At 42.5% G+C, this 144,179-nt stretch overlaps 2 protein-coding genes across 8 annotated transcripts; one reads left to right on the top strand and one right to left on the bottom strand.

Moving 5' to 3' along the window:
- Window positions 1–24,306: 24,306 nt before the first annotated feature.
- On the top strand, window positions 24,307–71,907 carry GPR137B (G protein-coupled receptor 137B). The gene is given in 8 exon segments (XM_082423142.1): window positions 24,307–24,397; window positions 24,400–24,800; window positions 44,731–44,780; window positions 53,352–53,574; window positions 56,182–56,331; window positions 58,732–58,860; window positions 67,447–67,571; window positions 69,149–71,907. Coding segments are annotated over 8 exon segments (1,200 nt in total). The 5' UTR covers window positions 24,307–24,387; the 3' UTR covers window positions 69,261–71,907.
- On the bottom strand, window positions 56,353–140,677 carry ERO1B (endoplasmic reticulum oxidoreductase 1 beta). 7 transcript variants are annotated; one of them, XR_014252978.1, is made up of 17 exons: window positions 140,340–140,674; window positions 128,511–128,630; window positions 121,150–121,233; window positions 116,394–116,435; window positions 114,731–114,813; window positions 109,045–109,118; window positions 103,226–103,346; window positions 103,042–103,088; window positions 95,816–95,827; window positions 93,891–93,917; window positions 90,238–90,330; window positions 89,879–90,125; window positions 88,987–89,056; window positions 86,384–86,470; window positions 85,240–85,373; window positions 79,081–80,765; window positions 77,713–78,058 (listed from the first exon to the last, which is right to left on the bottom strand). XR_014252978.1 is itself a non-coding variant. In XM_082423121.1 (17 exons), the coding sequence occupies exons 1-17, from the start codon at window positions 140,646–140,648 to the stop codon at window positions 78,049–78,051; spliced, it is 1,617 nt and encodes a 538-aa protein (XP_082279247.1). In that variant the 5' UTR covers window positions 140,649–140,675; the 3' UTR covers window positions 77,713–78,048. The 7 variants fall into 7 exon arrangements, 5 of the variants coding, with proteins under 5 accessions (XP_082279250.1, XP_082279246.1, XP_082279247.1 ...); XR_014252979.1 differs by having other exon boundaries at window positions 77,713–78,048; XM_082423121.1 differs by having other exon boundaries at window positions 80,709–80,765; window positions 140,340–140,675.
- Window positions 140,678–144,179: the final 3,502 nt, after the last annotated feature.

Below are 144,179 nucleotides of genomic sequence, written 5' to 3'. Positions count from 1 at the left end.
GAGCCGGTCCTTTGCCATGGTCAGTTTTGGAGAAAATCTTCATGAATTTCAGCCTCATCAGTACCTGTGTGACTTGCTCCTGGAGATTTCATGTGGATCCCCTGGGAAGCCTGAGGGGCGGACAGGGATTGGAGGGCCGCCTTTGTTAACGTGGGTGTGAGTGTGTGGTTGAGGTGTGGGTATGACTGTTTCTGATCTCACACCAGCCCTCACACCTACTCTCCCATTTCCAGGCCCCGTCTGGCCACCCGAGCACTCCCCGGCGCCCTCCCGCCCCGTCCACCCCCCGCTGGCCCGGCAAAAGGGAGCCTCTTCTCCGAGGTCTCCGGGCACGTTCTATCTTATGATAATGACCGCTGCCTGTTTTCTGTCGGGGTCATTTGTACCCCTGGAAAAATGGACAGCTCGGGACCCAGCCCGGCTTCCGGCAGCAGCAGCAGCACCTGGTAGGCGCTCACGTGACTGTGAATCGCTCCCACGCGGCTCAGGTGTTCTCAGCGGGTCCCCGGGTGCCTTCCTCCCTCCCTCCCTCCCTCCGTCCGGCTCCACGGAGGGCCGGCTCAGGCTGCCTGCGGTTGAGGTGGCAGTACGAGCAGGTCACCCAGGCTTTGTGCGGGCGGCCCCGTCTCCACTCCACACCGTGTGAGCCCCCGGGCCCCCCACAAGGCGTTGGCCGGTCGGGCTCCGCAGAGGTAACTCGCCCAGAGCAGCCGCGAAGGAAGGACCCGGCAGGTCCGGCTCCGGCCCGGGACAGCAGCGCGGGAAGCTCTCCAGCCAAGTCGCTGCCGGGGGCGCCTCTTTCCCTGATTCCGTTCTGCTGAGGTTACCCGGTTTTAGAAGTTGCTGGAAGTACGTTTCGTTCCCCTGAGAGAGCGGGCAGTGCTGGCTCTGCACCTAGAATCAGGCCTCAGTTTCTCCAGGTCAGTGGCTTTGCACAGCCTTTGCTTTTCCCATTCTCCCTTCTCTAGTCGTTGCTATTCTACTGGATATTAGTATTTTAGGGGAGGGTGGGAGGGGAAAGTCAGTAGAGTTAAAATTCGATCTGATTGCAGATTTGATCAATGTTTTAGTAGGGGAGAAGTTAGTATTTAACTAATGTTTTAGTAGATTTATGTTTTCCATGTTTCTTCTTACAAGGGATTTTCAAAATCGACCGCGTATCAGAGAACAAAGTACAAAATTTCTATTTTGTCAATTTTATTCAATTCATGCATGGCATGTAAGAACAGCAGCTCCCAGAAGATGGCGCCAAAGTCTGCCTTTTCTCCACTTTCCTCCTGCGCTTCACTGTTTCACAGTCGGCAGGGTTCACTCTCAAAAAAGTGAAGTTTCCTTATCAGCACAGACCATTTCTGGCGAAGGTCTACAGCAGAAAATCCTCAGTAAGATGTTTAGGGGGAAAAACAGTCCCAAGGGTTGTAGCCTTGGCTGGTGTAACTAGCAACTTCCAGTATTCCAAACTGTAGAACCTTTCACAGGTGGGAAGCAATGTAAAATGTCTTGGGTTTGGAGTCAAGGTCAAGCTCTTTCATTTATTGACTACCTGGCCCCGACTACTTGAGCCGCAGTATCCATCTTTCTTTTTCTTTTTTTTTAAATATTTACTTATTTATTTATTTATGGCTGTGTTGGGTCTTCGTTTCTGTGCGAGGGCTTTCTCTAGTTGTAGCAAGCGGGGGCCACTCTTCATCGCGGTGCGCGGGCTTCTCACTATCACGGCCTCTCTTGTTGCGGAGCACAGGCTCCAGACGCGCAGGCTCAGTAATTGTGGCTCACGGGCCCAGCTGCTCCGCGGCATGTGGGATCTTCCCAGACCAGGGCTCGAACCCGTGCTCCCTGCATTGGCAGGCAGATTCTCAACCACTGCGCCACCAGGGAAGCCCTCCATCTTTCTTTAATGGGACTAAAATCGTACTTAGTTACAGAGCAGTTATGAAGCTCAGATGAGTTGGGTTTGTGCAGAATGCTACATAAATCATAATGGAGTTTACCAACTTAACAGCGGCAAACTGTAAAATCTGTAAAATGATGATGATGGTGCCACTCTCATCCCAGTTTTATGAGGAATACATAAAATAATGCATATTTATTTTTCCAGTTATTTGATCATATTTATTGATGGTTCCTATTATTAGACACTGTACTAGCTGGGCAGTCATAGAGAAGATGTAAAAACCCTTTGTAGATTATAAAGCTTTTATGTAAAAAGTCCTTTGTAAATTAGAAGGCAACATACATTTTTTTCCCTCAAATTTCTTCATCTTTTCCAATCTGGACACACCCACATTTGCACTAAAACACACCTGCAACTAACATTATACCTTTGTCTCATACCTTTGTTTAAACTATAATACATGGCAGCCATCTCAGACAATGGCATGGATATAAAACTATGACAAGAAAATATCCTCAGACTATTTTGGTGACTGAAAAAAGAGTAATACCAAAATTCATACAAAATTATCTATACATATATGAATCTGGGAGAGTATACATTAAAATAGTCACAGTAGCTTTCTCTAGGTGGTAAGATTGATGATTTTGACTTTCTTTTCTTGCTCAGACGTAATTTTTACTTTTTCTATAAAAAATTACCTATGTAATTTTTAAGTTAAAAATAAAACATTTTCATTTAGCTATTTATCTTTTTAAAATTACTTTATTTATTTATTTATTTACTTTTGGCCGCATTGGGTCTTCATTGCTGCACGTGGGCTTTCTCTAGTTGTGGCGAGCGGGGGCTACTCTTCGTTGCGGTGCGCGGGCTTCTCATTGCAGTGGCTTCTCTTGTTGCGGAGCATGGGCTCTAGGTGCACAGGCTTCAGTAGTTGTGGCTTACAGGCTCAGTAGTTGTGGCACACGGGCTTAGTTGCTCTGCGGCATGTGGGATCTTCCCGGACCAGGAATCGAACCCGTGTCCCCTGCACTGGCAGGCGGATTCTTAACCACTGGGCCACCAGGGAAGTCCCTAGCTATTTATCTTATAGAATCCTAAATGTGGGTTTGAAAGGGGCCTTGGAGAGCATTATAGATGAGGAAATTGAGGTTCAGGGAGATGGACTGGTGGGACTTCCTTCTCTAAACTGGACATTTTTTTCCTTCCTCTCTTTCCAAATGTGTCTGCAGAGCTTTTGATTTTTAGTCTAAACACATATGCTCTGTAATTAGATTCTCATCTTTAATTATCTTTCTGACTTTTTGATGTATCTACTTACTCTAGCATGGTAGTTTTTCTTTGACTTGTTTCTTTTTTTTTCTTTTTTTAATGTTCAACTGACTGCTTGGTTCCTTTGACTTTTCTCTTTGAAAGACGCCTGAGGTAAATAAGCATTTTAGCCCCATCAGTGGTCTCTTTAATTATATTCTTCTCACATTTGCCTTTTGGTCTCTACCAACTAATTTCCTCAGAAATTTCCAAGGGTGAATCATAATTCCTCAAAGACATCATTCCTGGAGTCAGAACATTTTTTTTTTTTAATTTGATGTAGATTGAAGTAAGAGTCTTTCAGACAGAGTGTACAGTATTCTTTAACACAAAGGCTTTTGCCTTCTGGGCCTCAGTGTTTCCATACGCCAAATGGACGTTTTCCCCCCTCACTTGATGACTATTACTTATGGGAAACATCTTGGAAAATCTGAAGCCCCTCCAGCCTCAGCAGACTTGACTCCTTAGATTGCATGTGAGTGAATGGATCTGGGGCCAGAGATTGTGATAGAAGCCAGAGCATCAGAGCCGCCCCCCACAAGACATGGAGCTTTGGACTGTACAAGCGGAAAGCCCAGCAGGGCAGAGCCAAACGTTAGATCAAGTGAATTTGACTCTTTTTTTTTTTAATTGAAGTACAGTTGATGTACAATATCGTATAAGTTACAGGTGTACCATATAGTGATTCAGAATTTTAAAAGGTTATACTCCATTTATAGTTATTATAAAATATTGGCTCTATTCCCCGTGTTGTATAATATATCCTTGCAGCCTATTTTGTACCTCCTACTCCCTTACCTCTATATTACCCCTCCCCACTCCCCACTGATCACCACTAGTTTGCTCTCTATATCTGTGAGTCTGCTGCTTTTTTGTTACATTCACTAGTATGTTGTATTTTTTAGATTCCACATGTAAGTGATGTCATACAGTATTTGTCTTTCTATGATTTATTTCAGTTACCATAATACCCTTCAAGTTCATCCATGTTGATGCAAATGGCAAAATTTCATTATTTTTTTATGGCTGAGTAATATTAATTTAACTCTTTTTCTAAATGAAGTCCTTTCTGTGACTGATGTCCTACACTCAATTATCCTGCTCAGGACACCTATGGCTACAGTTTGATTGGCCCCTTATCTGTGGCTCCTTAGAGCAGTGTCAATCATGAGGCTTATAACACACACACACACACACACACACAAACACAGAGTGAATTCACATAAGTTTCCACGTTCTCTGAGAGTCCAGAGTAGGCAGTCCAGTAGAAATATAATTCAAGCCGCAAAGTTTCGCCCCATATGTAATTTAAAGTTTTTCTGAGCAGCTTCATTTTTAAAAAAGTAAAAAAGAAATGTGGCAATAATTTTAATAATATAGTTTATTTAACCCAATATATCCTAAATACTATCATTTCCATATGTAATCCATAGTCCAACTTACTACTGAGATATTTTACATAAACAAAATTTGCACAGAATGCTATAGTTTTCTGTAAACTGTTTTTTTAACCTTTTAAAAAATTGTAGTAAAATATACATAACATAAGCTTTACCATTTTCACCATTTTTGGTTTAGTGGCATTCAGTACATTCACATTGTTACGCAACCATCACCACCATCCGTCTCCAGAAAGTTTTCATCATCTCCTCTGAAAGCTGGTGAATCCACAGTCTCATAACACATGTTATTACTGGTCAGGTAAGGAAACCAAGGCTTGCTTCCTCTCTCCTCATCTCCCTTCCCTTTTTCTCCGTCACACTTGCAGCCTAGCTTCTGCCCACAACTGCCCTAGAACTGGTTCCATTAGGCTGTCAGCCCTTCCTGGTGGCCGAACCTCACGGGCTGCCTCCTGATCCTGTCTGGCTTCTGGTCTGCATCATTGGGCAATCCTGTTTTCCAGTCCGTCCTGCACATTTCCTCCTCCGGCTATTTCTATAACACCCTCTCCCTGGGGTTTCCTCTCACCTTTTGGGTCTTCTGACATCTCCTCCTCCTGGCTCAGGAACTCATCCCTACTCCCTAGGTCATTGCAAGAACAGCCTGGCTTGTTTCGCTGCCTCTGGGCTTGCTGGAGGGGCTCCTCTCCTGCCCCCTGCTGAGTGTCCCAGAGGAGAAGCAGGCAGGGAGGGAGCGGGGGCGTGTCTCTCTGTCCTCCCCAGGCCGAGGGGCTCTGTCCACCTCCTGATGGATCTCAGCCCACAAGAGCTTGCTAATTCATAGCTCACACAAGAAAGGCAGAGCAGTGGAGCTGAAAGAGATCTTGTCTACATCAGGATACTTAGTTCTGTGTTTTTTCTAGATCTGCCACTAACTGGCCATGTGACTCTGTAAGGCCCAGGAGCCTTATTCATGTGTAAAACGAAGGGTATTTAGATCTCTTTCAACTCAAAAATTCAGAAAGAGGAAACATTGCGTTTAAAGGCTGTTCCAGGCTTTTAAGGATAAGTGGATCCACATTTTCCAAGGTATCAAAGCGATGGCTGAATCCTCTCACTGGGCTAGTAATCACAGCCTCCCCTGCACTCACCCGTGACCGTGACCTGCCGCCAGATGACTGCTGCTTATATAAATGCCCAAGTCATTTGAGGAGCTTCCCTGGAAGAAAGAACTGTAGTTGAACTCTTGTTTTTCACTATTTTCATGTGTTATGAGTTGAAGTAAATGATATATTTGATTAATCTGTGTGAGAGAGATCTTGCTCAGAGTTCTCTGAAAGATGGCTGTACTGAAGGAGCTACTGCCCAGGAGGAAAGGAGGATGGGGGAAGGAGGGAGAGAGGGAGAGAAGGGGGGAGGAAGAAGATGAAGAGAAGGAGGAAGAGAAAGGAGGGGGAGGGGGAAGAAGGGGAGGGGAAGGGAGGGGGATGGAGGGGGAGAAAGAGAGAGAGACTGATTTCCCTTTACAAACCCAGATCATGGTTTCCACAAACCCCACCTATCATTGACTCAAGACCGTTAATCAGGGGACACAGATCTGGACTGATGCCTATAGCTCCCAAGCTGATTCTTCACCAGGAGGTTGAGCTGGCGGCTGCAGCAGACAATGGAAATTCACCAAATGCTGCCCGTGGAGAAGGTCCACCTCCAGGTCCTAGATGACTATGAGTCAAGGGCGTTTCACTCTCCAAAGTCCTAAATATATCTTACTTCATTTACAGTGCAACCACATAAGGAGTAAAAAACGTAAGATTTAGTTTCCAGATTAGGAAACTGAGGGTCAGAGAGAAAAACTAACTTTCCGCTGTCACCCAGCTGGCGCATGGAGGATCCGGGATTCAAAGTCGCTCCTGACCCCGGGACCTCGCCCTGCCTCTCTGCATAACCAGATCCGCCGCACCTCAATTCCCCACCCCTCAGGCCTTCCCCACGTCTCCATGCACTGAACAAATCACACCCAGTGTGATTTGCCAATTCCCTCATTCTTCCTTCCCCAGTCCTCCCACTCTCTAAACCTCTCTGATTGTTTCACAGATTACTTTCACCTCTGCAGCCAGGTGGTAAGGTTCTTGAGGTCTAGGAGCATGTTTCCTACTTCGTTTTTCCTCCCAAATTACCCAGTGCCAAGCTGAGCACAATACTACACGTGGGGTAGGTGATGGGCCAGCAGAGTGCCCACCAAAGACATTCTGTTCCCTGGCCGCCCAGACTCAAGTGCCAGCCCTGGTTATTCTCTCTCTCTCTCTCTCTCTCTCTCTCTTCATTTCTCTATAAATTTATTGTTTTTTGTTGAAGGTGTTACATAAACCAGAGTTCTAAGCCACCTCTGTTTTGAGTTATTTTTTCCCATTTACATATATGAGACAAACATGTTAATAAACATGATTTTTTAACTCTATGCACATTTACTATGTTTAATTAATTTTTATTGGAGTATAGTTGATTTACAATGTTGTGTTAGTTTCTGCTGTACAGAAAAGTGAATCAGTTATACATATACAGATATCCACTCTTTTTTAGATTCTTTTCCCATATAGGTCATTACAGACTATTGAGTAGAGTTCCCTGTGCTATACAGCAGGTCCTTGTTATTCATCTATTTTATATACAGTAGTGTGTATATGTCAATCCCAATCTCACAATTTATCCCTCCCCACCAACCCCTTTCCCCCCTGGTAACCATAAGTCTAATAAGCTTGTCTTGCTTTGTCTTGTTAATCTGTGTTTGTATTACACGGCATCATCTGAGGACCTATGAAGGGTAGAAGAAAGGTTTTTTTCCTGCCCTATGGTATGTCCTGATTGTTTTTTCCCTTTGGCTGTTTACCTGACAAGCTCCTGGTTGTCCCAAGTGGCTCATGGGGTCCCCCTATCGACCTCAGAGGGGCTGGGATCTGTGTCCAGGCGTCAATGGGGGTGACATCCCGTCAGTGACAATCTGGTTTTACGGAAGGGGCTTTTAGTGTGTCAGTAGACAGTGACACTTAATACACCCAAACACGTTTACTGGGAGAATTTCTTTTCCAGGCAGAAAAAGTCAGTTTTATTTTGTACTTATTAGTCATTTATGAATATTTAACACAGTAGCATTGGACATAGGTACACTCTATTGTTTTCTTATGGCATTTCTTTACTCTCTTTTAAAAACTTACTATGATGTGTAATTGTATGCTCATTTGAGTATCTACTTGTTTTCCACTAGAATGTAAGCCCCCAAAAGTCAGGGACCATGTGCATTTAATTCACCAGAGACTCAAAACATATTTGTTGAATGATTGATAATAGTAATGTCCACTGTCCTCATTTTCTAAGGACCAACCATGTGTGTAGTGAAGGGGGTCCTAAATTAGGAATCAGAGAACTAGGCCCTGGTTTAGGCTCAGTGACCCTCTGGCTGAGTGGTCATGTCCACACCCTCTCCTGGCCTCATTGGTTTACTTGCAAAACAAGGATAACAAGGTCTAGTCCTACTTATTCTCAGAGGCTGTTCAGTGAAGACAGTGGGATAATTTTAGACTTACTGTGTTGTTAAAGTTAAAGCCTGTGTTGTCAAAGTTAAAGCCTGATTTTTTTTTTTTTTTTTTTGGTCACACTCTGCCTGGCTTGTGGGATCTTAGTTCCCTGACCAGGAATTGAACCCAGGCCCCCAGCAGTGAAAGCACTGGACTACCAGGGAATTCCCCGGGCTCATGTTTCACTCTGTCTTTTTTTTTTAAACTTCATTTTTGTGAATAGGCCATACAGATACATGGTTCAAAAAATATCAAAGTATACAAAAAGGTATAAAGTGACAATCCGCCTTCACTCCTCTGTCCCCACCCGCCCAGTTCCCCCACTGCTAACACTACCATGCGTCTCTTTTGTCGCGTTCCAGAGCTTCTCTATCCACATATGAGTAAACACGGAAAGATTTTCCCCACAGTAACAAGTCTTATACCTACAAATTTCCCAACTACCTTGCTCTGGACCCAATACGGAGTGAATCTGCAATCAATATCTGCTGATGAATTTGACTAACGGGTATCGTAACAAAAAATTGGACAAGAAGGAACGTGACTTCACGATATGCATTAAAGACGGATGGACACACGTGCTGACCCGGACTGTTCCAGGTCACTGCCTGCATCTTTCCTGCTCCTATTCAATACCGACCCTGACATCTGGGCCTTGGTTTTGTTCAGCTTTTTGTGTGTGTGTGTGTGTTTTTTTTTTTTTTTTTTGTAATGGAGGTAAGCAGTTTATTGGGACATCTCTACTCATGGGTTGTTACAAGGACAAAATGTGTGACGTCACGAAAAGGTCTTAGAGTCTAGCACAAAGACAAAACCCAGGGACCACTAGAAATTATTATCACTCTTACCTCCTATCCACAACTCACCTCAGATGACCGGTTAGTTCTGCGTCATCGGCTGAATTCATCCCCCTGAAATTCAGATGTTGAGGCCCTAACCACCCCCAGTACCTCAGAAAGTGACTAATTTGGAGATATGGTCTTAGACAGGTAATTATGATAAAGGAAGGTCATTAAATTATCCAGTCTGACTGGTGTCCCTATAAGAAGAGGAGGTTAGGACACCGACACCCAGAGGGAGGACCATGTGAAGACACAGGGAGAAGACGGCCGTCGAAAAGCCAGGGAGAGAGGCCTCAGAAGAAACCAACCCCGCCAGTACCTTGATCTGGGACTTTCAGCCTCCAGAACTGTGGGACAACGGATTTCTATTGTTTAAGCCACCAACTCTGCGGGACTTTGTGAGGTAGCCTGTGCAAATGAAGACACCTTGTTTAGCCCTTCATTTCCCGAACATATCAAAGTAGAGGAGACTTGTGTCTGGTTTTCAGAGCCAGGCCTCTGCCATCACAAGGACACAAAGGTGCACCAGCCACCTGTGACGGCGTTTCCAGCCGCAAGTGGGGCAGAAGGAGTGCGCACCCTGGGGCAGGCCGCTCAGCACCTGCTCCAGGAGCTCTGAGCCATGCCTGGGGGTGGAAGCGCCCTCCTGGCCAGCTCCTTGCAGGGCTATGTACAGAGCTGCATGGCAGCCGTGGCCTTGCCTGAAAAGCCAAGACCCTGCAGGAGGAGAGACAGAGCAGATGCCTGTCTGGAGTCCTGCCTTCACCCCAGCCCCTCTGAGGCCAGCCCCACCGCTGCCTGCCCTGAGCTTTGACTCCTTGCGCTCACCTCCTTGTGCTTAAGTTAACTGAGATGTGTGCAAAGTTTACAGCTCAGAGGGTGCTGGCAAACACAGTCTCTAAAGAATAAGATCCTCGGGACTTTCCCTGGCAGTCCAGGGGTTGACTCCACGCTTCCACTACAGAGGCATGGGTTCGATCCCTAGTTGGGAAACTAAGATCCCACGTGCTGCCTGGCCAGTGGCTCCTGGCCGGGCTCCAGCCTCCCTCTCCCTGCAGCCCTGGTGGTGCAGGGATGCTCCAGGGGCCCCAGACAGGCTTCCCACCAGAACAGCTGCCCTCACTGCGCAGTGCCTGCCGACAGCCAACAAGCCTCCCGCTCCAGTGACACAGCTCAGATTCTCCACCAGAAGCTAAGCCTGCCTCTGCTGGGCTCCCAGTGTCACATGGGTGTGCAAGTGTGTCTGTCTTGGGTTCCTCGAGACCTACGCCTGTGTCGTGTTTGCATCAGCATCCGTGGGGATGTCTGCGTGCTCTCTTCTGTCCCTGGTGGTTTGTCTCTCACTCCCTGGAGTCCGGTCAAGCTTACAGACAGCAACCCCGGGCCAGCATCGGGTCTCTGTGCAATGGCAGAGTCAGGTGGAATCCAGACCCGGACCAAGCCCGTAAAGAAGCCCGTGGTTACGATGCCTTTGCAGAGCAGTCACTGGGCAGCTCGTACTGAAGCGGAACCGAGCTGGCTGCCCGCTGACCTGGGCTCGCTGCCCTTGCTGGGCTGACCAGAGTCCAGCTCCTGGCTGCACATTAAAGAACAGGGGACGTTACAGTTCATAAAGTCACCAGCTCCAAAGGTCACTGCCGTGGCCACACATCCTGTGGAATCGGCTGTGGTCTCACCCTGGGTTGGCGGGGGTGAGTCATCTCTATGCTCTCTGGGCAGCCTTATGCGGTGGCTCAGAGCTACACCCGGGGCTTCCCGGGCCGGCTTTGCCCTCTGTGTGCTGTGTGCCTTTAAGGAAGCCCCCTAACCTCTCTGAGCCTTTCATCACTCATTAGCCAGAGAGAACCATGTTATAAATTAATAGGGGCATGCTTAGGAATGCATGAAATACTAGGCGTGAAAGTGTTTCATTCGAACACCTTGAAAGTGTTTGTGCGCATGGACACCAAGGGGGGAGGGGCGGTGGTGGCGGTGTGATGAATTGGGAGATTGGGATTGACATATATACACTAATATGTATAAAATAGAGAACTAATAAGAACCTGCTGGATAAAAAAATAAATAAATAAAATTTAGGGAGTAAAAAAACCCAAAAGTGTTTGTGGTTGTTTGGTTGGTTTGGTTTTCCTCGAGCCTATTTAATTCCATCCCTAGCCCTCCCCACCCCACCTCCTCATGTTCTGACCTCCTCAGGATAATCCCAGAGCTGCCTGCTGTCCCCTGTCACAGCCATCACGACCTGTGATTACTGACCCCTCTACTCTGCTGTCTACCAAATCTGTCTTTTTCTGTTCACACTCCTAGTTCCCACTTGTTTCCTGAGCTAACTCTAGACACTTCCTTCTTCTTCCATCCTGACCTCGTGACTCTCAGTCCTGGAGCAGGGAGATGACACATCTCCTAAGTGCCTACTCATCTCAGGGCCACCTGCTGCTGAGCCACTTTTGTTACAATGGGGAACCAGACAAGAGGAGGCGGACGGGCCAGCGAACCCCCCCTCACTGCCAAGGTGAAGATGGCTCCCGGTCTGCCACCACCATCACTAAACGGTCAGCATCAGCACCTCTCACCACTCCCAATGGGTGGGCTCTTCCAGATCCAGGTCTAAGTGCTCCTATGCGTTATTTTATTTCGTGTTCACAACAGCCCTATGAGGTTGATCACTTAGTCTGGATGGGAAGAGCCATGGTTATCAGCAAGGCTGTGTTTAAATCAATGAGGCACAGCACGTGGCCATCCCAGGCAGAGCCCAGAGTGACCCATTTCTTGCCCCAGCAGCTTGGCACCGGGTGTGCCAGTGGCCTGCCTCCTGCTCAAGGGCCCTACGTCTCCAGCTTGGGCACCTACTCAGCTCACTGTGTGCCCTGGGCTGGTGGGGCCCTCCTGATGGGATTAGTGCCCTTATCAGAAGAGACAGCTGTCTCTCCACCGTGTGAGGACACAGAGAAGACGACCACGTACAAACCAGAAGGAGAGCCTCTCCAGAACCTCACCACACTGGCACCCTGACCTTGGACTTTCCAGCCTCCAGAACTGAGCAATAAATTTCTGTCATTTAAGCCTCCTGTCTGTGGTACCTTGTTATGACAGCCCTCACAAACTAATACCGTTAGTTTCCTTATTCTCAGTCCAAGATGAGATATCAAACGTGACTACTGTTGCAGTTATTATCCCAGGTGCTGTTTTCACATTTGGAGAGCACTATTAGCAAGCACTTTGTGAAGGATCTGCTTCTGGATGCTCTGGGACCAAGTTTAAATTCTCTGTCTACTCTGGAAAGGTTGGCTGAAATGGAGCAGGACATTATGGTCCTTCCCCTCCACCCCGTGTTCCCCACCTGCCTTTTGTGTGTGGAAAAACTTCAGCCAAAGAATAAGTTTAATCAGAGAAGTGAGAAAATGCAAAAGCAAAGAAAAGCAGTCAGACAGGACAAAATAAAAATAGTTCAGTCAGTAAGCGAAGTCAAGGACTTTTAGTCCCTCCTCAAGGGCTATAGATAATATTCTGAGCCGTATCCTGTGAGCTGTCTTATAGATACTGAAACCGCCACCAGGTGGAAGACATTAACTGCATGATGACCAGACTGTAGCCATGACATAAGCTGCCACAATTCCAAGAATTGGCCTCAAGGAAATAGGAGCAAACCGACCCTGGAACTGAAGATTAACTGTACCTGAAACAGCCAAGATGGTGCTGAGCAGACCACCGCAGGACCAATTTCAAGATGACCATCAGAGCTGACTGTGCCGTTCTGCGTGGAGCCCCCTCCCTCTGTCTATACAAGCTCTTGCCCCCCGATTGGCGGGGGTGGGAAGTCGGCCTTCGGGACAAGCGTCCCCCTCCCCCACCCCTCCCCCTGCCAGTTGCGGCATCCAAAATAAAGCAAACTTTCCTTTCCACCACCCTTGCCTCTTTATTGGCTTTTGACCGGCGAGCAGCCAGACCCAGGACCCCACTTTCGCCTACAGGTCCATTCCCAGGGATCTCTGAGATCCTACCCGTCCAGACCACCAGGACCCCCAGAGCCTGGCCCTCCCACCTGGTCTGCTTTCCCTGCGTCCTCTTCCTCCCCTTTCCCTGGCCTCCAGACAGAGGACCAGAGGAGGCAGGAGGCTGCTCCCTGGCACCGTGGGCAGGGAACTCATTCTTCCCTTTCGAAACACAAAGCAATCTCTATGCACTGCCTCACAGAGGAAAACTGCAAATGAGGCTCTGGGTGTGGCCAGTCCAGGCTGCAGGAGCTGGTAGGCATTTTTTCTTAGGGAGGCCTTTGTCTTCTCTTTCAGCAGACTGGCCTGAAATACGGAGGCACCTCAAAACTCTTAATATACCACGACCCGGAATTCACAATAAACTGGGTAAGGAGTGTCACCAACTCAAAGACTCCTTAAGATGAATCACCCCACAAGAAAACTTGAGATACCCTGAAAGCTATGGATCATAAGTGAAAAAAGCTCACTGAGGTTTTCCCAAGCTGACAACAATCCTAAAAATCCCCATGACTAACAATAACGAGTTCTGAGCCTGAAACTCTCCTGAACTTCAATAATAAGTGGGGTTTTTTTTAAAATTATTTATTTATTTATTTATTTATTTTTGGCTGTGTTGGGTCTTCGTTTCTGTGCGAGGGCTTTCTCTAGTTGCAGCAAGCGGGGGCCACTCTTCATCGCGGTGCGCGGGCCTCTCACTATCGCGGCCTCTCTTGTTGTGGAGCACAGGCTCCAGACGCGCAGGCTCAGTTGTTGTGGCTCACGGGCCTAGTTGCTCCGTGGCATGTGGGATCTTCCCAGACCAGGGCTCGAACCCGTGTGCCCTGTATTGGCAGGCGGATTCTCAACCACTGCGCCACCAGGGAAGCCCCAATAATAAGTGTTTGATCAATCGTGCTGGAGAAAAGATTTCTCTGTCTATTCTCTCTACAGAAAATTAATTGCAGAATCACTCTTACACGAAGAGGAGTATGAAGACCAAAGAAGTGTAGGGAAAAAGGAATTTAGAGATGCCTCAGACAATGAATAAGTAAAAATATTGCATGACTCTTCTGGATTTTGTGGTGTTTGTAGGACTGGCCAGCTTCTTTAAATGTGTGATGTGTTATTCTAAAGAAATGATTCATTTTGGTACCTAGTTTTGCATTTGTAGTTCTGTTTTTCTTTTCCTAAAGAGGATCTCTAACAATGAAGAAGAAGCTTCAGGACTCACAAAATTGGATGTGGTGCGGTCTCTTGAACTGCTTTCTCAGAAGGATTTTCAACACACCTCTCACCTTCATTCTTTTGGTCCTGCTCTGGGGGGTATCAGTCAGCCTACCTTCATAGTTCACTGGACCTGGAAGTTCCGACCACTCTCAGTGGCTGACCACGTGTGTGCCAGTGAGACCAACGGTGCCATCATAATGGCTCATTTCCCTGTGGTGCACACACCCCTGAAAATAAGATGTGGTCATTCTCAGACCTTGAGACACAATGAAGTTCCACGGCTAGAATCAGTGTCCTCTTGGGCTCTAGCTACTTGAAGTACTATTTCTGGAGATGAAAATGGGAACCTATAAGAAGAATATGGAGCAATAGCCAGCAGCTTAAATGCCTTTTCAAGAATTCCTGGAAAGGACTCCCCTGGCAGTCCAGTGGTTAAGACTCCACTCTTGCAATGCAGGGGACACAGGTTCGATCCCTGGTCGGGGAACTAAGATCCCACATACTTCGTGGCCAAAATGAAACAAACAAACAAAAAAAAACTCCTGGAAAGAACTGGATCTAGTTTCCTGCCCAGAAACTTGAGCAAACCACTGACAATACTTTCCCTGGAGCAGGGTATGAGGTGAATGCGCTTTGGGGGATTTGTTGGTAGGAAACATTCCATTCTGTTTTCGGGTAAATAGGTAATATTCCATGCTCTTGACCACTGCGGGCTTCAATTTACACTAAGTTCCCTTTTTACCCCAGATCCACTTAATACCAAAATTTTAATGAGGTTATTGAATCATTAAAAGAGCACATCTGAGCAACCCTAGGAGGGCTGCACCACCTGCCTGTTTGCTTAGACAGCATTAAGGATTGTTGTAGATTTATAGTTTGCTGTAAATAATCTCATACCTGACCGAATTGAAATCTGATATGCTTATTATGGGGGGGGGGATGAAATCTGTGTTGAAATCCAACACAGATTTATGGTGATAGTTGCCCCATGAGGTGATGTTACTAAAAATCACTGAATTGTACACTTGAAATGGGTGAATTTTATGATCCAACAAAGTTGTTTTAAAACTCTGATATGCTTCATGGTCTACATTTAGGAATTACAAAAATGAGATCAATGAAAATAGATATGTAAGATGTATTTGTTGAAACAGGAACTTTCCCACAAGAATCATCTTAGCTTGCAAAACCCTTATCACTTATGCTATCTCACCCCTTGAATCTCTTAGCATTCCTGAAACCTTTGACACCCTTAGCTTTCAAAGTTTAAGACTGCAATTTAGACCAAAAAAAAACAACCCACAAGCGATGTTGACTTTGTCCTGAATCGCTGAGAACAAAAACTATAGCCAGCGAATCAGTTGCTCATTCGATAATGAATCAAACACACCTAAATATGTGTTGATCACGGAAATGAAGAGATTGTCATGTTTTTCTGTCACTTTACATTTGGCAAAGCAGGACACATCACTTAGAGCTAAAACAAAACCAAACCAATAAAACCAGTCTTGTTAGGAGTGGAATCTGGAGGCTGAAAGCCACATGACACAAAGTTTTCAGGGGTTGAATATAAAAAATGTAAAAAAGCAATAATTCTGTGGCTACTGTAACAGCTGAACAGTTTCATCTCACAACGTACATCCATTAATGCAAATAAGCAGAGTTTCTGTTGTCCGGGAGCTTGCCCTCTTTAGTTGACTGAGACTCCTGGTTTGTGTGTCCCTTTTAGGGGCCTTTCTTAACATCCTAGATTGAGTAGGCTGTGGTTAGTTCTGTTGTTTCTAAATACCCTACATTTCCCTAGCTGGAATCAGCAGTACCCAGGAGTGCTCTTTTCCAGGAAAATACCAGCAAGGATTTGTTTATCGAAATGAGCTACTTACCACCTTGGAAATTCTAGTTCTCTGAAGTGGAACACAGACAGACACGTTTAACCTGGCGTGGAGCCTGGGTGGAGGTGTGGTAAAGGTCTGGAGGCTGGGCATGCTGGGGTCAGTAGGCTCTGGGCAACCACACAGCTGGGGGTTCCTGGCTACCTGAGCGCTCAGTCAGGACAGGAAATTCAGAGCTGGGAGAGATGCCTAGTGATAGTTGGATCTCAGTGACCAGCCAAGGGGCAAAACAGAAATTCCTTCTTTGGCTTGCCTTCTTCTCATCCCTTAAATATTTGAAAGAATTTCTGAGGGTAGCTGGCAGATAACTTGAAAAAAGATAAATTTCTTGCAAATGTTATATCCCTTTTCCAAAAATTTACCTCTAAACTTTTAACTCTATGCATATAATCATCTGGGGAAATCTATAACAGTATGGGAAGCTATTTGTCACCATTTTGTGTCCCCAGCATCTGAACTCCCTTCCCACATTGGGGAATTTCCTACTCTAGGAAGTAGAAGCACCCACCATGGAAGCTGAAGATGCTAGATTCTCCTGTTCTCAGCCGCTATTGCTTCTGGGATGTGGGCACATGGTCTAGTCTCAGCCAATTAGATGGCTCTGCCCCAGACTTTGAATTGGAAGCTCTTGATTCAAAGCAGCATGAACTACAGACTCTATTCCAGAGAGGGATTCACTCACCCAACACCCTTTACCACCCTTTACCTTTTCCTAGCCTGCCCCTACCATCCAGGCTGGTCATGCATTCCTAACTTCTTTTGTATCTCTAGATGGTTATATGGCACACTTCTGGCTGGGAAGATACAGAAGGAGGTTTGTCTTGAGATTTCTGGAAAACCTTTGCCTTCTTGATACAGGAATCACCTTTTCTGTCTTCTCTCAATTTCTGCCTTGAATGTGTATGCAGTATCTAGGGCTGCAGCAGCCATCTTGCAACCACAAGGGAACAACTCTGGAGATTAAAGCCAGTACGCTAAGGGTGGTGAAGCAGACCGAAAGAGCCAGGATGGATCCCTGGCAGATTTTTTAGATAGTTGAATCCATGTTTGCAACTACTAATTCCTAGATAAATGAGAAAAATAAGCACTTATGTTTAACCTATTATTAGCCAGGATTTCTATTGTTTGCAACTGTCTTCACTCCTAACTGATATAGGCAATTTCCAGTGTCCAGCACTGGGGAGGTCTGTGGTGCAAAACTACCACATCCGAGCCAGGGGTGGCAGCAGTAGTGTTGTTACAGAACCAGTTCTGCAGCACTATTTTGGGTGTCATTCTTCTTTCTTAGCCTCCAAACTCCTCCAGAACTCCTGAGGATTTCGTGAGCTACATAAAGTACCTTTTAATACATTCTTTTTCTGCTTAAATTTACCAAAGTTTAATAATAATAATAAAAGATGAGGTCAGTAGGGGGGTCCTAATCCAATACGACTGAAGTCTGTATCAAAAGAGGAAATTTGGACACAGAGAGAACACCATGTGAAGACGAAGGCCGAGACTGGGGTAAAAGAAATTAAACAAAATTTATTTCCTTTGCTTGCAATCAAGAATCCTGAGAAATACAGAAACTGACAATCAGGAGAGGTGGCAGCAAAATACCCTCAGGGAATAGGGGAGGATTTGAGATTGATTGTCTGATCTGGTTGGATCTAAGGACAGTGAAAATTCAAGTAGTATTAAGACAGTTCACGGCACACTGTCACTTGTAGTGGCTTGCATGAAGGGTCACCCAGCACAGTGAAGGTCCCACTGAAGTTAAGGCATTGAGAAACCAAGTGGTTACTGCCAGAGAACAGCATGAAAGGCACAACGTATTCAAAAACTGTGGGGTGGAGTGGTTGATGCTAAGGCAGGAAAGCTTAAGAAGCGATTGGCAGAGTCTTAAATTGTAGTTCAAGGCAGTCTGAGAACCAGGGACTTTCACTGACTATGCTGAAAGCATATCTTATCTTTTGCAACCGCAACTAAACCAAAAGGGAGATTCTCTGGGTTCCTGATTTACCATATCTGTTAAAGTCACGACCTTCTCTTTTCTCCCACAGATAGTTAGGGGACCGACTGGAAAGAGTGAGAACTGGGAGATTCTGAATGGGGACAGGTGGCCTGAAGACTCAGAACACACAGCTTCCGCAGTAACCCCTCCTTCTGTATAAAGAAGCTCTTCCTCACTTCCTTGATGACCTAGTGTAATCTTGCCTGAGGAAGTCATTTTGCAAACGGAATTCTAGGCCCTTTGGACCTCCCCTCTTCTCAGTGACTTCAGACCAAAACCAGAGCTAGGTACCAACATACCCCTCATGTTGTAAAGCCAGACCTGGCTGGAGGAGATTGATACACCAAAGTAATTGCACAGTTTTGCTCTTTTTATCGGTAAAACACATGGGAATTAATTCTGAGGGTGCTAAACCAGGGAGGGAAGAACAGGATGTCTCCTTTCCAAGAGATTCCAGCTCAATGTGCTTCCTGGAGCAGGAGGAGTGGTTCTAACTGTTTGCTTCTTGCTATGAGACCTGGTAATCCATATACCAAGAGAAGTTGAGATGCCTGCATTTCTTTGGCATCATGTAAGAGCAGGGATCCAAGGAAGTGGGAAGGTTGGTGTGAATATATTGTGTATGACCCACCCACCAATCCCCTAACTCTGTCGCCTGAAAGGGACCGGAAGATACTCCCTTCATCAAGACATTGAGAAATACATTTGGTGAGGGAAAGGCCACCACCTCTCAAAAGCACTGTCATGGCTGTTTTATGTACATCAGGGATGCTGTTGAGAGCTGCTGGAGTTAAGCAGACTCTGTCACGTTTGCCAGGATCCCAGGCGCCAGAGGCCAGCAGTGGCCCAACCAACAAGAGGCAAGGTCATCTTGGTAGAAGACATGGTGACCATGACCATTCGCAGGGTCAGCCTGGGACTCAGAACGGTCTGCGCATCAGGTGTCTTTGGCAGAAACAAATTGATCATGGGCCCCTGGAACCAAAATAGATGAGCAACCCTCTATGGCCCTATATGATTCATATGACAGAAGCAAACCAAAACTCTCTGGGTCTGACTTAAGTCATCAACAGACAACATTATACCCATATCCAATGCTTAGACCTGAACTTGAATGCTACGGAAGTGGCAAATTCCTGCAACATCCCAATTGTACTGTCCTACTGATGTAGAAGATGGACAGGTCCGGGATAGTGACAATGGGTTATCATAAACTTCATAAGGTGGTGACTTCAATATAGCAAACCACACAGCCCCTGGAGGAAAGTGCTTTTTTCTCATTCCCAATGAGCAAAAAACTCCAAACGCTGCTTTGTCTCATCTGGCAAGATTGACTACCCATCTTGCTTTCGACGGCGACTTGATTATGACAATGTGATCTTTAGAAATCTTCATCACCGCCATCATCTTTAGGACACGGTGACTACTACACTGATGATATGTTCTGAAGATCTGAAGAGCAGAAATAGTAGCTATTCTAGATAACATTAGTAAGAAACATGCAAATTGTTGTGTGGGAAATCTCTCTCACTCATCTACAGAGGCTTGTGACCTTAGGGAAGCTTTTTAGAAGGTCCAGTGGTCTAGGCTGAGATGTCTCCTCCAAAGTGAAGGATGAACTGTTGCACCTTATGCCACTTCCTACAGGAAAGAGAGATACAATGCTTGATGGCCCTCTTTATGGAAGCAACATTTGTCCCATTCGCCTGTGCTTCTCAGACTGGGTGACTCAATGGGTGCTAATTTTGAGGAGAGGCCCAGAGGCAGAAGAGACTTTCCATGTGGCTCAGGCTGTGGTGCAATCTGTCCTGCCACCTGCGACACCGTGGATCCAATTGGTGCTCCAACGGCAGATTGGAGAGACGTATGGTGCTTGTGACAAGCCGTGTTAGGAGAATCACAGTGTCAGCTATTAGTGTTTGGAGCAAACGCACACCTTCTTTGTCAAACAGCTGTTTTCCTTGGCTCTCTACTGCAGCGTAGAAGAGATTGAATGCATGACCCATGCAGTCTGAGCTGTCCGTCTTGAGCTGGATGTTATTTTGATCCATTAAGCCACCAAGTCAGGTTCAGCAAAAGACCCAACTACACTGGAGAGTCTCAGTACTCAGGAGGACAGGTTAACATGCCCCATGGATGTAAGTCAACTTCTCTCCCCAGCTGGCCCACTGCTTATTCAATGGATTTATGGACACAGTGACCGTGCAGGCAGAGACTGAGACCACCCATGTTTTTAACAATCTAGACTTCCCCTCTCAAGGCTAATCTGACTCCTTACCAGCATTTACTAACCAACTATGAGTTCTTCCTAAAGGTACCAGATTCAGCCACCTGGAAGCAGATTATATAGATTGGACTTCTTTATTCATGGAGGGGATCAGCAATTTGTCCTCACGGGAATAGACAATGCTTCTGAACTTGGATTTACTTTTTTTACCCAGCTATGATCCTTGGGCTTTCCAAATGCCTTGTTCATCATCATGGTATCCTATACAGTATCACTTCTGACCAAGGTCTCACTTTACACCAGAAAAAGAAATGCAGTGGGTTAATTTCTGTCCCTCAGTAGCAGCTGGCCTTATAGAATAGTGGAACGACTAATTGTTGACTTAGTTATAGCGCCTGCTGAAAGACACATCTGTAAAGACAGTATGACTGTCCTATAGCACATAGAATATCTTCTGAACTCAAGGCCAGTGTATGGTGTTGCTTCTCCTGCAGCCAGGATACATGGCTATAGATCCAAGAGGATGGCATCTCTCAGGAATACACCCAATGACCCACTTGCAAATTTTTTTGTTTCTGTTCCCTTTACCTCTGGGCTCTGCTAGTTTGAAGGTCTTAGCAATCAGCAAGGAATACTTCCACCAGGGGAAATCAAGCATAGTTCCCTTAAGATTGAAATTGAGACCCTGGCTATTTCAGACTCCCTGTGCCAGTGGGTAAGAGTGCAAAAAGAGCGTGATGGTAGTGACAATCAGGGGATGCAGGGTTGCTGTCATATGATGGGCAAAAGAGGCCAATATGGGACTTCCCTGGTGGCGCAGTGGTTAAGAATCCTCCTGCCAATGCAGGGGACATGGGTTCGAGCCCTGGTCCAGGAAGATCCCACATGCCACGGAGCAACAAAGCCCGTGCGCCACAACTACTGAGCCCGAGTGCCACAACTACTGAAGCCCTTGCACCTAGAGCCCACACTCCGCAACAAGAGAAGCCACTGAAATGAGAAGCCGGTGCACCACATCGAAGAGTAGCCCCGCTCACTGCAACTAGAGAAAGCCCGCGTGCAGCAACGAAGACCCAACACAGCCAAAAATAAATAAATAAATAAATTTATTTAAAAAAATAGAAGAGGCCAATAGATAGAATCCAGCCATGGTGGTGCCTCATGTTACTGGCATGTCCAGTGAAAAACAATTTTTTGTTAAAAAAAATTAACATACTCAGACCCCTCAGACCTAAGGGTCATCCCCTGATTAGCTAAGATTCTTGATAAAGGGAAAGGGGGATTTGTAATGTGCATTAAAGAGTGGAGTCATAAACTGATATAATGATATATCAATTAAAGCCTTGCGACCAACTGCAAAAATAAGAACTCTAACGTCTACTTATATTTTCTTCCTTGCTGTGTTATATGTATATTTATATCTATGTTAACTAATTATCCTTTTCTTTTAACTTTCTTCTATTTTATGTAGGATAAATTGGTGAAAGATATCATAACAATTTAATCTTTGTGATCAGACTATTGAGATGGGACTGTGGCAGAATTAAAGGAGGAATTACTATCACCCAGAGATCCTGGACTTCAGCTGGACACAGAAAATGATCCTTCAGTGTGACCCCCTTTGGAGGAAGGAGTGAAGGTATTTTTCAATTCTATAAGGAATATTGCATTATATTAAGTGGGAGCATTTTTATTTTATATAGTTTTTATTTTCAGAATTGTAAGAATAGTGAGAAGCACATTTGATGCTGGGTGGTCAAGGGACAGACTATTGTCGACATTTGACATTTTGGGGGGCTGCTTTGGAAGTATGGTGAAGACTGCTAGTTCCTCCCCAAATCCATCTCCCCTTCATCCATAATAACAGAACCTTGACTTTTAGCTGTGCATATTGCCATATGGAATAAAAATTACATTTCCCAGTCTCTCTTGTAGGTAACTAAGTTCTACCAATGAGTAGCAGATGCATTGTGTGCTATTTCTGGGAAGGCTCCTTGAACTAGAGAGAACAAGTGCCCTTTAGTCCTTCCCTGTTCCTCCTAATGCCATCCTGGCATTAGGTGGATGCAATGGTTGCAGAGCCAGCAGCCATCCAGGATCATAAGGTTGTCTTGTGACTAGAGGTCTTGCATGGTGGAGGAGAAATATCAGAGCACGGGCCTTTGATGACACTGTATTCTTTCAGTAAAATAAAATATAAACAGATATTTTTTTGATTGTCCAGGCAAGCACAGGGAAGACCAATATAAGCAAGGCATGTTTCCATACTAAGGAAACTTATAAACAAGTGGGGTGAGTGACAATTATGCAAGGAGGCTCTGTAAGCACACAGGTGGTGCACCTAACCTAATACTGAGTGGATGATGGTGTGGTCTGGGAAGTCTTTCTGGAGGAAGTAACCCCCTTACAAATGAATGGGATTTGGCCAATTGTTGGAAGAAGGGGTTGAAAGAGTTTCCTTGGCAACAGGAGTTAAGCGGTGTTAACACTCATTAACACCTCAAGAGACATGTCTGGGAGGTCAGCCAGGGTAGGAGTTTGGACTTTCCTCAGAACAATGAGGGGCAAGTGAGAGAGGGAAAGGATTGAGGAACTAGAAAGGAGCGTGACACCAAAGGCACACCTGGCCCTGATGAAGCACCTGAAACGTATTAGGAGGGTGTAAGCACTAAATAATTTGTTGGAAAAGCAGCGCTGGTCCAGGCTCCACCGTGGGGGAGGACGGATTCGTTTAAGGAAAGAGAACACACAATTAGGCACGAAGTTGACTATTAACTTCAGGTGAAAAAATAAATCACAAGATACTACTGGAGTCTTGGAGATTTCGGGTCCCTTTCTTTTGTTTACCCGAACTGCTTGCCTAGAAGCGCTCCCAGACGGCAGCTTGGCCAGCCCTCTCTGCCCACAGCACTCTACAATTCCCGCCCACCCCTCCCCCACCCCATCCCCCTCCCCCACCCCACCCCCCGCCAAGGTGATGCTAGAGAAGCTCCCTGGGGCGTAAACTCAGTCAAAGCCTCGGAAGAGTGACCCCTCAGCCACAGCAAACGAGAGAGCTTGTCTGTCTGATGGGCAGGCCGTCCTGCTGGATGGGCCGGATTGGAACGGGAGGCAGCACGCCGAGAGCGGCCACCCGCTCTCTGAGGTCCCGCGGGCTCCCTCCGCTGCCCCGCCCCCGCGCTGCCCGCCGCACCAGCTGCTTTCCTGGGAGGTGAGGGGCGAGCATCCCCCAGCCCACCGAGGGAGCACCGTGTGGGGCGCACTATGAGGATTTCCGGGAGAAAACAGCCCCGCTTACCACCGAGACCAGGCGGCAGCCATAGGGACCATTCTTTTCCTCACTCTGCGTACACACACTTAACCTCAAAAACACAAACCCTGTCTTTGGCATTTCTGGATTTAGAAATAAACATCACCCCAGCATGACATTTCCAAGGAAAAACGCCAATTAGTTCATAGCCACAGAGTCGTAAAGTTTATTTTTAATGTTTAAAAAGATTGCAACGTTTGTCGCTGTTGAAATAAAATAGCTAACTAACTTCTGCAAAACAACAAATAATCATCCGCAGAGAGCGCGAGGCGTGGGGCTCCGTCCCAGGAGAAGGGGGAGACGCGGCACCCATCGGGCGGCTCGGGGGGCGTCGGGGGGCCGAGCGGCCCGGGGGCGCGCGGCAGGGGGCGGGGCTCCGGTGGGCGTGCGGCGCGGGGCAGGGGGCGGGGTGGGGACGTGCGGCGCAGGGGCCGCGCAGAGCAGGGGGCGGGGCGGGGCGCGCGGTAGGGGCGGGGCTCCGGGGGGCGTGCGGCGCGGGGCAGTGGGAGACGTGGGGGCGCGCCGCGCGGCGCGGCGCGGGGGGCGGGACTCCTAGGGGCGCGCGGTGCACAGCCCGGGCGCGCGGGGCTGGCGGGCGCGCGGGGGCGGCGGGCGCGGCGCTGCCAATCGCAGACAAAAGGCCGCCCCAGTGAATCATGTGGTGCCGGGGGAGGAAGTGCGGCTTATTTTCTTTCCTCCAGTCGCCGGGCTCTGGGTGGAGCGCGATGCTCGGAGACCCCCGCGGGGGCGGCGGCGGCCGCGAGCCCCGATGAAGCCCGAGCGCCCCGGCCGTGCCGTAGCGCCCCCGGCCCGATGGAGGCCCCGCCGTGGGACCCCCTGCGCAACGACTCGCTGCCGCCCACGCTGACCCCGGCCGTACCCCCCTACGTGAAGCTCGGCCTCACTATCGTCTACACCGTGTTCTATTCGCTGCTCTTCTTGTTCATCTACGTGCAGCTCTGGCTGGTGCTGCGCTACCGCCACAAGCGGCTCAGCTACCAGAGCGTCTTCCTCTTCCTCTGCCTCTTCTGGGCCTCCCTGCGGACGGTTCTCTTCTCCTTCTACTTCAAAGACTTCGTGGCGGCCAATGCGCTCAGCCCCTTCGTCTTCTGGCTGCTCTACTGCTTCCCCGTGTGCCTCCAGTTCTTCACCCTCACGCTGATGAACTTGTATTTCACGCAGGTGAGTCGCGGGAGGCCGCCCCCGCAGGCGGGAGGCACCTGGAGGGCGCTCACCTGGAGGGGGCGATGGCAGCCGCCGGGGCGGGTCACAGAGCCACCGGCCTGAGAGGGTCCGGGGAAGAAGCATTGGTTCTGGGGTGGTCCGAGCCCTGTCATACCTGCAGGCCTTTGTCCCAGGTAACGCCCTCCCATTCCCAAGGGAGGCGAAGGAGCAGGGACAGGAAAGTGAGGGCTGGAGGCCACCCGCAGCCTCTGCCCTCAGCTCAGCATCAGCCAGTGGGTATGGTCCTCCGTGCGCGGGGAGCAGCATCTCCGTGCACGCAGGAGAATCGAACTGATGGGAGGTGTGCCCCCCAGGGACACTCGAACCCTGGAGTTTTCCCTCTATCCCCTCATCCCAAAGGATGTAACCCCCAGCCCGGAAAGATCACCTGCACGTTGGCCTCCAGGTTGGGACCAGACACTGGCTTTGCGAGGCAGGGTGGGACTGCCCTGGTTTGGATGGGATGTTCTGAGCCTCCAGAGTGGGAGCCCTGCTGAAGTGCAGCTTGCTAACTCATTCTACAGGATTGCTAAACAGCAGTCGCGGCAACACCCAGCTCCTGAGCTGATGCGGCGGGAGGTCAGGGTTGCCGAGAAAAAGCCGTAAAAGTTTGCTGGGGCCCTTTTACAGGCACACGGGAGTCGTTTTATGAGGCAGATTGTTAATAAGCTAATGGGAGAACGTGCGAATTGACTTGGCTGCTGTGACGGTTGGCTTAATGAAGTACAGTAATTGGAAAGTACTTTGCAAATACTGTGTAAAGCATTGCATAAAGGTGTAATAGCACAATACCATCGTCATCATCATCGTCATCTCTGCTTCTCATTAGCTTTCCAAGCACTAAAATGTCCATTTTCACTAGGACCCTGCCCAGGGGGAAGGCACCAACCACGTCACCTGGTAAGGGGAATTTAAGAGCTGTAGCTTAGGTAGAGGCTTTGTGCCAGCAAGCATTCCATTCCTTTTAATAGTGTCCTTATTTATTAAAAGAAAATGCTGTTGATTTTTAAAAAAAAAAAAAAAAAGGAAGAAAAGTTAGAAAACGGATTGCCCTGGTGTAGTGGGAGCCCCTGACTGAAAATTTGGAGGAAATACCTTTGGCTAAAAACTAACATATGTACTCTTTAGTAGCTATTATAATCTTATCAAAAGGGATCTATACTCAAAGCCTTCTCCTTGGTCCAGTGTATCAGCATATTTTCCAGTCCACAAGTAATGTGTATCATCTGTCCAAATACAACTTTTAAACCCGAAAACCAGTTCAGGCAGTCAGCTACATTGCAGACACTCCGGCTTGTTCATTGGATGGAAAGGGCTGATTGTAGCAAGATACGTAAGTCAGGTAGGTTGATGTTCCTTCAAGAACTGTGACGATGATCTGATTGCATATTGAGATCTTTATTCTGGTCCCTTTCTGAGAAAAAAAGGACAGCGTAGAGCACTGCCATGGCTCTCTGGCACTCGCGTGCAAATTCTGCACTCAGAGCTGGATGAGGGGCAGGGCTTCACATTTTCTGCACCATCTGCTGGCTGGGGAGTAAATGCTGAGCGAGGGAAAGAGTGACCAGGCCGACAACCTTGCAAGCCAAGAGGCCGCAAGCCACCACTCTAGCTTCTTTGTAACTGTCAGGACTTGTTTTCTTTATATCTCCAGGGTGGCTGGCAGGGGAAAGTGGTACTAACTGGTGGCATCTCAGACCCTGGCAGAGAAGCCATTCTCTGGCTTCCTGGCAAATACTCTGATACTTCTGGGGTGTTATAAAGGGGTCGCCCTCTGACTCCCCGCTCAGACGCCCCTCTCCCCTCTCCTCTCCCCCCTCCCACATGCCTTCTCTTAGGCAGGGTTCTCAACCACTGGAATGGCCGGGGGACCTCTAAGGATTACTGCGGCCTGGGCCCCCTCTTAGAACACATAAATCCGATTTCGGAGGGTGGCGGGTAGCGGCTAACAGTGAAGAAACGTGCTATGTGCTAGGCACGGTTCTAAGCGGTTTGTCTTATTTATTCTTCCCAACAACCCTCTGAAGGAAGTACGGATGGTGTCCCCATTTTTCGGAGGGGGGTCAGGGAGGTTGTATGAGTCACTCAAGGTCACACGACCAATGAGCCCTGGAGCCAGGAGTCCCCCCCCCGCCGCGTCCAGACCAGGCTGTACAGCAGAGGCTCCGAGGCCAAGTCTGCCAGCTTCTGGGCCAGGGCAGCCCTGCACGAGGCAGGTCTGTCTGCAGAGCTGGGGTGGAGGGTCTGGGCCGGGGGTGGGGTGGGTGGGGAGGCGGCGGGGGGGAGTTGGGGGAAGGACCGGGGGGGGGGGTGAGTTCAGCGGCACCTGGGCAGCCATCTCCCCCAGCTGTTCTCTATCCTAATTTGGGGTCTGGCCCTCAGACTCCTGGGGTTCCTGGGTGTGACCGAATGCGGCGGGCTCAGCTGCCCCCTGGTTCAGCCTTGTCTTGAGCCCTGGGACAGATTCCTGCCACTACAGGCTGGTTTGAGGAAGGAAAAGGAGAAGTGAGGCCTCTTGGTGGGGAAGAGGTGGTGTGATTAATGGACACTGACGCAGGAGCCAGCACCTACCGCGCCTTAGAGCGCGGCGGGGAAGCTGCAGGGGGGTTACTGTGGGCGCCTGGGGCCGGCAAAGGCCTGTGAATCCGGGCAGCGCCGGCAGTGGAAGGAGCAGGGACCCTGTGGGCAGAGCTGGGTCGGCCCCTCACGTGTCTCCCAGGGCCAGTTACCCACGTGCTGCAGGACAAGGGCAGCCCTAGTGCTCTCCCCAGGGTTGGAGCAGGTTAAAGGAGGTGCCGTCTGTGCTGCGTCCTTCGGCCCCTCCTCTCCCTCAGTTAAGGTGCTCTTTCTGCATCATCTCCTAATCGTCGGAGCCCAGGCTCTGGCCAAACCACAGTCCTGAACGTCAGGCCCCAGCACTGGCTCGGCCCGTTATCAGCCCACTGTGTCACTGAAATAATTTTTCCCACCAACCTGCAACTTTTATGTTTGTCAAATGGCAGTGGCCCTGGGCCTCCCGTTGCGGGGAGGATGGAGGTCACCAGTTCCTCACAGCTGTAGCTCCCCACGCTGAGAGTCGAAGGGACTGGGGGGTCCGCCCTTCATTCTGCAGATGAGGCAGCCGAGGCCTCGAAGATTCTGGTGACTTGTGCTGGGTCCCCCAGCCAGGCACGCAGAGCCGGGAAGAGTGCTTGCTGCACACAACACCCCGCAACTCAGAACGCAGCCTGGTCCTCGTCTCTGCTGACCGGTAACGAGGAGGCAGCTGAAGAGCTAATCCAGGGACCCTGTCTCCACCCCACCAGGAAAAGGGAGGTGGTGACCTCAGGCATAAGTGGATCTCGCTGTGGCTATTGGCAGTCAATTTAATCAAGAAATGTTTACCGAATCTGTTGTGTGCCAGGCCCTAATCTAGGAGTTGTGAAGAGGGAAGCTTCTAGGCCTCTTGATGATTATGAAGAAGTAAGAAGCTTAGGAACACACAAGGCAAGCCTTTGCTGGTCCCCAAGTACCTTATTTCAAAGCTAGGAGCACACAGTCGCACAGGGGCCGGGAATCCTCACCTCTGCACCATACCGTGGCTGCCCGGCCCCTGGCAACGGCTCCCTGTGGTCACTCAGTGGACTCCCAGCCGCCAGAGCTCTGTGTGTGTGTGTGTGTGCACACACGCAGGACCAGGAGAAGTTTCTTTATTAGCGTTCAGTCTACCATCTACCACCAGCACTCCCCAGGAAGTCACTTCCTAATTTTACTTCTAAAAACTGCCCCCCAAGAAGAAGCTTTCCAATTTTACAGCCTGATTTCCCAAGATCGGTCCTCGAAGCACTACCTCTTTGTTCTCTCTGTCCTCCACTCTTGTGGCTTCAGTGCCAAAGGGCTCGCCTGCCAACATCAGGGGAACCAAATTTCCTTCACGGCCTCCGCACTCGTGGGAACAGTTAGCCTCTTCTCAGCATATCTGAGCTCCAGCCCATTGCCCAGGAAGCCGCGAATTCTCAACAGCAGAGGCTGAGCTGAGAACGGTCAGCGTTGTCCCTGTGTTGTCCCTGTGCCGTGAACCCAGACCTGTGGCTCCCATTCCCACTGGAGCCTGGGTCTGGTCCCACACACCCTCAGCCTATAGGTTTTTGCTGCATCCTTTTGCTCCCCTGCCTTTCCCTGGGTCAGACGAGCGGGGACTCGCAGGGAGGCAGAAAGAGAGCGTCATCCTAAGGCCCTTTTCATTGCTCAGGTGGGTCGTGTGCGGCAGTGCCCTTCCCGCCAGAGGGCTGTGATGTGCCCCCATCTGCCAGCCCCCAGAGACGTCAGCTCGGAGGTGCCGGCTGGAGCAGTGAGGGGTGGGCTGATTGGAGAAGAGCACTGATGAAATTGATGCCACTCATCCGAATGACATCGCTAAGAGTGTCAGGTTTTTGGAAACATCATAGTGTGTGATCCCAGGATCTGTTTTCATCCACTGATTCCTGGTCGCCTGCAGTTCCAGGGAGAGGAGAGAAGCCTCTTCCCTGTTAGGGGTCTGGCAGGTCGGTTATCTCAGGACGGAAATGGCCTCAGCACACAGGTGACCATACCTGGCACGTAGGCACCCCCGGAGGTCCGCAGAGGCTTGTAAATATTTTACTTTTGATTCATCCTGTGGCTAAAGTTTAGAGCCTGTTAACCTCTGAGGACAGAGGAGGTCCGAGTGGTTTTACTCTGAGTGGGTTATTTCCTCAAACTTGGGCGTGGAGGACGCAGGAAAGGAAGTCCAGACGGTGCCCGAGTCAGTATTTTAAACCTTGTGCGTCGCGTATGGTCTCTGTTGCATATTGTTTTTTCTTTTTTAGACATCTCTTTAAAAAGATAAAAACGATTCTTAGCTCACAGGCCATACGGTAACAGGCTACAGGATGAACTTGGTCCTCGGCACAAGGTTAGGACAAAGCCAGCATGTGTCACCAAGTTCCCATCCCACCTTGCTGTTATTTTTACTGTGACAGGTCCTTCGGGCACATTGGAAACAGGCCGTGGCTTCTCAGCTTGTGGTTAAAGAGTGTCGTTCACTCAGTGAACAGATCTCATCAATCACCTGCACATAGGTGTCTGGGCTCAGAGACAGTAAGCTGAAATTTGTGCCCTGAGGGGCCACAGACTATAGGGAAAGACAGACAAATGGAGGCAGCAGTGCCGGGAGCCACATGCCACCCACAGCACCCGGGGGAGTGGGGACCTGTCCCGGCCTGCGGGGCGCGGGGGAGCTGGGGAGACACAGACGAGGGGCCTTGGGCTGGACATCTTGTGATGTCACCTGCTCCCCCCCTTTAAGACACACCTGTCAGGCTACATAATGTGTAAAGCACAGGGTAAATGTCTGCACATGCTGCTCTCCTTGCTCCCCAGACCTAAGAGCCGTCAGAGGTCACGTTGCCCATCAGGCCATGTGACGGTCTGTTGGTTGTGTGTGACCCGGGGCAGACAGGGAGGGACGTGGGCCGAATGTGAGCCCGGCTGGCTCCTGTGGGCCCAGCCCCGGCGGGACCACAGCCCTGTCCTGATGAGACAGCATCAATGTCCACACAGAGGTCCTGGTCCTCCCAGCTTTCAGTCGCACAGTCTACGGACGTGAACTTGGAGACACATTTCACTCACTTGACAAGTCTGTTCTTAAAATTGGGGTGAAATTCACATCCCGTAAAATTAACCATTTTAATATGTATGACTTAGTGGCATTTAGTACATTCACATTATTATGCAACGATCACCTCTGTTCAGTTCCAGAACATTTTCCTCACTCCAAAAAGACCCTCCACGCCCATTAAGCAGTCAGTCCCTTTTCCCCCCTCACCCCAGTCCCTGGCGAACACCGATCTGCTTTCTGTGGATTGGCCTGTTCTGGATACTTCACATCAAAGGAATCATACACTTAAGTGGCCTTTCGTGTCTGGCTTCTTTCACGTAGCATGATGTTTTCGAGGCTCATCCGTGTCGTAGGGTGTGTCACTAGCTCATTCGTTTTTAAGGCTGGCTGATGTTCCATCACAAGTGTGTTCCACAGTTCGCTTACCCACTCATCTGCAGAGGGACACTAAGGTTGCTTCAGCACGTGCTTCTGAGTGCCTGTTATTCCCTGGAGGCTGTGCAGATAGGGTGAAGGTCACACGTAGTTCCTGCTTTCAGGGAACTTGGCGTTGAACAGGGAGAAGAAGAGACCACGTAAATTCCGTCTCCATGGTGCCAGTGGCCCATGTGACTTAGTGACAGTCCTTACTGTGGTGACACCAGGTGCGAGATGTTTCTGATAGAAGATTGGGGGCTTAATTCACTCCGTCATCTCTGTAATTCTCCCTCTAGGACACACGCTTTAAACAGAACCAATGGCTTAGCTACTGTTTAAGTGTAAGTCAAATCCTTTTGCCCTGCTTTGTTCAGGGCAGCCTCTTGGGGTCCAGGCCACCACCAGGATGGAAAAGTGAAGCTGGGGCAGGGCTGGCCCCGACCCTTGGGGCCATGCGGAGCGGTGTCACCCCTCCCACGACAGACTTGGCGGCATATGTTGCTTCCTCTTGGGCCCTCCCTGCTCTGGGTGGGACATTCTCAGTTCCCTTCATTGCTTCTGATGGGATGTGGGTTTGTCCCTCACCATCCTGGTCATTATCCCAGGTGTCTCCATCCAGTGTCCTTCAGTGAGTTGGGGGCAGCGCAGCCGCAGACCCGCGTCTCGCTCCCCGAGAGCAGTTTCTGTCACCACGTTCCCTCCCCTGGAGGAGGTACCGCCGGCAGTCTTCTTGGACAGGATACAGGAGCATTCTCTGACCTTGTCTGAGTCTGTTTGGCTGCTACAATGAAACACGACAGACTGGACAGCTTCAACACCAGGAATTTCTTTTTCCTTTTCTTTTCTTTCTTTCTTTTTTTTTTTTTAACAATCCATTGCTTTCTTTTCTTTCTTTAAAAAATTTTTATTTTATATTGGAGTATAGTTGATTTACAGTGTTGTTAGTTTCAGGTGTGCAGCAGAGTGATTCAGTTATACGTATACATATATCTGTTCTTTTTCAAATTCTTTTCACATTTAAGATTATTACAGGATATTGAGTCCCCTGTGCTATACAGTAGGTCCTTGTTGGTTATCTGTTTTATCTATAGTGGTGTGTATATGTCAGTCCCAAACTCCTAATTTATCCCCGCCTCCACCTCTCCCCTTTGGTAACCATAAGTTTGTTTTCTATGCCTGTGAGTCTGTTTCTGTTTTATAAATAAGTTCTTCTGTATCACTTTTTTTAGATTTCACATATGAGTGATATCATATTTGTCTTTCTCTGTCTGACTTACTTTCCTTAGTATGATAATCTCTGGGTCCATCCATGTTGCTGCAAATGGCATTATTTCATTCTTTTTTATGGCTGAGTACTATTCCATTGTATATATGTACTACATCTTCTTTATCCATTCATCTGCTGATGGACATTTAGGTTACTTCTATGTCTTGGCTATTGTAAATAGTGCTGCTATGAACATTGGGGTGTGTGTACCTTTTCGAATTATAGTTTTCTCTGGATATATGCCCAGGAGTGGGATTGCTGGATTGTGTGGTAGCTCTATTTTGAGTTTTTTAAGGAACCTCCATACTGTTCTCCATAGTGGCTGCACCAGTTTACATTCCCACCAACAGTGTAGGAGGGTTCCCTTCTCTCCACACCCTCTCCAGCATTTATTGTTTGTAGACTTTTTGATGATGGCCGTTCTGACTAACACTAGACACTTTGCTCTCTCAGGAGGCTGGTCGCCTGAGGGCAGGGTGTCAGTAGGGTCGGGCTCTGGCGAGGGCCTCTTCCTGCTTGCAGACAGCCGGCTTCCCTTCGCGTCCTCACGTGGTAGGGAACAGAGGGAGGCTCCTTGGGGTCCCTTTGATAAGAGCACCAATCCCACCCACAAGGACTCCACCCTCTTGACCCTAAGTGCTCAGAGGCCTGACCTCCTAATACCATCACAGTGGGGGTTAGGATTTCAACATGTGAATTTGGGGCGGACACAAGCATGTAGTTCATAAAAAATACCACACTGCTCCCAGCAAGGGCAAGAGTTCCAGGAAACCTCAGAATCGTCCTTCCTTCCGAGGCAGAAAGTTATTTTCTGGAGGGAAAAAAAGCCCTGAGGCATCTTCACTACCTATTCTGTAGTTCGTACATCATTTGCCGAGAGGATTGGGGTCCAGTGGCGAGCCATGGCCCGATGCTGCAGCCACAGGAGAGCCTGAAGCCTTGGGGCCCGGCTGGCTGGTAACCCAGCTAAGCTTCCTAGGTGGAGAAATGTATCTTCCGTGCTATGGTGTGTTACCTTATTTAAGCCCGTTTAGAACAATTATGGGCAGGGCCCTGGCAGGTAAACTGTGAACTGCCATCGTGGCAGGAGCAGTTCAGAAACATCATACCGATCATGGTACCTTGTGTCGCCACAGCCCTTCCCATTCATGAGCCCGCAGAGGGAGACGCCTGCTAGGGAGGCTGATGGGCGTTGTTCACCTCCACCTGCACCAGTGAGGTGACCCGGGCTGCCCTGGGGGCGGCTGGGCCCATGTCCCACCCCTCCTCCCCTACAAGTCAGGCCCATCCCCACTTAGAAGCAAGGCTTTAGCGATCCCTGTGGCGCTGGGATCCCTCTGGGAACTTCGTGTCATAGTTTTGAAAGCAGAAGTCACCGTGATAAATATTTGTACTGACCCTCTTATCTTACAGGGGGACCCTGAGGCACAGGAGTGTAAAGAGAGTTTATCAGGGGTGAGCAAAAAAGCAGGTTCAGGGAATTCCCTGGTGGTCCAGTGGTTAGGGCTTGGCGCTTTCACTGCCGTGGGCCTGGATTCAATCCCTGGTCGGGGAACTAAGATCCCATCAGCCGAGCGCAGCCAAAAAAAAAAAAAAAAAGGCAGGTTCATGGCAGTCTGGCCAGCTGCGCGCCCCTGAACCCAGATGCTCGGGTAGCAAGAGATGACACAGGAAAAATCAGGGCGCCTGAAGGCCAGCGTTCAGTGTGTCGTCAGGTGACCTTAAGGGCCTTTGGACAGGCACGCCCTCCAGGGTGCTGCTGCCCGTCGTGGGTGGTACCTGTGGGCCTGACTTGACCAGTGTGGAGCCGAGAGCCTGCGGGGTGGCCGGGCGGGTGTTGGTGATGTTGGATGGAGCTGCAGTTCAGTTGATAGGGACACGGAGGCTCTGGTGAACCGCTGGGGGGTGGAGGAGAGAGGGGCTTGGCTGGACCCCTGGGAACTGGAGCAGGAGAGGAGCCTTCAGGAAGGGACGGGGCAGGTGGAGACGCCTGTATCCCGCGAGACCTCATCCCTTCATCATTTGCGAAGGGGTCCTGAGACTACAGGGCAGAGAAGTGTGAGGCTGAGCTCCTGCCTTTGTGGGGCTCCCAGGCTGACTGTGGGGATAGGACACAGACACACACACACACACACACGAGCCTGAGGAGGGCTCTCCGGTGCTGGCTCAGCTGGATAGGACAGGACAGGGCAGCAGAGCTCTCAGGAGAGCGGGAGAAGGCTGAGGATGCTTCCAGGGAGTTCTGGGCTTTACAGGAGTTCAGAGGAGAGGCAGAATCATTGTTGGTCCCGAGATCACATATGAAAACAGCTCGCCTAAGTGCTGGGGGTCCTCTGTCCCAGCGGTCAGCGTGAGGCCAGGCAGTGAGTAGGACTCGCTCCTTGAACCACGCACTTGCCAAGTTCAAAGACAGGAGATGACAAGCTGAAGACCTGACCTTGGGAGCCGGTCACCTCCCTGGGGGCCTGTCACACCTGCCCAGGTGGGGACACAGAGCATGCCTTGGCTCCAGGCTGCTGCCCCCAGAATGACTTGGCATGGACAGCGTACTCCTTTTTCTTTCATGGGGTTCCGTGGCTTTTTTTGAGGAAATTTTATTTTTCACTGAAGCATAGTTGATTCACAGTGTTGTGTTAGTTTCAGGTGTCCAGCCAAGTGATTCAGTTGTACATATCCATAAATCTGTTCTCTTTCAGCTTCCTTGCCCTTATAGGGAGTAGAGTTCCCTGAGCTGTACAGTAGGTCCTTGTTGGTTATCTATTTTATGTATTCTGTGGCTTTAAAAACAGGGCCAGTGTCTGCAGACATAGAGACATCGCCCCGCCCTTGCTGTCTTAGAGAGTTGACCTTGCTCTTCTTCAGGGATTGCTATGCAAAGGGAGACATCCTGCATTTGAATTCAGCGGGCTCCAAAAATTAAAAAACTGCAGGTCGAGTCACCCTGCTCTGGTGAATGAGGATGCTTAGCATGTGGAAACACAGACTAATGACTGCCACCCAGGGAGGCCAGGGCCTCAGGGTTTGCATAATTTCCCCAATATATCAGGAAGTGGCCAACACAGAGGGATCACAAACGCAAATCGTGAATGTGTCAGTGGTTCCTAACCTTCTTGAGTACGAAAGTTCCTTTTATGGTCAAGAGAGCATTTATGATCACAGTTTAGTAGCTGTGCATTTAGAATCGTGGTTTGAGAGCATTTGCAGGGACTGGTAGTAATAATATAGCAGCAGCGGGGGCAGCAAACACATAGACGCTGAGATAGTGTCTGGTAGGTGGCAGGCATTTGACTGAGTGCTCTATCTGTGGTAATTCACCTAATCTTCACAAAAACTGATGGGATGGGCACTGTTATTAGTCTCATTTTACAGATGAGGTACTTGAAGCACAGAGAGGTTAGGTAACTTTTCTAAAGTCACACAGCTGATTATTGGTGGAGCCAAGATTCAAGCCCAGGGGAGCCAGCTCCGGAGTCCACACTCTTTTTTTTTTTTTTCAAGTTTTTATCATATATGCATATACATACATACATACATACATTTATTTATTTATTTATGCCTGCATGCATGCACGCATAACCCGCCCAGCATGGGTTGCAGGATCTTAGTTTCCCGACCAGGGATCGAACCAGGGCCATGGCAGTGAGCTGAGTCCTAACCACTGGACCGCCAGGGAATTCCCCAGAGTCCACACTCTTAACCATCTTTAGGCGTCTCTCTGCTGGTGATGGACACACAGCTGTGACCTGCAGACGGTGGAATACCCAGCCTTAGTGAGAACGCATGAATGAGAGCCAAGTGTCTCAGCATCGATACATTGCAAATACCTCGTGACAGGTGAACAGACAAGTTGCAGAAGGGTATGGAAGGCATTGACTCAAAGTGAGAAACCATGCAAGATGGGACTATATATTGTTTATCCTCGTAAAAGTAGAAGCCTGCTGGCTATCAGAACACCAAAGTCAGGTGGCCATTCCCTCTGCGGAGGAGGGAGGGATCAGAACCAAGGAGAGAGACGCTGGGGGCTTCAATGGTGTCTTTTTATTTATTAGAAATAAAATGAACTGGAGCAAACAGGGCAGTGTCAAAGGTGACTGAACTGCATGGTGGGTAGTGAATTTTGGTTACTTTATTTCTTTGTGTATACGTGACATAGTTTATAGTAAAGTTTAAACCTACTATAAAAGTGTAACATTTTCAAACGAATTTGCATACATACATTTAAAAATAGTATGTGAGAGAGAGAGGGGGAGGAGGCAGAGATTGGTTTAGACATGGGTCTGTGCTTGGTGCACACAGAGTTACAGACCCTCTTGGTTACTGTGAGGGTCTCCAGAGGCCTCAGCCCCCGGGTGGGACCACAGACAGAGGACCAGGTGTGCAGCCTGGGCCTGGGGTCTGGAGCCTGTTCAGGATAGGAGGGTTGTGAAGTGTCCACCTGCCTGTTCGCTTCTAAGGGGGCAGCACTTCAGGAAGAGGTGGCACCAAAGCGGAGACTCGGCGACACGGGTCGTGCTCTGGGGCGGGTGGGGATGGGTGTGGAATTTATAAAGCAAAATGGCCACATAGAGAAATTGTGAATAAAGTGCAGGTCTGGAGGCATAGCGCTTCATTGAGCTGTCACGGACGCTGCCTCTGGGGACAGAAGAGGTTACTTTTGTTTAGTTTCGCCGAATGCACAAGGGTCACTGTCATCCCCACACGGAAGAGCCTGGGGTGTTTCTGCCAGAAGCAGCCAGCGTGCATCGTTAGGAGAAATGACTGTAAAGCAGCAAAGGCCAGCTGGGGTTGGTAGGAGGGAAAAACAGGCAGGCAGGACTTCAAAGGGTGGGAACAGAATGGGTGAGCCGTTCAGGGGCTGTGATTTATGAGGGGAGGGAGGCCGAGGGCAGCAGCTGCTTTTAGAACCTTTGTACTTCTGTCACGCGTGTACGTCATAGGCGGCTCTCTGGGCCCTCCTGCGTCATCGGGAGGTGGCGGGAAGGGCCTGGGGTTGCCCAGAGGGCACAGAGCCCCACAGGTGGGGAGTGTGGGCGAGGTGGGAGGGGGGCTGGGAACAGAGGAGGGCTCTCCCCACCCCAGCCTCCCTCCCTGGGGCCAGCTTGGGGGTGGGGACGTCCCCCCACTTCCCCAAACCGGAATTAAACCTTCAGAAAGTCACCTGGCTTTCCTGTCCTGGGCGTCAGTTCTAGGTAGGACTCCGCAAGGCCGTGGAAGTGATGCTGAGACCAGACAGGAATGGGTGAGGGGAGCATGCTTTAGTCCCACAACAGGATGGGAGTTTCCATGGAAACTGCTGCTCTGCTCCTCTCTCTTGGCCACACCCCTGCCTCCCGCCTCTCCCTCCCTCTGCTCTGCCATCCCGGTGGGTCCCGGGGCCCAGGCTCCTGATCTTAAACCAGGTCCTAGTGCCCTTGAATAATCTCTCTCTCATTTCACAAACACATTTTTAAAGAGTAGCTGATGCTCTAGAATAGACGCCCGGCTCCCACTTCCTCCTGCCTCCCCCCACTTCCCCTCCAGGCCCCTCCCCATCTGCCCAGCTCCCCACGGTTATCCTGTCCTACTTCTGAGCAGCATCTGGCACCCTGATGGTCCCTCACCCAGGCCTCTCTCTCCCCCTTTGCCCGCCTACGTGCCACCCGCACCCCCGGGGCCAGCTCCTTGCCTGCTGTTCTGCTCCTTTATGTTGATTGAGACCAGTTCACACTCTGTACTGTTCTCCATTTAAAGCTCTACATCCACAGACTTGCCCAACCATCACCACCATCAATTTCAGAACATTTTTTTTTTTGAAGTATAATTGATTTATACGGTTGTGTTCATTTCTGCCATACAGCACAGTGATTCAGTTATACATATATACACATTCTTTTTCATATTCTTTTCCATTATGGTTTATCACAGGATATTGAATATAGTTCCCGTGCTGTACAGTAAGACCTTGTTGTTTATCCATCCTATAGATAATAGTTTGCATCTGCTAACCCCAAACTCCCACTCCATCCCTCCCTCACCCTCACCCCCCCTGGGCAACCACAGGTCTGTTCTCTATGTCTGTGAGTCTGTTTCTGGGTTATAAAAGTTGAGAACATTTTTTTGTCACCCCCAGAAGAAACCCTGGAGCCCTTAGCAGTCACCCACACTTCTCCCCAACCCCCCAGACCCAGGCAACTGCTAAGCTACATTCTGTCTTTGATTTGCCTGTAAACATACACCTCTGTTTTCACCTTCTTTCTGAACCCCTAGTCCAAGCCCTTTGTCTCTGGTCCCCACCCCTGTCCCCCTCTAAAAGCACAGCTCTGATTTCAGATTGTGTGGATTGTCCTGAAAGCCTTCTGATTCTCTTACAGGGAAGTGCATGTGCCTTACCTGACTTCAGGCTGCTGCCTGGACTTGTACCCCAGCCTAGCCTGCTGCCCACCTGGCCCACCCCAGGGGGTCCAGGTTCCCCTCAGGCTGTCTCACCTCCTCACACCTCACACCCCCCTCACACCATGTCTGTATCTGGTTGTAGTTTCTGGAAGTCAGGGACCAGCGTTTCCTTATTTTCACAATTCTCGATTCCAGGTCTGGTGCTCAGTGTCATTTGACCCATCACAAATACCACCAGTCTGAATGTGGGGAGAATTTGAATTTTTGTCTGGCCTCACTTGTTCCCCAGCCGCTCACAGGTCCCTCCCACCTGGTAGGTCTGGTTCTGCAGGGAGCAGGCGGAGCCCGCACCGTCAGTAGCGGTGGCTGTAAAATATGAAGGAGTAATTCATGCTTGTCTGCCTCCCCCTCAGGAGCCCTGCCCTCCTCCCAGCCGGTCCGTGGGAGCCAGCGCAGACTCCAGGAGATGGGCAGCGCGATAAGAGAGCAGGAGTCAGCCCCGGAGGGTTAGCTCCACTTCTGGGCACTAATCAATCTTTAATGAATTTCCTTGGAACACAGACAGGAGTGGGGGAGGGGTGAGTAGGAGAGTTTAGAATTTTTTTTTTGAAAACTTGGTCCAGACATTTATGTACTTTCTTTAATGAGGGCAAAAATGACGCTGCAATTAAATGTATACTGTGTCAGTTTAAAATCGCAGGAATTTAAATACAACTTTAAGCAACTTAGGTTTAAGGATTAACTTGAAGGACAGGGCAGAGTTTCTAAGCACAACTTGCAAAGGCCCAGGTGAATTCAAGACATAAGCAGTTGACCCTTGAACAACATGGGTCCACTTAGACGTGGACTTTTTTTTCCACAGTGGATACTGCAGAACTACATGATCTACGGTTGGTTGAATCTGTGGATACAGGGAAGCCGCCTTTATGCGGAAGGCCCATGATAAATTCTGCTTGGATTTTCACCTGCATGGAGGGTCAGGGAGGAGCCCCTGACCCCCTCGTCGTTCAGGGGTCAACCGTAATTGCCACAAATTGTAAAGAGTGGACAGAGCTTTTACAAATCATGGTTGAGGCTTTTATTTTGATGTCATTATCTGTCACCCTGGCTTTCAGCTTAGAGAAGATCAAATGGTTTATTTCACGTCAGACTGTCCCCTTACCTGATGATGACTTTTCTCCTCCAGGCTGCGATGTGGACTTAATGAGGATCTAAGTTTTGTGGGGTTTCCCCAACTTTTACAGGATGGGGCTTTGGGTTCCTTTTGGGGTAGAATGCTTGACCTGGGGAACCCCTCGTGCTCAATGCCTTGCTTGATTGGTGTTCATGGGGGTGAAGGCTGAGTATGATTTTAAAGTTGTCATTTTTTCTTGTTGTTGTGATTATTATTATTATTATTGCTATTATTAAGGCTGCAGTGAACATTCCACCTGTGCTTAGCACCTTAAGGGCAGTGTTTCCCAAACTCTGTTCCCTGGAACACTCATTAGGAACACCTTCAGTGGCCAAATAAGTTTGCAAAATTGCTGCATACCTTGCGTTTCCCTTGAAGATTTACAACATAGAGTAATTAGCCTTTTAAAGGCTCTGGGAATTTTTGCAGGGAAAAGCTGGGTAGCCTATAAGTTTCTAAATTTGTTTGCTGACCTAACACCTATTTCCAGTCACCTTTATGAATTCCCAGTTCTGTGGGCGCACCTTGAGAAACCCAGCCTCAGAGTCAGTTCTTACAAGGAGAATTATGGGGGCAAAGCATGTGATTGTTTATAAAGCTCAAGTCCTGGACCAGATACTTGATAGTCATGGCTGGGAACCCTGACCTTCGCTGTGTTCCAGGAAGGGGCTTCTGGGGTCCAGGCTGGCCTCCCACCCCTGCCTCCTTTCAGTTCATCGTCCATCTGGCATGTGCATTCGGGGCTGCAGGGACCGTGGGAAGTAAAGAAACATCTCGTATTTCATTTATGGAGGAGGATGGTGCACAGTTGGGCTACGCTTCCGCTTGGGAGGGTTCACTGCTTTTGCACCTCTTGGCTGGGGGTGTGGATCTGCAGGTCCCGGGCCCTGAAGACCCAGCGCTGGCCGAGTGGTGGCAGTGAGCTGGTTGCCCCATGGGCCACGGGTCGACCCTGATCCGTGCCTGTGCTCTCATGCCGTCCTGGTGGGACCAGGAGCCGCCTGGGTGAGACGAGGCAGGATGTGGCCAAGGAGCAGGAAGAGTTGATGTGCCCGTCACGCGGCCGAGCCCCCGACCTGCAGATCAGCCCCCTGTGCCCAGACCACCTGAGCCCCTGGCCTTTCTGGGTTGCATCTCCTCTTGTCATTTTCCCAGTCCAGGTTTTCCCTCACCAGTAGGGACCATAACCCTGTTGAAGGCAGAACGGGTCAAATTTTTCTTGCATCCGTGACAGCACTTTGCACCAAGCTGAGTCCATAGCACGGGACCACCTGTGGGTGGTTTCTGGGAGCCCAGCGACGGCCCTGGCGTATGAGAGTCAGCTGAGTTACCTGCCACTGAGTAAGCCCCACAAGGGTGGCGAAATATTAAAACGATATTTGTATATTTCGTCGACAAGTTCAAACACTTTTTAAAAAATACTGTAGTTTCAGTATCATATGATATCAGTTATGTGTGGAATCTAAAAAAATGGAACAGTTTAACTTATTTACAAAACAGAAATAGACTCACAGACATAGAAAACAAACTTATGGTTACTGAAGGGGAAAGGGGAGGATCAATTAGGAGTTTGGGATTAACACATACAAGCTACTATATGTAAAATAGATAAACAGCAGGGACCTACTGTATAGCACAGGGAACTATATTCACATCTTGTAATAACCTATAATGGAAAAGAATCTGAAAAAGAATATATATATGCATGTATATATATACACACACGTGTGTGTATGTATAACTTAATCCCTTTGCTGTACACCTGAAACTAACACAACATTGTAAATTAGCTATACTTCAATTTAAATATGGTTAAAAAATACTGTAGTTTCATCTCCTCACTTTGATATCTGTGAAGAATTCTCTCTTTTTTTTTTTAATATTTATTTTTGGCTGCGCTGGGTCTTCGTTGCTGTGCGCGGGCTTCTCATTGCGGTGACTTCTCTTGTTGCGGAGCACGGGCTTCAGTAGTTGCGGCACGCAGGCTCAGTAGTTGTGGCGCACGGGCTTAGTTGCTCCGCGGCATGTGGGATCTTCCCGGACCAGGGCTCGAACCCGTGTCCCCTACATCGGCAGGCGGATTCTTAACCACTGTGCCACCAGGGAAGCCCCAAGAATTCTCTTGATTATTTAAAAGCAAGATCTTCAAGTACTGTGTGTCATAAGAGCATTTTTCTGAGAGCATTGTTATAGGTTGCATGAATCAGTATTATTCAGTATTACCAGTAACAGAACTTTGGAGTGATGTATTATTAATCTATGTCTTATTCCTAAGGGAGGTTGTTTTATAACTTTTCTCCTTCTCATGGACCGCAGAGAAATACCAAAGGTGATGTGACTTGCCTAAAATCCCACGGGAGCTTGTCAATAAGAGCATTTTTCTGAGAGCATTGTTATAGGTTGCATGAATCAGTATTATTCAGTATTATCAGTAACAGAACTTTGGAGTGATGTATTAATCTATGTCTTATTCCTAAGGGAGGTTGTTTTATAACTTTTCTCCTTCTCATGGACTGCAGAGAAATACCAAAGGTGATGTGACCTGCCTAAAACCCCACGGGAGCTTGTCAGAGAAAGCTGAGCTCGGGGCCCCTTTGCCGTAAGGGCAGTGTACCCACGCCACCTCTCTGTGTTTTTACCAGGCACTTTATTTGTGGTGTGAACCCCTACTTCCTACCTCCTTCCCAAAAGGATTTAGGACAGAGACAAAGCTCATGCCGCAAACAAAATCGTTCCTCCATGAGTGTGGAAAGCTCCCCTGTGAAGCTCTGAAAAAGTGTTTTTGCAAAGCGGGCATGGGCCTGCCCGTTGCAGAGTCTGTGGGAGCGTCTGCGGCTCCCTCTCGCCCAGATGTTGACTCTGACGTGCGGCTCCCTCTCGCCCAGACGTTGACTCTGACGTGCGGCTCCCTCTCGCCCAGACGTTGACTCTGACGTGCGGCTCCCCCTCGCCCAGACGTTGACTCTGACGTGCGGCTCCCCCTCGCCCAGACGTTGACTCTGACGTGCAGAGTCCTCAGCTGGCGGCACGCTGTTGTAAGTTTGAGGCAGGCGTGAGCGTGAACGTCGTGGGCTGCTGTCCGTGGACCTGGAGCGTCCCCTGATCTCTGTTCTTGGCACTGTGCCTGGACTCTTGTGGTGTCGTCTCATTGCTGTGAACAACTGTTTCAGCGTGTTTGAAATGAATGATTGCAAAGCTACTCAAGAATATTAGGTCAGGCAGTTTCATCTCTTTCGTATTTCCTACGAGGCGGTCTTTGTGCTAGCCAAACCCGAATCCGAATCACTCGCCCGGGGTGGGCAGTCTATTAAAATGCAGACCCCCGGGCCCCAGCCCAGACCCACCAGCTTGGCCCCTCGGAGGGTGGGGCTCTGGGATTTGCATCTTTAGCAGGTTCCCTGGGTGATCCCTATGCACGGATAAGTCTGAGAATTACTACTGACGGTCCTCAGAAGAGTGTCTTTGAAAAGGTTCCCGGGGGAATGGCTGCTTCTATTGCATGTGTTTTGTGGGAATCGGCCCCTGGGGTCACTTGGAGGCTCGCTGCCCCTCGTGACATCTGTCTGCATCTGCAGACACGGCAGGGCACTTGGATCCACTGAAGGCTTTCCCAGCGTTATGTTCGCATAACCCTCCAGCAGACTGATTTCTCACTGCTCGCTCCTCAGACAGGAGGGCGACAGTATGGACCCCCCCGTGAGCCCCCGTGGGTTCCAGGGCTGCCTGTCCCCTCCTCCCCTGTCGCCAGGACCGTGCCCTTACTCCCCACCCTGTTTTCCCCTTGTCCTTCTCTCCTTACCGCTCAGGCAGGGTTTCTCCCCCTTAGACAGGCGTTTGGGGGCTGAGTAAATCCCAAGGGAAGTACCAAGGGCCCGGAGGGCTGAGGAGAGGGGAACAGCGCATGGCGGAGGACGGTGGGTTCCCAGAGGGACATCGCGGCCCTCAGGGCCAGCAGGAGGAAAGGCGGGGTGCCCAGGGCATGTTTGGGAGCTCCGTGCAGAGGGAGAGCCGGATGCAGGGAGTGCAGGTCGTCTGACCCTCGCCGTCCACAGCAGGAGCATCTCTGAAAAACTGTCCTCACTCCTCTCCCCTTCCACACCCTTCCTTTCCTTCTCCCCGTGCTGCCGCCACCGCTCGCGAACACCGGGGGCCACCGCGCGCGAACACCGGGGGTCGGGAGAGCAAGTGTACGGGCCCCTGCCCTGCTGCTCCACTGCGCCCCGAGCCAGAGCCTGACCGGTGACCGCCCTCGGGGCTCCCGCGAGCACGCACCGCGCCGTGGGAAGAGCCGCGGGTCTCGTGGGGCTGGAGCCTGAGCTGACACCTGCTTTCCGTCTCCCCTTCGCCTTCTCACAGGCTCTGCCAGGCCAGCCTCTGCCCCCCGCGTGGGCCTGTTAACAGACTGTGCAGGCTGCGAAAATCTGGGGAAATTCCAACAGGCAGCATGTCATCGAGGTTGACACTCCTGTAGTCCAGTGGGCTGCAGAGTTTGAGGCCTGAGTCAATGGACACACGTACATTCAAACCACATTCTTTTGGTGCCAGTGAAAGTCCTAATAAAGTGTGAGAGTGAACTGTTTATCTCTGGGGGAAGTATGGGCTCAAATACAAAATTTTTTTTTTTTTGGCCACACTGTGCAGCATGTGGGATCTTAGTTCCCCTACCAGGGATTGAACCCACGCCCCCTGCATTGGAAGCACGGAGTCTTAACCACTGGACCACCAGGGAAGTCCCTCAAATATAAATCTTAAAATAAGGGACGTACCGGCTAGTGGTAGACCAGTAATACCTTAAAAAAACAAAACATTTTAACCATTTGTAAGTACCTTTCCTTTTAAATTTCAAATTAAATTTAAATTGTATGCACAGCCTAAACAATGTTTAGCTTCACAAACTTTCTCACAAAGCAGATGTCTCAATCTCAGAGGCCGTGCCTCAGCGCCCAGGCACCAAGGGAATGGGGAGTTCTAAGCAATGATATCAGTTTGTCAGTGTCAGCAGATTGTGTACCCAACTTGCCGTGTTTTTTTGTCATTGCAGGTGATTTTTAAAGCCAAGTCAAAATATTCTCCAGAATTACTCAAATACCGGTAAGTTCACCCTCCCCCCCTCCCCTGGGACATATCTCTGTGTGACAGCAGGTGACCTCGAGGTTTGCACACATCACTCCTCTGTGAGCTGCCCGAAACCGGCCTGCTTGCTGGGTGTCGCGTTCACTGCTCACTGAATCACCGCTTAGCAGGCCTTGCAGCATATTGGCCTTGATTAGGAGAAACAAGAGTCCGGTAGGGACTTCCCTGGCGGCCCAGTGGTTAAGACTCCCAGCTTCCACTGCAGGGGGCGTGGGTTTGATCCGTGGTCGGGGAACTAAGATCCCACATGCCGTGTGGCATGGCCAAAAAAAAAAAAAAAAAAAAACAAGAGTCTGTTACCTTTCCTAACCAGGGAGAACAGAGAGGGGAATTAAGTCTAAGTCGCGCACGCTGCATCTAAACCTTTCCGAGGCACTTGCGAGGTCAAGGGCCTCAGCAGAAGGAAGGCAAGCTCCCTAAAGATGCCCGCGTGGCCAGACATCCCCCTCCCTACCCTCTGGGTGCAGGTGCAGCTCTGGTAGAGCCTTGTCCCCGAGGCCCTGCCCCCTCCCCCTGGTGGCCTGACCCCCAGTCCCTGCCTGCCGACTGCTGGCAGGCTCTGTTTCTGGAACTCACCAGCGAGGCCCATGCAGGGCTGAGCAGGAGAGACTCGTAATCTGGAAGGGGAGGCTTTCAATCACATGCCGAATTGATGGCAGGAGGTAGATATACATGTTTTTCCTGGGGGGGCGGGGTGGGACCATCGCTTTCCCCAAGCTTTCAAAGAGGCCTATTGACTTCCCAGCAGCAAAGAACCCCAGTGGCTTCAAGAATGGTCAGCCTTGGGGGACTTCCCTGGTGGTCTAGTAGTTAGGACTTCGCCTTCCAATGCAGGGGGGTGTGGGTTCGCTCCCTGGTTGGGGAGCTGGGATCCCACATGCCTCATGTCAAAAGACCAAAACATAAAACAGGAGCAATATTGTAACAAATTCAATAAAGACTTAAAAAAAAAAAAAAAGAATGGTCAGCCTTGAGATGTAGAGAACAAATGTATAGATACCAAGGTGGGAAAGCAGGGGGTGGGGTGGTGGTGGTGGGATGAATTGGGAGATTGGGGTTGACATGTATACACTAATGTGTATAAAATAGAGAACTAATAAGAACCTGCTATATAGAAAAAAACATAAAACAAAATTCAAGAATGGTCAGCCTTGGGCAGAGGGGGAAGGGAGACAAGGTGTTCAGAAGGTGTGAGATGGGCACCGCATGAGTCAAGGTGTCCTGATGTCCCTGCCTGGGAGAGCTCGGCTGCCTGGGTAAACATTTCTGGAAAGGTGGCTTTGGCCACTTACCTTCTAGAGTCAAAATGAAATTTTAGTTATTTTGTTACTTTACAAACGTGTAAAAATGTATACATATTTTATTTAAACATATATCATCTTAAATTTACAAAGACTTTTATTTAAAATTCTGAAAGTGTATGTTTTGATCCTCCTTTTGTATCCCAGGAAGCTGAAGTTCAGAAAGTTAGGCGATAGTACATGGGCCAAGATACAAGTGATGAGACTTGTGTGCTGTGTGTTTGTTTTTGTTTTTCATCTGATCTTGCTGTTTCCCTTCAATGCTTTTTAAAAAAATCTTACTTATTTATTTTTGGCTGCGTTGGGTTCTCATTGCTGCACGCGGGCTTTCTCTAGTTGTGGCGAGCAGGGGATACTCTTCATTGCGGTGCGCGGGCTTCTCATTGCGGTGGCTTCTCTTGTTGCGGAGCACGGGCTCTAGGCGTGCAGGCTTCAGTAGTTGTGGCACGTGGGCTCAGTAGTTGTAGCTCGCGGGCTCTAGAGCACAGGCTCAGTAGTTGTGGCGCACGGGCTTAGTTGCTCTGCGGCGTGTGGGATCTTCCCAGACCAGGGCTCGAGCCTGCGTCCCCTGCATTGGCAGGCGGATTCTTAACCACTGTGCCACCAGGGAAGCCCTTCACTGCTTTCTAAAAAAAATTTTATTGAGGTATATTTGATTTACGATGTGTTAATTTCTGCTGTACAGCAAAGTGACTCCGTTATACATATACACATTCTTTTTCATATTCATCTCCATTATGGTTTATCACAGGATATTGAAAATAGTTCCTTGTGCTGTACAGTAGGACCTTGTTGTTTATCTGTTCTGTATGTAATAGCTCGCATCTGCTAGTCCCAAACTCCCAACCCATCCCTCCCCCACCCCACCTTGACAATCACAAGTCTGTTCTCTGTGTCTGTCCCTTCACTACTTTTGAGGAGTTCAGTTCATGTTTCTGCCAGACTATTTGGGACTTCAGAGTCTACCATGGAATGATGTTGCTTCTAAGAAGGACAGTTTAAAGTAGCAATAGTTTACAGTCAGCCCTCCGTATCCACAGATTCCGCACCTGCAGATCTGGAGGGTGGGAGGAGGCTGACAATCCCTTATGTGACATGTGCTACACTATTCTCTGTAATGGACTTGAGCATCCTTGGATTTTGGTATTGGCTGGTGATCCTGGAAGCTGTCCCTTGCAGATACCGAGGGACAGCTGTATTAGGAGAACTTGGGAACGTGCAGGAGGAGGAACATTAGAAGTTAAGCTTGCACGTGGGCCTCAATGGAGGCTGTTTGGAACGTGAGTCGACTTGGACAGAGGCAGTGGCTCGAGACAAGCGCTTTTTTTAAAAAAAATATTTCAAGGATTATTTTCACAGATGATTATCATACAGTATTACAATGTATTATGTGCAAAATTCCGTTCAAAAAATCATTTACAAAAGGAAGTACAACACAGTATGTGTTGAGGGTTTTAGATGTACAGCAAAAGCTTAAAAAGGGACAAGGTACAAAGCCAACCAAATTAGATGACTATGCATCTTTACACAGTACAATAACATGTTTTTGTAACTACCTGTGTTACGTTGATATGAGACCCTCATCCTCTGTGCAAACTGCCCCCCGCCCAAGGAGGTTTCGTAAAACAGAAATTTAACTTCACCACACATTCTACAACACAGGTGGGCTTTTTGGTGCATTTGCAAACTCCTTTCCAAATGGCATTTATTTAACTCAATGAAACTCACATTACGTGGTTTCTGCCCAAAATAATTTGATGCTGTTAGTTTTGATTTATGTGGAAAAGGAAAAAAAAAAAAAAGCATCGTTCTTATGTTTTTTTCCTCGTGGGGTTTTCAAAATTGCTTCCGAAAGCAAATAACATGGGACAGATTCTGCAAATCTCACTGCATATTCACAGTATTTTCAGCATAGGTGGTTCCTTCTATCTCCTTTTCCCACTTCCTTCAAGGAGCCTGAACCAGCAGACTCCACCCCTTAGCCCTCTGTTGGAGTCTGTATTTCCCTCTCGACCTCTCTCTACATTCATTTCTTTCCTGATCCTCAGCATCACGTGGTGAAAACACAAAACAACGCGACACCACTGAGCGTGAACAAGGTAATGACAGTACGTCGGATTTCCAAAGGCATTCTGTGGCCAGTGTCAGTAATACATGGCTGTAAGAAACCCAGCAGTCTCTCCCCACAAAGTTGCCCAAACATCCGCTCACAGAAGAGAGACCTTTAAAATGCAGTACTCTCAAATCCAGCAAGAGGTTTCTTTTTGCATATTAAATGTTAAAATCACATGCATAATTATAGAACACCTTAAAGTTACAAAAATATTTAAAAAACCAATCCTGACAGTTTACCTGCAACTGCTATAAAAATTTCTATGAAATATATAAAAACACAAAGGCTCTTCATTAAGAAAAGAAGAAAGGAAGGAAGGGAGGGAGGAATGGATGGAGACACTCACTGAACTGAGAGGTCCTTCATGCACCGCATCGGACAGTCTTCTCAAAAGCCTGCTGTTGAACTCAGGAGCTTGTACCTTAAATGTTTATTTAGTACATATACATACACGTGAGCCAACCCAGAACCTGGCTGGGGGTAGGCAGCAAACGATCTCGGCACACCTGAACCATCAGATGCAATTCTCCAGCTCTGAAGGATGGATCCTACTGTTTCATGAACCTCAGCTACCCTGCTTGGGCGTCGTGGCTAAAGGTGCCCTTGGCCACGTCGGCCTGTGGATGGCTCCGTCACTGAACCGAGCGGTCCCCAAGGAGGAGACTGCTTTTCAAGCACAGGCACGTGGAAGCCAGAGGCCAGGTTCCTAACTCCCCTCTTCGGATGCACCACTGGGAAGCCTCGTGTGTCTCCTGGGAGGCAGTGAGCTCTTCTTCCCCGTACTCCTCGGGGTCGGCCCCCTGGAACTTCTCGGCACAGAGCTGACACACGTCCTCCGTGGTGACATCAGGCCTCAGGAGGAGGGTCTTTCCCGCGCGGCCACTGTTGACATCTTGGAATGCAGGCCGGAGGTAATTCTGAGCGTCGTCCACTGAGGGGATGGTCCGGTTGGTGAGACAAGCGCTTTGACACGTGGTCATACGGGAGCTGTAACTGAGGCCGGAGGAGGGAACGTATTTCCCGAGGAAGAGGGTGCAGGGCAGGAGCCATAGATGCTGTCACCCCGGGGGAAGACGAGGGGGAGGAGGGACCAGGGGCCTCCAGGGACAGGCTCAGGCAGGGGAAGGATGGGGCGAGGGTCACGCCTTTGAGGTCAGTGAGTAGGCGGTGGGAGGACTCGAGGCCGCAGGGGCACCTGCGGAGGAGGTGATGGGGCAGGAGGTGACGCCTTTTTCTAGAAGTTGCTCTTGACGAGGGTGAGGCCTCGCTGCTCCCTGGGTGATGTCAGAGGAGAAGCTCAGGGTCCCTTGAATTCTCACGGCGGCTCTGAGTCAGGAAGGAAGGGTCAGCTCCATTTTATAGAGGAGGACACGGCAGCCCCGAGTGGCCGAGGACCCGCCTGGTGTCGTGGCTCTGTGACCCAAGCGCTCTGTGTCACGCCCAGCAGATGAGAGCAGAGCTGGGGAGGGTATGGGGGGACGGAGGCTCGGAGGCTGTCGTGTGACCATTCAAGACAGAGAGGGTGGCCGGGGGCACACACCAGCAGTGTGTCTGGGTGGGGAGCTGGGCCTGGTTGGCTTTTGCTTTCCCTGTCCCCAGTGTCCTCTAGGGCTCCTATATTATTTATTGTAGTAAAGAAAGAGTAGTAAGAATTTATATCCACCATAGTATTTAAAACAATACCCAGGAGGAGTCCTCTGGAAAAGCTGAATGTCCAGATTGTGCTTTTTCTGGAGGCTTATCGCCGTCACGTGGATACAAAGTGTGCGCACACACCACCAAGGGGCCAGGAACAGTAGGGCTGATTCCAGAGGGTTCTGGATGTTTCCAAATTGTGTTCTTCACAAAAGCACAGCAGGTAATAATAAAACAATAAAAAAAATAGGGCTTTCGAGGAACCAGAATGCAGATTTTTGGTGACTCCCAATTGGTCCTGCCTTTGTCTCTCTCTCTGTGCCCCTGATTTCCCCCATCACCGTGAGAACGTGGTACAGAGCAGATGAGGTGGATTGCAAGGGCCTGGACCAGTGATCACGTCCTATAAAAGAACCTGTCCTTGGCAACTAATTCACGTGCATCCCCCCCCCGCCCCAAACCTGTTTCTGCGTGAAAAGCTTTGAATGCGTGACTATATGTGAAGATGGATCTCTGAGCCTTAACAGAGCTGCCCACCGCCAGCCTCACGCGGCACAACTCCAGGGGCGAGGGTCACACTGGACCTTGCCCTGGGCCGGTGGGTGGCAGCTCTCACCACCCCTGTGCACATCTCATCTCCTTTAATGGCATCACCCTGTGTCCATCCCCACGGCCCCCCGGCCCCCCGGCCCCCTGCCTCTGGCATGCCTCCCTGCTCAGCTCCCCAGGGCCGTTGTCTCTGCTGACTGCAGGCTCTTCACCCCTTCCCTGCTCTGCCAGCCCGTCTTTCTCAAAGACAAAGATGGCCACGTCGGTCACTCCTTTGCTTATCAACCTCGAGTGTTCCCCGGCTGTCCTGCCCACCCCTCCGGTCTCTCTCCCACCCCCGTCTGTGTCCCCTGCAGGGCTGGTGCTCAGTCCTACATACACTCTTCAGCCCAAACCAAGCACACTCTTTCCTGCATTTCTGACTTTGTACCGATCATACTCTCTCTTCCATGTGCTTCGTCCATCCCTCCAGTATCTTCCCGGCCACCCTGAGCAGGGGACCCGGGCCACCTCTTCTCCATCTTGTTACCTCGGCCCCTAGCCCAAGGCTTGGGTGGGAAGAACCCGCAGTTCTTTCTAACTTTGAAAGAGACAATCCCTCAAGTTTAGGTTGTTTCCACAAGAAGGGGGAGGATCTAGTATCTGCTGCAGCAGTGTGTTTAGGAAAGAGAGGGCAGCCCTCGTTTAGTTAGCCAACTGATGCTTTTTGGATTCAGAGTGCACCTCTTCATCTGGCTGACTCCTTCCCTCTCTTCCTCTTTGACATGTTTATTGAGCTCCTATGGTATACAGTGTGGGTAGAGGGGGTGAAGGAAAGAGCCGAAATCTCGACCCTCATGGAGCGCACTGCCCGGGTAGAAGCAGCAGGTGACCATACGCTTCATTATAAACTGGTGATAAGTCTGCGAAGTTCAAGTGCAGGGGACCGGGAAGCAGACCTCAGGGAGACCTGATCGTGTGCGTCTGGTGAGGGCTGGGTGTGCAGGAGTTGTCAGGAAAGGCTTCTTGGAAGCAGTGATGTTTGAGCTAAGATCTGAAGGCTGAGGAGGAGTGGGGTAGGCCAGGTTCCTTTGGCAGAATGTGGGTTCTGAAAATTACGTGAGAGCCTTTGCCAGTGGGTAGTAAATCATTCACTGCAAGACATAAAATCCCGTTCAGATTAGCTTGGCTAAGCGGGGGGTTTATTCCATCACCCTGACATCTGACGGCAGGAAAGCAAACTGCAGCTGCCCCATCGCTGTGCTGCCCCTGCCACCAGTCGCTGCACCGGCTCCTGTCAGTGGCGTGATGTCTGGAGCTGGGACCAGGACCCAGGTTTCTGTGCGCCAGTCTGTGTTGGCTTTGGAAGACCCCAACACTACCTTCTAGCTTCAAGCCCGCTTTTAGTTGCTGGTTTTCTGCTTTGGGACTTGCGGACATTTTCAACTTAAATGGTCTGTTTTTGAGCCAAACCAGTCTGTTCCTTATTTGCCTCTTGAGTGATATTTACCTGAAGTAAACACGATATGGACAGTCCTAGAGAGAAACTTGAACTGATTTCGGTTTTGGTAAATCTGAGAAGCCTCTCTCTAGACGTTGCACAGGTCACGTAGGCGGCGTGTAGCTCTGAGAAACCACAAGTTAAAAACGGCCAGTGGCATAGCCTGTCCCCTTCCGCCCCGGGGAAAGTGCTGAGGCTGAGGCTTACTCCCTGCAGACTGTCCGCTAGTGAGTGTTCCCACGCGAAAGGGGGTGCTGCCCGGACTCGATGACTTTGGGGGTGGCGGTAAAACCCCCTTTCTTTTTTTTTTTTATTTTTATTTTTATTTATTTATGACTGTGTTGGGTCTTCGTTTCTGTGCGAGGGCTTTCTCTAGTTGTGGCAAGCGGGGGCCACTCTTCATCGCGGTGCGCGGGCCTCTCACTATCGTGGCCTCTCTTGCTGCGGAGCACAGGCTCCAGACGCGCAGGCTCAGTACTTGTGGCGCACGGGCTTAGCTGCTCTGAGGCATGTGGGATCTTCCCGGACCAGGGCTCGAACCCGTGTCCCCTGCACTGGCAGGCAGACTCTCAACCACTGCGCCACCAGGGAAGCCCAAAACCCCCTTTCTTTTTCGGCTGCGCCGCTTGCAGGATCTTAGTTCCCCGACCAGGGACGGCAATGAAAGCGCAGAGCCCTAACCACTGGACCACCAGGGAATTCCCTAAAATCCTTTTTAAGCATGATCTCACTTGATCTGCAAAAACAGCCAGCAAGGTGGGCATTATTTAGTCTGCTTTCGGATGGTGACGCTAAGGCTCACCCAGGGCGATCTTGCCCAGGTTCTCAGAGCGCAGGATGCTTCCCCTATCCCCGAACCCCGGCCCTGCCCCTGAGCCCGGCTCTGCTCTCTGCATCCTTGGGAGTAGCGGGTGCATCAGCCCGTGTACATACAGCTCCTCTGATGCTCACAGCCTCCCAGGGACAGGGGAAGCGGGGCTCAGGTAAAGGACCTTCCTGAGAGCACAGTTTGTAGTTGATGCGTCTTTTAGATCCGGGAACCCTCCAAAGACCGAGCTCTTTTTTTTTTTTTTTTTTTTTTAATTTTTTTAATTGAAATATAGTTGATGTACAATGTTGTGCCACTCTCAGCTGTACAGCAGAGTGACTCAGTTATACACATATAGACATTCTTTTTATATTCTTTCCCGTTATGGTTTATCACAGGATATTGAATATAGTTCCCTGTGCTCTACAGTAGGACTTTGTTGTTTATCCATTCTAAATGTAATAGTTTGCATCTACCAGCCCCAAACTCTGAGCTCTTAAGTGTTAACTTTGGCATGTTCTGCTTCTAGCATTTAACCAAAAAAAAAAAAAAAAAAAAATCACAGTTTCCTTGTGGATTGATCCAGAATGTACAGGCAGCATGCGTGGAAGGGTGCCTTCAGTCTCTCTCTGGTCCTTCCCAGGTTACCCCTCTACCTGGCCTCACTCTTCATCAGCCTCGTTTTCCTGCTGGTGAATTTAACCTGTGCAGTGCTGGTGAAGACGGGCACCTGGGAGAGGAAAGGGATCGTCTCCGTGCGTGTGGCCATCAACGACTCGCTCTTCGTGCTGTGTGCCGTCTCCCTGTCCATCTGTCTCTACAAAATCTCCAAGATGTCCTTAGCCAACATTTACTTGGAGTCTAAGGTAAGGTGGACATGTGGTCGAGATCCCGCTGCTAAACTGGTTCTCAGAAGAGTTCCCTGGGTTGCAAACGGAACTCACCCGGTGCCTCTCACACCTGACCTCCTGCAAATGATGAGCCTGGTTGTGGTTGCCAGAAGAGGGAGCCGTGTAGTTCCTTGAATTTTGTATGTGAGGAGAGTTGGCTCTCGGTGGCTCGCCGTGTATGGGGGTGTGCAGAGTTACTGGCAGAGAGCCAAGACTCTGGTTTATGGATACAGCGGTTCAAGTGACATTTTAAAGGACCAGTGGCATTGATTGTGCCACTAATATTAATAGAAACACACACCTAGTGTTTCCTGTGTTCCCGGCACTTTTATAAGCACGCTGCATGTGGAAACGACTGTAACCTTCACAACTCTATGGGAGTAGGTATCACTCACTTGATAGATAGGGAAACTGAGGCAAAAAGAGGTCAGAGGCTCGCCCCGGGTTACACAGCCAGGAGACGCAGAGCCAAGACTCGGTCTCCGCAGCCTGGCTCCGGGGTCTGGGGTCTGTCCTCTCCACCACCCCGTCTTAGTGCAGGGAGACTCAGATCCAGGCTCACCCCTGCCTTGGCTGTGCCCATGAGAGGGTCCCCCTTAAGAGTGGGAACTGCTCCCGAGGTTCAGGACATCAGGCCTCTCATGGTGACAGTTCAGAGATGGAGCCAGACAGGCTGTGTGTTGGGCTGCAGCCCACAGACCTGCAATCCCTGTGCATAACCAGCTTCAAGACCAAAGAAAGAGCCCGGAGTCAGCAACAGAGATGTCAGTGGTTTAATAGATGGGGGAGTTTACACGTGTGAAGCAAGGTCCTGGAGAAACACCCCACCGTGTGCAGTGGACGGCAGGCAGGACTTGGTGGCAGTCTTCGCTCCCGGGGCGGGGGAAGGGGAGATTACCAGTTAAGGGGGGGGGGGGATTGACATCCGGTAGGCTCCTTAGTTACCAGGGAAACCAGCAGAGGGGCCCGCCCCTCACCACCCCCTTGATAAGAACAGTCACCAGCTGGGCCCTGGGGCAAGTATGTAGGCAGGTCGGTCCTGTGAGTAGGTGTAGGTGAAGCGGGCCCTGGTCAGGCAGGGGATGGACAGAGGGCAAGAGGACAGCCACCCTGAGTGGCCTGACTGTACACTGGGAGAGGGCAGCTCCTGCCCGTCCTCTTGTTTAGCTGCTGTGCCCCCCACCCTAGGGTTCCTGTCTTCTCCTTTTCTTCCCCCAGAGTTACAAAGAGGGGCAGGTCCACTGCCTGGAACAGGGGTTCTGAGGTGCCCCTCACCAGCCTGGTCCCCACCTCTCCCTCCCTGAGAAGCCTGGTGGCGTGTGGAGGTCAGGAGAGACGCCCTGGGCTCCGGCTGGCCGCGCGACCCCAGGCCTACCAGCCTGTCGCCCCACGGAGCCTGGGCTTTCTCATGTGTAAAGCAGTTGAGTGATTTCACAGCTCCTCTGCTTTGGAAATTCAGTCATGCTGTGCCCCGTGGCACCCCCTCTGCCTTCCTTGCCTCACGGCCCGTGTGGCTGTAACATCTTTGGTCTGAAGACTTGAGCAGCCGTGCCTTCCACGATCCTGTGTCTTCAGGAGCGATCAGTAGATTAAAGTCTGTGCCTCCAACTTCAAAAATACAAAGCCTTCATCAGGGCGTCCTGTGATGTGACTGAACTCTTGCAGAATCCCAGAAGTTAACTGTGGCAGCGTCGTTTTTTGATTATGTCAGCAAATTTTAGACGTAACTTTGCCTTGACTTTATTATTTATAGTGTCTCCTGTATAAGGGCTAGTGAAGGCTTTTTAAAGACAGGATTGTGATTTTTATAGGAGGGGTCACATTTTAGATTGTCAAAGTACTGTTTAGATGACCCCTATGGCAAACAAGCTAATAAACTACCACTGGCAGAATAAAATACTAGCTTAGATTCAGTTAATGACTTTCAAACACAAAACTCAAAAATCGATGTCAGGTTTTTAGTTAACCGTTTCTAGCCAGGGGTCATTTAACTGACTTGGGAAATTGATAGCTTCGTGAATGGGGGCACAGATGACCCATTTGCACAGAATTGCAAGCCCTGAGTCACATGGGGACTCCAGCACTCCCGCCTAGAAGATGCTGCGTCTTGAGGAAGTGCTCACCGCCCAGACCCACTGCCCACAGCAGCGCTGTCTGCCAGCCGCCATCCCTCTGAGGTGGTTTTGTTGTCCTCAAGCCAGGGGCCGGGTGCTGGGCTCATAAGCTGACAGGTTCCTTGGAGCTGAGCAGCGGCGTTCAGAGGTTTAACCAAATAAGCCATCTGACTTTCTTGTTCTTCCAAGCCTAGGCCTTAGGCAAATGGCTCATATTTTCAGGCATCTCCAGATCAAGTCCCAGGTTTGGAAGCACCTCTATGAAGATAATTTGAAGTTTGGGATGGGTGTGGCGTGAGGTGAGGTTTGCAGTTGGGTTTAAGGTCTGAGGGTGGAGGAGCAGCTCGGAGGAGACGGCAGTGCCTCTGAGCTCGAAGCTTTAGCAGGTCCGAACACAGCCCGTGTTCTGGGAGGGGGCTGGGGTCCTGGGCCCGGAACGGGTGCCCCCTCACGGCTCCTGCTCTTCCAGGGCTCCTCCGTGTGTCAGGTGACCGCCGTCGGTGTGACCGTCATCCTGCTCTACGCCTCCCGAGCCTGCTACAACCTGTTCATCCTGTCGTTTTCTCAGAGCAAGAATGTCCATTCCTTTGATTACGACTGGTACAATGTGTCAGACCAGGTGAGTGGGCGCCGACGGGGGCCACCTGATCGGCGGCTCTGCTTTGCAGCATCCCACATGGCAGAGAGGTGTAAGCTCCTTGATTCTGCTGCCAAATAGCTGGGTGACCTTGAGAGTCACTTACCTGGGTGGTGTCTGCACCCTCACCTGTACAGTGGGATCATAGTTCCTGCCTTGTTCCAGCTCACATGTCTTCTGAGAAAACTAGGAAGCACACACACACACACACACACACACACTTCTTTCTACTTTCTGGGGCTTTTGTCAAGCAGTACTTAAATTTTTTAAGTGCTTTCATATAAATGTAATATGATGTTATTAAAGGGTGAAATTTGCAAAGGTAAAAACAAATTGTATCCAGGTTTCAGAAAATACATAAAATTATGAAGTTTTTTTTAATGGAGCGTGTAAACTAACAACATTTGAGGAAATTTAGACAAAAATGACCAAGAATATTAAGGTGTTAGTAAGAGCCCATTTTATATCTCAATATGAAACTCTTTTTTATAATGTATTCTAGGAATTCATAAATTATAAAACAAATGAACAAAGGTAGTGAAATATAATCTGGCATCCATGTTCACAAAAGCTCAAAATAAAAAAGAATGAGAATTAGTGTTCTCTCATTTGAGAAATATCGATTCTTTGTCTCCAGCCCTGGGCAAAGTGCTGGGGACACAAAAAAGAACAGACCTAAGCCTCCCAGTAGGAGTTTGTGTCTGCTGAGGAAAAGAGCCACACAGATAAGCCATTACAATAAAGAAATAGAAACATCTATAGTAGGAGTCTATTGGATTGAATGGCAAACGCTCCTGAGATTTTCCTGGAAAAACACTGAATACCCAACTCTAGACAAATCCACTTCTAAAATCCCAGCAGTGCTCAGACCTTTCACTGAATTGCACTGAATTAAGACTGGAGGAAAGAATAAAATGACCATGATAAGTTAAAACTGTGAGGACAGGATGAAATCCAGAAGAGGCACATGCAAGATGTTATAATTAGAAAGGATAAAAACCACCACAATAACCACCGCCTCCCGTCACCCAAACGAACAGCACAAATATAGGATGGGGGGAAGGTGCGCAAAGCACTGCTGAAGCTGTGTCCTGTTGTGAGAAATCAAATACATAAAGATCTAAACGTTCAACAATGATAAATTAGAAACTTATTCATAATACATAGAGGATTTTTATTGTGGTAAAATATACAATACAGTCGACCGTTTTAATCATTGGTAAGTGTCCAGTTCAGAGGCATTCAGTACATTGACACTGTTGTGCAGCCATCACCACCATCCATCTCCAGAACTTCTTCATCTTCCCAAACTGAGACTCTGTCCCCATTAAACAACAGAGATCTGGTTTTAAAACAGAATAATTATTTCAACGTTTCTTTCAATTAAGAGCTTATAATGAACTTAAAATATCACAATTTTAAAAATTCTGTTGTTTTGGGGATATCTATTTATTTATACATATCTAGGTCTATGTGTTGCAACCAAAATAATCTAGGAGCAAGCAAAACAGACGGCCCCAAGTTGCGGGTTATTTATGTAGAATGGAAGAAGCACACACAACACACTTTTGAGACATGTAAGTAGAATTTGAGATGCAGAGTGTGAGAGTAATCTTTCCGAAGCAGAGCATGATTGGTTTCGGTTACTGTACTTTACACACGACGTAGTAGAGAAGGCAAAAGGATTCCGTTCAGGGGATCGGCCCTTTATGGTTTGATGTTGGCGCAGTCTTCCTTTGAAATGACGGCCTTTCTGATCGACTTGCCCAGAAACAACCTCACACACCTTCCGTCTGCCCTACAGAGAGGAGAGCTCTGCTACACCACATCCGCTCAGCCGTCTCACTGGTCCGGCAGGTAAACATCCTGGACTCAGAGAATTTTTTTCTAGGCAATCTAGCCTGCAGTAAAGCTTTAAAGGGTAAATCATAGGATGTGGTTAATGTGAAGAGAAGTTTAAAAGCTGACACATTTATCCCAAGGAAGAGCCCAAGGGTAACACGTATTCCACTGCTCTCGAAAATCGGGAGAAGGCAACACAACATTCTCATTACTCAGTTGTTGAAGAAAAGGAAATCAGCTTAGAGACTTAATTTGGATGTAAGGAAGATTCTTGGAGGGTGAAGGAATAAAACATCAGAGGTTGGCAGCGTCTGTCTTTGAATATTTTGAAGAAGATAATTATCTATCCTGTCTGGTTTAAATAACTCCCCACCTGAGGTCTGGACCATTAGTAGTATCTGATTTCAACATGCACATTTTTTGGGGAAAGAATTACACTGTATTAGATTTAGTAGTCTCTGTCATGTTAGAAAGAATCGAATCAAACTTATTTCCTCTGCCCTCAACCTAGTGACTCTTATTTTCTTCTCCTTTCAACAGGCAGATTTGAAGAATCAGCTGGGAGATGCTGGATACGTAGTATTCGGAGTGGTCCTCTTTGTGTGGGAACTCTTACCTACCACCTTAGTAGTCTACTTCTTTCGAGTTAGAAATTCTGCGAAGGACCTCGTAAGTAAACCACTTTGTATTTGCAGAAAACATCTCCTAATTCTAATCACAAAGCGTACAGTTGGAATTTTTTCTTAGATTTTTCAACAGAGAGCCTCTTCCATCCTATTCTGATATGAAAAGTTCCTTGTCTATTTAATTGAGACTTTCTTTTCCCTTTAAGTATCTTTTGAGGGCAATTTGTTTTTCAGTTTAGCTTTATTTTACAAAAAAAAAAAAATAAATTTAAGTTGCATCTTGAGGCCTGGAGACAGTGATGAACTTTGTTTTCTAATGAAACAGCCAACTCACTAGTATTTGAGCCTTGACTTGCTGTGAACCAAAGATAGAAGCTTTATTTTAGCAAAGGGAAATAGAGAATGGTAATTCAGCTCTTCACCCCTGTGTTGTGCTGGATGGTGATTAGGGGGGTGGAGTGATAGGGAGACACAACCTTATTGTGAAGAATGCTAAAGTCACTCCCCCAGTTTGGTCACGTTTCTGCTCAACCAGCTTCATATAAATGTCTTTATGGGGGCGGGACAGAAAATGCCAAACCCGGTAGAGTGAAGAGGTTCCTGGAAGCTTTGCTGCCTGAATTATTCCATCCATAGGAACTAGTGGTAGGATTTTGAATCACTCATCTGTGAAGCCCACAGAAAAGTATAGTGAATGGTTTTTGGCCAATGTAAGCAGTGTGGGTGGCAGGGAAAGCACAGATACAGTAACCAACCTGTTTTGTGTTTTATCTTGTTTTTTGTTTTGTTTTGTTTTGTTTTCTTATTCATCTCTGGATAGTCACTAGTGAGCCAGGAATAGGAAAAAAAACCCAGAAAGTAATACTGGAGCAGGGTGGGTAGTGGAGAAGCACAGCCTGACCAATGGGCCCTTGAAGACAGAGTGTGTGAGCACTGTTTTCTAGATCTGAGAGTCAGTTTCCTCGCCTTTTATTGTTTTTAGCTTCAGGACAGCAGTTCTGTGCTCTGTCTGACCTTTACTGGCATTGGGAACACCTGGAGGCTTCTGTAAAGTCAGACCCAAATGCTTCCCCATCAGTGGCAGAGAAACATGGGGTAAAGGTGGGCAGGGGACTCCAGGCTAGAGTCTAGTGCCTTGTTTTCTTTCCTTCTCTGAAGACAGACAGTTGAAGCTTTCTGGAAAGAGCCTCTTAACAAGTATCCCTGAGCTCACTGTGCTTCTCCTCGGCTCCATGGGCCTTCTCACCACTTCCTAGTGTGACAGAGGCTTAGGAACTACACTCCCTAAACCCAAGGCAGCCTGAAGGAGAGAGTGCACATCTGAGTCCTAAGTGGTGAAAGACCGTTGTTCAAAGTACTATTTTTTTTTTCTTGATATTTAATGTTCTTTCCATCACATCTCTGTTGATTAAAAGGAAAGAAAGAAAAAAAAAAAAGAGTATAAAGAATCATCCTGGTTGAGTTTCAAAGTACTATTTTATTACGTGAATACAGAATAATAGGGATGGTCTCATTTGTACTCTTAGGTCTCATTGTCCAGGGAAACATGTCAGCCTTAACACACTCTCTGTGTATGTATATAGAGTTACTTGGCTATTGTGTTTGAATATATTTACTGTTTAGGGTATTATCTAGAGCAGTGGTTCCCAAACTTTTTGGCATCAGGACACTTTACACTGATACATTATTATTTGTTGTTTTGTTTGTTTTTATTGAGGTATAATTGATATAACATTCTATTCGTTTCAGGTTTACAGTGTAACAATTTGATATTTATATATATTGCAAAATGATCACCACAATACGTCCAACTAATGTGTCGCCACACATAGCTTATCAGTTTTTTTTCTTGCAGTAGGAACTTTCAAGATCCAGTCTTATAACTAATTTCAAATATGCAATACAGTATTAACTATAGTCACCATTGTTGTACATGAATCCCCATGACTTATTCATTTTATAACTGGAAGTTTGTATCTTTCGACTTTCTTCACCCATTTCACTCACCTCCCACCTCAGGCAACCACCAGTCTGTTCTCTATATTTGTGAGCTTGGGGTTTGTTTGTTTTTAGATTCCACATATAAGTGAGATCATATGGTTATTTACCTTTTTCTTTTTGTCTTTTTCTAGTTGACTTATTTCACAGCATAATGCCCTCAAGGCCCAACCATATTTTTGCAAATGGCGAGATTTCATTCTTTTTTCTTTTTTTTAAATTTGATTGAAGTATAGTTGATTTACAATGTTGTGTTAATTTCTGCTGTACAGCAGTGACTCAGTTATACATATATGTATTCTTTTTCATATTCTTTTCCATTATGGTTTATCAGGAGATTTCATTCTTTTTATGGCTGAATATTTCTAGTGTGTGTGTATCACATTTTCTTTATCCATTCATGCATTGGTGGACACTTGGGTTGTTCCCACATCTTGGCTATTGTAAATAATGCTGCAGTGAACGTGGGGGTATATATATCTTTTTGAATTAGTGTTTTCGTTTTCTTCAGATAAATATGCAGAAAAGAACTTGCTGGATCGTGGTAGTTTTTAATTTGTTGAGGAACCTCCGTAGTGGCTGCACCAATTTACATTCCCACCAGCAGTGCACATGGATTCAAGGATTCCCTTTCCTCTGCATCCTCGCCAACACTTTTTTTTTTTTTTGATTATAGCCATTCTGACAGGTATGCAGTGATACTGATTGTGGTTTTGATTTTTATTTCCCTGATCATTAATGACATTGAGCATCTTTTCATGTAACCAGTTGGCCATCTTCTTTGGAAAAATGTTCAGATCCTCTGCCCATTTTAAAATCAGATTGTGGTGTTTTTTTTGTTTTTGTTTTCTGTTTTGCTATTGAGTTGTATGAGTTCTTTATATATTTTGTATATCAACCCCTTACCAGATCTAGGATTTGCCAATATTTTCTACCATTCAGTAGGTTGCCTTTTCATTTTGTTGATGGTGTCCTCTGGTGTGCAGAAGCTTTTTAGTTTCATGTAGTCTCACTTGTATATTTTTGCTTTTGTTTCCTTTGCTTTTGGAGTCAGATCCAAAAATCGTCAAGACTGATGTCAAGGACGTTATTGCCTGTGTTTTTTCTAGGAGTTTTATGGTTTCAAGTCTTTCATCCCTTTTTTAAAAAAATATTTATTTATTTATTTTTGGCTTTGTTTGTTGGGTCTTCATTGCTGCGTGTGGGCTTTCTCTAGTTGCGGTGAGCGGGGTCTACTCTTCGTTGCGGTGCACAGGCTTCTCATTGCGGTGGCTTCTCTTGTTGCGGAGCACGGGCTCTAGGCACATGGGCTTCAGTAGTTGTGGCTCGCAGGCTCTAGAGCGCAGGCTCAGTAGTTGCGGCACACGGGCTTAGTTGCTGCACGGCATGTGGGATCTTCCCGGACCAGGGCTCAAACCCATGTCCCCTGCATTGGCAGGAGGATTCTTAACCACTGTGCCACCAGAGAAGTCCCTTTCATCCCTCTTGAGTTAATTTTGGTGCATGGTGTAAGATAGTGGTCCAGTTTTCCCAGCACCATTTATTTAAGAGACTGTCCTTTCCCCACTGGATGTTCTTGGCTGCTTTGTTGTAAATTAATTGACCATATATTCTTAGGTTTCTTTCTGGGCTCTCTGTACTGTTCTATTGATCTGTTTCTATGCCAATATCGTACTGTTTTGATATACCTTCATAATGTAGTTTGAAATCAGGGGACATGATGCTGCCGGCTTTGTTCTTTTTGCTCAAGTTTGCTTTGGCTATTTGGGGTTACACTGATAAATTATTGAGGACTGCAAAAAGTTTGGAGGTGTGTATGTGTGTGAGAAAAATTTTAAATGCTCATTTATTAATTCATTGTAAATAATAAACCCATAGCATGTTACCATAAAATTTTTTTATGCAAAAGAACTATATTTTCCAAAACAAATTAGTGAGAAGAGTAGCATTGTTATAAAATTCTGTGACCCTTTTTAATGTCTGGGTTAATAGAAGACAGCTGGATTCTCATATCTGCTTCTGCATTGTCTGTAGTGATATGTTGTTTTGGTCGAAGTATATGAAGAAGATCCAGCTTCACAGAGATACATAGTTGCAAAAATGAGTATTTTAATAGCTTTTTTATTAGCATAATTGTGAATATTCTTTAATATACACTCAAACTCAACAAGTTGTGATTTCTTAAAAGTTAGCTGCAATATGGAATCTAAAACCATTATCACTGAACTTTTCAGGTTGTGTTATACATTAACATCCATTGGTTTCCCTTGCACTTTGAATGGATCTTTTACCCATGCATGGTTTTGTATTTAATACCATGCATTGGTCATTTGGAAAATTCTGGTTTATTGAGTTATACAGATCTTCCAAAAGTTAAGTTTTTATTATACAATATCAAAAAATATATCTCTCATTCATTAATATTACCACTGATCATCAGAAAAATCTTTAAATATTGGGAAGCTGCCAAGCTCATGGTGGGGAATACAAGTTTTCCAAAGCTTTAATTTTTGGTTCAATGCTCAAATTTGATCAGTGACAACAAATACTGTCATATGTTTTCCTTGAATTGACAGCTTAGTTCATTCACTTTTGAGACAATGTCTGCCAGATGCCCACGTCTGAAAAATCATGGTTGTCATGAGTTTTCAAGTTGCATGAAAAAAGTAGCTACAGCTCAGAGTTGTACAGGTTCTTTTCCTTACAATAAAATTGGTCAGTTTTTCCTGCTTCGTTTAGACCTTCTTAAGTGAACCTTTTTCTAACTGTGATTGTGTAGTGGGGGAAGAACCTGGTAACTACTAGCGCAGTTGGTGCCACTGCTTTGAAATCTGCTAAAGCACCAGCACTTTTACTGCTTTTGCGCCATTGGTGCCAATGTGAACACAATGGAAAAGGCAAATAGAATCTTAATATGCTAATTATGTAAATAGGTATGACCTTGTCAATCCTTGAAAGCATCTGGGGGGGGGGGCCTCCAGCAGTCCGTGGACCACACTGATAACTGCTCATCTACAGTAGCATGTTAGTGAATTAAAATGATTCTTTATGCCTTAAAGGACATTATCTCCTAATTCATCCTGAGGGAGTGAATTCATGATACAAAATCATAAATAGAAAACCCTTTCCCATTTTTATATCATGCTCAGGAAGTTAAGTCTCATTAGCAGGTAATCTGAGTGTCAGATCTGGCTTGGTGAAGCACCAGTGTTCATAAAATACCCTTGGGCAAGACAACCAGGGTTAATGCCATTATTACACACAGAACTTGCTAAAAATAGCTAACAGTTATATAGCATTTATAGATGCTAGGCACTGTTCTAAGCACTTTAAATATATTAAATTCTTTAATCCTCACAATAGCTCTGTAAGGTAAAATCTAGTATTATACTCATTTTGAGATGAGGAAACTCAGGCTCAAGATCCCCACGGCTAGTAGGAGGCAGAGCCTGGATTCAAACCAAGGCAGCCTGGCTCCTAAGTCCATGATTTTATTTTATTTTTCTTTTGTTTCTTTTTGTGACTTGTTTATTTCACTTAGCATACGAAGTCCATGATTTGAATTCTGTGCTGCACTGTGGCTTTACTTGGCATAATAACGTTTGGAGAAGAAATTAAATTCCTAATGACTCAATAATAATCCTATTACTATCTGTAACTTCTGTAATTGCTTGGAGAAAAAGGTCAAATATTCTTTTGGGGGGAGATTTATAATTTAACTCATACTCATTGACTTTAAAAGGGCACATACTGTAGGTGGGGCATTTTAAAAAAACATTAACTACCATTTGTATCCAAAATACAGTTGGTATAAACAAGCCTCCACACTTGGCATCACTAGAGCTGGTGTAACAGGATACTCGAGGTGTGGCTCTTTGCCATCCACATCAGAATCCCGAGGGGTGCTTGGTGTAAGTACTGATGCTTGGGCCGTGTTCTGGACCCAGTTCAGAATCTCTGGGATAGGTTCTGGGAATCCACAGTTTAAATAATTTAATAAGTACCCAAGTGATTTGAATGCACTGTAAAGTTTGAGAATCTCGCTCCATTTCATATATATATATATATTTTTTTAATAGCTTTATTGAGATATAATTCCCATACCAAACAATTCACCCATTTCACTTGTATAATTCAGTGGGTTTTGGTATATTCAGGTATGTGCAATCATCACCACAGTTTTTAGAACATTTTTATCACCTCAGAAGGAAACTCCGTACTCTTTATCTATCACTCCCCATCCCCCTGCCCCCCAAGCGACTACTAATCTACTTTCTGTGAATATAGATTTCCCTATTCTGGACTTTGATATGAATGGGATCATACAGTATGCCATTTTCTGTCACCGGCTTCTTCTACTTAGCATAATGTTTTCAAGGTTCATCCAAATTGTAGTATGTATTAGTACTTCGTTCCTTTTTATGGCCAATTAATATTTCTTTGTATGGATGTGCCACATCTTATTTATCCATCCACTGATGGATATTCGGGTTGTTTCTGTCTTTTGGCTACTTATGAATAATGCTGCTATGAACATTCATGTACAAGTTTCTGTACATATGTCTTCATGTCTCTTGGGTATACATCTAGGAGTGCAGTTGCTGGGTCATTTGGTCACTCTAGGTTTAACTTTGTTTTTTTTTTTTTAATTTTTATTTATTTATTTTTGGCTGTGTTGGGTCTTCGTTTCTGTGCGAGGGCTTTCTCTAGTTGCGGCAAGCGGGGGCCACTCTTCATCGTGGTGCGCGGGCCTCTCACTGTCGCGGCCTCTCTTGTTGCGGAGCACAGGCTCCAGACACGCAGGCTCAGTAGTTGTGGCTCACGGGCCTAGTTGCTCCACGGCATGTGGGATCCTCCCAGACCAGGGCTCGAACCCGTGTCCTCTGCATTGGCAGGCAGATTCTCAACCACTGCGCCACCAGGGAAGCCCTAGGTTTAACTTTTTGAGAAACTGCCAGACCGCTTCCCACGGCGAGTGCACCACTTTGCATTCCCACTAGCCATCCTCCCCAGCACTTGCTGTTATCTAACTTTCTGAGGCAAGATGTCCTGATAGAGATCTCATTGTGGCTTTTGATTCGTATTTCTGTGATGACTAATGATGTCAAGCATTTTTTATGTACTTATTGGCCATTTGTATATCTTCCTTGGAAAAATGTCTATTCAGATCTTTTGCCCACTTTTAAAAAAATTTCTTTTAATTATTTTTCTTTGGCTGCGCTGCGTGGCTTGCGGGATCTTAGCTCCCCAACCAGGGATTGAACCTGGGTGCTTAGCAGTGAGCGCAGAGTCCTAACCACTGGACCACCAGGGAATTCCCTGCCCACTTTTAAATTGTCTATTTACTATTGAGTTGTAAGAGTCCTTTATATATTTTAGATAGAAGTCCCTTGTAAAGATATATGATTTGCAAATATTTTCTCATTCTGTGGCTGTCTTTTCACTTGATGGTATCTTTTGGCGGAAAAACGTTTTTAATTTTGAAGTCCAGTTTATCTGTTTTTTTGGTTTGTCACTCATGTTTTTGGTGTCATATCTAAGAATCCTTTGCTAAATTGTAGGTCATGAAGATTTGCCCCTATGTTTTCTTCTAAGAGTTTTATAATTTTTACTTTTTCGTTTAGGTCTTTGATCCATTTTGAGTTACTTTTTGTATATGTGTGAGGTAAGGGTGCAACTTCATTCTTTGTATAGACATTCTTGAACTGCTATAAATAGTAAATTTGAAGGTGTCTCACCTTGTATAAGTTCCGCTTTGCTTCCTATGTTTGGCTAGATGAGTCTTAGAAAAGCAGAAATTCACATATAGATACCCATCCTATAATAACCTTTTTTCATACTCTATTGGTTAACTTTTAAATAGACCACTAGGGACTTCCGTGGTGGTCCAGTGGTTAAGACTCCGTGCTTCCACTGAAGGGAGTGCGGGTTCAGTTCCTGATCGGGGAACTAAGATCCCACATGCTGCACCGTGTGGCCAAAAAAAAAAAAGACCACTAATGATATGTACAAAGATGTCAAACAGACATGGGATTTTATGCCAGGTTGAATCCACAAACGCGGAATCCGCATATACAGAGGACTGACTGTACTATATCATTTTATATAAGGGACTTGAGCATCCTTGGATTTTGGTATCTGTGGGGGGGTCCTAGAGCCAATCCCCTGTGGACAACTGTAATTTTTTTTGAGAGGTGAACTCAGCTTGGGGACAGAAACAGGAGAAGCAGATTATAGAAACTGGATAAGAAACTCTCTCAAAATTTTCATCATTTCATTATTTTAATTTGTTGTGAATGCCCACATCATTATACAGGTTTATATCTAATTTGGGACTGTCTAGTTTGGCTGATTTGGGTATTGTCTGGTTTTTCTATAAGAGATTAAAACGGTGATAATTCACTGCTGCAAGCAGAACTCTGAAAGAAGATTTTGTCCGTACTGATAAGAGAAAAAGTTAATACCTCTTAAATTAAAAAGTAACTGAAATGAACACTCCAGCTGAACAAGTGCCTCCATCCAGGTGAACAGAGCATCTTTAGTCTCCTGCAAGAAAGAGATGTTATTTCTCTTTGCCTCGTGCAAGGCACAGCGTCTGAAAATACACTGAACCATTACACTGTCTTTCTAGACCAACCCTGGAATGGTCCCCAGCCATGGATTTGGTCCCCGATCTTATTTCTTTGACAACCCTCGAAGATATGACAGTGACGATGACCTTGCCTGGAACATTGCCCCTCAGGGACTTCAGGGAAGGTAAGACCCTAGTTCATGCTGGAGGGGCGTGGTTAGGAGGCTGAGGGCCAAGCCAATGAAATGGATTCAGACTAAACGGAAATGCCTACATAAAACCCCAGAGCTGGTGGTAGGGTGAGGCCAACAGAAAAAGGAGGGGAAGCATCTGAGTAGTAAGACTAACTGCAGCCAGAGTCGAGACCCACCTCCTGAGATCCTGCGCTTCGTGACCTCTGCCAAGGCCACGGTCGTGGTCTGCAAACAGGAGGTGGGGTAGCTACTGGATTCCCTTCCCACTCCTCAGCCCAGGGACGCTTCAGCCACACTCCACTGCTCAGCGATCAGCCTGTCCCCTCTTTCAGCCTGTGAATCTGGGACTTGAAGGCCAGCAGGGGCGAGGGGAGCAGAAAGGGCTGACCTAGTGCTTGCCAAGCTCCTCTCTTCACTCTGCTGTCCTCCCAGGACCCCGGGACTGTTCCTGTGAAAGGGTAGCTTCAGGCTGAGTGGTTTTTAGAAGTGAAAGCTTCTCTTACGTAATCCTTTGTGAATTTAAAGACCCACCGTTAACATATTAAGGTAAATTCTTTTTCCCCCTGGGGCAAAATGATAAAGATATGCTTGCTTTTCTGCTCTTTATTACTACAGTAAAATCCTTAGAAAACCTTAAAAGAGGTCTGAAAGGAGTCCTTGTTATAGGGACAGGAAAAGCTGGGAGAATACCTTGCTTTCTCAGTGGATCAGGGAGCAGAGAAATCCTGGTCAGATGATAGAATAAAAGATCGTGCTGGGGAGAACAGAGAGCAGAGCAGCCCACCCCGCCAGCAGGTGTAAAGAACACAGATCATTGGGAAAGGAGTCAGTGAACTCCAGGACTCTGAGGTCAAAAGGTGTCCCACCTCTCTTCCCTAAAACTGTTCTCTTATCCAGTCCCCCACGGCATTGCCTGTTCGCTAGGTTTGTCCCTCTGTAACCTGCTGGAGCAGCCCTAACCTCTCAGGTGCCGGAAGAGACACAGCTGAGGGCGCCCTCACTACCTCTGTGGAAGAAGAAAAGATCCCCTTTCCATTACACAGAGGAAAATAATGATGATAAAGCAACAATAATGTACATTATGGAGAGCTAACTGTATAGTGAGATTCTGTTATAAACATTTTACAGGTATTAACTCACAGAAGCCCAACAAGGTAGTTACCAATATTACTCCCATTCTAACAGATAATAAAATTGAGGCACAGAAAAAAATTGTTTTAAATCGAGGCACAGGAGTTATCTGTCCAAAGACACACAGGTAGTGAGCTATACTCTCCATTAGGATTCAGATACAATTTGTTGCTAAAGCATTTTGTTATACATAGTGATTGGCTGCAGTATTACTACACTTCTGGGCTCTATAGAGTTCAGGTGACTTTTGTGGGTGGTCTTCTAGCCACTGCGTATAGCACTTGTTAGTGGGAAAACGGGCTTCAAGAAGCTACTTTGAACAGCTTTGGGATTGTCTAGTTTATACAAAACCCCAGTTCTGTCTACCTAAAATTGGCATGTCATCAACAGTCAGCATAATGTTTCACGTCACTGAAGTCTCTCTTTTTCTTTTCAAGTTTTGCTCCAGACTGCTATGATTGGGGACAACAAACTAACAGCTTCCTGGCTCAAGTAGGAACTTTACAACCAGACTCAATTTTGGATCCTGACAAACCAAGCCATGGGTAGCATCAGTTAGCAAGTTATATGGACGATGCCTCAGTTGAAAATCTTCAGAAAGACTAATTTAATGACAGCTGAATTTTTAGGGCACGTTTCCTTAAGAAATAGGACTCGATTTTTCTTTGTTACAGGTTTCTGATGGCTCCATAGGACTAAGCAATAATTTAGATTGATAAAAACCTTATTTTAGTACTAAAAAGTGAGCCTGGCTGCCTGTTTCAGTGAGTATAATTTAAACTTCAAAAAAATTCTGTACTTTTATAAAGATGTATTTTATATAACTTAATAATGCTAAAATATACTAGGATTTTTTGAGAATGTTACTGCAATATATGTTGTAGTTTTGCACAGACTTTTATGCATAATTCACTTTAAAAGTATACAGTACATGGTCTGATGGGTTTTTTTTGTTTGTTTTTGTTTTTTGTTTTAAAGGCTTTTGGACTAAAGCATTCCTCAAATCCTTACCTCTTCAGATCGCTCAGATTCTGGTAGACTCTAAGTACAGTTGACAGCTAGAAAGCCGATTGCAGCGCCAGTGTTGAAAGTTACAATGTAGCAGAATGTCAGCGGACTACACAGTAGGTAAATCGGCTCCTTAGAGTTGTGGAGGCATAGACGGTTGGTTCCTCAGAGAATCTCCTAAATTTTGCCAAAATTTACTACTCCTTTAAACAGGGCACTAATGTATACCTTCAGTGATAAGTTGATGTTAATAAAAACATTGATAGAATTGACTTACACTATTAAACTTCCTCTGCTGTATTCAGAGATTTTTGCACAGTTTGTTAGCCCAGTGAATCTAATACCCATCGCCTCAGGACTTCAGCAAGACTGCACCTTTCCCAGCTCACTGAACATTCATTACTGAACAACGAAGAGGTTCTCAAAAGGGGTTTAATAACAGGTAACCCTGAGTCCTTGAGCCAAAAGACTATGTGGAATCCTAACAGTTTTCTTATAGTCTCCAACCATATTTAAAATAATACTTTTTATTTTTAAGTAGCTCCGAAAGCAGCCCACTGGAAGCTGCATGTTTAAAATGGTAGTAGCACTGCAGTATCCTATAGCATGAGTCCTGCCTCTCAGCCATGTAAAAGGGCATTCCAGACAGTTGCTTATAAGTTGTCTTTCATTTAAGTGAAACACGTCATGAAATACTAGTTCCCCAACCATAAACGCCATTCTAAAATCTCCAAGTCTATATATATATGTGGCCTGCAGTTATAAAACTGCCTATAATAGGAGACTGTACGTGGCTCTGTCAGGGAGGCTAGGGCACTAGAGAAAGTATTGTTACCAGAGAGGAAGTATCTTTCTGCTCTGCCTAGGAAATCTTACATCTCGGGACAGAGGGAGGGGCAGGTGAAAAGGAACTTATATTAGTAAGTTCTGCCCATGTAATGAAACCCATTTCTGATGTCTTCCTTCCCAGTGTGGCCTTCAGGAATAACTTGTCTCTGGGCACTGATTTCACAGCGATCAAGTCTGCTTCTCTTATCTTGATGGTATTTAAAAATCAGGATCTCAAGTTTTCAGTGGGTCATGATTGGGTTTTTCATGTGTACCAACACCTTCACCCTGCATAATCACACACAACAACATTCTTGCTTTTCAGTATATGGAAGAATTTGGGTCACATATTTAAAACAGTTACTGCCAGGGAAAATTCTACACTGAAGCAAAATTTGCACTGATTATTCAGGTTACCTTAAAATATTATAAGTTGTTATTCTGAATGGCTTTAAGAACACCCTACTTGTCATACTATCTTTGTTAGTGATACTTAGAAGAATTTAAAGGCAGACTCAGCAAATGCTTAAAAATCCTTTAAATCATGCTTTCAGGAAAGTACTGCAGTTCTTCAATATTAGGTCAAAACATCATGCAATTATTATACTCATCCTATGACATACAAATATCTTATTATTCTTTTATTATTGGCAAGAAAATTGAAATACTCAGCATTAACTGATAAAAGCCGTAATCTATTTTTATGATTAAGCTGCTAGTAGTATTTGAACTATTATTTTTTTTATCAGAAAGGATAAAAATGTTCTAAGTGCCTATTTTTCTCTTCTTCCCTTTTTGAAAAGTAATGCCTTAAAGTACAAGTAATGTAAACACATCTAGAATATGAAAAACTATGATTGTAACAAACTCTCTCTCATAGTAAATGATCACGTATACTCTGAAATGTTGCGTATATGGTATGGAAAGGAAAATTAAAATTTCCTTTAACTTCCTAATTTACTTGTGTTGCCAAGTACACTAACAAAGCTACTCCTAGGTGAAATACTAAAGGCCAAGAGAAGGCAAGGAATGGTGATTACAGGTTCTAAAATACCCAACTGTCCTCTTGTTTTAAGGCAACACGATGAAATTAAAACTCCCATAATTCGAATGTTAAAAAAGTATGGGGAAGTATGGCAATATCACTGAAAATTTTGTACCATCATTTAGCTAAGGCTGATTCAACACTAAAAGGCTGCATGTAAATGTTCCTGTGTATCCACTGGAAATATGCATAACAGTTAATTATGGAGTTAGTTAATTGTCTAAAGAATTCCAACTGATTTGTGTACAGGCAGACCTTGGAGATAACTGCAGTTTGGTTCCAGATCACTTCAATAAAGCAAAACATTGCATTAAAGTGAATCACATGAATTTTTTTGGTTTCCCAGTACATATAAAAGTTATGTTTACACTACACTGTAGTCTGTTAAGTGTGCAGTAGCATTGTATCTTAAAAAGCAATGTACGTACCTTAATTAAAAAATATTGCTAAAAAATGTCAACCATTATCTGAGCCTTTAGCAAGTCATAGTAGTAACATCAAAGATCATGGATCACCTTAAAAAATATAGTAATAATGAAAAAAGTTTGAAATATTGGGAGAATTACCAAAATGTGACACAGAGTCACAAAGTGAGCAAATGCTGTTGAAAAAATGGCGCCGATAGACTTGTGCAATGCAGGGTTGCCTCAGACCTTCAATTTGTAGAAAATGCAGCATCTGAAGTACAATAAAGTGAAGCACAGTAAAATGAGGTCTGCCTGTAAGATATCCTTCAGTGGCTCCTTTTCCTTTCTACAATTAACCCATTTAATTGAGCTGATGATTAAAACATCCGGAGTGTAACACACAGAGCTGTGGACTCTAGGAGGTTTTGATTCTTACAGTATACACACCCCAGTCACATTGAGCTATGCCAGTTCCTTCCTGAATGTGTCGGGCACATTGCTAATGACGATGCTGGTTATTGTGTTTAGCTGCTTACATCAGGCACACTTGCTAATGCATCCCCCAATTTTCTCTCTTACCAAAATCCAGAAGAACTGCTCTTTGTTGGCCTTGAACAATTAACCCCTATTAAGAGGAAAGGAATAAGCGTTAGTAAACCCTAGAGCGTGAGAAGTGCTTTGAGAAAAAGGTCCTCATTTACGTTTACATAGTATTACAAGAATATTGCTTTTACTTTTTAACCATAAAGATGAACTTATATTAGAACTAAATGGGTCTAAATATTTGAAACTATCAAGATTTCCAAATAAAGAAACTTTTTTTTTAAAAAAAAAAACTTGCTCTCGTGTCTTTAGATTACTGCATGATGAAGTATAGGGCTGATCAAAGACACATCTAATATGCATTTATAATTTTTATTCCATATAGGTGAGAATTCTCTTTAATTGGAAGCACTTCTAACTATGCATAATGCTACTTAAGACTTCATAGTCCAGATGGAGGAGATTTTGGAAAGGATCAAGCTAAGTAGTGGAATTCTTCTCAAAGACTATAAACAAACTGATTAAAGTGAGGAAACATTTTTTTAAAGGGACCATGAGGATAAGGAAGTGGAATTCAGTCAGTGTTTATTGAGCACCTACTATGTGCTAGACCCTGGGCTCAGTACTTGTGTCTGTGGACCCAGTCTGTGGACACAGCACCACCCTTACATTAACCCTACTCTTGGCGCTTAGCAGGTATGTATTTATGAAGAGCCCTTGCACCAAAGGGTCAGAATACCTTAAAAGTCAGCTGATGTCCGTGTGCCTCCAACCTAGATCTCTGTGTTCATTCCCCGTACCTGTCGCTCAGCTCCTCTGGGCCTGGGCATTGATGTGGGTTCATTCAGTGTGGGGTTCTGAGACTGGCTGCCAGGTCATCAAGTAGGGGTTTCAAAGTCCTCAGGTCCAAACCCATTGACCCAGCAGCTCCTAATGGTATCTACCTGGTTCCTCTAAAGCTGGATTCCGTACCTCTATCTCTATCCCTTGACCTGTCGCTGGGACCCACCCGCTATTTTCCTAGAGACTAATCATACCTTGCCAGCATTCATTCTTTAGCCTCCAAACCTTATCTGTCCTTTTGGAGCTTGGTGCCCTACCACTCAGAATATTAGAGTCTTTTATCTCCAGAATATGCTTTCTGTCTCTGAACTTTAAGAGCCTAGTCAGAACTAGAGATGAGCTGATGAGCTGCCTGCTCTCCAGCTGGACCCATGACCTGTTTCTTCTCAGCCTGTGTGAGCTTCAGAATCCCTCTCTCTTCTCTGCTGAGCCCTGTCACTCTGACCTTTCTTGACTCTGACCCTCAATTTCCCAGGACCCTTGCTAACCTACAACAGTCCCTCCCGTTTCTTTGCAGTCCCAAGTCATACATGCTCCTTGAAGGCACTGATTTGAGGTATAGAAAGGGTGAGTTTAGGATAACCAAATAATGCTTTACCAGCGCCATTCAATTTGTGCTACTGTATACCCTTGGTGTGCTATCCCCTTGGTGCATTCACTAGCCCAGAGTCTGGGCTTCGGGTCTGCAGCCTGAAAACCTGTTAAAGGGCAGCAGAACACTTACCCATTTGGAGATAGATTCTGTGAAGGAAATCCGCACGAAAAGTTAAATGATATCAGAATGTTGCATGGTGAATGCAGACTCTGCCCTGACCAAGTGGTGGTAGGTAGATGATTTTAATTGATTTTAATCGGCCTGTGACAACTTGATGGCACTGTCAAGCAGACAACTAAGATTCATTCACATCGAGGGGACCTTCTCCACTAGACAGGTTTCTGTGTTACCTATTCCTCTTTGACTGATACACAGTTGATTACTGAACATCGTGAAGGTTAGGGGGGCTGACCCCCAAGTAGTCAGAAATCCACATATAACTTTATAATCAGCTCTCCGTATCTCCGGTTCTAAATCTGCAGATTCAACCAACCACACATCGCGTAGTACTGTAATATGTATATATATATTGAAGAAAATCTGCATGTTAAGTAGACCCGTGCAGTTCAAACCCATGTTGTTCAAGGGTCAACTGTATTCTTCCTCTGGGTGCATTCTCGCTATCAACTAGATACAACCTAGTGAGGTTACAGAATTCATAAGTTACGCGATGGCAGGGGTATCTGTCTGTTTTGTTCGCTGCTATATGCCCAGCTCCTAGAGCAGTGAGTGAGTACTCAAATCCTGTTTCTTCTGGTAGATATCGCTGGGGCTTTTTTAAGGTGACTTCTTGCACTTGCACTTTTATCCACTGCATATTAATTTTAGAAGATTAATACTCATTTAAGGGCCCCTGCCTATTTTGTTATGAATCTTTGACAGACATCCAACTTTTGGACAAAGGATCCATAATGGAGTAAAAGAGGAAATAAGGATTATATAGCAAGATAGCTTCTAAGAATGATGTGAGAACTAAGTCTTAAAACAGAAGCACTGAGATGAAATTCTGTCTACACAGGCACCTCACGTTCTGTCTCTTTGCTCTCACCTGTCTGGGCGCTGGCAACTAGAGTACTGAAATGATTAACAACAGATAATAAAAAGTAGATTTTTATCAGGTGAAGTATCAAATTAAAAGAACAGTGACACATTATGTGGTTAAAAGGGCAACCCTCCAGAGAAAACACTGAGGTGGGCAGAGTTTTTAGCATGATTCATTTGTTAAAGGATTTTTTCTTAAAGCTCCTATGGAACAAACAAAAACAGCTAAAAAAATCATTTTAAAATTTTGAAAGGGGGCAGGGTAGGTAAGAGGGGGCCAATGTACCAGGTATTAAAACATCGGCCCTGAGTAGTTAAAACTGTGGTACAGGTACAGGACTGAACAGATCCATGAAATAGAGAAGCCAGGATCTGAGATGAGATACACGCAGCATCTCAAACTAATGAGGAAAGAAGATGAGCTGCTCGATAAATGGTACTGGAGTCACTGGGTCGTCGTCTGGGAAGAAATCAGCCTGGGTCCTGAACTTGCACTTTATGCCGGGGTACACTCCAAGGGGTCACAATTTAGATCTAAAAAAATACAGTCATAAAAGTTCTAGAAGAAAATATAGGTGAATTATTGCTGTGGAGTGAAGAGGGCCTTCTTAATTATCACTTAAAGTCCAGAAGCCACTAAAACATTAATACATTAGACTGCATAAAGACAAATCTCCACGGCTAAACCACCATGAACAAAATCAAAAGACAGACTGGAGGGCTTCCCTGGTGGCGCAGTGGTTACGAATCTGCCTGCCAGTGCAGGGGACATGGGTTCGAGCCCTGGTCTGGGAAGATCCCACAAGCCACAGAGCAGCTAGGCCCTTGAGCCACAGTTACTGAGCCTGCGCGTCTGGAGCCTGTGCTCCGCAACAAGAGAAGCCGTGATAGTGAGAGGCCCGCGCACCTCGATGAAGAGTGGCCCCTGCTTGCTGCAACTAGAGAAAGCCCCCACACAGAAACGAAGACCCAGCACAGCCATAAATAAATAAATAAATAAAAATAAATAATTAAAAAAAAAGACTGGAAAAAAAAAAGTACAGCTTATTACAGTCAAAGTATGAACATCTCTAATAAATAAAGCACTCCTAGAAATTGATAAGATCAACAGTGCAGTAGAAAGATGGGTAAAAGTTATGAACACAAAAGGAAATATGGCTCTTGAGCATATTAAAGGTAGTCAGCCTTACTCATGGTAAGAAAAATACAAACTAAAATACACTGAGACATAATTTTGCACCTTATCAGAATAGCAAAAATCCAGCTTTTTAATAACACCGGTAGGGGCTTCCCTGGTGGCACAGTGGTTAAGAATCCGCCTGCCGATGCAGGGGACACGGGTTCGAGCCCTGGTCACGGAAGATCCTACATGCCGCGGAGCAACTAAGCCCGTGAGCCACAACTACTGAGCCTGTGCTCTAGAGCCCGTGAGCCACAACTACTGAGCCCACGTGCTACAACTACTGAAGCCCGCGCGCCTAGATCCCATGCTCCGCAACAAGAGAAGCCACCGCAATGAGAAGCTCGCGCACCGCAACAAAGAGTAGCCCCCTCTCGCAACTAGAGAAAGCCCGCGTGCAGCAACAAAGACCCAATGCAGCCAAAAAATAAAATAAGTATATTTTTAAAAAAACAAAAAACACCGGTATTGGTTAAGGCTGTGGAGGAGCAGATACTGCCTTCAACTGAAGGTGGGCGTGTGAATTGGCAGCCGTCCCCTGTGGACAGCAATATTCTAATATCTTTCAAAATTATGAATGCACATGGTCTTTGACCCAAAAATTCCATTTGGGGGAATTTAGACTACAAGAATGGCATAAATACAATGTCTGGAAACAATCCAAATGCCCATTAATAGGAGATTGGCTAATTAAACGATTGCATAGTCATATAATGGGATACCAAGCAGTTACCAAAAAAAAAAAAAAGTGATTAAGCTATCTATTGACATGGGAAGACTGCCAAGAAAAACTAAGTGGGGGGAAAAAAAGCAAACAGTATGTACATGATGCCACTCTTTGGGTAAAAATGAGAGAATAAGACTTTTTGTATTTGTTGGTATATGCCTTAAAAATGTATGGACGGAAACATAAGAAACCAAGCGCAGAGGTTACTGATGGTGAGGGCAGGGGAAGGATGCCCAGTACAGAAAGTTGGGCCCAAGAAAGACGACGTTCCACTGCAGAGCTTTGTATATTTTTTGGTTTTTGAACCATATGAATGTTACCTTTTCAAAAAATAAAATATATTTAAAAAGCTTTATGACTCAATACCAATCAAAAGATGCCAGAAGTCCCCAGTTTTTAGTTGAATGGTAATAAGCCAATTTATAAACTAACACAAATACACCACCTTCTGAGCCGAGACTCTATAGAGTCAGGCTTTCTAGTTTCAAATTCTAGTCCCACAACCTAGAATTTGTGACTATGGATAAGTTACTTAGCCTCTCTTATCCTCAGTTTTCGTATTTAAAAACAGAGAAGTAATTGTACTTACCTGCTAGGGTTGCTGAGAAGATAAATAATCCATGCAAAGCCCTTCAACAGTGGCTGCCAATGAGTGCAATGATGATTTTAAAAAGAAACAACCACAGACTACTTAGTTTCTCCCTTCGCCACAAATTATAACCAAGTTTTCATCTCATAAGAGGAAACATTTAAAAGGGGGTTAAAGAAAAAAAAGAACAAGATAGGAAGATGGCAGAAACATTTAATTCACATTTTCTATAATCTGGTGGGTACAACAGCAAATTATTTGGAATTCTGTTCAAAATCAAAGCTGCACCTGTAGATGTTACTTAAAATAGAGTACACATAAATTTGGTGTGTGTCTATGTTGTTTTGTTTTACCAAATAATTTCCATGGTTCCATGCACCCAGTCTGTATTTTGGTGGATAGCTATGGTTTCTGCAGGTACTTCAGTGTGCAAACTGCTGAGAGGTTTACTGTGAACTGTTCCCAAATTTCCAGATGAAGGCAATGCTGACAGAGATCAAAAGAGCTGTCCCTTCTTATATACAGTGGCGCCTAGATAGAGCTGGAAAACATGGCACAGTGTTTCACATACGTACAGAGATCACAAGTATTGAGTAATTCACAATGTTAAAATGTCAAAATAAAACGTTGGATTTATCGGATTTCAAAACTGTAAAAACCATTACTAATATTCTGTCTGATCCTCCTCATAATCTAAGAATCAACACAAGAGAAACATTTAAATTTACCAGTTTTAATATACAGTATTTCTAACTTACATAGATTCCACTTAAGAAAAAAAAATAAACTCATGCCATTGAAGGAAGGAATATTTTCCTTTTCTGCATTTTCATTACTTTATCAGCTGGTACAATCATTTCTGTCAAGTTATATTATCAAGTGTTGGACTTTTAAATTAGGTGATGAGATAAAGACAAAATGCCAAGAGGTATTATTGCCAGGCAAGCATTTTCACAATGCAGTCGGTATTCTAGTATCACTTGACAACAAAAAGGTATGTGAGTTGGAAAAAAGTTTATATCACAAGGACCATAAAACATCACCAGGCTCACAAAACAAAGATTCCTATCACTTACACATTCATTTAAAAAGCACACACATACACGAAAATGTAGGCTGCCCATCACAATCTAATTTATGGTAAAATAAAGTTAATCAAATAGATTTCAGCTTAAGAATACTTCATTTGTTTATTTTCTTGGTAGTGAAAGATCTGTTAAAACCTTTAAAAGAACTTTTTACCCTAACTAGATCTTTTAATTCCTAGAACTCACTCTAATACACAATTTTAACTAAGCTTGAAACAAATCACAGTAAAGGAAAGAAGCAAGAAATGGAAACGACCAAAGATTTTCTCCAGGAAATAGAGCTTAAATAATAGCCTTTATCTTTAACTGAGGGAACGGTGAAGTAACACTACCAAAAAGATTTTTAAACTTACAGTAATAATAGACAAAGTGCAAAACATTCACATTTTCTCTTAGACTCTGAAAAACACTAAGAATAATTCTTATTAATTTACCAGCAAGATTACTTAGATATTCACTTTTTAGACAAATTTACCTGAAGGTCCCCCTCTCCCACCAGACAATACTTGCATCCCTAAAAATAAAAAGAAAAAGTGGAGGAGGCTCCAACCAAGTCAGCCTGTTTTATTCAACTTAAAAAAAATACCACCACTATCAACAACAACATGAAAACTCTAGGTCTATAAAGGTTAGAAACGGGGTAAGAAAATAATTAAATAGTGAGATCTTACTCCCTCAAACCATAGCCCTCCAAGGGACAGCTAAGTATTTTTAAAAGAGGGATAAGCCAACTAAATACAAGTTAAAATATGCCACTAAAAATCATCAATGAACACGTTCAGACTTTGGCAGGATAAGATATGGGTTTAAGAGCACTTATTTACTTCATGAAAGACTGATACCCGCATTACTTCTACACAGATGCAACCTTCCAAATTAATCACATTATATACTAACACCTTTTAAAATAATCAATATTTTAAATATTAAGGATATTTAAATCCCAGGTTTAGAAAATGACAGTTTAGGACTTATGAAGTCATCTGTTGGTACAAGTCACATGAAGTACCATTTATATACAAAGAACTAAAAAAGAAAAGGTGGGGAAAGGGGAAGCTTAGAGAAGGTATGAACTAATTTATCTACTTAAATACCCTACCAAAGAAAATCAGATTGAGAGAGGATTGCATAGACTGTATTCTGAAATAAAATCCTTTAAAAATGCTTACTTTAAAATAGTAAGTTTTGTGTATATAATGTTTTCATTTGGTGTTATAAATCCATATAATTCCATTCAAATTTTATAAGATGGAAACTGTTAAATAAGTATTTATGCAATTTTTTTTTGGTTTGTTTTCTTAAACAAAAATTTCTAAAATTGGAGTAGGGGCAAAGAAACACACAATCAATAGAAACTGATTTACACATTCTAAGTAAAGAATCCTCTTGAGCCAGCCCACTGCAGGCACATGAAATCTGGCTGGGTAGCATAGGGGATATTACTTATTCACCTTTGCCGAAGCAGATCCTTTAGACCAAAGCAAAACACAACAACAACAACCTAAAATCTTCAATAAAAACCAATGAAACTGAAGTCTTGGGGATTCTTAAGTAACTACTATAACTATACATTGAAAGGGTCATTGATCACGCTGACACTTCCATATTACAGAAGGTGACACACAGAACTAGGCAAGGCTAAAAATACATTTAAAAATCACTGACAAATTTTTGTCACTGATACCTGCCCTAAGCAACATTTGCTCCCTAGTTCTCCTTTTCCATAACAGACTAGTTAACAGTATTATTCAGATGGAGACATAGTCATTTAAGTTTGACAGCTGGAAATAAAGAACAGAATAAGCACAAAGCCAATTCTAAACAAATGGAAGAGCAGAATATTCAACAGATGGAAACACGTGGAATTAAATACAGAATTAGTGCAGTTTACATGTTTTAAAAGTATATTTCATTTACAAATATCTCTAATTGATAATCTATTAAGAAGCATAAATATTCAAGTGAACATTTGAATTTTCTCTTTAAGAGTTCAGAATTCTTGAAGTCTGAAGATTAGTCTCCTTCTGCTGAAATGTCCAAGACTAAAAAGGCTTCACACAGTCACTTTATGTCTCTAATTAGACATATAAAAGCCTCTATTACCTACTGTGTTGTAATAAGACTTTGAAATTCTGTAACTCTTTTATACTTGTAGAAAGCCTACAAGAGAGAAAAAAAAAAGCATATTAGCACAGCTAATATGATGTGTACACATTTCAAATTATTGATGCTGTTATATGGGCTACAATTTGAAAGCAAAATCGAAAATAACATGACGTAAACAACACTGGGCAGTGAAGCTTCCATTTTTAAATGTGTATGCTATAATGATTAAAGACTGACAACACAGGGCTGTAGTTCGTTAGTCTTGGTTTAGAAGGGGCAAAGGAAGCCAGTTACTTCGTATTATCAACAGATTCTAGATTAATGATGGGAACAGTGGTATGATAATTCATTGCAATAAAGAATCTCAAATCATTTACATTTGGCCTTATAAATTCATTTTGCACACTACTCTCCAAATCCGCTTCTTTCTTGTTGTTCCCCAAACATGGATTTGTTTTAACCCAAACACTAATTTGTTTTAACACAAAGATACAGATTCTATTTATTCTGTCTATTGATGAATCCCTGTGCCCGCCCCATCCACCCATATTTATAGTGTTCAATAAATTATTATTGGGTGAATAAATGAATGAAATGCTTCTGAGCCCAGACCCAGAAGTAAAACTCTAGAATGGATATCATAAAAAAAAAAATTCTGTAAGCTCAATTATCCTTAGGTACAATTCAGGGTTGATACAATAAAAATCTAATGTTTTTCTTTCTATAGCTTAAGATAATGTAGAATGCAGTACTGAGCCCATTTCTTTAAGAACTTAAGAGCTTTTCTTATATTGAGAGCTTAATGTATGGTAGGCAATGTTCTAAGCTCATCACAGATATAATCTCATTAATTGTTTAAAAAAAATTCCACAAGGTAGATAAAATTAACCCTGATTTTACATTTTAGGAAAACTGAGGCTCAAATAAATCAAGTAATTTTCCCAGGGTTGCTCAGCTAGTAGAGTAGGTGGGTTCTAACCAGATCATCAGATCCCAAGACCATATGTCCTCTCAAAAAAATCTATGTCCTTTATGGTCTCAAAAACATTTTCTTTATATTCTTACAAGTTGTAGGATTAACAGAAAATGAATTCTTACTCTAATCCTCAGAATATTAGAGGACTGAAACAGTGTTTACTTATTACGAAAAAACAATATGATTATTAAACAAAATGTGTAAAATCATATGCTGTACCTCAAAGTACCTGTTTTAAAAAAAAAACCTATCAAAATACATAGGAAGATACAGTAGAAACCAAGGTCCATAACTACAGAAGAGAGAGCTTCGTAAAGAGCAGCGGCTGAAAAAAACAATGAAAAAAGTACGCTCAAAGTCTGATTCAGATACAAAATGGAGAGGGTCAGAAAACTCGAAGGTTATCATACAAACTAACTGTAGGTTACCTTTTACGCGGGGAGTACAAACTCGCCAGCACTATATGGGACCACAGTCTCTGTGAAGATGCATTCCAGACCTCACAATTTATTACACGAGAGATTTTCCACATTCCCTATTATTACTCTCCGACAGACACAGAAAGGCACAGAGCGTACCTGCATTTACCTACTGCTTTACCGGTACTTTTAGAGGGATACTAAAATATATTTTAATAGCCAACAGGTATATTAATTTGTTCCCTGGAAAATAAGCCATTTGATATAAATGTTGAAACTATCAAAAAATGGCTGTTAGTGTAGGAAAGACATTTGCAGAGTATTCAAGATAAAGAAACCACATTTCCCAGCCTTCCTTGGCCAGAACCAAGACGAAGCTCACTGTATGTCTCTGCCCACTAGCATCACATGACAAAGCAATGCTGTCCTGGCTGCCCTAATTGAGGCAGAATTGTATTATATAGGTTGTCAGACCAAGAAAACTACCAATTCACTTAACACGAACAAATGCACAAACCCTCCCAAAGTGTAACACGATAATTTTGTGTGTTAGTGCAGCCAAAATCATTTACTATTTAAATGGACTGATAATCAGGTGGAAGATACAATGAACAGATCTCATTAACAATTATTAAGAACAACTAATATTTTTTAAGGAAAGAGTAAGAAATGTATAGAATACATATGAAGGAAACAAACTCGACTAAGAAATAAAAGAATGACTAAATTGTGCTATGTCCATGTAATAGAATATTGGCCTATATTAAAAATAGTGCTTATGTATTTAAAAGTTGCTAAAAGAGTAAATCTCAAAAGTTCTCATCACAAGAAGAAAAACTCTGTAACTACGTGTGGTGACGGATGCTACCTAGACTTACTGTGGTGATCATTTTGCAACATATACAAATATTGAGTCATGACGTTGCACACCTGAAACTAATGCAATGCTGTATGTCAATTATACCTCAATAAAAAAGAAAAAAATAACTTACGAAAAAAATTTTAATAATATTGGGAAATGATTACAATGTAATGCCAAGTAAAACACGATAAGAAAGCATACAAAATGTATGGTTTCAACTCTGTAAATATGTACACACACACACACACGTACGTAAATTTTTTACGTATAAGTAGTGGGAAAATACACATTAAAAATACGCCAAATGTTGAAATCGTCCTAGGTGGTAGGGATATGAGCGATTTTTAAATTTATTTTCTAAATTACACTTTCACATGTTTTTCCAGATTTTCTATAATGACCATGAATTACTTTAATAATTAGGGGGAAAGAAAGATGAATATTTTAAGAGAGATTTTAAAAGCAGATGGCTGCTATTTGTTTTCCGTGGGGAGGAAAAGGGAGATTAAATTAGGCTGTACCTTGTTTGTGTAACCATCCCACCCTGAGTGTCATTAGCCTTAAGAAAAGAAAGGTTTCTCACATCTAGTCTAGCCATGAAAACAATAAGACAATTTTTTAAGTACTGAAAATATTAGGGCACTAAACACCCAATGGTGTTTGTAAATCACCATCCCCACGCCCACCATTGCCATGGACTTCAGGTAGCATCTTGTGATTTAAAAGTGTCACACAGGACCTCTTTTATCTTCATGTTAACTCTGTGAGAAAGGTTTTTTACTCCTCTTCATTATACAGAGAAAGGAAACAAGCTGGGAGAAAGGAGTGATGTACCTGAGCTCATGCTGCCAGTAAATGGCAGGGCCAGGATTCCGGAACGCTAGGACCTGATTCTGAGTCCAGTACTCTCTAGAGAGCAATAAAAGGTAATAGCAGGCTCTAGCTAGAGAACTGAGCTGGAAGGGTTGCATTTGTGAATAATTCCTTGTGAGACACAGAGAAATTTTGAGGAAGTTAACATCTGCTTCTTTCTCAATTTAATTTTATTTAGATTTAAATACGTTTTAAGAAGCAGATTCCCAGATATAGAGAACTAGTGGTTACCACTGGGGACAAGCAACATAGGGGTAGGGGGGTTAAGAGGTACAAACTACTATGTATAAAATAAGCTACAAGGATACACTGTACAACACAGGGGATATAGCCAACATTTTATAATAACTATAAAAGGAGTATAACCTTTAAAAACTGTGAATCACTATACTGTACACCTGTAACATATAATACTGTACATCAACTATCTTCAATTAAAAGTGTTTAAATTGATTAAAATCTTGTTTCATTTAAATTTCAAATAATTTAAATTTAATTCAGCTTCTCCTATTTTATCTTACTACAGGCCTCGTAAGTGGGTGGACTGAATTTTTCATGAAATACCAATTACCAGTGGACATTCTATGTCTATCTTGTGTTTGAAATCTCAACCTACATGGTCATCTTTAAATACAGGGGAGCAACAGATGAAATCTTTGCTATTAAGATGGGGAAGGGGCAATTAATTTGTTTTTAATTTAACTGCCTCTTTTTAACTTAAAAATGCATGTTAAGAAAACATAAGAATCTCTGTATTACTTTGTTCTTTATTTATTATTATTTTTAAAATTCTTCCTTGATTTGACTTTGCCTTTTTTCCCAGGGCAGTATAGTATTGTTTTCTCTGACTTTCTCTGATTCTTTTCCTTCTCTTCTGTATTCTTCACTTAGTTGGTACTGCATGTATCTCTATAGGCAAATTCAAATTATTTTTGAAACCATCTGTGGTATAAACAAAAAGCAAACTGTATGTATGTACACAGAAAACAATGGGGGAAAAATGAGTGAAAGAAAAATGCCTCCTCAGATTAAGACACAGAGCAGCTGAAAGGTTTAATGTCTTTTTCTTTCCTCAACTTCTGAGCCAAACTCTCCTTACTCCTGCTATTGTACTTGAACAAGTTAAAACCAGCTAAAGAGAATTTTATTAGGAGAATATTTCCCCACAAAATTGAGAAGGCAAACTGGGAAATGCTGGCAATTTGAAACTATTACTTTTTCCTGTAACCTGTAGAGAAACTGGCTTGTGAGTGCAGGTGCGATGCTATATGACAATAATGCTCCCTCTTTGTCAACAAAACAAAACAAAACAGACTACTTTAGCAAAGAAGATGATCTTTGCAGTTTGTTGAAACCAGCAGGGGAATCAAAAGTCTTCACTATGAAAACAGTTCTTACCTTCCAAAAGCATTTAAAAGAGCAACTATTTCCTGTCGAGTGAGTTGGAAGCCTTTAGATGGGCTGTTCTCTGGAAGCTTTTGGATTTCTTTTTCTGAGAATAATATCTTCAGGGCAGTTCCTAAACCCTGAGTCTAAAGAAAATAGTGATGAACTTTCAATTAAATTCATATAATAATAACTGCTATAAAGGTTTAAAGGAATACTCAGTCACTGTGATGAGAAGTCAGGAAATTTATGTGAACTGAACTTTTCACCAAAATGTTCAACTATGTAAAAATACAGTTTCTACTTCCTCACAGATTATGCATATGATAAATTTATCTAAGCTGTTAAGGAAATCTGAATAGTTTAACACTTTTTGGATACATATCCTACTATTCCAAATTACTAAAATGCCTTTTTTTTTTAAATGTAGACAATATCACATTAGGATTACAATGTTCAATATGTAAGTTTGAAAGCATTCTTTACAGCCCATAGCAATTCAAAACTTAGAAATCAGCATAAGTTTATAGGTATAGTGATACCTACACTTAATAATTTCTCAATTATTAGCAACAGAGAAAAAGAAAAATCTGATTTCATTGTATCCTCCATTAAAAAAATTCTGTCTCTTGACTTTCTATGACTTAATATCATCTTTGTAAAAAGATAAGAGAAAATAATCACACAATCCTTTTTACACTGAAATATTTAGGGAAATGGGCCTGCTGGGCAGAACTTTCCTATTTTGTGACTAGGGGGCCTCCTTCTTTTGATCATTGATACAAATTCAGTGACCAAAATTTGATAATTAAATTTCTTATATAATTATATTTTACCTTTTATATAGGTATATAAAATATCAATACACTCTATTTGTAACCAGCAACTTCAAAAATGAATCTGAGATTGTACCTACAGAAACAGATACAATAAACCTAAAATCATTAACCTACAATAATAGGAAAGAGATCCTAATACATACACATATAACACAGAGTCTAATATTAATTGTTTTTATAAATAAAACAGAAAAACCACACTTTGGATCTCTAATTCAATGAACAATGAGGACATTTTAGTAAATAAAAACTTTCAACTTCTCAGTGGAGAAACTTAAGGTTAGTAATAGTTTCAAAACAGAAGACAACACACAAACCTGTAATTTCCCCCATAACCTGCATTTGTCACATCCAACACAGTCCATTATACGGGAGATATTCTTGAAATGTAACCGGAATTCCTCCTAACAAGCAGAAAATATGTTCATTCTAATTAGACATTTAAAATTAAACTGCATTTGTCTGAATTATAATAAAAGTTTTGAAGCTTATTAATGAATGAGTTGTGTTTTTCAACACTGAAGAAGAGAAGTATTTGAATTTGTATAGCACAACATGGCACATAAAACAGCTAACATTAATGGCAGTTTATAAAATTCATTCTACATATTAATTCAACAAACTTTTGATTCAGGGGCCACTCCACGCAAAGCACCAACACGTACCCTACAGGGGACACCAAAGTAAATAATACACGGTTTTTACTTTGAAGGAGCTTAACTGCTGCTTCCATTTGATATCTGTGTACAACCAGTGGTAAATACAACTATATTATGTTTCATTTATTTTTGATGCATTGCTTTGTGTGAGTCTAAATCAGAAAGCTGGTCCTAGAACAATAATCAGTGTCCACCTCCCTCCTTAGGACCACACCATGTTTATAGCATGTACTCCATCAGCACCGATGACCACAGGGCTATACAAGGGGTCTGTGATCTCACAGTCCCCCACGTTTGCTAAGGCAACTTCTCCAGGGATGCCTGCTTACTGGATCCTTGACTTTTGCTGTATTAGTTTCCCACACAGTTAGATGGGCATCTGTGCATGGGTTTCTGTGACTCTAAGGTGAGTCTCACCTTCTCTGAGGACAAAACTAGCTAAGAGAAAGTTCCCTCATATTTTTCACAGGGCAAACATAGAAAATAAAAATCATTTTATTGCACCGAGGTAAACAGTTTATTGCAAAGAGCTGGAGTGAGTCACCTGAAAACTTAAAGCGTTTGGAGGAATCAATACCTTGGCCAAAAGAAAGACAACATAAATAGAACACAAAAACTCCTTTGCTCTCCATTCTCATGTAATTCATGTTCTTTGGAGCAGATGGAAAAACGGACTTATATTCTCCTTTCTACACCTTTGAAAAATAGGAAACCAAATTTCCAGCATTTTATAACTTGAAAGCTAGCTGTGAAACCTTACTCTGTTCTCAGTCTTACCTTCCTCATCTATAAAAAGATACGTAATTATAGTTGTCTTGATCAGAAGTATAATATTTGTATAAACACTAAGAAAATAGGAAGCATTACAAAAATGAATTAGCATTATGTTAAATACTGTAATACTAATATACCTCTAAAACAACCATAAAACAAAACAACCTTCCAAAACTAAAATATAGTTGTGGCTAAATTACTTCATTTCAGAAATACCAAGGAACCCTTACTAATGTATTCATTCTTGCAGCATATCCACATCTAAAACATCTCGGGGCCAAATGTGTTTCAGAATTCAGAAGTTTTGAGATTTTAGTAATGTAGTACATACACTATATATTATGAAACACCCCACCAGAGTGTATGGCAACACCCTGTAATCAAATACATGATTGTTTTTGCAACAAAATGTAAGAATATTCATACAAAGCAGAATTTTTTAAAAAACACTACAAATATCCTTACACCAGTTCAGGTTAGGTTTTGCTAACAAATTAATTTGTACCAAACATAAGAAAAATGTTCCAGTTTTTGGAGCTTTTTGGATTTCAGAATCGCATATAAAAAATTGTGGGGCTTCCCTGGTGGCGCAGTGGTTGAGAGTCTGCCTGCCAATGCAGGGCACACGGGTTCGAGCCCTGGTCTGGGAAGATCCCACATGCCGTGGAGCGGCTGGGCCTGTGAGCCACAATTACTGAGCCTGTGCGTCTGGAGCCTGTGCTCCGCAACAGGAGAGGCCGAGACAGTGAGAGGCCCGCGCACTGCGATGAGGAGTGGCCCCCACTTGCTGCAACTAGAGAAAGCTCTCGCACAGAAAGGAAGACCCAACACAGCCAAAATTAATTAATTAATTAATTAATATTTAAAAAAAAAAAAATTGTGGAGCTGTGGTAGAAGACTATTTGCCAATCAATTTCAAATACTTTTATGAACACTGTTAAGGGTACAGTGTATTCCTTAATTACTGCAAGCAAATGAAAACCAAGTGCTTGTAACATGAAGTTGCATAATGTTCCTAAAATATAGTCTCCTTCTGACATCACAGGTCAACAGGTAATTTTTGCCTTATATGTTAGTCCATTAGGACAAAAACATACTAGTTTCAAAACTGTAACATTTTGTAAAATAAACATTAGAAAATATACTATTTACTGCCTTCAAAGTGTCTAACAGTGCATGATTTTTTTTAAGACGCATCAAAACAGCAATAAGTAAATGAAAGAAAAGAAAGTAAGAAAACTTTCAAAATGATGCCTTTTGAAAAGACATTTACAAAGGTGTCATTAGAGGTATGACTGAGGATTCACTAAGCAGTTGGGCAAACTAGAAAGGAGAAAGGAATTGAGAAAGAGCTTTCTGTATCATTTATAGTAAAATCCAATCAGACCAACAAGATGGAGAACTGAGAAAGAAAGTTTAGATGAACAGGATTAAAACACAACCAGTAAACTGTTCCCCACCCGGTCCCCCAGTCAAGAACTTTTTACCTTTAACGATTTGGCCCCCTTTTTGTCACCTGCAAACATGGATTTCTCGTCAAAGTGCATGGGAAAGGACCTGATGAAATGAAAATATTATAAGCTACAGATGGAAAATTCAAGCTCTGGTAGAATTTTCTATCCCTACAAATATTTAAAATTCAGAATTTACTCATGTGTCAGGTTTGGTAATGTGGGAAGGTGGCAAACAGTTTAAACTATTCAATCAAAGAGTAAAGCAAAGATAAAGAGGGCTTTGTAATTTATGAGAGCGTAATGTTTTGAAGAAATTATGTGACAAAAATAACCTAAAAAATTAACTAAAAACAATTTGTGTGAAAAAATGTACAAAACTCTAAACATTTTAAAACATTTTAAAAAATTTAATGCATAATTTACCTTAGACATTTCTTAACCCAACTCTCCTCTGTGCTCATTTTTAACAATCAGTAAAGTGCAGTTTTATACACCCAGGATTTTTTTTTTAAGGTTATATTGTAGAACGTAAGGCTAATGTCATCTTAGGTAATCTATCCTTATGCTAGCACATATTACCATCTGAATTTAAGTAGCAACTGGAAGAATACAAAATTGGTAGAAAGAACATTAAAGTAGCATTAAATTTTGGTACTACATAAAATTTAAAGTTATATTTAAAAATACAGCCTATTCTCAAGTGTGAAAGTTTATGCAACAAAGCTTTATATACGCTTTTCAGTCAACATTTTTAGAAATATTTTTAAAACACTGCCATTCTATGGAACACTTTCCTTCTCAGTTCTAATTCTCCCTTTTCCTAACTAACTTTCAGGAGTCAGTTTTTGTTGTATCAATATTTCAAGAACTACCTCAATCAACTACAGAGTGGAGAATTTCAGATCACTGACAATTCAATTCTTACTTTGTATCTTGAAAGATATTCAGTAGAAGGGTTTTTGTGTCGGCATCCTCTTTTACATTTCCAGTGTAAAGATCGACAATTGAGCGCTCAAAGTACGGGGCCACCTTTGATAAAGCTCGAAGCTCAATTAAATATAAAAAGTACAGATTCTTTAGCCTTCTTGGGCCTTCTCCCTTGGTTTCCACAGGGTCGAAGCGGCGTTTAAATTCTTTCATATTAGGTCCCCAGGTAGGTTTACCCCAGGTTTCTAAAGAGAAAGAGAAATATATTATACCCTCTTAATAAACAGGATTTTTGCTCTATAGAGAATATGTATTTTTCCCCAACAATTTTTATACTAATAGAAAAAATCTGATTACCTTCCAAAAGATAATTTGCGCATAGATGTAAATTGATACTAGCATGAAGTCCCGATATAAGCTTATAGAAGACTCTTTTCTCCAAACACAAACCTATTCAGAAAAATAGTGAAAAAGAAATCACATCCATTTAGATAACAAAAATACTGAATCAAGAGGATTAGGTACACGGGTTTATTTTTAAAGTTAAGATTCGAGGACATTAAAAACAAATCAAGGACTAATATAAAATAATTAGATTGAGATACTGTCACTAGAAGATAAAATAAGATTCTGACTTCAGAATGGAGTTAACTGAGTATGATAACTTAGTGCAGAGTAAGATATAAATGTCTGGGCTACTGGAGGTCCAAACACTATGGATGCACTTGGAAAAGTCCTCATGTTACCCAGAAGGCAACAGCACAGATTTTTTTGTGGTTTAGGCTAAACTAAAGCAGATATAAAGTCACTGCTTTGGTGTAACAATAGCTGTTTCTCCTTTTCCCTTCCCTATAGATGTTCTTTATTTCAACCTACTTGTTAGTGGAGGAAGAAGAGACTGAATTCTATTTCTCTCCTTCCTCCAGATTCTTTAGTGTGTCTTACTAGTCCTTTGCCCTGGAATTCTCTAATTCTACTTAACTGTATGTTCCACAGGTAAGGAGCCAAAACTTGGAAAAACCATATCAAGATGGAGTTCAGGAATATGATGGAAATTTCTTTTATGTAGCCTTCTTAAGCCATACAGGCTTTTGCTCAAAACAGAGGTCAAGATAATTTCGCCATCCTATCCAACCCCCGCCTCCATTTAAAAATATTTTCTCTTATTGTAAGAGTAATACACATTGTGAATGAACTTAATGCTATTAAATAAATTTTGAAATGCTTAAGAGGGTAAATTTTATACTGTGTATATTTTACCACAGTGAAAAAAGAGAAACATTTTTAGAAAATATTCTTTATAGAAAAATTTAAAAATAAATAAAAATGCAAAAAGTTTTAAGAATCCACACTAGATGCAGAACAATTAGCTTTTCCCCTTTCCTACCACCCAACAGAGTTTGTTTTTGTCTTTTTTGCTTTTTGGTTTTTTTACTTTTTTACTCTATGGGGAAAAATGGGCTTCAACAGTGGAAACTAAGAAATAATCTCATTTATATGCTGAAGGATTTTTAAAATGTTAAGAGTATGTATGTGGCTTACTTTGCATCCTTTCAGGATCTTTTAGATCTTCAACTTACTCTCCCTTTATGTTCTACCATAGATGGCTCTGAAGCAAGTAGCTTCTAATAGGAAAAAATAATTATTTTGAGATCTCATTCCCTAATTCAGAATTTTCCCTAGAATATTCTCATCATCATGGATAGAGACCAAAAGGCAGAAATTCAGTTCTACTTTGTGGCTTCTTTGTAAAAGTATATGGCCAAATTTGAATGTTTATGGTAACAAGGGATATAAACAATATGAATAACTTTGATAGAACATTAGGTATTAACTTCTCTAGTAAAACTTTTAATCAAATCTGTTATCAAGTACTAAAATGATCAGATTTGAAGTTCACTTTCTCTTCCTTCCAACCTACTTCTCTAAGCAGTGAGATTTCTAAAGACAAGAGAAGGGAAAATAGGCAAAGCAAAGCTCATGAAAATTCATATGCCTAAAAATGAGAACATGAAAACTAGGAGGGAATTCTAATTTGCAAAGCCCACAAAGCCCCTTACCTGAAAGGGGATGGGTGGTAAGAGGGAAGGAAGGAGTAGATATGTACTCCTGTAAACTGTGAAAATTCGGTAACTTCAAGCAAAATCTTATTAATAAAAGATGAGCCAAGTGAATGCACCAAGAAGACACACAACACTCTTAGCAGAAAGTGCTGGAGAGGTGCTCCCCGCCTGCGGTCTGCTGCCAGCCCTAATGCCTGGCAAATCCAACTATTCAATTTAGAAAGTGGTTCTCCTCTTCCTCTTTTGGATTCAATTTCGTTCAAATTCATTTTCATCAACTGAATTACAGGACACCAATATATAACTTTTTCTCTCACAAAAGGGCTAGATACACTGTAACACTGTTATTTGGCATTTGTACATTGCTTAGTGATTTTCAAAGCAGTTTTCACAGGCGTCATCTACACTCACAGTGTAGGTAAGCTGGATGGCTAGTGCCACTCTCGTGCCCCAGATCAGGAAACTCAATGTCAGAAAAGCTGAGCCAGTTGCCTATAAATAGGAGTGCTCGCTGGACCATCTATCAGTATTCAGGGACTCCCATCAATAGGATACTAGGAGAGTGGTTGATATAGTACACCCTAGAATCCGATACTGCCCATAAATTCCGTTCTCATCCTCCATTATCAATATGCAGAGTCTCTGACCACCTCTTTTAACCTAAATACTACTTTTCACAATTTGTGCTCTTAAAATAAAGCTAATTAAACAAAGATGATCATCTCTTCCCACACTGGCCATTTATCAATATAATTCCTAGCAGTATTTGCACATCAAAAATAGTTCATTGGGCTTCCCTGGTGGCGCAGTAGGTAAGAATCTGCCTGCCAATGCGGGGGACACAGGTTCAATCCCTGGTCTGGGAAAATCCCACATGTCACGGAGCAACTAAGCCCATGTGCCACAACTACTGAGCCTGAGCTCTAGAGCCCGCGAGCCACAACTACTGAGCCCACGTGCACAACTACTGAAGCCTGCATGCCTAGAGCCCGTGCTCCACAAGAGACGCCACCGCAATGAGAAGCCCGCGCACCGCAACGAAGAGTAGCCCCTGCTCGCCGCAACTAGAGAAAGCCCGTGTGCAGCAACGAAGGCCCAACACAGCCAAAAAAAAAAAAAAAAAAAAAAAAAAAAAAAAGTTCATTAAAAAATAAAGAGAAATCACATTCATAAGTTAACCCGACTGATTAACAAAGATAAAATGGAATTAAGTGCTTAGTTTAACTCAGTAGAGTTCCTATAAGGTTATGGCTATGAAATATCCATTTTCCAGTGTCATTCAACTTGCTTATCTTTCATTAATATATTTGAACTTTTGGTTTCATAAATTAATGGCAATTTGCTAAATTTTTTAAAAGCATCATATATCCAGTTATTAACCAAAGTTGTTAAAAGCCTAGAATGTTTCAGCTTTCCATTAATAACGTTTCATAACTTCAACACTAGAAAATATAAGAATGCGAAGGTATCTGATATATTGGGATCTATATTACTTTATCCTTTAGTTAGACAAGTTTAGACTACATGTGTAAACATGTTTAAAATCTTCTGAATTCAAATTCATCTTCCCTTAATTTCATATATAAAAAAAAGTACTTCCTTCCAAAAAGAATGCCTCTACTTAAAAAAACAGACCTGCATAGTGGTTACTAGAAAAGTAGTTTGGATGAGTATTACATACAGAATGGAAATAAGACTGGGAACCAGTTCTGGAACCCTGATGACCGCATCTGCCCTGTATATGTCCATAACACTGGTTTTTAGCTGACCAATATCCTCAAAATTTTCAAATAATTTTATCCTAAACTATAATAACCTAAAACATGTTATTTTCTTTCAAACACTGTCAAGATTTAATGAATCCTAAAACTTACAAATATATATTAAATAAATCAATTCATTTTTTGCAAGATGCCAATAAATTTAAAATGCAGACATTAAATTTACCTTCTAGCCACGTGTAGAACGATTCTCCTAAAAAACAAAACAAAAACAATCAAAATTATACACACACACAGAATTGGGTTAAAATGTTTAAATGGTCATTCATAAATAAGAATAAATTTAGTCTTTAAAATATTTCTCATGACAGATTAAGGAATATGTCCACTGCTCATGTGTAATGGAAAAACAGGCATATGGTTCTAGAAAATAAAGTCCAAATGTAACTGAAGTAGTTTTAGGAAGAAGTTCTTACAAATGACATTTTGACTTGTAAAATTTTTGAGAAAACTTCCAGTCAAAATATTATGTAAACCTTATTCACTTGAAGGCTTAAATAGCCATAAGTATGAGGAGAAACAATCTTAAATTTGCTTTTGATGATAACCATAGCATTATTCAAAACTTCCAGGAAAAAAGTGAATTATACTTAATATGAAAATCAAATTAATTCCATTTTTCCTGAGCAATAAACCTAAGTATATTTCCTCAATTATTTAAAACTACTAAGTTTTAAGAGATAATAAAAAAGTTCCCTAATTTTCAAAATAATTCTTCAGAAAAGTTAACGACCAGAATATGAAGGGGCCTTCCTTGTGTACTATGCTAAAAGAACTATTTCTAGCCCAATATTGTTCTGAGTGAAAAGAAAAATGGCAGTCAATAAAGATAAAAACAGTTAACATACTTCCTAATTTACTCATCCTTATTTTATTTTAATTGCAAAAAGCAAAGCATGATGATAAAAACTCAACACATAGGCGAGCTGAGCAAGGAGTCTAGGGGATAAATTAAATGGTGGAGAAGTACTTTGCCTCCTGAGAGTCTTCACCCTTAGCAAAACAACACAAACATCTTCCTAGAGAATCATTCATTCAACATACTCTTACTGAGATGATACTCTTACACAAAACATCATTATCTCACTTGTTCACTCAAAAAGCCCCAAATGCTAACAGGAAAAGTCTAGCTCCTAAGGTCCTCAATAATCTGGCCTCTACTCATCTTTCTAATTTTAAATTACCCCATATATGAAGTCTTTCCTACTCTCCCCTAACATGCCTTGTTTTTCCTTTCTCAACCCCTTGGTCCATGCTGTCATCCAAGTAGCACACACTATCCAATTCTACTGGCTTTAAATCAGTCCATCATTCAAGTCCATCTCAAATGCCACCTCCTCCAGTAAATTTTCCTAGTGAGGCAGGATCTGTTCTACCTCTGAAGAGCTACACCACCTACTGTTGTACTATGTATGTAATACTTCTTTATTATCACTTAAGTACAGTGCTTATCATTCCTACTATACATATGTTTAGCTCCTAGAGGGAAGGCATGTTTTATACATCTTTCTATCCTTTACAATGCCCATCACAGTGCCCTTGACACATAGGGTAACTTTATTTATTTTTTAAAATAAATTTATTTATTTATTTATTTATTTTTGACTGTGTTGGGTCTTGGTTGCTGTGTGCGGGCTTTCTCTAGTTGCAGCGAGCGGAGGCTACTCTTTGTTGCGGTGCACGGGCTTCTCATTGCGGTGGCTTCTCGTTGTGGAGCACGGGATCCAGGCACGCGGGCTTCAGTAGTTGTGCCTTGTGGGCTCTAGAGCACGGGCTCAGTAGCTGTGGTGTGGGCTTGGTTGCTCCACGGCATGTGGGATCTTCGCGGACCAGGGATCGAACCCGTGTCCCCTGCACTGGCAGGCAGATTCTTAACCACTGTGCCACCAGGGAAGTCCTTAACATAGGGTAACTTTAAATTATAAAAAACACTCTTATTTTTTTGGTCACCATTGATTGGTAGCTATTTTCTGAAAAAAAAAAAAACAGGATACTTTCTTTTGAATTAAAAACAGGAAAAAATCCAATTTTGATCATTAAAGGCATTTCTTCCACATTTGAAGCAAACATAAAATGAGACTTTTAACTTACCATCATCTTCTCCTAAAAGAGAAAATAATAGACAGGATTTTAGAAAATGTCTTACACAGTTCAGATTCCAATCCTATTTATTTATGGGATTAAAACTTACTATGTGTTAAACTATTAATTATACCATGAACCTTGCTCAGTGTGTAGTTACCCTGCAAATAAGACTTCTTAATCAGAATATAGGCCAAAGAGTAAAAGATTTTCACACATGTTTTATGCAATAGATAGTATCAGAGAGTAACTAAACAATCATAAAGACCACTAGTTTCAATAATTAACAAATATACAGTCACTCCTTTAGTCATTATGCACACTTCTCTCTGAACATGTGTTTCCAGACTGGAGTACTTTTCTTTTTTAAGTTACTGCTCCTCAGCACATATTCACCTTAATAAAAGCACTTCCCAAACTCTAGTCAGTGCAAGCATCCCCGCAGGGGCTATAGGGCTGCCTAGACGTGGGGAAGAGTCCAGAAGGCTGGGCTTTCAGGCTCCACAGCAGCCCTGTCTTGATTAGCTTTACATGTGGAATACTGACAGAAAATTTCATTTTTGGAAAAAAGATGTTGGAAAGCTAGCTGTGGAAGCCAGGAATAGTGTGGAAGAAACACAGTTAAGAATATTAACCACCAAACCAGCTCTACAACAAATGCTAAAGGAACTTCTCTAAGTGGGAAACACAGAGGAGAAAAGGACCTACAAAAACAAACCCAAAACAATTAAGAAAATGGTACTAGGAACATATTGATAATTACCTTAAACGTGAATGGATTAAATGTTCCAACCGAAAGACACAGGCTTGCTGAATGGACACAAAAACGAGACCCATATACATGCTGTCTACAAGAGACCCACTTCAGACCTAGGGACACATACAGACTGAAAGTGAGGGGATAGAAAAAGATATTCCATGCAAATGGAAATCAAAAGAAAGCTGAAGTAGCAATACTCAGATAAAACAGACTTTAAAATAAAGAATGTTACAAGAGACAAGGAAGGACACTATATAATGCTCAAGGGATCAATCCAAGAAGATATAACAATTATAAATATATATGCACCCAACATAGGAGCACCTCAATACAGAAGGCAACTGTTAACAGCTATAAAAGAGGAAATCAACAGTAACACAGTAATAGTGGGAAATTTTAACACCTCACTTACACCAGTGGACAGATCATCCAAACAGAAAGTTAATAAGGAAACACAAGCTTTAAATGACACAATAGACCAGATAGATTTAATTGATACTTATAGGACATTCCATCCAGAAACAGCAGATTATCCTTTCTTCTGAAGTGCACATGGAACATTCTCCAGGACAGATCATATCTTGGGTAACAAATCAAGTCTCAGTAAATTTAAGAAAATTGAAATCATATCAAGCATCTGTTCTGACCACATGCTACTGAGATTAGAATTGAGATTAGAAATCAATTACAGGGAAAAAAGATGTAAAAAACACAAACACATGGAGGCTAAACAATATGTTACTAAATAACCAAGAGATCACTGAAAAAAATCAAAGAGGAAATCAGAAAATAGCTAGACAGATGACAATGAAAACATGATGATCCAAAACCTATGGGATGCAGCAAAAGCAATTCTAAGAGGGAAGTTTATAGGAATACAAGCCTACCTCAAGAAACAAGAAAAATCTCAAATAAACAATCTAACTTTACACCTAAAGGAACTAGAGAAAGAAGAACAAACAAAACCCAAAGTCAGCAGAAGGAAAGAAATCATAAAGATCAGAGCAGAAATAAATGAAATAGAAACGAAGGAAACAATAGCAAAAATCAATAAAACTAAAAGCTGGTTCTTTGAGAAGATAAACAAAATTGATAAACCATTAGCCAGACTCATCAACAGGGAGAGTACTCAAATCAATAAAATTAGAAATGAAAAAGAAGTTGCAACAGACACTGCAGAAATACAAAGCACCCTAAGAGACTACTACAAGCAACTCTATGCCAATAAAATGGACAACCTGGAAAAAAATGGACAAATTCTTAGAAAGGTATAACCTTCCATGCCTGAACCAAGCAGAAATAGAAAAGATGAACAGACCAATCACAAGTAATAAAATTGAAACTGTGATTAAGAATCTTCCAACAAACAAAAGCCCAGGACCAGATGGCTTAACAAGTGAATTCTATCAAACATTTAGAGAAGAGCTAACACCCATCCCTCTCACTCTTCCAAAAATTGCAGAGGAAGGAACACTCCCAAACTCATTCGATGAGGCCACCATCACCCTTATACCAAAACCAGACAAAGATACCACAAAAAAAGAAAATTACAGACCAATATCACTGATGAATATAGATGCAAAAATCCTCAACAAAAATAACAGAATCCAACAACAAATTAAAAGGATCATACACCTTGAACAAGTGGGATTTATCCCAGGGATGCAAGGATTCTTCAATATACGCAAATCAATCAATGTGATACACCATATTAACACATTGAAGAATAAAAACCATATGATCATCTCAATAGATGCAGAACAAGCTTCTGACAAAATTCAACACCCTTTTATGATAAAAAATCTCCAGAAAGTGAGAATAGAGGGAACCTACCTCAACATAATAAAGGCCATATACAACAAACCCACAGCAAACATCATTCTCAACAGTGAAAACCTGAAAGCATTTCCTCTAAGATCAGGAACGAGACAAGGATGTCCACTCTCACCACTATTATTCAACAAAGTTTTGGAAGTCCTAGCCACAGTTATCAGAGAAGAAAAAGAAATAAAAGGAATACAAATTGGAAAAGAAGAAGTAAAACTGTCACTGTTTGCAGATGACATGATACTACACATAGAGAATCCTAAAGATGCCACCAGAAAACTACTAGATATAATCAATGAATTTGGTAAAGTTGCACGATACAAAATTAATGCACAGAAATCTCTTGCATTCCTATATGCTAATGATGAAAAATCTGAAAGAGAAATTAAGGAAACACCCCCATTTACCACTGCAACAAAAAGAATACCTAGGAATAAACCTACCTAGGGAGACAAAAGACCTGTATGCAGAAAACTATAAGACACTGATGAAAGAAATTAAAGATGATACCAACAGATGGAAAGATATACCATGTTCTTGGATTGGAAGAATCAATGTTGTGAAAATGACTATGCTACCCAAAGCAATCTACAGATTCAAGGCAATCCCTATCAAATTACCAACGGCATTTTGTATAGAACCAGAACAAAAAGTCTTAAAATTTGTACGGAGACACAAAAGACCCCGAATAGCCAAAGCAGTCTTGAGGGAAATAAGTGGAGCTGGAGGAATCAGACTCCCTGACTTCAGACTATACTACAAAGCTACAGTAATCAAGACAATATGGTACCGGCACAAAAACAGAAATATAGATCAATGGAACAAGATAGAAAGCCCAGAGATAAACCCACGCACCTATGGTCAACTAATCTATGACAAAGGAGGCAACGATATACAATGGAGAAAAGACAGTCTCTTCAATAAGTGGTGCTGGGAAAACTGGACAGCTACATGTAAAAGAATGAAATTAGAACACTCCTTAACACCATATACAAAAATAAACTCAAAATGGATTAGAGACCTAAATGTAAGACCGGACACTATAAAACTCTTAGAGGAAAACACAGGAATAACACTCTTTGACGTAAATCACAGCAAGATCTTTTTTGATCCACCTCCTAGAGTAATGGAAATAAAAACAAAAACTAACAAATGGGACCTAATGAAACTTAAAACCTTCTGCACAGCAAAGGAAACCATAAACAAGACAAAAAGACAACCCTCAGAATGGGAGAAAATATTTGCAAACGAATCAACGGACAAAGGATTAATCTCCCAAATATATAAACAGCTCATGCAGCTCAATATTAAAAAAACCAACAACCCAATCCAAAAATGGGCAGAAGACCTAAATAGACATTTCTCCAAAGAAGACATACAGATGGCCAAGAAGCACATTAAAGCTGCTCAACATCACTAATTATTAGAGAAATGCAAATCAAAATTAAAATGAAGTATCACCTCATACCAGTCAGAATGGGCATCATCAAAAAATCTACAAACAACAAATGCTGGAGAGGGTGTGGAGAAAAGGGAACCCTCTTGCACTGTTGGTGGGAATGTAAATTGATACAGCCACTATGGAGAACAGTATGGAGGTTCCTTAAAAAACTAAAAATAGAATCACCATATGACCCAGCAATCTCACTACTGGGCATATACCCAGAGAAAACCGTAATTCAAAAAGACACATGCAGCCCAATGTTCATTGCAGCACTATTTACAATAGCCAGGTCACAGAAGCAACCTAAATGCCCGTCGACAGACGAATGGATAAAGAAGAAGTGGTACATATATACAATGGAATATTACTCAGCCATAAAAAGGAACGAAATTGGGTCATTTGTAAAGACGTGGATGGATCTAGAGACTGTCATACAGAGTGAAGTAAGTCAGAAAGAAAAAAACAAATATCGTATATTAACGCATATATGTGGAACCTAGAAAAATGGTACAGATGAACCAGTCTGCAGGGCAGAAAGTGAGACACAGATGTAGAGAACAAACGTATGGACACCAAGGGGGGAAAGCAGCGGCGGGTGGTGGTGGTGGTGTGATGAATTGGGAGATTGGGATTGACATGCATACACTGATGTGTATAAAATGGATGACTAATAAGAACCTGCTGTATAAAAAAATAAAATTCAAAAATTCAAAAAAAAATAGTAAACAGCCATTAATCGACAATTGGCAGTTTCAGTGGAGAAAGCATATAAACAGCATTAGCGAGAGCTACTGCATTACTTCCTGGAGTACCCACTTATCACCCAGGACCCCTTCTCTCCCTTACCTAGTCTTTTGTCTCCCTCTTCTACACTTGTTTTTTCTCTGCTCCTCTTTCCTCCCTCTATCCTTTTCTCTATTCACTTTCCTTCCTCTCTTCATCTTTCCTACAGCCTCATGTCTCTAGTTTATCATAACATTGGAAGTGAAGTATTTCTTAGGTTTTGATGCTTTTATTAAATGAACAATTATATTTTCTGCTTTAAGAGTAAGTGATCCATATATATGGAATCTAAAAGAAAAAAAAAAGGTCCTGTCCCAGGGGCAGGACAGGAATAAAGACGCAGAAGTAGAGAATGGACTTGAGGCCATGGGGAGGGGGAAGGGTAAGCTGGGACGAAGTGAGAGAGTAGTCTGGACATATATACACTACCAAATGTAAAATAGATAGCTAGTGGGAAGCAGCCGCATAGCACAGGGAGATCAGCTCAGTGCTTTGTGACCACCTAAAGGGGTGGGATAGGGCGGGTGGGAGGGAGACGCAAGAGGGAGGGGATATGGGGAGATATAGTATACGTATAGATGATTCACTTTGTTATACAGTAGAAACTAACACAACATTGTAAAGCAATTATACTCCAATAAAGATGTTAAAAAAAAAGGTCTTCCCTAGTGACGCAGTGGTTAGGAATCCGCCTGCCAATGCAGGGGACACGGGTTCAAGCCCTGGTCGGGAAGATCCCACGTGCCGCGGAGCAACAAAGCCCGTGTGCCACAACTATTGAGCCTGCGCTCTAGAACCCGTGAGCCACAACTACTGAAGCCTGCACGCCTAGAGCCCGTGCTCCGCAACGAGAGGCCACCACAGTGAGAAGCCCGCGCACCGCAACGAACAGTAGCCCCCATTCGCCACAACTAGAGAAAGCCCACGCACAGTAATGATGACCCAGCACAGCCAAAAAAAAGATGTTAAAAAAAAAAGAGTAAGTGATCATAGAAAAGGTCTGAAAGGATACCTTCCAAACTCTGTACTACGGAAAAGAAAAAGTGTGTGGGGGCAGGTAGGGGTGGGGGAAGCGTTCCCTTTTTACTTTATGTAACATTTGCATTGTTTCAATTTTTATAACATCTTGTATAATAAAAACATTTAAGTTGAAAATGGAAAAGTTATGAGGTAAAAGTAGTAAAAGAGGCAAAGGGTAAGAAGCCATGCACACCTTCTTCACACCCCGATTATCTTGCCCAAGCAGTTTCAGGATGAATTTGGGAGGACTATCGGCCATACTGTAAGCGCACATCTGAGAGCAGCCCATTCATTCAAACTTCCTAAGTCTCTCCGGTTCTGAGAAATGCCCAAAGAGATGGCTCTAGACCAGGAAATTCAAATTCCTAAATCAATCCTGGGCTAAAGAAAGCATTAGAATGGCACGTCAATCACAGGGCTGCTCCCAGGCTTTGAGTCCTCATTGAGAATCGATTGAGGATATGCCTAATAATTTTATATTGAATAACCTCCAACTATGTACGACAATGCTGTCCCGTAGAACTATAACAACAGCCATGTATGTAATTAAAATTTTTTTCTAATAAAAATTTGTAATGTTTTCTAATATCCACATTTTAAAAAGTAAAAGGTGTACATGCACTGCAGTACATCAACAATTTGTTTTGTGATGCAAGAGTTAAAGTAGTTCTACCAAAACAATCAGGTTCTCTTTAATGGCAAAAATATTTTATACTGCTTCAGTTTTTAAATTGAAATGAACTAAAACGACATAAAATGTAAAATTTAGTTTCACACCGGCCACATTTCATGCGCTCAACAGCCTGACGTGGCAAAGTGGCAACCTAACTTTCTGGTACTTCTCTGCCGCCTTCTGAATCGGAGTGCCGTGCATCCATCAGCACTTGGGCATCACCTGGGAGTCCCACCCATGACTTACAGAATCAGAACCTGCATTTAACAAGGCTCCTAGGCGATTTGTATGCATATTGAAGTCGGAGAAGCACGCTATGAGCCACTGGTTCTGAAAGTGGCTGCATACTGGAATCATCCGGAGAGCTTAAAAAAAAACCAACGCCTGGGTCCGAATTCCAAAGACTGACAACTGGTATGGGACAGGGCCTGGGCATTCAGATTTTTACCAGTTCCCCAGGAATCTCTAATATATATGGATTGCTCATATATTCTAATTTATTTTGTATATAGCTCCTAGTTTAGGGCCTGGCACATATCAGGCAGTCAATAAATGACAGTAATTATATAAAACGTGGAAATCTTGAGACCTAACTATGAACTAATCTTATACTTTTGATCATTCAAATTAAGCAAAAATATAAAATAGTTGAAAATTTTCTCAACATATAATTACAAAGGTATCTTGTAAACAATTTCTAAAAGCATGAAAATGTACCAAAAACCCACCTCGGCTGGGTGCCAGAGGATTTAAAGGACGATAAACAGATCGAGGCCTGAAAAAGAAAATACAAAACTCAAACGTAAAATGGTTTGACATTTTGATGTCATTTTTTCCAAGAGAAACAAGTATTCCCCTTCTTCCACCCTCCCGCTAGTCAATCCTCCTCCTTCCCCTACCCCCTCCAGTTACTTGAAACAGTTTTCTTCGTAGATGCTGTTCCACACTCTCCACGCAGAGGACCCTTTATAGCCAGTGTAACGCTCAGGGTTCAACAAAAGGTCTACATACTGAGCAGCTGGAGATCTCTCATCTGAACAAGAAACAATTCATAAAACCATCCACATTTCACTATTTATCTAAAATTTACCATTACAAAGCAAACAGGACTATCCAAAGGTTAGAGAAATGCTACACTTTCAAGTCATCTCCAACTTAAATGGTAGAGTGGTTAGCACACTTGTGACTGTCCTTGACCCAGGACTTATAATAACTTGAACTTGAGAGAGGAAAAATAACTGCTCCCTTTCTTTTGGACGCTCAATGCCCTCTTACGTAATGTAACAGGCTTTACCCTTATTAGAGGCATTAATCATTTCTTAAGTTTTAACCACTAGGACTGAAAAGACCTAACAGAATCATAACCTGTTCTTAATATTTTACGTGATTGCCCCCCTAAGTATATATCTACCTAAACACATACTTAAAACATTTATTTTGTTTGCATATATTGTATCTAAAAAAAAAAAAAAAAAAAAAAAGATTTCCCTGATACTTTCTGCTTGGACTTAGGAAGTAAATGGTGCAGTAATTTTGTGATTCAAATTCGATCATTCATAGAGTTACACAATGTTGTAGTAAAAAAAAAAAAAGTTACAAATTTATTTTTACCAATGTTAATATATTGGTTAACATATTAATTGGTTAACATATTGGTGAGTAGGCACAACTTCAAGAATTTATTAACACATTTAAAATTAAATAACCATTTTCTGTGTTGAAACTCAAATTAGTATTTACTAGATCTCCACTATTTGGACAACATTTTGATAGAGATCTCTGCGGGACACAAAAGATAAAGAAAAGTGGTCTTAATGGTCACATTCTGGGTAGAAAAGGGAAGCACACAAAAAGCTTTGCTATCTACAGAAAAATTATAATGACTATGCTTCACAAATCTATGCTAATACCACCTATAAGCTGAAATGCTATGTATACTGGCATGGATGTATTCTTTTATGTAAATGTTTCCTAATTTTTGGTGTCACGGTATTAAATCAATGGTATGTAGACACCTGACTTGAAACAGGAACACGGTCATTAAAATATGGCCCCTCTCGCTTTCATTAGCTATCAGTCGAAAATACTCATTGGCCGTTCAGTGACCGTAGATTGAGATGATCCATAATCCTAAGGGAAAAACCCAGCACCCTGGTCCATGCCTTTCAAAACCACCCGATACTTCTGTGATGTGTAAAGAGTGCAAAGATAACCATAACTTATCATTACTAAACGAGTGGTGTCTAACTTACAGACAGTGAAAACATGATTTTGAAGAGTCCTGGCTCTATTTCCAGCACTAACATTACATAGATATTCCACTAAATAAGTTAAAGCACAGAAAACGTTAACTTACAGATGGGTGAACAGAAACTGTCGAAGGACATTTATTGATCAGGACTTAAAACAATCATTTAAAAAATCTTAATTGAAAAATAAAAATTCAAATCATTTAGTTAATAAAATATGGATTTTACAGTAAAATTTTAAGTTTTACAATTCACTAATTTCTGTTATATATTTTAAATTTCTTTGAGTTGTTCTTAATTAAGTTCACTTGCAAAATTGACTCAGTTATGTATATAAGCTTTAGAAATACTAATTAAATATGTACCCAGACATGTATATACACGTGTATAAAGAACATGTGTGCACGCACATAAGCCTACACTTACATACAGTCATTTATGAATGTGAAGACTGAATTAGTATCAACCTCTTCGCCCAATTAAACTAAACAACCAACAAAGAAAAAAAAAAAACCCTGGATTCAAATATTAAAGTACATGGATTTAAAATATACTCTAAGGGAGTAGAAAGTCACATGAGTAAAATCAATTATATCAGTTTTTAAAGTACTTAAGTAAACTTACGTTCTTAATGTTCTTAGTGTGTATTCCCTTAATTCCCAAATCAAGTTGTTTTAAAAATTTTTATACTTTTTCAAATCATGAAAAAGGTGTTTTGTTAACCTACAGAACATATCAGCAAACTATAGCCCACAGGCCAAGTCTGGTCTGCTGTGTACTTTTGTAAAGAAAGTTTTATGGGAACACAAGTCATGTTCATTTGCTTATGTGCCACTTTCACATTATTATGGCAGAGTTGAGTAGTTGCAAGAGAGACCATATGGTTCACAAAGCCTAAAATATTTACTGTCTGCCCATTTAGAGAAGAAAAAGTTTCTCAACCCCTGACCTATACTGACAAGAATTTCATGACACCCACAGTGAGGAACGTATGTGGGAGAAAGCATACACAGGCTGAGGTTCCCTATAAACACACACACCCATCCTTAGTCCCAGGGCCACCTGTGACATGATCATAATTAAATTGTTCCCAAACGATAACTTCTTTCCATTTGTACAGCTGTATCATACGTTCAGGTAATGCTCTTGGATCCCTACACTAAGTCCTTCCCTCAAAAAGTTTTCTCTTTTTCCTCCCTCTACAAACCTGCTCCAAAGTTATTCTTTCTTTTTGACCATGCTAACCAACACCTAAGGATTCAAAGAATTTCTACTGAATCAAAATACCTAATTCTGGGAATTCCAACTTGAACCAATATTTTTTCCTCCTCCTCAAGTACACCTTTTTTCCCCAGTTGAATTTTCTTTTCACTGTCCTAATTTAGTGTTAGTGTTACGAGGCCACACTGCATGCTCTATGGTGCCAGGCATCCTTCCCACCTTCTAACCCATATATCTCTTAATACGTAATGGTTGCATAGGACAACTTAGCGTGCAAGCTTTTTGCTTATGGACACAGACAAAAAATATTAGGTTACGGACTCAGGATTGAGTCTACAAGCCTCCATCTCCAACTGCTACCCCAAACTGCTACTAACTCACTATTAAAACATAATTTCCTCAGTCAAGGAGAATCTATAGTTTATAAAGCATCCAAGTAATTCTGATACACAGCCAGATTTAGAAACTAGTGTTTTAAGCAATATTTTTAATGTATTAATGAACCTGTTTTAAGGGAAAAAATAAAAGTAAAAGTCTATCACACTGTTCAGGTTATTTATGAACTAACTACTTCATTGAGCAAATATTTACTGGGCATGAACCATGGCCAGGCAGTGTTCTAGGTAATAGGGATACAGTTGTGAAGAAAAAGACACGGTCCTTGCTCTCAAGTCGCTCACAATCTAGATGAAGACAGACAACACACAGATAAACTAAATAATGTTTCTCACATAGTTCTTAGTACTCTGGGAGCAGGCAGCAGTGCAAAGAGATAGAGCGTGAAAGTGGTTACTCTTTTATGACAGCAGGCTTCTCTGAGGAGGTGACATTTGAGCAGAAACCTGAAGCAAAGGAAGCAGCAAGCGATGCATAACAACAATATCAAAAAAAAAAAAAATAGAGGTAGGGAGAGCAGCTTATCTTAAACCACTGAATTATTTAAAAACCTATTATTTGATCTATGAGGATCTTCTTCCTTTCAAATAATGACAAAACCAAAAACAAAACAGCAGAGAGCAGGGGTGTTTGACTATATTCCAATAAACTGGGGTGAATATTCTTTAGATTTTTTTCTTTTAATCTAACGATTTTATTTTATTTTTAAATATTTATTTATTTATTTAGCTGCGTCGGGTCTTAGTTGCAGCACGCGGGATCTAGTTCCCTGACCAGTGATCGAACCCAGGCCCCCTGCACTGGGAGCACAGAGTCCTAGCCACTGGACCACCAGGGAAGTCCCTGATCTAATGATTTTTAGAATACTGAAATAACTACACAATGACTCCAAAGCTACTCTGATAGTATTTTTTTTAAACTGTAGGTAAAAATCTTTGGGACACACATGAACATTACTACCCAGGAGAATCGTGGTAATCCAACTAGTAGCATGGTTTCACGTGTTTAAGAATTACATAAAATATAAAAACAGGGGCTCCCCTCGTGGTGCAGCAGTTAGTAATCCGCCTACCAGTGCAGGGGACACGGGTTCGAGCCCTGGTCCGGAAGATCTCACATGCCGCGGAGCAACTAGGCCCGTGCGCCACAACTACTGAGCCTGCGCTCTACAGCCCACGAGCCACAACTACTGAGCCCACGTGCCACAACTACTGAAGCCCGTGCGCCTAGAGCCCATGCTCCGCAACAAGAGAAGCCACCACAGTGAGAAGCCTGCACACCACAACAAAGAGTAGCCCCCGCTCACCACAACTAGAGAAAGCCCGCACGCAGCAACGAAGACCCAATGCAGCCAAAAATTAATTAATTAATTTTAAAAATATAAAAACAACTAGTTATTTTAATATGTAATCCTAAAAATTTTAAAGGATGATTTTATGGAAATTTTTATAGGACACCTCTTCCACTTTTACGATTTAAGAAGCTACTATTGAAAAATTAATTAAGACTATTTATACTGATGACAGGTAATAGAACACCTCAATTTAATCATAGCAAGTAAACTCTACAATTGAGTAGTATTTTTTACTAAATACCTAAAGAGAAATATATATTCACAGAAATGATTTTTTAATCTGAAAACCTGTTAAATAAGCACTATCCAGAATATTTTAATAAAAGAATACATAAGAAGTTGGAATGAAGTGACTATGAGTGTTAAATACTCAAATATAATTAGATTGACAACCAAAAAGCAAATGAAAGAGTAGTCAGCCATGTGAGTGCTTACCCAGGTACAACGGCTTGCTCTGAAAAAACCGTTGCCAATTCTAAATACCATAATAGGGGTATTTATGAATTGCCCATTATCATATCGAAAAAAACTTTGTTCAGATGTCTTAACAATTTCCTTGCTGAAACCATATAAAACATGGTAATAACACTCCCTCTCCCAGCATCTTCCCAATTTACCATACTATTGTAGAAGCAACCTGTAATTTATTCCATTACAGACTGCATTAAAAACACAATTCTACATAAGAATCTTTTAAAAATCTTTAGAAAGCAAACCACGCTAGATGCTTTAAAAATTCAGAAGAACTTCTGCTGCCTGTTTTCAGTTATGCATGGTTGAACCCCAAATTCTTTTCTACCATCACAAAATAACAATACCAAGGTAAAAGGTAAAGAGAGGCCAAATGAATGACTTAAGCCTACTCAACACAATTACTGGGAGTATTCTCCTATAGATAAAAAATTTTGAGTCACGTCAATTATCTTCTGTTAAAAGAAGTGGTAGTTATTACTGAACTACCATTTGTTCCATTTCAGGGGACTCTTGGAAAGAGGGCTGTGGGGAAGTCAAATTAGAGTCCTCCACGATATCGGAAGATGTCTTTACGTTAGTTTGTTGAGACCTCCAACTAATTCGAGTGTGAACATTTCTATAACATGGTCACAGACCTATAACTAAGTGGCTTGAATTAGAGGTCCATAGGAGGTGGGGTGTCACAATGGAAAGAAGACAGGTTTGGGATTCAGTCAGATCTGGGATTGAATCCTGTCTCAGCCTCTTGCTACTGTGCGATCTTGGGCAAGTTACTTTGTCTTTTTGAGACTCAGTTTCCCCAGATATAAAATAATACACACCTATTAGGGTAGTTGTAAAGCTAAGAAATAATGTACTTAAGGCACTTAGCACAGGGCCTGGAACATCGGTTCTCAATAAACACCATTATGAATAATAAGATCCACATACAACATCCTGTGTCTTTAAGCTATAACTCTGACTGTAACTTCACTGATTTAAGGGTCTTAAAAGGGTTAAAGTTAAAATAATGTAATTACAATAGTTTCTTTTATTACCATCAAGTTCACAAAAGTGATCCTGTGAATCATCATATCTTGCCCAGTCAATGAAAGCTTCTCTGCTTTGATTACTATGGGAAGGAGGAATAAAAAAGAAAAAGGATTAAATCTGGAGTTGAAAACTTTAACACTGTATTCTAGTGTACTAAAAATAGATAATCTGAGATCACGTCTTTATTAATTAGATGGTGTTACAAATTCAGTTAGCAGTCACATGAAGGAATGACTAAAACAAGTTATACAAAAGACAGATATTTATTTCTGTGAGTGATTTATATTTCTTAACTATATTAAAACTATTTTAGCCCTAGTTCAATGATAACTACTTTGACCAGAAAACTAATTTACAAATATATATAAGATGTAGTTAAACACGAAATTCAGGTTGGTCTTTTTAGTTGACTTAGAAATTGCAGTTAACTATGTATTATTTTTTCCTAAAGTAGGAATTAAGTTTACTTTCATAATTCTTTTAATTTATATTGCTTCTCTACTTATACAACCCAAAATACTAAAAAATGCATTTCTAGGATCTTCCATCCAATGTGCTACTCCCCTAGTAACACCAATGTCACTTTCATCACAGTGTATCATTCATTTTACACATTACGTCACATTTAACAAAATCTATGATCAAGATTTCTCTTTTTTTAATAAACTTATTTATTTTATTTATTTATTTTTGGCTGCATTGGGTCTTCATTGCTGTGCGCAGGCTTTCTCTAGTTGCGGCAAGCGGGGGCTACTCTTCGTTGTGGTGCACGGGCTTCTCATTGTGGTGGTTTCTCTTGTTGCAGAGCACAGGCTCTAGGTGCGTGGGCTTCAGTAGTTGTGCCTTGCGGGCTCAGTAGTTGTGGCTCGCGGGCTCTAGAGCGCAGGCTCAGTAGTTGTGGCGCACGGGCTTAGTTGCTCCGCGGCATGTGGGATCTTCCCAGACCAGGGCTCAAACCCGTGTCCCCTGCATTGGCAGGCAGATGCTTAACCACCGCACCACCAGGGAAGTCCTATGATCAAGATTTCTGACCTGTAGAACTGATAAAGGAACAACTACACTCATTCAAATAAACTTTGACCTATATTCACTTTAACCTATATTCAGACCTTCTCTGTCTTAAATACATGATGGTAGCATATATACCCATCTTTATTCCCTACACTAAAGGAAAAAAAATGAGGCAAAAAAAAAAAAAATGATGTACCAAGTATAAATCAGGTATTCATAAATGTGGTACTGTCATAGCCAATAATTTATTTTGTATTTGAGAAGCTGCTGCATAGCATAACGACTGCAGGAAGTATATAAGGCTGGTCGCACTACAACAACTTTACCAATAAAAATTTCCAATTCAATTTACCATGGGATTTTTTTTCTCCTATGGGAATATATAATTAACTTCATAAAAGTTAATGGAAAATTTTATATCATAGGTGACTCACTTGAAATATATGATGCCATAAAACAAGAATGCCTAAGTTCTAGTTAGAGCTAAAATGGTAACTACAGTTATGTTTAATCAGATAAGTCTTCTGCTGAAAATAGTAAAGAACAAAGCAATTTTGATATAAATGCCTATTTTCTTATTAGCAATATGACTAACTTAGAGGAACTTTTAGCACACTTATTTGATGAAGTTTTCTGGATTGTTTCATCTAACCCTTGCCTAAAGCCATGGTAGCAGAAAAGATATGGAATGTTAATCTAATGCTAATAGAGCTGGCCCAGTTTGGTTTATAAACAAGTTATAAGGAACCTTAGAGATCATCTAGTCCAGCTTTTCTAAAAGTCAGTTTGAAGATGGATGCCACGGTACTTACAGAAGAATCTCCTGGGCTTAACCTAGGGCTTTCTTACAGAAGAATCTCCTGGGCTTAACCTAGGGCTTTCTATCAAGACAGTGCTGTGAGTTAACGTAGTCATCTTTGAAGTGGGAAACAGGGACAGGAAGGGATGGGATGGAGGGATTACACTGGGGCATGAGAAAACTCTGGGGAGTGTAGACATAACCATCTTGATTGTGCTGATTTTTGTGAATGTACACCTGGCAAAACATCACATTGCACACTTTGAATAGGCGCAGTGTACTGTGTGTCAATTACACTTCCATAAAGCTGTTTAAAAATGACACTACTGAGGGCTTCCCTGGTGGCGCAGTGGTTGAGAATCTGCCTGCCAATGCAGGGGACACGGGTTCAAGCCCTGGTCTGGGAAGATCCCACATGTCGCAGAGCAACTAGGCCCGTGAGCCACAACTGCTGAGCCTGTGCGTCTAGAGCCTGTGCTCCGCAACAGGAGAGGCCGCGATAGTGAGAGGCCCGCGCACCGCGATGAAGAGTGGCCCCCGCTTGCCGCAACTGGAGAAAGCCCTCGCACAGAAACGAAGACCCAACACAGCCAAAAATAAATAAATAAATAAATAAATTTACAATGTCCCCAATTCCTCTACCTTTAAAAAAAAAAAAAAAATTACACTACCAATTGTCGGAGAAGTTGTGGAATGAGGAACTCCTGTACACTACTACTAGCGGCAATGTATTTTGGTACAATCATTTTGGAAAACCATTTGACAGTTCTTAATTCCACTCCTAGGTATATTCTCCACAGAAATGCATACCAAATGTACCAGCAAATATCCACCTAAATATTTTGTGAAATGGCCAAGACATCCAGCATAATATTATTCAACATAATGTTACATAAAATAAGCCAGATACAAAAGAATACACCTATATTATTCCATGTATATAAATGGGCAAAACTAATCTTTACTAACATAACTCAAACTCATGATTAACTCTGGAAGGTGGTAATGGCTAGGAAAGTACATAATGTGATCTTCTGGGTAGCAAGTATATTGTTCTGGATGGTGGCTAAAAGAGTTGGTTCACTTTGTAAAATTAAATTAGCCTTTATACTTAAGATTTGTATACTTTATTATGTGTGTGTTAAACTTAAACTGAAGTTATTAATTCTTTAAACTTTTAACAACAAAAATCCATAAGCAAAATTAAAAAACAAGCCCTAACAACCCATACAGGCAACAAAGAATTATTACCAGATTATATGAAGAAGGCCTGCAGAATAATTTAAAAATGCACCCCTTCCCCAATGGAGGAAAAGATAGCAAAGAATATTAACAGGCAATTTACTGCAAAATCTTATGATAACTTAAGGCCCAGTCCCTGGATCATGCCTCTATTTATATTCTCTCCTTGGTAATCTCACTCAGGTTTATGGTTTTTAAATATCACACATTCATTGAATGACTCCCACATTTTATCTCCAGCCCAGACCCCTCCCCTGAAATTGAGACTTGTAAATCCAACTGCCTGCTGGACATTTCACAGGCAGCTCAAACTTAGCAAGTCCAAGGTTGAACTAAAATTTCCCATCAAACTTGCTCCTCCGGTAGGTGTCCCCAGTTCAGTAAATGGCAGCTCCATTTTTTTTACAACCAAATCTTGTAATCATTCTTAGCTCCTGTCTGTTTGCATACCCTACATCCAATCCTTCAGCAAATACTCTCAGCTCTACCTTCAAAATCTATCCAGAATCTGACCACCTCTCATCATTCCCACTGCTATGACCCCAGCCTAAACTAAACCACCATCACGTCTTACAAGGATTACTACAATAACCACATAAAGCAGGCTTCCACGACATAACACCTGGCTCCCCAACACACTCTCTCAAAATCCTCCAATGACTTTTCATTCCACTCAGTTTTAAAAGCAATATTCATAATAAGTGTCTTCAAGATGCTACAAGATCTCCACCCCACCCTACTCCTGCCCCATCCCATCCCTAGCATCTTCTGATTTTGTCTTCTATTGCTTTGTCCTTGTTCACTGTACTCCAGCCACACTGGCCTTGTGCTTCCCCAAGCAGTCGAGGCAAGCTCCGGCCTCAGGGCCTTTTACTAACCAATATGCATGCCTGGACTACTGTTCCCCACCCCCTATCTGCCCAGGCAGCCACATTATGACTCAGGCCTTCATGAGCGCTTTGGCTGTTATCACAGGCAAATTGTTGGCCTTCTTGGACCAACAATTTAAAACAGTGCAACCACCTTCACCCCTAGCCCTCTCTCTCCCTCTTCCCTGCATTATTTTTCTGCCTGGCACTCATCATCATTTTATTACTTAGCACTAACTTTACTTGTTTCTTGCACATCTCTGACTAGGATTAAGCTGCAGGAGGGCTGGAATTTGTATCCCACTTACACCACTATAATCCTAGAATAGCACCTGGCATATTGTAGGCGTTCACTTGTTGAATGAATAAGAAACCGGAATGCCCAATAAACAGAGGAAAAAATGCCCAAACTCACTAATAATCAACAAAATATACTTAAGCAAAAATGAGATACTATTTTGCACTTATCAAACATTACCAATTTTTGGCAAGGATGTGGAGAACAAAGCAAATTCTCAGTGCTGGAGGCCATACATAGCCACACAAGTGTTTTAGAAAGCCATCAGGCAACATGAAGAACAGCTGCAAGAGGGCAAGCCTAGGGTTCAGCAATTTTATTTCCAGTGTATACAAAAAACATTATCAAGGATGCTCAAGATGGCACAATTTGTAGAAGTAAAAAATTTGAAACAACCTAAATGGCCATCAGTAGGGGAACAGATAAGCAAAATATGGCATATTTATATGATGAAAACCATTTATTGGCTAAAAAAACATAGAGATTTGTCTCATTCTAACATGGATATATCTAGAAATCAAAATGTGCAGTGTAAAAAGAGAGTTGCAGAATGTTAATTATCACATTATATCATTTACATAAAGGAAAAATAAAATCATATACACAAACTATATATATATAAATTAAAAACAAAAACATGAACTTGGATACATACCAAATTCAGTTATCTCTAAGGAAAGAGGGAAGAAAACAGGATTGGGGAATAAACATAGGGGATTTCAAATTCATCTTTGGCATTTCTCTTTTCTCATAAACATGGTAGAAAATGTTAACATTTATTCATTTGGAGTAGAGGATATATGGGTGTTTATTATATTATCCTTTCTACTTTTCTATATTAGAATTTTTCGTCAATAAATAAGATACATAAAACTACTAACTTTATTGTCTTTAACAATTATAGTACATAATGACAAATCTTAACAGGGAAATTAAAAAGAATTTCTGTAATATTCCCTTCCCCACTCACAACTGCAGATCTGCTCAGTCATTTTATACTGCATAATCTGAGACCACTTACAAATTATTCATGTTGGCCTTCAAAAGCAGGTTTGTACTTAGAGCAAATGAAGAAAAGTCAACAGAAAAAAAAATCTATGAACCGTTAACAGTTTATGTTAACAGAAACCTTTATCATTCAAAATGTAACATACAGATTGAATTACTATTTTAAAAAGACTAAGAGATTCAAGTTCCTTTTCCCATAATAATCAGGAAGAATGGACCCATAAACCCTGCTAAATGAGAAATCACCTAAATTTTTCCTTTTTAATAGTCATTACTGATGACTTAGAAATTTAAGAACGAATCAGCTAAGAGGAAGCAAAGCTATCATGAAATTTAGGATAAAGAATAACTTTCAAAGATTAGTTGAAACTTTAATGTTTAATCAAAATCACAAGGAAAACCAAAGATTTCTAACATAAATAAACAAGGGAATATTTTCTTAATACTACTAAAATGAAATTTACCTTAATGTGCTGTTAATTGCTCCCAGTTTACTAGCTTGTTCACAATCTTCTAATTCTCTGGTATTGTTTGCCACTTTCAAGTACTGAAAAGAAATTCATAATATGTAAGTTTAGTAACAATTATTACCTTTGTCTTTATTTCAGGTTCCTTTGGCAGAAGAGTCAATTTGTCAATGATGATGTATACTAAATATAGATACATCCTATTATCAGAATCCCTAACACATGGAAGAAATGCAAATGAAAATGTGTCACAAATTTCCACCTAATAAATAAGCAAAGACATTAAAAATGTAGCAATTTGCATTGGTATGTTGGTGATGATGTGAACTGAGAAGACCCTCTTGGGAAAGTAATTTAACAATATTTATGTAGAGCTGTAAATATGAATAAACCCTTGAGCCAGCAGTCCCACTGCTGAATCCATATCCAGAGCAACATTTAAAAACAAAAACAAAAACCACTTTAGAAAGTTATTTGGTACTCTCTTGTAATGTTGAGATAGGCATCCCCTTTGGCCCAGCAATCTTACTTCTAAATATAGACCTAGAGAAACTCTTACATATGTGCACAATTCGACGAAAGACAAAGATGCCAGTGCGTCATTGTTTGTGATAGCAAAAACCTGAAAACAATTGAAATGTCCATCAACAGAGGAATGGGTATTCACACAATTATACAAATATCTATACAACTGAATATTTTACAGCTATTAAAATTAACAAAATCTACATATATTAGCAGAGACAAAATTTCAAAAGCACAATACTACATAAAAATATAAAGTAAAAAAAAAAGTTTTTAACTTGAAGAAATACAAAATATTAAAAATTTTTTAAAATTTCATATAACAGATCTATATATTACTTGTGGACACATGTATAGTACAATACAAAAAGAAAAAGTATCACAGAAGGATAGACATCAACTTCAGCAAAGTGGCTAGCTCTAGGGAGGGAGGAAATATAATGGGATTGGGAAGGAGTTCAGAAGGGATTTCAATTGTCTTTATACTATTTATTGTAGATCTGAAACAAAAATAAATAAAAGAGGGAGCGCAAACAAAAGACTGCAAAGGTAGAGAGCACAAGAAAATGGAGAGAGGATGCACAGGGAAGCAGAGAGAGGGTAGGATGATCTTTACTACATATGTATGATAGTGAAAAACTAGAAATACACTGTTATTTAAAAACATATGAATGGCCAAGTAGATTATGACATACCCCATAAGAGGAAAAGGATAACCTTTTAATGCCATTGAAAAGTACTATGCTCAAAATACCTTGATAATTGTTTACTCTATACAATATAATCCTGAATATGACTGAAATAGCTGAAAACAGCTGAAACAGAATAGTAAAAATACATGCCTGACAAAATGCCTGTTGATTAGGTAAACTGGCACTGACTATAGTACTTTATAGTTATTCTAGAAGTTCTAAAAACAGAACTAAAGTATTTCAAAAGAAGCTATATAGTTTAATTGTAAAGAATACACTACACCTCATTGCTTGCTACAAAATTAAGGATTTGGGATTCTCAGACAAAAATGTGTCCATTCCCAACTAACCATATCATGGTTCTCTTTAGCAACCACACCAAGCAGTAAGGGGCAAGTTTCACTATGTAAAGCAGAAATATTTAATGAAGAAAAGGGACTCACCTTATTAGAACTCCCAGCTTTAATTCCAACTGGAATTTTACTCTTAAAAGAAGAACAAAAACAAAAATTTAGAAAACGATCTTTATATTTTTTGAGATTTCTTCACGAATTTTTAATGCCACTGTTCTAATTCAAAGGCTGTTTTAGTCCATGAGGAGAAAATATACATTCATTCAAATTCTGTTTTCATACTACCTCCTGAGGTGAAAGGTAAAGAACTATCCCAATTTACAGACTTGTAAATCATAGTATAGAAAACTGAAGCAAAGAGTGTCAAAATCAGCTCTAATAACTCTCAATGCAGTAATTAATAGGTTATATAATTTTTAGGTTTAAAAAAAAACCTAGCGAAATCACTTTTTCCATAAACTTTCTTTCCACAGAAGCTTTTTAAAAATTAAAAATTATTTGAAACATATTATGCTTAATTTAAATTTCTGCTCTACGTTGACATTTGAAATTTAGATAATTTTGAATTAATACTAGAAAGCAAGAGTAAGTTCTTTGACAGACCTGTGGTTGCCAAGGGGAAGGGGGGGTGGGGGAGGGATGGACTGGGAGTTTGGGGTTAGCAGATGCAAACTAGTATATATAGGATGGATAAACAACAAGGTCCTACTGTACAGCACAGGGAACTATATTCAATATCCTGCGAAAAAACAAAATGGAAAAGAATATGAAAAAGTATATATACGTATAACTGAGTCACTTTGCTGCGCAGCAGAAATTAACAACATTGTAGATCAAGCACACTTCAATAAGATTAAAAATAAAAGGTTCCTTGGCACATATGATTAACCTAGGGCTTACCAATCTAGGTAATCTAGGGTTTACCAATGTAAGAACTTCACGTAGGTCTTTCTTTTCTGTAAAACCAATAATTAGTTTCAGGCTTAAATAAATCTATGAATTATTACAACTGGTTTATCAAACACAATCTTAAGCAAAAATCGTATCTGAAAGCAGGCAATCCCAGGCTGATCCTCTAATCAACCCAGGGAACTGATTTCCAACATTTGAATCTATGGGCTATCAAATTAATTGCAAATTACCCATTAAAACTTTTTCATGTTTCATAGATAAAATTTAGTCAAATATTCAGAATAAATATTTTTCTGTCAGGCTGAAGAATGTAAATAAGAATAATGATAAGAAATTTCCCCCCAATATCATATAGTTAAAACGTTACTTGCTGCCAATATTTTATCATCTCAGTGTTTTCTAGCACCACTAACAGAAGGCGGAAGAGGGAAAACTACAAAACTCAAGTCAAATGTAGCAGTTACAGTTATCAGACCCTGAACTTAAAATATGGAATACTTATTAAAATGCCCTCTCATTACTGTTGTCCTCTAACAAGTATAAAATATGCTAAAACCAAAGTACTAGCAGCTTTTTAAAAGGTTTGATGGTAAATGCAGTAACTTGACTTAAGCAAATCTTAATACAGGCTATTGAGAAATATGGGGATAGGCACCACACATGATCATCACGAATAACATAAAAATCACAAAAAAGAATTATTAAAAGTAATGATAGGGGACTTCCCTAGTGGTCCAATAGTTAAGAATCCGCCTTGCAATGCAGAGGACGCCGGCTCGATCCCTGGTCAGGGAACTAAGATCCCACATGCCACAGGGCAACTAAGCCTGCGCGCCACAGCTACTGAGCCTGCGCTCTAGAGCCCGCAAGCCACAGCTACTGAGCCTGCGTGCCCCAACTAAGACCCGACGCAGCCAATAAATATTTTTTAAAAAGTAATGATAAATGTAAACTTAATAACTAAAATCAAACATGAAATAAACCTTGTTGTTGCCACTAACAATATGAAGCAATCTGCAAATTACAAAATTAAGTGAGCCTCACGATTACATTAGACTTCAAGTTACAGAATGCAAATTGTAACTCTGTATCATGACAAGTTTGGGTTCAATGTGAAACGCCTACTGAATTTTCCCCAGAGAGAGAAATACAAATATCCTCACATTAGTTGAAAGAACCAACATAAAGGGATAGTTTTTATCTCTGGAAAGAAAGGAAAGAGAATGACACTGGGAAGGGGACAGAAATTTTTAAATACATATATTAGATTTCTTATGTTGGGGATTTACATGCAAATAAACACCTTCATTTATTCTTATTAGAAATTTAAGACTACAGAGGATAATCCACTGTAGACAATAAATAACTGATTATTTTAACATAAAAACAACTTAGAAACACATATTGTGCAAAACCAAGTAACTCTCACAACTGAGCAATAAAAAGGCAACTCAATTTAAAAATGGGCAAAGGATTTGAATAGACATTTTTCTGACGAATATATACAAATGGCCAATAAACACCTGAAAAGATGCTTGATATCAGGGAAATGCAAATCAAAACCAAAATGAGATGCCATTTGTAAGCATGGCTACAACAAAAGACAAGACAGTGTAAGTGCTGACAAGTATGTAGAGAAACTGGAACCATCATACATACACTGCTAGAGGCGATGTAAAATTGTACAGCACAATGGTAAGAGTCTGGCAGTTCCTCAAGAGTTAAAGTGACTATATGATCTAGCAATTTCACTCCAAAGTATACTTGAGAATTGAAAACATATGTCCACACAAATATTTGTGCCTGGTTATTTATTCATTATTCATAGTAGCCAAAAAGTGGAAACAACCCAAATGTCCATCAACTGATGGATAAACAAGATGAGGTATAGCCATACAATGGAATATTATTCAGCAATAGAATGAAGTACTGATACATGCTACAACATGGATGGACCTTCAAGACATTATGCTAAGCAAAAGAAGCCAGTCACAAATGATCATATATTGTATGATTTTATTCACATGAAGTGTCCATAATAGGCAAATTCGTAGAGACAGAGAGTGGATTAGTGGTTTCCAGCAGGAGGGAGTAGGAAACAGGGTGACCGCTAATGGGCAGGGGTTTCTTTTTGGGGTGATGAAAATGCATTACAACTAGATAGTAGTGATTGTTGCACAATTCTGTAATATACTAAAACTCACTGAATTGTGCACTTTAGAATGAGTGAATTTTATGGTATGTGAATTATGTCTGAATAAAGCTGTTATTAAAAAACATAATGATGGTAACGATATATATTGACACAAACATACAATAAATAAAGAAAAAGCTCTCGCAGTAGAATGCCAGCTAATAAATGTAGAAGAAATGGAATCAGAAAATCACTATTTGACAACCACCATATAAATAATTAATTCAGGCAAGAATCATCAATGGATGCTAAAACTTATGATGGCAAAAATATGATAAAAGATGGGATATTTTCATAGTCTCAAAAAATTTTCCCACTTTACCATGAAGAAGTATGGCAAACACCACCATAACCACATGATCAAGATGACATCATGTGCCTCCTGATATGGCATTGAGAAGGACACATCACTTCTATGGTGCACCTGCCCAAAGTGCATGACCTTAATCTAATAATTAGGAAAGACCAGGAAAACCCCAAATAAGGGGGATTCTACAAAATAACTGGTGTATTTTAAGGAAGGGAGGGAGGAAAAAAGGAAGGAAGGGCGGGAGGGAGTTCATTAAAGTCAAGACAACAAAAGACAAAGAAATACTGAGGGACTCTTCCAGGTTAAAAGAAGACTAAAGAGACGTGACATCCAAATGCAAGGCACGATTCTGGATCAGAAAGTTTGTTGCTGCTGCTGCTACTCTGAAAGCACCTTATTAAGTCAACTGGCGATGTGTGCTTAAGGTCTACAGAGTAGACTTTGGTATTGCAGAAATGTTAATTTCCCGATTTTGCTAATTATGCTGTGGTTAATAATCTTGTTTTTAAAGAAACACACACTGGAGTATTTAGGGGTAAAAGATCATCATGTTGGTTACATACCTAAATGGTTCAAAAAATAATAATATTAATATATACATATAGAGGGAATAATAAAACAAACTTGATAAACATTAACATTTGGGGAATCTGGATAAAAAGTATATGGGAATCGTTTGTACTATTCTTGCAACTTTTCTGTACGTCTGAAATAATTTCAAACTAAAAACTGAAAACATTTTATTCTTAAAGGAAAACATAAATAATTTTTTTTTAAATTTTCTGTTTAGAAACGATATTGGTTCAGATGTTTTTTTCCTGTTTTTAAAGGCAAAAAACTAGACTTACTGGTTAGGTAAGAAAAGCAAAAAGTAAAATGGAAATAACTAATTACTGTTGAAGAGGAATATAATTAATTATGCTAGATGTCAAAAAACAAAGTCTAAAATGTAGCATTCCCTTACTAATAAGTACAGTCCTTTTCCCCCACCCAATGTAACAAGACCAAGGGAAGATCTAACTCCAAGCCTTGAATTTCCCAAGTTTTTGCACTCTAATTCCCACTCTAATTTGAAACTTAAGGTCCAGTAGCATTTTCTTTGCCCATGAAACAAGATGCAGATTCAATAAAGCATGAAATAAGAGCCAACTGCAGATCCAGTCCTAGAACAAGCCTCCATTTTAGAATCAGACTATATTTCCACATCCAGTCACCAACACCACTGGATAAAAGACCGTCTTCAAACCCATTTTGGTGGCAAGTACAGAATAAATCTTCTGTAATCTGGTTAAAAAGAAGAGAGCTGAGACCATATGAATTGGATGACAAGTCCAAATGCTTTGACATTAGCCTAAAATGCACAGTTCGTGCTTATCTAAAAGTCTAAGAGAAAGCATTTCTTTTCTCAATTTTTAAAAAATTGATTTTACCTCTGGACAAGGCTCTACATGACAGTCTTTTATTGAACAATGGCCATCTTCTGCCCAGAAAGGACACGGTCGCTTCAGGTTGACCTCGAGAGAAAGAATGAATGAGCGTTAGTCAGTGTGTGTCACAGTCCTGCGGTGCTAAGTATCACTCCGCTGGGCTCCAGGGACCCAGTGGTGAAGGAAAAGCATCCTATCCTGAGGCATCTATATAGCTCAGAAGTTAAAACGACTGAAGTTTTCCAGACATCCCAGGTATAATACTTATTTTTAAAAATAAATGACTGCTATTAGCCCTCTGACACTTCAAAAAGGAATAAAGTCCAAGCACACTGCTCATCCGCAGAGCCTGGAAAGCATTTCGGGACACGCTAATGTCTCCCAGCCCCTACCATCACCTCACTGACTGAGTTCTCCCAGGCACCCGCTCACTTAACAGATGTGCCCTGAGCACCCACTACGCGTCAGGCACTGTGTAGGCTCAGGGGAAAAAGAGGCAGAAAAAGCGCTTTGCCCCTGCAACTTACAGTTTCCTGGAGGGAACAGGAATTATATATTTGCATGCTGATTTAATTACAAATTGTGGCAAGTGCTACAAACGAAAATCCAGAGTTCTGTGATGGAAAATAACAGGGCTGGTGGATGCAGGTCTCTGAGGAGGTAGTGTTTTAGCTGGCGGAAGCGTGTGTGTGGAAAGGTGACAAGGCGCTGACTTAGTTTAGCTGACTTTTAGTGGGGAAGGCGGACAGTGACAGGGAATGAGGGTAGAGATAGACAAGATCATGCAGGACATTTCACCACGATACAAACTCTGGATTTTCATATTCTAAACCTAACAGGAAGACGGTAATTCAATAGGACATCCACATGCATTGCCCAAGCCAAAAGTCAAAGTTTTATTCTTGTTTCCTCCTTTTCATCCCCTGCAAACAATTCATTACTTGCTTCTCACCACCTCTTCTGTTGCCACCTGCCCCTGCCCCGACTACTGCGAGTCTCCCTACTCCTACCACCATCTATTCTCTACACAGTAGCCATAATCATCTCTTTGAAACACAACTCAGAGCATACCAATCCCTGCTCAAAACCATCCCGTGGCTTCCTCTCACCTTTAGAGTAAATCCACAGGCACTCCATCACCTGGTCTCCTGCCCACCTGTCTGACCTATCTCCTCCCAAAGTCCTCCAGGCACAATGACCTTGCTGGGGACACAACAAGCTCCTCCCTGTCTCAGGGCCTTTACGGTGGCTGTTCTCTGTGCCTGTGCTGGTGGCTCCTCCAGGTCTTTTATGGCTCGATCCCCTCACCTCCTCCAGGGCTCTCTCAAATATCACCTCAGCAGAGAGACCTTTCTGACCAGACTCTCTCAAGTAGTGCTCGATACGCACCCCACACGCTGTTTTACATGCTTTTATAGCACTTATCACTACTTGAATATTATTTATTGTCTGCACCCCTGACTGTAAGGATGGGGATTTTGCCCGATTCATTATTTTATCCCAGTGCCCAGCACACATAATAGACACCTCAGTAAACACATGCTAGGTGAAGTAATAATAACCACATTACAAGGAAGAGGCAAAAACAAGTATAGACTGGCAACATGAGGAGAGAGTGGTCAACTGTGCCTACAGGGTCTCAAGAAGGCCTCCTTGGTAACACGTAAAACGGGTATGACTAGAAGTTTCCTAGAGGAAGAGATTTCTAGGCACAGGGATCCGGATGTCTGAAGGCAAAGAGGCTTAAGATCGCCTGGCACGCTTAGGAATTGCAGGTTCCCCTGAGCTCCTGGCTTGTAAATCCACCTCCTCCCTGGCATCTCCACAGGACACACACAGGCACCTCAAACTTATTATCACCTCCCAAACTGTGCTCTACCCTCTAGTAATTCTTGCCATCTCAGTAAACAGCAACTCCATTATTCTAGTTCTTCAGGCCAAAATCATGGCATCATCCTTGACTCTTCTCTTTCTCACCCCACATACGATACCTCTGAAAATCAGCTCAGTTCAAAATCCAATTCAATGGCTGAGAACGCCTTCCGTGGGCTGGTTCCCTAGTTTCCTGCCCCTTCTGTTGTTCCTCAAATACATGAGGTACACCATGGTCTCGGGGCCTTTGCTCTTGCTGTTCCCTCTGCCTAGAATGTTCTTTCTCCAGATATCCACATGGCTTGCTTTCTCATTCCCTTTAGGTCTTCCTCAAATGCCACCTTCTCGGTTTGCTGAAGTTGCTAAACTTTAGGCTACTTTGTTATGTAGCAATAGATAACTAATACACAGTGTTAAGGAGTGGGTTGTGACAGACGCTGCAACACACTACTCAGGTCACCCTTCAGGAAGGAAAGGCTCTTACCCCAGCCCTGGAAACACTGCAGGCATTCAACTTCAGCTAAAGAGAGCCACTTTGTCCAAGGTGGTGCCACCCCTTCCTACAATGCCCTTCATTCAATGACTGGTGTAAGGATATAAAGGCCTAGACATCCCCCTGAAGTAGGGACAGCTCTGGGGGGTTATCCCATCTTAAGAACTACCCCCCAAAGGGTCATCTGAGGTTTCTCTGAAGCTGCATCACAGCTTTACTTCTCCCTTTGCCCAGTCCTGATGTCCTCCCTTCCTTTTCCTTCCCTATGCTGTTGGTTCCTAATTAAGAGTTGTCCCTAATTAACCTCTTGGACACTAATCACTGTCTCAGAGTCAGCTTCCCAGGGAACTTAACCTGTGACAACTTGTCCGGCTCCAGAAAAAAACTACTTGTATTTTTATTGGGATCACATTAAATTTATATATTAACTTGGGGGAGAATTAATATCTTTATGCTACGAAAGACATCTGTCCATTTGTTCGAGCCTAGTTTTATGTCTTTCAGGAGTGTTTTGAAGCGTTCTTCCTTTAGATTTTGCACATTTCTTGATACATTTATTCCTATATATTTTATCTTTTTTTGCTAATGTAAATGGGGATTTCTTCTCCATTATATCTTCTAACTTGTTATTGTTTGTATTTATGCAGATATTGATTTTTCAATATTAAATTTATAACCTGCTATCTTAATGCATTTTTTATTATTTGTGTTCATTTAATAATTTAGAGTTTTCTAGGTCTACTTTGTCATTTATAAATGGAGATAGCTTTATTTATTCTTTTAAAATTTTTATGCCTCTAGTTGTTTTTTCTTGTTTGACTATACTGGCCAATATGGTCCAACAGTAAAGGAGATAGTAGGTATCCCCTCCTCATGGTTTCTGACCTAAGGGAGAATTGCTCTAGTGTTTCCCCAGAAGTAAGGTGCTGGCAGTGCTGATGTTAGGGTTGAAATTATCATGTTAAGGAAGTATCCCTCATTCTTACTTTGTCAACGTTTTAAAAAAATCAGGAATGTGTACTGAATCTTGTTGAAGACCTAAAAGCCTCATCTTTACATTCTTGGAATGAAATCCACTTGGTCATGATATATACATTTTATTTTTGGTAACATGCTCAAAACTTAGGCATCATCTTTGAGTTCACTTTTACCCTCACACCTTACATTCAATTCATCAGAAGAGCTTGCTGTGTTACCTTTCATATATGGCACTAATTCGATCATTTTTCACCTTTTCCAACTCTACTAGCCTATTCCAAATCCATATCATCTTTCAGCTGGACTACTGCAATAGCCTTGGAAGTGCTTTCTCTGTTTCCTGCCTCACACCCATACAGTCTCTTTTGTACAAATTCCTCCAATAGCTTCTTATCACACTTTGGATCCAACAGCCTTACTGTGGTTAAAAAAAAACACAAAAACTACAGGGCCTTATTAAGTCATTGTTTAATTCTCAAATTTTGATTTAAATGCTTAGATGAAAGCATAGGGGTTTTTTTGTTTGTTTGTTTGTTTTTGGCCACCCCAAGTGGCTTGCGGGATCTTAGCTCCCCGACCAGGGGAAACCCAGCCCTTGACAGGGAGAGCGTGGAGTCCCAACCACTGGACCACCAGGGAATTCCCTTTTTTTTTTTTTTTTTTAATCTGGCCCCTACCTACCTCTCCAACTCTCCCTCTCATTCACCTTCCTCCAGCTATACTGGTCTTCAAACACTCTGCGCCTTCATACCTGCAGTTCAACTCCCCTTCCCTGGAATGTTCTTTCTCTAGATCTTGTCATGGTTGACTCTTTCACATTAGGTAGGTCTTTGCTCAACTGGCACAGCAAGAATGCCTTCCTTTCCTGACCACCTTCTTTAAAACAGTGCTACCTACCTTCCCCATTCCCATTATCCTCTATCTCCAACTTTATTTTTCCCCATGTAATTTCCTATGATTATAAAGTAAATGCTATTTTATTGTTTACTTGTTTGTCTGTCTCCCTAATCATATAAAAAGTTTCATAAGGTGAGAGGCTTTGTTTTATTCACTATTGTATCCACAGCACCTAGAATACACTGTTACAAAGTAATTATTCAACAAATACTTGGCAAATAAAGAAATGTAACGGATAGAAGAGAGAAAATATAAATACAAGCTACTGCAGCCAAGTGACCAGTTGACAAAGGTAGACTGTTACTTCTACCTGTATTTCCTTGCTTGCTGAATCATATGTGTTTAAAATTAACCTCTTCTCTTAGCTTTCCTCTTCCACCACTAACGTACTCTACGTCAAATTTCCGTTTTGTTTTTTTTTTTTAATTCATAGGTTGACAGAACTACAAGAAGAGTAGATAGCACCCACATATCCTAGACTTGAAGCTAACTGGATTAACTAGATCATTGCATTACCCTCCTTTGGGAAAGGGTATGAATATATTCCGGTTACATACACAGTAATTTCATTACGTTGGTTGGAACATTTTTTAAATTGCATGTATGACAATGAATTGTATGTTGGCTAGCCAAGGACCACATTGTTATTTTTGCCTACTCAACTTTCATTTTTCCTCCTTCTGTAACATCCCCTAACTTCCCTTGGAGAAACAATATGCAAATGCAAACAGGACTATTAACCAAATTGTCCTTTGGTCAAGTGGTGGGGTTATATGACCCTGCCTAGACCAATTTAGACCCTCTCTCCCAGAAATCTGACTCTTGTGTAATATTAAAATATGGGAAAATGGTTAATTTGATCCAAAATTTTGGCGGTATCATGAAGAGAATGGCCATTAGTTCCTGCTACAATTTCTGTCTTTTCTGAAATATGCTTCTTCAGCTTATCTTTCAATTTTGTGAGCTGCTCCACACCTTTTCTTAATAAAACTTCTGTTTTGTTTGTAAGCCAACAAAAGTACCCTACCTTAGGATACCTAAACTATTGTTTATTCTTTGGAAAATGTGGATAATGTTGACCTAACAGGCTTTCAGTGTAAAGATTCAATGAGATATTCATTCATTTATTCAAATATTTGAGTGCATACTATTGACCAGACCTATGGGGATACAGAAACAGAAGATATAATCCCAAAAGGGAGGAGTGAAAGAGTGAGGGCCATGACATAGAGTGGACATGTGATCTGGACGTTCTGTGAAGGGATGGTCTTTGATAGAACGAACACTTCCTTCACTGTATTAGACTGAACCATATGAAACTGGCAACATTCAACCATTCTGACCTCTAAAAGCAACAATTTCAAATGGTTAAGCCTAGCAGTAGAAAGGAAGCAAGAGAAAGCAGTTACAAATGCAGACAGACTTATAGACATAGGAGTGGGAATTTGAAGAAGCTATTCGAACCTGTGTTGTTTGTATGTAAAATGTCTAGAATGTTAGACAATAGTTTGCTTAGCTATAGATTTCTTTTTGAAATAAGTTTATGGAAACTGTATTCCTAAAGGATTTTGTATAGAGGAGAAACATTCACTTTTTTGTATATTCTTGTTGCTGATGGGAAAAGGGGATGGGTTCCCAAATCTTTAGGTCTTGACTTTGTTATCTTTCTGCACAACTTACACTATTTGGGAAGTTTTATTTTTTAACCTTCAAAAATATTTAAAGGACTGGGGACTTCCCTGGTGGCGCAGTGGTTAAGAATCCACCTGCCAATGCAGGGGACGTGGATTTGATCCCTGGTCTGGGAAGATCCCACATGCCGAGGAGCAACTAAGCCCATGCACCACAACTACTGAGCCTGTGCTCTAGAGCCCGTGAGCCACAACTACTGAGCCCGAGTGCCGCAACTAGTGAAGCCCATGCGCCTAGAGCCCGTGCTCTGCAGACAGAAGCCACTGCAATAAGAAGCCTGTGCACTGCAACGAAGAGTAGCCCCTGCTTGCAGCAACTAGAGAAAGCCCGTGCACAGCAATGAAGACCCAATGCAGCCAAAAATAAATACATAAATAAATGTATAAAAAAAAATTTAAAGGACTAAGATAACCATACAGTAACAGGATAAAAAAGGAAATCATGCTTACTTTTTAAAATAAACTAAAAATGAAAATCAAAGAAATTATAAACCCAACCAAATACTGAGAGCAAGAACACAACAGCAGCTTTTAAACCATTGTTCTTTTGAATTTGTGTTATTGCTACTGCCTTTAAACTACCGTTGGTTATTTTGAAATGGTCTAGAGTGGACTATTGTTAGACTTCAGAACCAATGCTGCAGTCTTACTACGGATGGTGTTCTGCTTCTATCCTCAGGCTGCTTTGCCACCTGTCACAGTGAACTACCCAACAAATGCTGCTGTGGAACCGCGTACCACTCACAACGACAGCACACAACAACGCCATCAGCACAACTCAGAGCCTGGGTAGGTGTGTCTAGATGACAGAACCTAAGTTACAAGGGAGGCTGATAAAATAAGTACTGGGCATTTTCAACTTCTATAGAGGAAGGGGTCTCTGCCTCAAAACCCAAATTGAACAATGAGAAATTCCCCAAACACAGGAGGGGAGTTCAGATTCTTAGGGTTCAAAAAGACTAATAGGTTTTCACTGCAATACTTAATACATTCCAATGATAAAGGGTACACACAGAGTGCTGAGAAGAATAGGAATGGGGCTTCCCTGGTGGCGCAGTGGTTAGGAATCCGCCTGCCAATGCAGGGGGCACGGGTTCGTGCCCCGGTCCGGGAAAATCCCACATGCTGCGGAGCAGCTGGGCCCGTGAGCCACAACTACTGAGCCTGCGCGTCTGAAGCCTGTGCTCTGCAACAGGAGAGGCCGCAACAGTGATAGGCCCGCGCACCGCGATGAAGAGTGGCCCCCGCTCGCCGCAACTGGAGAAAGCCCTTGCACAGAAACGAAGACCCAACACAGCCAAAAATAAATAAATTAATTAATTAAAAAAAAAAAAAGAATAGAAATGGGTTTCCAAAAGAGTCGCAAGAGTCGCACCTGTAGAGAGCTATGTAAAAATCTTTAGTACCAATGGAATCTGAAATTATAACCATACCTTGTAATAACGGAAATAGTCTCGTTCTTGCAGCTTTTTTATTTTGGGGAAGATTTTGAAGGTGTTGAAGTTATCGATGCTATCAACATCACACAAGCAGTCATCCAGGACACCGGTGACCTAGGGGGAAACATGTATATAATTGAAAAGATGTAAACTACTGATGTTTCAATCTTAACAAATCTGTACTATTACATAAAAAGACAAATTATGCATTCAACTTAGCTAGTATTTGCTGATTAAGATATATAACATTTAAAGCAGTCACTTTTTTACAATGGTCAATTAAACAAAAAGCAATACAAGGATTAGATATACCCATTCTGAAGAACTAAACATTCTTGTTCAGCGATCAAAAAGAAAGCTATTGAATGCTTTCTCCCTTGACGAAACATATATAAAATCCAAATAGTCATTGGAATGCTAAGGCAACTTCTTCCAAGATTAACCTAGAAATCACAGGCTGTAATAATATTGCTGTAGTAACTCTGTCTTTCTTTTAGACTGCCATTTATGGAACACTTACATGACAGGCATGATGCTAAGACCACTACATATGTTAACTCATTTATTCTTTAAATACCCTAAGAAATGGTATCATTATCCTCATTTTACATGTAAGGAAATTAAGGCTTAGCAAGGTTAAAATAATTTTTCCAAAGTAGACATGAGACTTCAGTCGCAAGTCTACTGCACTTTAAAATCTATACTTTTATCCACTACTCAAAGTATACATTAATCGAAGAAGAGAAATTGATATTTACAAAGTGAGTTCAGAGTCTAAAAATTCCATAAAACATTCTTCAGCTAAATTTAAAACTGGGACTCATTAACATGCACAACTTGGATGAATCTTTATGGAATTAAGCTGAGCGAAAAAGCGCCAATCCCAAAAGGTTACATACCATATGATTTCATTCATATAACATTTTTTTAATAACTTTATTTTATTTTATTTATTTTATTTTTGGCTGCGTTGTGTCTTCGTTGCCACGCACGGGTTTCCTCTAGTTGCGGTGAGTGGGGGCTACTCTTCGTTGCGGTGCGCAGGCTCCTCATTGCAGTGGCTTCTCTTGTCGCAGAGCATGGGCTCTAGGCACGCGGGCTCAGTAGTTGTGGCTCGCAGGCTCTAGAGCACAGGCTCAGTAGTTGTGGCGCACGGGCTTAGTTGCTCCGTGGCATGTGGATCTTCCCAGACCAGGGCTCGAATCGATGTCCCCTGCATTGGCAGGAAGATTCTTAACCACTGAGCCATCAGGGAAGCCTGATACAACATTTTTGAAGTGACAAAAGTTTAGAAATGGAGAACAGCTCACTGGTTGCCAGCGCTTAGGGACTGGAGTAGGGGATGGGAGCTTGATGGGGGGAGTAGGGTAGGAAGGAGGTAGGTGTGGTTATAAAAGGGCAACAGAAGGGATCCTTGCAGTGATGAAATTTTTCAGTATCTTGACTGGTGGTGGACACACAAACCTATACATGTGAAAAAAGAGTACAGAACTAATCCATAGGGACACAAATGAAACAAGTAAAACAGATACACATGACTGTATCAATGTCAATGTCCTATTTATAATATTATACTATATGTTTACAAAATGTTACCGTTGGAAAAAACTAGATAAAGGGTAAATGACATTTTTATGTATTATTTCTCACAACTGCATGGAACCTACAATTACCGCAATTAAAAATAAAATTTAAAAACAAAAATGGGACTCAGCCTGTTAAAGGTTATTCATGTGATCCACAGGAGGAATATATGCAAAGAATGATCAAAAAATGGAAACTTCCCAGTTGCTTCTGTCTCACGCTTTTTCCCTAGGAGTATAAATGTGTCGCCAAACTCCTTACAACATAAAGAGTTAGAGCTATATTATCCTGAGATAAAGAAAAGGAATCATTATCAAGAATTGTGGCTCTGAAGTTCTATTATGCTTTGCTATCCCACTTACTAAGATTCTGTCACTAACTCCACCAAATTTCATTCCATTGCTCTGAGCTTACTGCTTACAAAACTTCAAATTCTAGGCCCCTAAATAATAAAAGGGGGGAAAAGAGGAAACAAAATACACACCAAAAATCTTTCTAGGCTTTAAAAATATTTTACCCACTGACTGCTCATTCTTACAAATTCTTCTTAAATTGTTAACTTTTAGTTAGTAAACCACAGTATTTTTAAATATGTTAATTGCGTAGGGGTTGGAGGAAGGCATACAAAATTACCGTGAACTTATTTCAAACTCTTAAAGGCTACTACTAAGACAAACACTGTATATAACCAAATTTTTAAAAATAGAAATTAGAAAAGAAGAAGAAATAAAAGGCACCCAAGTTGGAGAGGAAGAAGTAAAACTTCCACTATTTGTAGATGATATGATATAATACACAGAAAATCCTAAAGAATTTTAGACTAAACACTGTTAGAACTAATAAACAAGTTCCAGGATACAAAATCAATACACAAAAATCATGTGTAGTGCTTCCATACACTAATAACAAACTATCAGAAAGAGAAATTAAGAAACAATTCATTCACCATTGCAACAAAAAGAATAAAATAACACCTAGGAAAAAATTTAAGAGGTGAAAGTCCTAGAAACTATAATATATTGATGAAAAATATTAAAGACGACACAATAAATGGAAGGCTATTCCATACTCATGGATTAGAAGAATATTGTTAAAATGTCCATAGTACTCTAAGCAGTATAAAGGTTCAATACAATCCCTATCAAAATTCCAGCAGCATTTTTCACAGAAATAGAACAAACAGTCCTAAAAATTTGTGTGGAGTCATAGAAGACCCAGAACAGCCAAAGCAATCTTGAGAAAAAACAAAGCTGGAGGCATCATATGCCCCAATTTCAAACTATATTACAAACCTAGAAAAACAAAAACACACAAATCAACAAAACAGAATAAAAGCCCAGAAAGAAACCCATAAATATATGGTCAATTAATTTATGACAACGGAGCCAATAATACACAGTGGGGAAAGGATAGTCTCTTCAATAAACAGTGTTGGGAAAACCAGACATACAGCCACATGTGCAAGAATGAAAAGTGGACCATTATCTTACAGCATACACAAAAATTAACTCAAGTGGATCAAAGACTTGAACGTAAGACCTGATACCATAAAACTCCTAGAAGAAAACACAAGTGTTAAGCTCCTTGAAATCAGTCTTAGTGATGATTTTTTGGATTTGACACCAAAAGCAAAGGCAACAAAAGTAAAAACAAACTAGTGGGACTACATCAAACGAAAAAGCTTCTGCACAGCAAAGCAAAACCACTAACAAAATGAAAAGACAACCTATGGAATGGAAGAAAATATTTGCAAATCATATGCAGTAAGGGGTTAATATCCAAAATATATAAAGAACTCACACAACTCAACAGCAAAAAATAATCTGATTAAAATATGAGCAGAGAATCTGAACAGACCTTTTTCCAAAGAAGACATATGGATGGCCAACAGGTACACGAAAAGGTGCTCAATATCACCAATCATCAGGGAAATGAAAATCAAAACCACCATGAGATATCACGTCACACCTGTCAGCATGGCTATTATTAAAAAAGACAAGAAGTAACAAGTGTTGGCGAGGATGTGGAGAAAAGAAAACCCTTGGGCACTGTTGGTGGGAATGTAAATTGGTGCAGCCACTGTGGAGAACAGTATGGAGGGCCCAGAAAAAAATTAAAAATAGAACTACCACATGATCCAGCAATTTCACTTCTTGGTATTTAACTGAAGAAAACAAATATACTAACCTGAAAAGATATATGTAGCTCCACGTTCACTGCAGCATTATTTACAATAACCAAGTACTGAAGCGACCCAAGTATTCATTGATGGATGAATAAAGAAAATGTGGTATATATATATACAATATATCCAGTCATGAAAAAGAATAAAATCTGGCCATTTGCAACATGGATGGAAGTTGAGGACATAATGCTTACTGAACTAAGTGAGAGAAAGATAAATACCATACAGTCTCACTTACATGTGGAGTCTAAACAAAACACAACAACAAAAAACAAAAAGAAATCTAAGCGCATGCATACAGAGAACAGATTAGTGCTGTCAGAGGTGCTGGGGTAGGAGGTTCAGTGAAATGTGGGAAGGGGGTTAAAAAGTATAAGCTTTCAGCTATAAAGTCATGGGGATGTAATGTACAGCATGGTGACTACAGTTAATAAGACTGTATTATATATTTGAAACTTCCTAAGAAAGTAAATCTTAAAAGTTTTCATCACAAGAAAAAAATTTCTAATAATGTATGGTGATGGATGTTAGCTAGACTTATTCTGGTGATCATTTCACAATATTTAGAGATACCAAATCATTATGTTGTACATCTAACATTGATACAATATTATATGTCAATCATATCTAAATAAAATTTATAAATAAATAGAAATGGAATACCACCAGTATCTTTGAAGTCCCTTTTTAATTATATCCATCTCCCTCCTCTTAGAGGTAAAAATTTTACTTTTGTTTATTTCTTTTCTTTATAATTTCATCACATATGAAGTATCCCTAAACAATGTACTTAGGTTATCCTTTCCTGTTTTTGAACTTTAACATGAACGTAATCTAATGTGTGAATTCTTCCGTGATGTGCTTCTTTTGCTAACATTTTACTTTGGCATTTATCCAAAATGATGAATTTTATAGTAGCTCATTTATTTTCACTGCTGTAAATGTTACATTATCTGAAAATATCACAATTTATTTGTTCTATTGTTGATCTATTATATACAGTAAGCAGAAAGGGCCCCCCAAAGATGTCCATGCTCTAATTTCTGAAACCTGTGACTATGTTAAAAGGGACTCAGCAGATGTGATTAAGTTAAGGAATTTAAGATGGTGCGATTACACTGGATTATTCAGGTGGAACCAATACAAAGTTCTTTATAAGAGGGAGACAGGAATGTCAGAGGAAGACTAGAAGATTCTACACTGCTGGCTTTGAAGATGGAGGAAGAGGCCACAAGCCAAGGAACACAGCAGCTTCTAGAAGCTTGGAAAAGGCAAGGAACAGTTCTCCCCTAGAGAAAGGGAGAAAGAATGCAGCCTTGTTCACACCTTTAACACACCTTTAAGACCAATTTTCAGACTTCTGGCCATAGAACCATAAGATAATAACTTTGTGTTATCTTAAGCCACCAAGTTTGTAGATTTGTTACAGCAGCAATAGGAAACTAATACAATCCATATTTAGGTTATTTCCAGAATCAGCTAAAGAACAATGTATACAAACATTTTTGTACATATCTCCTGATATATGTATGTGTGTAAGACTTCCTCCAGGTTACATGCTTAGGAGTAGAATTACTAGAAGTACATGTTCAGTTTTACTAGGGAATGACAGGCTTATTTCCAAAACAGTTGTACCAGTTTACAACCCTACCAACAGCAGATGGGAGTTACTGTTGAATCATACCCTCACCAATATTTTATATTAATCTGTGCTTTCATCTTTGCCAATCTAGTAAGCATGAAAGGGTCTCTGATTTTTTTTTTTTGCACTAATGAGGTACAAAGTTCTAATGTTTTATAAAACATTTGTATTTCTTCTTGTGTAAAATGTCTGTTTGTATCTTTTGTCCATTTTTCTATTGGGTTGTCTTTTTTATATTGACATGCAGTAAAAATACTGCTTTTTCCCTATTCTATTTTAACCTTCTGGAACTCCAGTCATCATATTAGACCTTCTTACTCTATTATTCACGTCTCTTAAGCTCTCTTAAACATCTACCATCCTGTTATCTTTCTGGGCTTCATTATGAAAAACTTATTTGCACTTCTCTTCCATTCATTTATTCATTTATCCAACATATTTATTGAGAGCCTAACATAAGCCCTGCACTGTTCTAATTACTGGGAATGTAATATTAGAAGAAAGAGAATTCTCATAGAAGAGAAAAAAAAAGGAATGACCAAAGTATAGAGTCTGTCAGATAGTAATAAAGTGATACGGAGGAAAACCAGAGAATTGAGACAGGTGTTACAGAATCGGGGCTGCTAAATTTTTAAAGAGGGATAATTATAGAAGGTCCAACTGAAATTTCAGCAAAACTTAAAGAGGGGAAGGAGCAAACCATACTTTTTTGGGGGGGGTGAGGGGGGGCAGGAGAGGAAGAAGCATTCCAGGCATTGGGAATACTAAATACAAAGGCCCTGAGGCAGTAAGCTTGCCCAACGGCTCAGAGAAACAATACGGAAGACTACGTAGTAGGTAAAAGGAGAATTAAAGGACCTTTATTAAGATTTTGGCTTTTCTGAGTCTGGTGTTTTCTCACACCAACCAATTCTCCACCTCTCCAACATTAACTGCGTGCCCAATTCAATTCTGATACCACACGGAATTAGAGCAGACCCCAAAGAGTAAGGGTGTAGACACACAGGACTGCCCCAACTTAAGATGCCAGCCCCAAGCCACCTGTACTGGCTGACTGGTTATAGAGAGGGGTTCCCACAACTTCCTTCTCAGGTTTGATAATTTGCTAGAATGGCCTAGAGAACTCAGGAAAAGACTTTACTTACTTTTACTGGTTTACCGCAAAGGGTACAACTCAGAAACAGCCAAACGGAAGAGATGCACAGGGCAAGAGAGAACAGCCAAACGGAAGAGATACTGATTGGGGTATGGGTGGAGGGGGCAACGTGCAGAAGTTCCGTGCCTCTGCGCTACCCTCCCAGCAAGCCTATGCGTTCATCAACCTGGGGGCTCATCGAATCTCACTGTTCTAAGAGTTCTTACAGAGCTCCATCTACAGCACCCCTCACCCGAACCTGGAGGTCAGTGGGTAGGGCCGAAAGTTCCAATCCTCTAAGCACTTGGCCTTTCTGCACCAGGCTCATCCTGAAGCTCTCTAGGGGTTCCCACCTAAGTCACCTCATTAGCATAAACTCAGCTACGACTGAAAGGGGCACCCCTATTTCTCAGGAAATTCCAAGGCCTTTAGGAGCTTCGTGCCAGGAAGAGGGGACAAAGAGCAAGCATGTTTCTGTATCACACCACACTGAGTGAGGCAGGAAGCCACTGGAAGAGTTTCAAGCAGAGGTTAAAAGGAACACAAGAGTACACGGCGAGGATGAAGGGTTTCTCTTTTGTATTGTACGGTCAGGGAAGGCGACAATTTAGGTAAGTGGACATGGCAGACAAGGTGACACTGCAGCAGAAACCTAAGAAAGTGAGCGAGTGAACCACACGAATACATGAGAAGAGTGTTAGCTAGGCAGAGGAAACTGCTAGTCCAAGACTCTCAATGCAAGAACACATTTGCCGTGTTTGAGGAACAGCAGGGACGTCAGCTTGGCTGCAGCATAGGTTTCAGGGGGAGTAGACTGCGGGAAGAACAGATTTGAGAGGGAAAAGAAATCAGGAATTTGGTTCCTGATACATCAAGTTTGTGATACCTATTAATTATCCAAGTGGAGAGGCTGAAAAAGTACTTGGATGTATGGATCTAGAGCCGAGAATCCTAGTCTGGAGATTCTGAGAGTCAGTTATATAGATGGTATTTAAAACCAAGAGATTAAATGAGATGACAAAGGTGGACAGATGAAAGAGTACAAGATTTGAACCCTGAGGTTCAACCGATTAGCGGTCAGGGACAGAGGAGGGACAAGCAAAGGATTCTAAGAAAGACTGGCCTGCAGAAAGACAGGAAAGAAATCAGAAAAGTATACTATCCTGGAAACCAAAAAAAGAAAAATAAAAAACCAAAAAACGTATTTCAAGGACAGTGAGAGATGAGCTGTGAAAAAAATCTGCCGATAGTTTTTAAATCTTAGCTTTCCCAAAACTACTGGCTTTAGCAGCAAAGAAGACATTAGTGACCTTGACAAGAGCAGTTTTGGAGAAGTGGTAGAGCCAAAAGTCAGGCTGGAATGGGCTGAATGATCGGAATAGGAAAGATAAAGATAACTCTTTTGAGGAGTTTTTCTATAGAGGGGAATTTTTCTATAGAAAAATTGAGCAGAGTCAGAAGAGATGGGTGGGTCAAGAGAGAAATTTAAAATAGTAGAATTAACAGCATGTTTTACGATGACAGTAACTGTCCATTAGAGAAGGAAAAATCAATGATCCAGGAGAGAAAGGGAAGATTTGCTCGAGCCATGTCCTTGAATTGGAAAGAAGGAATGGGACTAAAATAAAAGTAGAGGGATTGACCTTTGATAAGAGCACAAAGGGTTCATCCATGGTAATCTACAGGAAGTCAAAATATGTGTGTCAGAGACTAGTAGGTGGACAGATGTAGATTCTTCTGATTACTCCAAGTTTTTTAGTGAAGTATGAAGCTAAAAGTGAGGGTGGAAAAGGAGGTGTTGGAGGGTAAAGTAGAAAGAAAAGGACATAAAATGGTTGTCTGATGCAATAATCATTGTTTTCTGCTGGGTATAATCAGCTATTTAATCCATCCATTGATTTAATTTCATTTCTAGAACTTCTACTTCATTATGTTTTAATCTTTTGGGTAATTCTTTAAAATTTCTTGTTCCTTTTCATACTTTCAAGTCTTTTTATTTAAACACATTAAACACAGTGATTTTAAATTATGTCTGATATTTTCAAAATCTAAGGTCATTACAGGTCTATTTCTATAATCTATATTTCTAATATCTCATTCATGGTGCCTTTGTGTGTTTTGTGATTTTTGACTATTAGCTTATTCTTCCTGACACTTTATCTTCAAGAATTCTTTAGGGCCTGGGTTGAAAATAAATCCATCCAGAGGGAATGGATATTTGCTTTTACCAGTAAACTGGGAGCGTACCAACCTGAGGCTGCTACAAATTAAATTTCCCACTTAAAGCTTTTCCCAGCACAGGTGGCATGAATTTGCCCTGTAGAAGGGCTGGCTCATGGTTACAAATTTTTCAAGGCAGTTTTTTTTTCCCCTTCCCCTAGCAAGTTTCTTCACTTTCCCCTTACTTGTGGTGGGTTTCACTTCTCATTTACCCTTGTTATTGAAGATGTAGCTCTGTGGATCCCAAGCTTTATGGTGGGGCCTCCTTTTATTTCCCTCTCTTTGGGCAGACAGGCTTTATTTGTTCACTCCACTCCATGTAGTTGTTAAAGCAGAAGCTCAAGGTGTTCAGAGTTTGGGGGAGGTCCTCAGGGTAATGGGACTGAAGCAGCACTGTTTGAGTCTCAAGGTTCTGGCTTTCCATCTTGGGGGGCGGGGCGGCTTTATGTATTCCTTGATTTCCTGCCACCTCAGAAATGCATTTTAAAAAATTTAAAAATATATCTGACTGAAGTTATTTCTTTACAGGAAGATTAACTTGTTATATCACTTGTATGCACTATGTTTTTAGTTCCTATGTTTTGCCGTACTACAGAGCACATTTACATTTCATTTATAAAACATGGAGTATGTGATGTACAAATGCCTATCATTTCATGTGCTTAAAAATAATTTTATGCTTTTAATGTAAGGAGATAACATTCAATATATTCATCTCCTTAACTAACTTCTTGTGACTAGAAGTACTTTTCAAAAAAATCTAATTCTTCCCTTTATTCTTCACCGTTTTCTTCCAATTTAGTGTATGAAAGAAGAGAAAGAACTGGCTTGGTTCCATCTTTTTATTTTCCTGGGTCTCCCCCTGCTCTATTTCTATACCGCAAAGAAGCAAGCTCACTGAAATGCACTGTATAAACCAGAAAGAAGCCTACTGGGGCTCCAGTCTAATCTTGTTCACTTACTTAACAAGTGTGATATTTATCATGTAAGCTCTCTGAACGTCAGCTACCTCAATCGGCCCACAGATACGTCAAATAAAATGAGATAATGTATTTTTAAACATGTTACAGATTAAAGTACTATCTAAAATATGATCCAACACTATATTAGAAAGTACCACTGGAAACAAAAACCATATATATTCATTTTTGAGGACTGCTTGGTACAATGCTACCTTGAATATGCACAAATCTTTAACTATTGAACTATATATATTCACTTGGACATAATGAAATTTAAATTACATATATTCACTTGGATATAATAAAATTTAAAGTACACATGGAATTATAAAGCATTAATACACATAATTAGTGATAGGAACCTAAAACGAAGCTTCTACATTGGTGATAAAGTATACAATTAATATATGCTATATAAAGAGAAAATGAGAAAAATCAAAAATTAAAAAAATAGCTAAATGTAAATTCTACTCAAAAAGAAACGGCCCACTAATAACTAGAAAATAATTTTGCCAAAGACAATTCGGAAAATATACTTTTCCTAAGTCTGGTAGGTATGCCCAGATTGCCACTATCTATTTCAGTGTTTCCAAATGGGGTTAAAAAATAGTTACAAGGGTAACTGCATTAGTTACTTGCAAGGCTGGTTTAAAATGCTGATTCCTGGTTCACATCCAGATCCCTTAAGTCAGAACATCTGGTAACGGACCCAGAGAATCTGCATTTTTAATATCCCCCCCTCCCCACCCAAACCAAAAGTCTGCCCCTTTTATTTTTATCAAATCATTCATTTAAAAAATATTCAGGGACTTCCCTGGCGGTCCAGTGGTTAAGGCCTCACCTTCCAGTGCAGGGCGTGCGGGTTCAATCCCTGGTCGGGGAGCTAAGATCCCACATGCCTCGCAGCCAAAAAACCAAAACATAAAACAGAAGCACCATTGTAAGAAATTCAATAAAGACTTAAAAAATGGTCCACATCCAAAAAAAAAAAAAAATCTTTAAAAAAAACTTCAAACAGGGACAGAAACTGAATATTCGGGCATTCCGGGATTCAAAACACCATAACGTTATGAAAAACAGTGTCTGAATAAAAAGTGAGAAAAACATGTTTACACGGTTACCCTCAGTTATCTTCAATTTTACTTAAAAATCAGCATTAATTGCTTCAATCGACGTCTCCCCTCATTATCGGGCCACCTGAGACACCTTTTTGTGTTTTTTTGCTTTTAGTAGTTTTGCCACTTTGGAGCAGGTGCAGGCAAGAGAGCACCTGGCAGCAGTCTATTCAAATTCTCCTGTATGAAAAAGAAGCAAACACCTTTCTTAAGGCAAAAGGCTCTGGGAAGCTAACCCTCTGATTTCCAGCATACTGAGAACCCTTCCGTAAGATACGCCTCACAAAGACGACCCCCAAACCCTAATTTACCAGCCAGCACCTCACTGCTGATGGAGCCACAAGGTCAGACACAGACCCCCGGTCTCGTACTTGGGCTCACCTGGCGATGCCACTTAGGAGACAGAGTACAAGCTGGGTAAAAATACGGCGATCCTGAGCGAGGGAAGATGCGAGGGGCTCTCTAGCCCGAAAGTCGAGGAAGTTAAGTCTCGTCCCCCTCGCGATCCACACGGCTGTTGCAGGGCCGCGGGGTCTGTCACCTCCTCTCCATCTGCCCGCCGCCCCCCTGAGCTCGCCGCGGGGAGGGCTTCCCCATTTCTCTGCGTGCTCTCTTCCCATAACAGCCGCGGAGGTTTTCATTCCCGTCCCATCTCCCGCCACACTCTCAGCCGCTTAAACATCAGAAAGATAGAAACGAAAACACCTCCGGGGACCGTCACCATCTTCCTCTTTCTCCTGCCATGACCCCAGGAGTGTCGCCATCCCCGCACGCCGCGAGCGGCTCGCAGGCGTTTCCTGGGCTCAACGATCACGGTTTCAACCCCCCTCCCCGCCCCCCACCCCCATCTTTTCCGCTCGCCAGAAACCACGCTGGGCTCCGGCCGCGGCCCTCCCGCGCCTCAGCCGCGGCCCGGTCGCCGCCGCTGCCGCCGCCGGCTTTTGGCCGGGGATCCCCGCGCCGGCATCACTCGGGCTCACCTGGGCCTCGACGACGCTCGGGAGGAAGCTCAGGGTGACCAGCAGCTGCACCGCGGCCGCCGCCCCCTGCCCTGCGCCGGCCCGCCGGACCCCCCGGCTCATGCTGACCTCTCCCCTCGCAGCTGCCGGCCGGGCCCCTCGGGGCCGGAGAACGGCGGGCGGCCCGGGCGACGACCCAAGCGGACGACTCCCGGCGGCCAAGGGACTCCAGGGTCCAGGGTCTGCACGCCCGTCCGGAGGCTGGGGACGCTCTGCCTGGCGCCCAGCAGCTGTGAGCGAGGCTGGCGAGCCGAGTGCCCCAGACTTCATCCCCCAGGCGGCCCCGCCCCCGGCCTCCCCTGCGCCCGGCCACGCCCCCTCCGACCGCGAGGCCTTGTGGGAGTTGTGGTCCCACGCGTCCGGGAGGGCGCCTCAGGCCGGAAGGCGGGGCCGGCGGCAGGGGAACCCGGGAACTACAGTTGCGGAGACCGCTCCGCCTCCCCGGGGCCTCGGGCTCCAAGGCGGCCAATGACGGGGGACCACGCGGGCCTCCAAAACAAGAGGCGGTGCGGGCCGGTGGGATGGAGCGCCCTACCCCGCAGCCGGCCGCAGGCCGCGCCCCTTCCCTTGGCAGTTGCTCCTGAAAACGGGGCGAAGGGGCCCCTCCCTGTGTCATCGCTCGTTGACACCGCGCGGCCGCGAGGCTCCAGGATTCGCCCAGGATCTACGCAAATGAGAAACACCTGCTCTTCGACTTTCAGTGTCGGGCGTTTTCTTTCTCTCACCCCCTTTTCTGTAGCCTCACATCTACCGCGGGTGCCTGGATGAGCCACCTGCGACTTGTGGAGATGGTTTCGGCTCCTCCTTCATCTTACACGCCCCAGACGTGGATGTCGTCCTCTGCCTCGTCCAGCTCCCACTCCTATGCTGACAAGTACAAACATAATTATATACATAATTACATACATAATTACAAACACGTTAAAGGATGGGCCGTAACCCAAGTTCATAATAAAATCTGGGAATGGGGATGAACACACAGAAAATTTTGGAGTGATAACTGGGTTCAGCTCCCACCTCTAAAACATCCTAGTTTGTTATGTGGCTTTAGACAAGTTACTTAACCTCTCTGAGCCTCAGTTTGTCCGTCTATAAAGTAAGCACACTAATACCCACCTGAAACATTGTTCTAGGATTGCATAAGATTATAAACATAAAGGGCTTAGTATGGTGCCTAGTATAAAAGAAATGTTCAATAAATGATAGCTGCTATTAGCTTTATTAATATCCTTGATTTCTAGTGAACTAGTAATACATCACCTTACATTTATGCAGTGTGTATTAGTTTCCCATCGTTTGTATAACAAATTACCACAGATTTAGTGGCTTAAAACAAATTTATCATCTTACAGTTCTGGAGGTCAGGAGTCCAAACTGGATCAGCAGAGCTACATTCTTTCTAGAGGCTTTCTCTAGGGGACAATATGTTTTCTTGCCTTTTCCAGCTTCTAGAGGCCAGGCATTCCTTAGCTCATGACCGTGCATCACGTTGTCACATTTCACTCCCTCTGCTTCTGTTGTCACATGCCTTCTCTTTCTAAACCTAACTCCACCGCCTCCCTCTTGTAAAGATCCTTGTGATTCCATTGGGCCCACCAGATAACCCAAAATAATCTTCCCAACTCAAAATCCTTAACATAATCACATCTGCAAAGTCCTTTTCACCACATAGGGTAACATACTTACAGGATCTGGGGATTCGGGCGTGGGCACCTTTGGGGGGCATTAATCAGCCTACATATATCTTATGAAGCACTTTCATAGTGCAAAATGAAAATGCAGGGTCCTGGCTCAAAAAATAGTAAGAATTTCAAGACAGCGACAGCAGAGCATTAAGGCCAAGGGCAGTGCCCTTCTGAGCACAGGTCACATGCCCAGAAGCCAGCCCTGCTGTCCTATTCCTCTTCAGCACCTCTTTCTCCTGCCTCCAAACATGTCTAGCTCGTCCCTAGCTTAAAAACAAAAAGAATTTTTCCTTGATTCTTCCAACTACTTTTCCATCCCTCCTCTTCTTTTCTTTGCCAAACCTATATTTTCTATCCTCCCGTTTCCTTCTTTCCCTCATATAAACGTACTCTGTCCCCATCAGTCTGCTAAAGCTTTGCTCTTATCAAGTCCAGTGGACTTTCCTCAAGAGTCCTTGTCTCTGTTCAGCATTTGATGTTACTGGTAACACATACATCCTGGGATGATGTTATAAAGAATGCTGGGAAATTTTTGTTGTTGTTAAAAAGAGTGGATTATAAATTTACTTGTTATAAAATCTCAGGTCCTTGAATGGATCTTTACTCTTGGGTTCTCTCTTGGATGCGCAGTTTGAACCTTTCCATCCCTAATGCTATGGCTGGAAGTTGTAACAGAAGTAAAGTGTATGTGCTAATTCCCTTTGGTTGCAACCCACAAAAATCAGCTCTAGCTAAAAAAAAATCTTTTTTTTTAATAATAGCAGATTTTAAAAGTGTGGAATAGCTTATAGTACTGAGGAAGATTTCACCACTCACATCTCTGGAAATGCAAGTCCATCAGGACAGCATTCAGGGACTCCAAGGAGAGTCTTACCTAGGACACTGCCATTGGACTGATCAATTCCAATCATTTTAGCCTTTGTCCCTCCTATCAAAATTCAGATTTCTTCTAGAGTTTAGCTTCAGGGGAGGGAGCAAGCTCTTTGATTGACAACCCCACAATACCGCACAAAATGAGCAAGACGTAATTACACAGATGAACAGTGAGTGCTACTGCCTTCAATCATTAAAAGAAGGGAAAAAGACGCTGGTCAGACAAAAGTGACAGATGTCCCCTTCAGGGAGTCATGGTTTTATTCGAGTACTCCCTTTGCACATACTTTTTTTTTTAACCTCAGCATATATTCACACATTCATTAAATTGTCCCAGATGTCCTGAGTGCAGAAAACCAAGAAGCACACCTCTGGACACTGGCAGCCCAGAAATAGCAACAATATGCCTCCTGTAGTTTATGTAATTTTTGATTTACTTAACATCACCTGGATTAGATGAACCTAATTACCTGGAACTAAGGTGTAGAAAAATTGACCACATTGCTCAAATGGAAGAATTTATAGACCTTCCAGATCTATTAATCTGAGAAGGGCCGGCTAGGAAGTCAATCAGTACAACTCCCTCATTGCAAACAATGACAATTTATAATTGATTTGGTTGGGACAGATTATTGGAGAGGGTTAACCTGGAGGAACAATCTTAGTATAGATAGTAATTCCACTAGGGCCAGCTATGACTGTATTTCCCATGATTCTTAATGGAACCAAAATCAGAATCAGCCGTGGATGACCTCAGTGTGCTTCAGCTTTTCGAATGAATAGTGTCAAAATGTGCTTAAGTCAAGATTAATAATAGTCATATTTGAAATGTAGTCACACTGACACCATGCACAAAAACAGATTTATATTTATTGCAGATTCCGTTTTGCTCTCAAATACAAATGATTCCCTCATCTCTCGTCCCTTTGTTTCACCTCCCCTACTTTCCACTCCACATCTCGCTTCTTCTCTGAGTCGATGGCCGAATTATCTCATCCCTGTAGTCTGGAGTGAGTCATCCAGAGTCTATGGCGGTTCCTATCACCACATTCGTTTAGTACCAACAATCTGCTGCTCTGTATTAGGAGCTAGCTTTTCCTGTGAATACGTGTATTATAGACATCTAGCATGTAAAGTTGTAGAGGACTAGCTCTTCTTATACTATATTCTCTTTAATAACTATCTCAGTTCCTATGAACGGTAATTGATAAATATTTGTTGATTGACTGGTTAATATTATTTA

Source organism: Balaenoptera physalus, assembly GCF_965194825.1.
Source record: "Balaenoptera physalus genome assembly, chromosome: 14".
Classification (NCBI taxonomy): domain Eukaryota; kingdom Metazoa; phylum Chordata; class Mammalia; order Artiodactyla; family Balaenopteridae; genus Balaenoptera; species Balaenoptera physalus.
This window is presented reverse-complemented; position numbering and strand designations above follow the sequence as displayed.

Bases quoted from the DNA above. Each gene is read 5' to 3' on its own strand.
- ERO1B (XM_082423120.1), bottom strand. From the start codon at position 140,648: ATGAAGTCTGGGGCACTCGGCTCGCCAGCCTCGCTCACAGCTGCTGGG. The intron at 103,089-103,225 runs GTAACTGGAGGG...TTTCTTTTTCAG, and splicing joins TACGAAGAAAACTGTTTCAA to GCCTCGATCTGTTTATCGTC. The intron at 57,692-85,239 runs GTAAGAACTGTT...TTTTAAAACCAG, and splicing joins CTTTTAAATGCTTTTGGAAG to ATCTCTGTTGTTTAATGGGG.